Genomic DNA, 144,179 nt, shown 5'->3' with positions numbered 1-144,179 from the left:
AATCCAATGTTCGGGTGCAGAGACCCCAGGTTTTCTCTGGGCGAGGGGGTAATGGGAAGGAGGAATTCCTACCTATAAATAACTCTGACCCTAGTATGTTATTAAAGAGACACTCATGTGTCCCTGGACTTGTGGTCACAGATGCAAACTGATTATTTGCAAGTAGTGTCTGAATAAATCCACATTATACAGGAGTTCCTCATACACACGCCTCCTCCTAATATCGTGCGCGTGCTTCTCAAATTTATCTGCATATATTATCATCTGGTTTTGTGCTGCACTTCCGTACATACTCTACCATAGGAATTGATCGCGGTGGAAAATATATATACTAGCTGATATACCCGGCGTTGGGCGTTGCCCGGGCGTGGAAGGACAGGGGGCATGGAGTGGAAGGGCGGGGGGGGAGGGGCGTGGAGGGGCAGGGGGGAGGGGCGTGGAAGGGCGGGGGGGTCAAGGGGCGGGGAGGGCAAAGGGCAGGGGGGCAAAGGGCATGGGGGGCAAAGGGCAGAGAGGGGCGGGGGGGGCAAAGGGCAGAGAGGGGTGGGGGGGGGGTAAACGGCAGGGAGGGGCGGAGGGGGGAAAATGGCAGGGAGGGGTGGCGGGGGGCAAAGGGCGGGGGGGCAAAGGGCAGGGGGGGGTGGGGGGGGGCAAAGGGCAGGGAGGGGCGTGTGGGCCAAAGGGCAGGGAGGGGCAGGGGGGCCAAAGGGCATGGAGGGGCAGGGGGGCCAAGGGCAGGGAGGGTCGGGGGGGCTAAGGGCAGGGAGGGGCAAGAGGGCAGGGAGGGAGGGAGGGGGGAAGAGGGTTGGGAGGGAGGGGGCAAAGGGCTGGGGGGGAAAAGGGCAGGGAGGGGTGGGGGGGGAAAGGGCAGGGAGGGGCGGGGGGGGGGGCAAAGGGCAGGGAGGGGCAGGGGGCCAAAGGGCAGGGAGGGGCAGGGGGGCCAAAGGGCAGGGAGGGGCAGGGGGGCCAAAGGGCAGGGAGGGGCTGGGTGGCTAAGGGCAGGAGCGGCGGGGGGGCTAAGGGCAGGGAGGTTCGGGGGGCTAAGGGCAGGGAGGGGTGGGGGGCTAAGGGCAGGGAGGGGCAAGAGGGCAGGGGGGGCTAAGGGGAGGGAGGGGGGCAAGAGGGCAGGGGGGCAAAGGGCAGGGAGGGGTGGGGGGCCAAAGGGCAGGGAGGGGTGGGGGGGCCAAAGGGCAGGGAGGGGTGGGGGGGCCAAAGGGCAGGGAGGGGCGGGGGTGCCAAAGGACAGGGAGGGGCAGGGGTGCCAAAAGGCAGGGAGGGGCGGGGGTGCCAAAGGGAGGGGCGGGGGGGGGGGCCAAAGGGCAGGGAGAGGCAGAGGGGCCAAAGGGCAGGGACGGCCGGGGGGGCCAAAGGGCAGGGAGGGTCGGGAGGGCCAAAGGGCAGGGAGGGGCGGGGGGGCCAAAGGGCAGGGAGAGGGAGGGCAGGGGGGGCAGAGGGGAGGGAGGACAGGGGGGCAGAGGGGAGGTAGGGCAGGAGGGGCAGAGGGGAGAGAGGGCAGGGGGGGCAAAGGGCAGGGGGAGGGAGGGCAAGGGGGGTCAAAGGGCAGGGGGAGGGCGGGCAAAGGACGGGGAGGGAGGGCAGGGGGGGCTAAGGGCAGGGGGCGGAGGAGAGGGAGGGCAGAGGGAAGGGAGGACAGGGGGGCAGAGGGGAGGGAGGGCAGGAGGGGCAGAGGGCAGGGGGGGCAAAGGGCAGGGGGAGGGAGGGCAAGGGGGGTCAAAGGGCAGGGGGAGGGAGGGCAGGGCGGGCAAAGGACAGGGGGAGGGAGGGCAGGGGGTCTAAGGGCAGGGGGCAGGGGGGGCAAAGGGCAGGGGGAGGGAGGGCAAGGGGGGTCAAAGGGCAGGGGGAGGGAGGGCAGGGAGGGCAAAGTGCGGGGGGAGTCAGGGACGCGGTAAATAAGTTTACTCACCTTGCACACGGCCGCGCTCCTGTTCCTCCGGGTCCCGGCCGCCCTCCTACTCCCCCTTCGGGTCCTCCGCGGAGAGGCTGAGACGCTCCGGTGAGGAGGTGCTGTGCCTCTCACGGGGAGAGGCGGAGACAGCCGGAGGAGAGGCGGAGACAGCCGGAGGAGAGGCCTCTGGGACGGGGAGATGCCGCAGAGAGCGCACTCTGTGTGTGTGTGGGGGGGATGGGGGGGTGAGCAGGTCGGGTGGGGAGGGGGGGTGAGCGGGTGGGGGGTGAAGGAGAGCGCCAGGTGAGGGAGCAACCTCTGTGAGGGGAGAGCCACGTGCTCTCTCTGTGTGTGTGTGTGTGTGTGTGTGTGGGGGGGGGGGGTGAGCGGGTGGGGGGGTGAGGGAGAGCGCCGGGTAAGGGAGTGGCCTATGGGTGGTGAGGTGAGAGTCCCTCGCTGTATCCCGGGCGCTCGCTCCGCTCCCTCACTGACTGTAGCGGCGGGGGGGGGGGAGGGGAGGAAAAAGCACGGGAAAGAGGGAGACCCGGGGAGAGGAAGTGTGTGTGTGTGTGGGGCGGGCGGCCCAAGGGAGCAATCTCATTGGCCTGGCCCAAGGTCCAATCTGATTGCCGCTAGGGACACAGGGAGGGACACAGGGAGACACATACAGACAGACAGACAACGACACATAGGACACTTTGAGAAATATATAGTAGATATATATATATCGCCCCAGTTCTACAGCGCGTTGGTGCTAATGCATATGCATGCCGGAGGTGGCGATCGAATGGAAATACCCACAGAAGTGCTCGGGGAAAGATCGAAGGTTTCTCATTATCCGTGCCCACCCAAGAAACACTTCAGCGATATGACACAGTGGGTTAGTAAATATCTGTACTCACCTTTTAGGCATACGTTCAGGTACAAGTTGAGTAGATCGATCACCGTCTGCTTGACTTCGGTGGCTGCGTTCTAAATGTTTCAGAACGAAAACAAAGCATTTTTTAGTTTAATCAAAGCGTTGTGTAATCCAGATGCTTGTTTACACCGTGTATCCCACTCATTTAAGGAAATGAAACACACGTACTGTACGTTCTTGGAGCTACATAATATGTAATCCAATTCAATGAAACCATGGGAATATCCTTAGCGTGTTGTGAGGCGGCCATCTTGGATGTATGCTGTCATTGATGATACTGGGCTTATAAGAAATATGTTGAGATACTTTACTTCTCCCTATGAGATCTGGTTCTTAAACTTCACAATTCCCTTCTCGGCCTAAGTGTGAGTCGGGGCAGCGGGGGCGTTTAATGGCTAATAATGACTCTCAAAGTCTCTTGGCCTTCTCATTATTTTCAGTGACATAGAAAGATGTCTTGCTCCTGAAGGCAAAAAGGTTTCATTTTGTGTAGATCATTTGAGGGTATATTTGATTGATGTTCTTAAAAGGGTCTCGCTGAGATTTACACAAGCTGCTTCAGAGACTCCGATACATTTTATCCCAATATAATTACCCTAAAGAACTAGAATAGTTCTGGAAAACACTCACTCCTTCTGTCCCGGCAGTGTGAGAGAAATCGAGACTTGTAATTACTTGGCATTACAGTTGCATGTATTTACACTGTCACAGAGTTACACTGGCGTGTATTTACACTGTCACAGAGTTACACTGGCGTGTATTTACACTGTCACAGAGTTATACTGGCGTGTATTTACACTGTCACAGAGTTATACTGGCGTGTATTTACACTGTCACGGAGTTATACTGGCGTGTATTTACACTGTCACAGAGTTATACTGGCGTGTATTTACACTGTCACAGAGTTATACTGGCGTGTATTTAAGCTGAAACAGAGTTACACTGGCGTGTATTTACACTGTCACAGAGTTATACTGGCGTGTATTTACACTGTCACAGAGTTATACTGGCGTGTATTTACACTGTCACGGAGTTCAGTGGCCGTATAATGTCACAGAGTTACACTGGCATGTATTTACACTGTCACGGAGTTCAGTGGCATATAATGTCACAGAGTTACAGTCGTGTGTATTTACAGTGTGAATACTTACTGCGCAGCCGCACTGTTGGTGTGTGGTGACCACAGTTATTTCAACTTCAATTTCACTACAAATAATAATTTAACATGTAAATAGTTACTAGAATAAATACATTTTTGTGAAGGCATACAGTAACTCTCACCTCTAGCACTGAGCACATTGTTGCCCATAGTGACTAAGCTATGCTATTCTATAAGACCACTTTAGAGCCCATTGGCTGGAAAGACATCTTTTTTAAAGGGATTGAAATGACTGACCAATAGGAAGCTGTAACTGAGGATGTGGCCACTTCCTGTGTGCCCCATATTTGGCCGGGAACTTCACAGGTAATTATCTCGGGAACTGAGAGGGGTTGGTAGGGGGGATTAGGGGGGAGTGGGGGATTAATGGAGGGGGGGAGGAGGAGGAGGGAGGAGGGGAAACCCCCGGAACTGAATGTAGCTTGGTCTTCGAAAAAGCCAATGAGTAGTATAACAGAGTAGGAGGCATTGCTACTTTCTGCTTCCTAGCAGCTGTAAGTATCCATCTGTGACCTGTGCTGTTTTATGGGTAACATTTTTGTTTCTCCTATTAATAAAGTATACCCAGGTTCTCTTATCTACATATTCCCAATATTCCTATAAATTATATTACCTGTTTAGACACAGCTCAAGTTCCAAGTTGCCTCCAATGATGTTATGGGTCGCAACTAAATCCACGGTCTACAATAAACCAAATAAAGTTAATAGTATTTCTTTTTTTTGGGGGGGGGGGGGGTTTGTTAACGTTTTCCTGAGATGAAAACCCATCATGCCGTCTGTGGCAAGAGACCCCCAACTGAATCGTCGTGTCTTAGGGGCCCTCTAATGATACAACCAGAAGACGTGGATCGGCGCAGCCGTGGATGTGATGGAATCAATGTTTTTCAGGCCGGGCAGAGTCACACCTGGTGTCCTGTGCCCCGTGGTGTCCTGTGCCCCGTGGTGGAACGGACACGTTTGGCCCTCATCCAAACCTCTGGGGTCGATCCCAGCCGCAGAAATTCCAACTTCAGCCCCCCTCCCCTTCCTCGCGTAACCATATTGTCCGGGTCCCCGGTACCCCGCAGCCCGTTTTTATACTTACAACATCTAATTCAATCAACGTGTCGGATTCGCTGCTTATGACCACGTTCAAGGTAATGGTCACTGACGCTGATCCAGCTATTGTTTTTATCACAGGATTTTTGGCGTTAATTTCCACCTTCAGGACGTCTCCTACAGCAACATCGAGTAACTACGGAAAACAAACACAGAAACGTGAATCGTCCTGAGGTCATGCCGGCATTTCATATATGCTCTGTATAATATAATAATAATAATATTATTAAATCACCTAAAATATACAGATTGGGCACAATATTGTGACCTTTCATTCAACTGTCGCTAAAGAAAAGGGGCGGCCATTTGGATATCCTGACACTAACACAAATGCTCCCTGAGCGGAAAAACAATCGAAGGATGTTAAACTGGTATTTCTTTTGCCCCCCCCCCACCCGCCCCCAACAGGTCAGGTTTTCAGGCTATCCCAGAGTCAGCACAGGTGGCTCAGTCGGTTAAAAATGACATTGATTTAATGACGGACTTTGTCAAAATTCTCAGATCTTGTGATGCGCTTTACAAAGTCAGAAGCTTCGCCCATAGACAAAGGGGGCAACTCCAGGCTTCTAGGGCCACCAACAGGTCAGGTTTTCAGGATATTCCTGATATATATCGAAGACTGAGCCGCTGATTGACCCACCTGTGCTGATGCAGGGATATCCTGATAACCTGACCTGTTGGTGGCCCTTAAAAAAGGAAGTTAGCCACCACAACTGCCTTAGACCGACAAAACATACTTGGGAAGATTCTTTTCCATTGAAATGGGCCAATTAAATATTTTGGAATATTGTCGCGTTGGTGTGTGATACTCTGCATTGTGACTGTTAGCGCTGCGTTGGTGTGTGATACTCGGCATTGTGACTGTTAACACTGCGTTGGTGTGTGATACTCTGCATTGTGACTGTTAACGCTGCGTTGGTGTGTGATACTCTGCATTGTGACTGTTAACGCTGCGTTGGTGTGTGATACTCTGCATAATGACTGTCACCGCTGTGTTGGTGTGTGATACTCGGCATTGTGACTGCGTGACTGCGTTGGTGTGTGATACTCTGCATTGTGACTGTTGACGATGCATTGGTGTGTGATACTCTGCATAATGACAGTCAACACTGTGCTAGTGTGTGATACTCTGCATTGTGACTGTTAACGCTGCATTGGTGTGTGATACTCTGCATTGTGGCTGTTAACGCTGCGTTATACTCGGCATTGTGGCTGTTAACGCTGCGTTAGTGTGTGATACACGCCATTGCTGCTTAGCACATCCCGAGTCATAGAATGTTTAATAAAATTCACTTACCCCAGGGAAAATTTCTATGAGTTTGAGTGTGGATAGGTCGAGCTGTGGGGAAAGCAACAAGAAATCATTACCCGGTAGTAACAACATTAACGGGCACCGTGATATTCTCCAACTGGCACGTGATATCCCGTCCCACTCATGGGGAACTCTCCCAGTTTGTGCGGCCGTCAAATTGATGCCATTTTGGAACATTTTTCAAAGCATGAGGAACAAGAAACTCGCTCTGCCAATGTGCAAAAGAATCCCAAATCTAGAACTGAATGCAGCAAGATAAGCAGAGAAGAGAATCTAAGAGAACCCCGAATCTAGAACTGAATACAGCAATATAATCAGAGAGGAGAATGTAAGAGAACCCAAATCTAGAACTGAATGCAGCAAGATAAGCAGAGAAGAGAATCTAAGAGAACCTCCCATCAAGAACTTAATGCAGCAAGATAAGCAGAGAAGGGAATCTAAGAGAACTCTGAATCTAGAACTGAACGTAGCAAGATAAGCAGAGAGGAGAAAGTAAAATAACCCCTAATCTAGAACTGAATGCAGCAAGATAAGCAGAGAGGAGAATCTAAGAGAACCCCAAATCTAGAACTGAAGGCAAGATAAGAAGAGAGGAGAATGTAAGAGAACCCCCAATCTAGAACGTAATGCAGCAAGATAAGCAGAGAAGGGAATATAAGAGGACCCCAAATCTAGAACTGAATGCAGCAATATAAGCAGAGAGGAGAATGTTAGAGAACCCCTAATCTAGAACTGAATGCAACAAGATAAGCAGGGAGGAGAATCTAAGAGAACCCCAAATCTAGAACTGAATGCAACAAGATAAGCAGAGAAGAGAATGTAAGACAACCCCGAATCTAGAACTGTATGCAGCAAGATAAGCAGAGAAGAGAATCGACAGATGTCTGAAATGTGGTAAATTCCAGTTTTTCTGATTTTTTTTGCTGCTTTTGAATAAACACATTTTACACTCAAACGATTGCACAGCAGAGAAGTGTACGAGTGCAGGTTGTGCGGGTTCTCGTACATTTTTTAACAAGTGCACACGCGTTTCACCATGAAGGAGAGTGGTCACAGTACAAAGCGCGCACACGCTTTTCACCATGAAGGAGAGCCGTCACAGTACAAAGCTTACACACGCATTTCACAATGGAGTGGTCACAGTACAAAGCGTGCAAACGCGTTTCACAATGAAGGAGAGCGGTCACAGTACGAAGTGTCTACATGCGTTTCACCATGCAGTAGCCTTTAGTACAAAACGTGCACACGCATTTCACCATGCAGCAGCTGTCAGTACAAAGTGTGCACACGCGTTTCACCATGCAGTAGCCATCAGTACAAAGCGCGCATACACATCCCAGATAACAAACACATTTTGCAGTTAAATTGTTGGGGAGTTTAACCTTTTAGTTTTATATAAAAGCAGCACACGCAAAAGGAAAGTTATTCATAACATTGAAGGTTATTCACGTTGGCACAGACCCAACATAGGGTATGAATGGATGCTGAAACTTAGCACTGTTTAGTGAATATGGGCCTTAGATTGCTGGTAACGAGTAATTGTCAGTGGGCGCACGTATAACACAGACTTTATTACTTACTATTGATGTTGGAATCTTTACTATTCTAAGAACAGAATTTAAAAGGCAATCAGGAACTCTATAATTCAACAGCTGTCCGACATTCAGTGGTAGAGATGGTATTTTGGGGCAACTTGTGTCCAGAACGGTTCCTGCTACTGTGAGAACAAGCTAGAAAATATATAAAAGCACAAAAAATGATCTTTTTGAACATTGTGAAATCTGTCTTTTACAAATGAAACCATTACTCAGCAGCTGCAGACACACAGACACACAGACACACAGACACACAGACACACACACACACACACACACACACACACACACACACACACACACACACAAACACACACACACAGAAACAGACACGCAGACACACTCAGATTCAGACACACACACACACACACACACACACACAGACATACGCAGACTCAAGCAGACCTTCACACGCCTCAGCCAGGTCTGCCACCCTGCCCTTCCCCGTTATCCCCTTGCATACATCAGAATTTGAGGTGCAGCTCTACTGCCATGACCAGCACCCTCGCCCCTTCAAGCTGTTATAAGTCCTGCACCCCCACCCATCTTGCACCCCCCCCCCCCAGTGTTTCCTCCCATTCTTGCCAGATGTAGAGGTGCTCCCTGGGAAGAAAGGCTGGCACCGTTGGGGTTGCGTCATCTCGCATGCTGGCGGCAGGACGCAGACCACCAAACGGGCTCTCGCTTCCACGGATGCAGGGAGAGGCGTGGTCACCTCTCTGTGCCAACCGGTCAAGCTGCTCTACTCAACTTTGCCATTTGGGGAGTCGGTGAGGGGACCGATCTAAGGCAGGGGTGCCCCACTCTCGTTCTCAAGGGCCACCAACAGGCCAGGTGTTAGGGATATCTGTGCTTCAACACAGTCTTCGACTGAGCCACTGATTGAGCCCCCTGTGCTGAAGCAGGGATATCCTGAAAACCCAACCATTAGGGGCGGGCAGTCTTGAGAACCCCGGCACTAAGTCATATAAAGAAGGGTGGACATCAATCTCCATCTCTGTGTGCCACGTCTCCCGCTAGGTCTGATGTGGAGTAAACCTCTGGCTATTAGTCTACTTGGTTAAACTTTGTTACCATGCGGGAGCACAAAATGGCGCAGTGTGACAACGCTACATTTCCGCACATTTTCTCCACTGTCTGTAATAAAGAGACCCATGTGTAGTAAAATTAGAAACTGGTACTGCTGCCTGCTAGGCAAGGGTGCCAATTCTTCCCTCACACCAAACATGGAGAGCCGTGAAGTCTCTCGGGGCAAGCCACTAACTCATACCCTGAAACGGGTGTAACGGAGAAAGAAAGATAAACAATGGTAACGTGGCACTGCTTCCCAATTAGGGACCGGAAAATAACCCATTTCTGGTTGAAGCAAGGACACGTAACAAACTTACCTCTAGTACTAAATTAATGGTCGTCGTCAGGTCCACCGACAGGACAGAGTAACTGATCAGGCCATTTTCACCGATAGGGAGATTCACTGCAAAGTAAGAGAGAGTCGGCAAGTTAAGAAGAGGTGCACCTGAACAGATTGAGCGACGGGTGTGAGAGCATGAAGATGTCCGTGTGGGCGAGGGGTGACGTGTGCGGTGCAGCCATGCGTGTGTTCTCCAGCTTTTTTGGGGCTTGTGCCCTGGTTCAGTTTACAGTAGGTTCAGACTTTGAGGAGTATCTATGTGTGTGTGTTATATATATAGCTTAGGCTGAGTCCCGCTAGCGCTGAGCGCGCTCATGTTTGGAGAGTGCTCCAAGCATGAGTGCCGGGTGTCCTGCTTGTACGCGGGGGTTGGGGGGGGGGCATTGCGGGTAGTTGAGCGCGCGGGTAAGTATAGGTTTTTGTTTACCTAAGCGCATGTGAGCATGTGTGCCCGCGCACGAGTGCTGCGCGCGCCGCGTGAGCGGGGACTTACATATATTTATATATGCAAGTCCCCGACGCAAGCGCCGCCCGCTCAGCGCTAGCGGGGACTTGGCCTTAGGTGTGTTTCCATACAAAGGTTCAGCTGTTACAGGGTTGCTAAGCAACAATGTAACAATAAGCTAAGGATGTCTGCAGCAACCAGAATGCCTCCTCGAGGAGGGGAGGAAGGAGGGGAGGAAAGACAGCAAGGAGGGGAGGAGAGACAGCAAGGAGAGGAGAGACAGCAAGGAGAGGAGAAGAGACAGCAAGGAGGGGAGGAAAGACAGCAAGGAGAGGAGGAGAGACAGCAAGGAGAGGAGAAGAGACAGCAAGGAGGGGAGGAAAGACAGCAAGGAGAGGAGGATAGACAGCAAGGAGGGGGGGAAATACACGGTCTGACCTTGCACATTATACTGTACGAATACAAGTGCGCCATAAGTGTATCTTGTGAGTGTGTATTACATACCCGGATACACTTATATTGACAACACCTCTGGGTGAGTTTCTATAGGCTCCTTTCCTATACCTTTTAGGAAGCTATAACATATAGCAGTCCAAATCCCGAATATCTATAAGGGATTTTATTACAACATCCACCCATCCAGCTCTAGGTGGGTAACAATTGGACACAGTCACGTGCTGTTGCAATACATCGTTTAATTACGTTTTAACACCCATTTTTTTATTCTTGGCATTAATAAAGTATTTTAAAATTTACAATTATACATTTGTTTGTGATTGAGTGCTGGAAGACTGGGTTCTTTTTTCTCCCATATGATACGGGGGGGAAATACAGCAAGGAGGGGAGGAAAGACAGCAAGGAGAGGAGGAGAGACAGCAAGGAGAGGAGGAGAGACAGCAAGGAGAGGAGGAGAGACAGCAAAGAGAGGAGCAGGAGAGACAGCAAGGAGAGGAGGAGACAGACAGCAAGGAGGGGAGGAGGAGAGACAGCAAGGAGAGGAGAAGACAGACAGCAAGGAGAGGAGAGGTAGCAAGGAGAGGAGGAGGAGAGACAGCAAGGAGAGGAGGAAAGACAGCAAGGAGAGGAGGAGAGACAGCAAGGAGAGGAGGAGAGACAGCAAGCAGAGGAGCAGGAGAGACAGCAAGGAGAGGAGGAGACAGACAGCAAGGAGGGGAGGAGGAGAGACAGCAAGGAGAGGAGAAGACAGACAGCAAGGAGAGGAGAGGCAGCAAGGAGAGGAGGAGGAGAGACAGCAAGGAGGGGAGGAAGACAGCAAGGAGAGGAGGAGAGACAGCAAGGAGAGGAGGAGAGACAGCAAGGAGAGGAGCAGGAGAGACAGCAAGGAGAGGAGGAGACAGACAGCAAGGAGGGGAGGAGGAGAGACAGCAATGAGAGGAGAAGGCAGACAGCAAGGAGAGGAGAGGCAGCAAGGAGAGGAGGAGGAGAGACAGCAAGGAGGGGAGGAAAGACAGCAAGGAGAGGAGGAGAGACAGCAAGGAGAGGAGGAGAGACAGCAAGGAGAGGAGCAGGAGAGACAGCAAGGAGAGGAGGAGACAGACAGCAAGGAGGGGAGGAGGAGAGACAGCAAGGAGAGGAGAAGACAGACAGCAAGGAGAGGAGAGGCAGCAAGGAGAGGAGGAGGAGAGACAGCAAGGAGGGGAAGAAAGACAGCAAGGAGAGGAGGAGAGACAGAAAGGAGAGGAGGAGAGACAGCAAGGAGAGGAGCAGGAGAGACAGCAAGGAGAGGAGGAGACAGACAGCAAGGAGGGGAGGAGAGACAGCAAGGAGATGAGAAGACAGACAGCAAGAAGGGGACGAGGAGAGACAGCAAGGAGAGGATGAAGACAGACAGCAAGTAGGGGCAGAGGAGAGGGAGAAGGAGAGACAGCAAGGAGAGGAGACAGAGAGACAGCAGGAGATGGAGAGAGATAGCAAGGTGTGGAGAGGAGATTAGACTGCATGGAGGGGAGGAAATGGAGGGATGACATATAGGGAATTAAGAGCATTGTGCACATACGGCAGGAGGGAGTGTAAAGAGAGAGGAGAGACATCAAGGAGAGTAGACATAGAGAGACAGCAAGGAGAGGTGGAGACTGATGGATGAAGAGGAGAGGGAATGGAGCGTAGTGGGCACATGGGACAAGAGGGAGTGCACAGAGAGGAGAGGAGAGACAGTGAGGTGAGTAGGAGGAGGAAAATGAGAGACAGCAGGGAGAGGAGGAGACAGAAAGACAGCAAGGAGAGGATGGGATAAGTAGGCGAGGAGGGAGTGTAGTGTGCACAGACAGGAGCAGACACAGTAAGACAGAGAGTGGAAAGAGGGGAGGAGGAAGTACAGAGAGGAGAAGGGTATGATGGAGAAGAGAGTAAGGTGGGGAAGAGAGGACAAGAGACAGCAAGGCATTACAGGGAGGGATGAAAACAAAGATTAATGTTTCATTAATAAGCTTTAAGATCTGCTAGATCGGCGTATGTTACACCGGGTACAGCTAGTTCTCAAAATATTACAACTCCAGCCCAACTCCCGCATGAGAGATTGAGGTTGTGTGATTTAGGTGTTATCCCTGAAATGCACTTTGAATCCCTGGTTCTGACCCAGAAACAACATTTCATACAGAACATTCTAATTGTTTTCCTTCAACAAATGTAGCGGTGCTTATAGCAAAGATGCTGCTGCTTTTATTTCTGTGGAAATTAAGCATAATTAGGAATTGTTTGTCAACCAAGTGTTTGAATCTCTTTGAAGCCACCACTCTGTCATTATCCTGGCGCCTCTGCAGAGTTTGCCGGACACATGAATATCATAAGAACAAAAGACACCGCACCGACCCCAAGCCCCTCCGTTTTTACAAACTAACTTTAACATGTAAAAAATACGTCTTGGTGTCCGGTTATGACGTGGCAGTCACACTGATGTAACCACTTAAACACGTCACGTTAGTCCTTGGGCAGGCTGACCCCCTAGTACATTAAGCATTCGTATATAGGCAATGATTTGTACCTAGAATTGCTGACAAATTCACGTTGACGACGGTGACCACCTGCTGCAGGACGCTGTAAAGCTGCAACAGAAAAACAAACGCCATGGCACATGTTCCATTATAATGACGCGCGCCCGGGCTGGTAACAGGAACGTTTAATAAAACACCATTCACAGCGGAGAATTGTATGTCCAGACTAGATTTAGGTGAATCTGTTTCCCCCCCGAGTTTGCCATTCACAATCCGAACCCAAAACCGCCATTCGGATACAACACGCTGGCGGATTGCCACGATCCATCTGCGGGATTCCGCAATCCGCTGGCGGATTTTAGGAATCCAATCCGCAGGATTGCAGGATCCGCGGATGGATCACCGGTGTAAAAAAAAATAATACAAAAACGCAAAGGAAATGTCTGATTCGCAAAAAATAAAAATCGCCCTTCTGTACTCCAGATATGTCACCACATAGGAGAAGGTGTTGTTATATTCCTGTGTGTGTGGTGTCTTTGTGCAATCATGTTACAACAATACACACGCACAGACGCTTGCAATTATAAAAAAACCATGTTACAATCATTACACGGAATTGATTTTAGCGCGTGACAAGAAATCTGAAGTCTGATTGAAACAGGAAATGACCCACTGAGCAGGCACTCCTGTGGTGCGGCAGCCCCTGCACATATACACGTGTGTGGGAAGATGTAATTACTAGGTGCTTGCAAGTTCTCGGAATTAAAACTTACCGTTTTTTGGAAGACGCCGTTGAGTAGTTTCGTCAGCGCGCCAGCTAACGGGTCAAGAAGTCCACTAACAGAGGGAAATATACATATATTATACATACCAAGGAATGCTTGTTCCACGGAGTACTACAAGCCCTTCCAAAATTGAAATGTTTAATCTATAAGAGGAGCTAAGTGTCATGGGAAGAACGTGTTACTTATTAATAGTTTTTACAGATAAATATGTTACAAAAGCAAATCTTCTTCTGTGGGATCTGTTCAAAATACAGTCTCCCTTTAGGGATATAATCTTGTGTATTTTTATTTGTTCACCATGTGTGCCTTAATTTGTGTCAGTCGTCAGCATCGTTCCCGTTGGTTTCATTGTCCCTGTCTTTCCTGTTTAGTGTCCGACTATTCAGTTCATCTCTGCCTAAAACTTGGACATGAATGGTTTGGTAGGTGAGTGTTTGGTGAGAAAAGTACTTACAGACCCGATATCGTAATTGTAACTGCAATGTCGTCCGGGTTCTCCATGATCAGAATAAGGCAGCCAGTTTTTATTCCCACTTTGATCGCTGCATGGACTTTCACTATTACCTTAATATCTGCAACTCTAGGTGAAAATACAAATGGCGGATGTATAATGATAATAAATACATGACATCATTACCCCTAATTGCCTTGCTGCCCTTTTGAGACTTCACACGTGGTCACAATAGCACTGAAATGCTGCAAAGGTTTAGCAGCTCTGACCGGGGATTACCTAATATATTGTATTTTCTTTCAAATCCTGCCATACAGTGATATCCAAATCCAACTACCTAAACCAAATGAAATTGGGCACTGCATCTCCCTGAACATGGTCCCATGTAGGAGCAATAGGGTACAGTCATTTGTGGGGTATTCCTTTTGAGACCTATAGAATAACCTATTTCAGCTTTATCAGGCTGAATGATCTGGGGAGAATTGACGATGGACTAAAGGGTAAATCTGTTAACCTCTTATCATCCAACCATGGCCGGTGGAGATTTGTAAATATACATTTCTTACACAATGAAGAAGGAAGTATAGTCCAGTCAATTCTTCCCAGATAAAGGGTAAAGTTCACAGAGGTTTTGTAGTGGGGTCAGCATTCATATAATGGGTCTTTTCTATAGTCTGCGGTGGATTCCTAGCACACAGTGGGCAGCTATGACAAGAACATGCGTAGTGCATCTATAAATCCCATTTTTTATGTATATAACATCAGATAAAAGATGTACTTCTGAGAAGGGATGTATGACCAATTTGTGTGTGTTTGAACACCTTGGAATGTATTGACACAAATATATATATTTATGAGTGACATGGTGAGCTTGTTACGCTTACAGAACAATGATTTATAATCCAGAAACATGTAGAAAAAGATCAAAAAACAACCAAGTTTGGAGCATGCCCTTACTGGTCCCATCTCAGTTTGGAACATGTACTTACTGATCCCATCCCAGTTTTGAACATGTACTTACTGATCCCATCCCAGTTTGGAACATGTACTTACTGATCCCATCCCAGTTTGGAACATGTATTTACTGATCCCATCCCAGTTTGGAACATGCCCTTACTGATCCCATCCCAGTTTGGAGCATGCCCTTACTGATCCCATCCCAGTTTGGAACATGTACTTACTGATCCCATCCCAGTTTGGAACATGTATTTACTGATCCCATCCCAGTTTGGAACATGTACATACTGATCCCATCCCAGTTTGGAGCATGCCCTTACTGATCCCATCCCAGTTTGGAACATGCCCTTACTGATCCCATCCCAGTTTGGAACATGTACTTACTGATCCCATCCCAGTTTAGAACATGTACTTACTGATCCCATCCCAGTTTGGAACATGTACTTACTGATCCCATCCCAGTTTGGAACATGTACATACTGATCCCATCCCAGTTTGGAACATGTACTTACTGATCCCATCCCAGTTTGGAACATGTACATACTGATCCCATCCCAGTTTGGAACATGTACTTACTGATCCCATCCCAGTTTGGAACATGTACATACTGATCCCATCCCAGTTTGGAACATGTACTTACTGATCCCATCCCAGTTTGGAACATGTACTTACTGATCACATCCCAGATTGGAACATGTACTTACTGATCCCATCCCAGTTTGGAACATGTACATACTGATCCCATCCCAGTTTGGAACATGTACTTACTGATCCCATCCCAGTTTGGAGCATGCCCTTACTGATCCCATCCCAGTTTGGAACATGTACTTACTGATCCCATCCCAGTTTGGAACATGTACATACTGATCCCATCCCAGTTTGGAACATGTACATACTGATCCCATCCCAGTTTGGAACATGTACATACTGATCCCATCCCAGTTTGGAACATGTACTTACTGATCACATCCCAGATTGACTTCCAGTTCAATTTCAAGGTCGAGGGCGACTCCGGGCTTGGGGGTTATAGTCAATGTTTTTATGTTGACCGTTTTGGTAACAATGCTGATAAATGAAAGAGATTATTACACGGTATCATTCTGGGAAACGCAAAGTCGTTTGTCAAATTAGAATTGAGTGTAATGTTATTTGTATAATCAGTTCAATGGTTTTCTTATCCTGTAGGGTCTGAAAGTGTACGCCCTAAACATGAATTGTCTGTTTATTTACAACATGGGAACAGGAGACACGGAACCCGTCTCCCTTCCGAGGTTCTTGCGCTCTGTGGGAGGATCTCATTAAATAGACACTAACAGGGTATTTTAATATAACGTTTCATCATAAAACGTAGGAAGTAGCACTAGAAACACGGGTATTATCCCCTTATTTCTAAATGCATTTATTTATGCTTATGGCCCGCTGAGCTAATAACATTTTAATAGTCAAGGAAGTAACGTTTATTGGGGCGATTAGGGCTTGGTTGAGGAGGGTGGCGGGGGAGAGATCACCTGGCCAGTCCTAGGTAGATAAAGCGTCTTTCAAGTTGCCAAATGTTGAAATAACCCACGATACATTAACCTGTTCACTGCTACAGCATTGCAAGCTCCTCTTGCTGCCAAAGAGTTAATAGGAGGGGAACGGATCAATTTGCAATAAGGTGAGCGGTGTCTTATGGAGCTGGCACATTAAATGACACGGCTCAGTGAGTAAGGTCTCCTTGGGCGAGTCACTGTATCTCCCTGTGCCTCAGGCGCCAAACCTAGAGTGATGCCTTGTGCCTGCAGAATTCTATGTACAGCGCTGTGTACAGTGTCAGCCCTATACAAGAAAAGCCATGTGGCTGTTGCATGCGCAGCATGTCTGTCACCCGAGGGCTCTACTTTTCTGCTGTGTTTTTTTTTTTTGCACAGTAAAATGTACTGTAACACTCAGATAACATCCACCGATCAACGTGTTAACATTATTACATTAACCGAGAAGGGACTGGTCAACTTACTTGGTAATCGCACCGACACTAAGAGCGTCTCCCTTCTGGGGTCCGATTAAACTTTTGATTGTGTTAATTCCATCTGTTATAACTGAAAATGAGGAAAGTTATTGAGATGAGTGCTGCAGCTACCAGGAAGGCATATCTATGGGCCTCACTGCTACCTCAGGAGTTACGTACTCCCAGTTCTGCTTTTAGCCTGACTACAGGTACACACAGTCTTGGAAAAAAACTAGCGTTGGTACAAATATCTCTAGAAACCGTCTGCGTAAGTTGTGCTCAGAGAAGTACATAAGACTGGATAATGCAATGTGGCTAGCTTTCCTAAATATACCAGATACTGTGTTTCCTTCACTTTTGGACCTGTGTAGAAGTGAGTGTCTTTATTATACAGGTAACGGCCACACTGGAAGGATCGGATCATTGTTTAACACTTGAGAGCCTTTGTTAGCTTTAAAGTAACACGATGAAGAAAGAGAAGCCACAAGAAGGACACTGAAAATCTATCCTGGAAAGAGAACTTTGTACTTACGTGGAACCAATAGGTCTGGTGATGAACAGTACGGTACTTGTGATGGTTGGGCCATACATGCCAGGAACCCAAGATTCACCAGGATCCACAGCTTCAACATCTTGGCTTCTGATACCTGCATACAACACCATTAAAGACTGAGAGATGAGGAACAACAATGTGCAGAAACCCACAAACACAACAACATACGTATAACTCATGCCCGAGTAAAGTCTGGGGATCGAGGGAAAGGAATAGTTGATACATTGAAAATTGGTCTTCGTTGTATAGAGCTGACGTCAACAACACACCAAGTTCTTACCTCAGCTGACAGAGAACTCTGACTGTACTGTAGGATTCTTCTGGCTGGCTTTGGATAGACTGATACAAACCGATCAGTCCTTATATACTTAAACTATAGACTCGATCAAGGAAATGTCCTCAAATGTCAAGTGAGTCCCACATTTCCTGGGCTGTCAACCAATCTGTGCATAGTCCAATACAAATAGTGCTTGGAACACTTAATTAGGGAACGGTTTCTGAGCCAACTCTCTTGTTTACCATATCTTGGGGTACTCTCATTCCGGGCACAGAAACTGTAATGAAAGTGGGTGGGGGCTGGAGTAAACCATTATGTAACCACCTTTGGTGCAGATACTCTGGGTGGTTTTCAATTTCTGTGGTTGGGTTAAATGTAAATGATGGTGACGACCATGTATACCAGCCTGGGAAATATCTGTTTAGAAATGAAACTCAAAATACCGTAAGGATTTTGTAACCCCCTAAATGGATAACTTAATGAACATTTGTTCTCTATGCTGCAAAAAGACCTCATTGCACGCCACTCACGGGTGGGTAAATGTGGGCGATCCCTTCTTTAACATCATTAGGACCCCAACAGGTCAGGTCACAATGTGCCAAGCTAGTGGAAGAAATGCTGCTTGGAGCATGTGTTCCCCCCCGAGGAATTCTGTAATGTTATCGCCGGGATGTACTCATGAGTATTAGGAATAGTACAAACTATTTGACATTTGGAAGAGTTTTATTGACCTCTTATTGAATTGATAAGGAATTTTGGATGTAACCTACAGAACTCCATCTCCGTAGCCGTGATATATACACGAGGACGTACTTCTTCACGCAAAGGGTGGTTGATCCGTGGAATAGCTTTCCAACGGAGGTGTTCCTTATCCTCCAGCGGTTCCCTGCAGAGTGTAAGTCTGTGAAAGGGGGATTTAGCTACTGCTTGTTTGTGCTGTTAGCAGGGAACAACCCTATGTACAGTACAGTGCAACAAAGTGACTACTAAAACTGATACAAGGTTGCTAGCACATGAGTGGTTGTTTCATCTTCTGGTTCTTTGTTGATTTCATAGGATATGAGCTAAACTGGTAGAGGGTACTGATCCCTATTGACTTTATCTCTGGCACTTTGAGATTTTTGTAGCAGTAACAGTGAGAGGCAAACTCACTATTATCATCAGCTATTAATATACCAAGAAAGGGTACTGATACCTATGGACTTTATCTCTGATATTATGAGATATATACAGGAGGGCCCCACTCATACGGTGGGTTTCATTCTAGGCTGCTGCCGGAAAGCAAAATTTGCCGAAAAGCAGAACATAGCATTTGCTTGTCCACCGGCGATTTTCCATTTTTCCTACCCCTTCTGCGCATGCGCGACCTCGGCCGCTCCCCCACCTTCTGCACATGAGCGACCACGGCCGCTCCCCCTTATGCGCATGCGCGACCTCGGCCGCTCCCCACCTTCTGCACATGAGCGACCACGGCCGCTCCCCCTTCTGCGCATGCGCGACCACGGCCGTCCCCGCATGCGCAAACATGGCGGCCCCCTTCTCGGTAACGCCGTATTGGCAGATCACCGAGAAGCGAAACGCAGAGAAGCGGGGCCCTACTGTATAGCATTAGCAGTGAGAGGCCACACTAATCCATCAATTACTACCAATAGTGGTCATAGAGATGATCATCTTACTTCTTATAACTGTACTTAACCAGAACTCTTAGCTTGGTAACTAGTTGGCTTATTGCTACAACCCTCTACTGCTCATTCCACATAAACACCACTGGAGGGACAATTTCCAGACGACTTGGTGTCATTGTGAGCAGAGAGACTGCTCCTATGATTCCACTAACCACCTGCACTTTACAGTTTAAGTGTTGATTCACCTATTTAGGTCTACAACTATATATATATATATATATATATATATATATATATATATATATATATATATATATATATATATATATATATATATATATATATATATATATATATATATATATATATATATATATATATATATATATATATTAGCTGATATACCCGGCGTTGCCCGGGATGTAAATCCATAATAGGTAGTATTATTTATAAATAGGGTAACAATAGGATGACTATTTGGTGGAAAGGTTGTATATTAATGTTGAAAAGAAACATGGAAGAAAATGTAATACGATGTTGTTTAAAAATGGTTTATTGTAAACACACCACAGTACAATACAGTTTACAGTACAATGTATATTTTGGTGACATAAATGATGTAAAAATGTGAGGTGTGTGTCCCGCTATGGTGTGAGCGGGTGTGAGGCGTCGGCTGGGTGTTCAGAACGGGTAGTGAGTGCTGGCTGTGGGTGGGGGTGCCGCTAAAGTGTGAAGCGGCGGGTGTCTGGCGAGTGCGGGCGGCGGCTGGTCAGTGATGTCAGTGTGTAGGGGCGTGAGTGCGGTGGGTGGGTGTGAAGCGGGAGGCGACGGGTGTGTGTCGAGTGTGGCAGGTGGGTGAGAGGCGGCAGCTGTCTGTTGAGTGAGGGCGGCGGCTGGTCAGTGATGTCAGTGCGTAGGGGCGTGAGTGCGGTGGGTGGGTGTGAGGCGGGAGGCGACGGGTGTGTGTCGAGTGTTGCAGGTGGGTGAGAGGCGGCAGGTGTCTGTTGAGTGAGGGCGGCGGCCTTGGGGCGCAGGGGTGTGAGGCGGTGGGTGGCTGAAAGGCAGAGGCGGGAGGTGGCGGGAGTGCGGGTGGGTGAAAGGCCGAGGCGGGAGTGCGGCGGGTGGGTGAAAGGCCGAGGCGGGAGGGGGGCAGAGGCGGGAGGGGGGGGAGAGGCGGGAGGTGGCGGGAGTATGGGCGGCGGGTGAGTGAAAGGCAGGGGCGGGAGGGGGGAAAGGCAGAGAGGGAAAGGCAGGGACGGGAGGGGTGGAAAGGCAGGGGGGAGGGTGGGAAGGCAGGGGGGGAAAGGCAGGAACGGGAGGGGAGGAAAGGCAGGGGCGGGGGGGGGGGGGAAAGCAGGGGCAGGGGGTGAAGGCCGGGGCAGTGGGGGAAAGCAGGGGTGGGGAGGGAAGGCAGGGGTGGGGGGCGAGGGGGGGGTGTCACTGTGTGTGTCAGTGTGTCTGTCCCTGTGTGTGTCATTATGTCTGTCCCTGTGTGTGTCATTATGTCTGTCCCTGTGTGTGTCAGTGTGTCTGTGTGTCTGTCACTGTGTGTGTCAGTGTGTCTTTCACTGTGTGTGTCGGGGATGTCAAAAACGGAGGGGGGAGGTCAAAAACGGGGCTGGGCGGGGGTCAAAAAACGGAGCTGGGGGGTCAAAAACGGAGCTGGGGTGGGTTAAAAACGGAGCTGGGGGGGGGTAAAAACGGAGCTGGGGGGGGGTTAAAAACGGAGTTTGGGGGGGTCAAAAAAGGAGCTGTGGGGGGGTCAAAAACGGAGCTGGGGGTTATCAAAAACGGAGCTGGGGTGGTCGAAAACAGAGCTGGGGCTGTAGGCACAGGGGTGTGAGCTGGGAGGGGAGGCTGTAGGCACAGGGGTGTGAGCTGGGAGGGGAGGCTGTAGGCGCACGGGTGTGAGGCGGCGGTTTAGTTACTTACCTGGGCGGGTTGTGGCGGCGGCTGGTGTGTGTGTGTCACTGTTAGACCACACCGGCCAATGAGAGGTGTGCGGCGGCGGGTGGGCCAAGGGAGCCATCTCATTGGCCTGAGGCGGAGTGATGGGCCAAAGGTCCAATGTGATTGCCCCTAGACACAGGGATATACAATATTTTCAAATATATATATATATATATATATATATAGATATATATATAGATATAAATAAGTTATTGTGGGTGAAAAAGGCAACAAGAAACCGCCACTGTATAGCATATAGCAAGAAAATTGTCTTAGACAGGTCTGCAACCCTGCCTTTCACCATTATCACCCAGCATACAGTGCTCCCACTGCAGCAAGGGATTCTGGGAAATGACATGCGAATCAGCACACAGCGTCACCTTTTGCTTGAACTCCATTTTTACATGGAACCCTTACGAGCTTATGCTTGCTGCATTAAGGCTGTTATATAGTGTGTGTGGCCGTGCGCGCACGCGTGCCTGTTCGAAGGCGCGTGCACGTGCCGCATGCTTTTTGTAAGTATACTGTGAGCTGTGAAGATACTGTGTGTTTGTGTGTGTGTTTATGTGTGTAATTTATTATTTATTAAAAAAAAACATTGGTAAAAATAAAATATTTATTACATTTGTGCAGACACACAAATACATACATATACACACACACACACACACACACACACACACACACACACACACACACACACACACACACACACACACACACACACACACACACACACACACACACACACACACACACACACACACACACACACACACACACACACACACACACACACACACACACACACACACACACACACACACACACACACACACACACACACACACACACACACACACACACACACACACACACATACATATACATACATTCAGCGCCGGTAACGGCGTGAAAAGATTATTTTCCCCGTCTTCGCCGCTGTATGTCGGCTCCCCGCTCCCTGCCATTCGCGCGCGCGCGGCTCTTGTATAGAAGGGCTGGCTAACCTCAGCCATCTATAACTGCCGTGCGTGTACGGCGTAGCACGCACCGCCACTACAGAACCAGCCTTACACAGCTGCTCAGCACCGCGTGGGTTTTTCACAGACAGCTGTTTTGACCATTCGGGTCTCATCTGTGCGAGGCTTGTGGTACTGGCTCTGCAATTTGAAATATGCAATTTGGCATCCAGTAGGGAGGCTGAGTGCCCACAACTGGGCTGACTTTTCTTTGTTCAGTTGTATCTAACCCTTCTACCCAGAAGTGCACCTCATCCCTTCATATACATAGTCACGCTGAGCGGGGGTCTTCCCTCCGTAGTGTATTATTTAACAAATTGTCACAAACAGGAATGTGTTACAAAGATCTTGCCCTGCTGGGGCGATGGGCTGAACCTGCAAAGGAGGCTCAGAGTACAGTACTAAAACTCATAAAACATGGCATGAATTAAATAAAACACATGTAGGTATTTGTGAATTAAGATATTTACCAAACCCATAAAAATTATCTGTATTATGGTACTCAATTTAAAAAGTAGATCATTGATCCTGAACTTTTAGCAAACAGCGCAGTGCAGAGGTTGTTCCATTCTTGGCAAGTAATGGCTGGTAATAGCGCTGTGATGCGTACACGCAACAGTTGTATTTACATTTCAGTTACTTCAATGACTAAATGGAGCCAATGTCTACACAATTAATTCCAATAAGCCAAACAGCAGCTGATTAACTTGGATTGCTTCATTATAAGGAAGTTAAATATTGTGGTAGATCATTTTTAATAACTGCATCTGATACTTGTTATGTCTTGATTTAGATTGAAGATGGTTGAATGCCTATCGCCTTATTTGAGCTCGTTAAGTATATTTTCATTGACTGTAAGGAAACGTTTCACCCTGATTAGTAATTCTGTAGGGACAGGGGGACCAGATTGTCACAAGTAATAACTGGGACACATGAAAAAAGTATTTATAAAACAATCGACAAATATGATAAGGTTATTTATCTAGCAGCGTCCCCATTTAGGCCTGGGACGTGGTGCAGGGAGCGGCGCTGGGCTGTGCTGACATACTAAGGCCTGGGACGTGGTGCAGGGAGCGGCGCTGGGCTGTGCTGACATACTAAGGCCTGGGACATGGTGCAGGGAGCGGCGCTGGGCAGCGCTGACATACTAAGGCCTGGGACACGGTGCAGGGAGCGGCGCTGGGCAGCGCTGACATACTAAGGCCTGGGACACGGTGCAGGGAGCGGCGCTGGGCAGCGCTGACATACTAAGGCCTGGGACACGGTGCAGGGAGCGGCGCTGGGCAGCGCTGACATACTAAGGCCTGGGACGTGGTGCAGGGAGCGGCGCTGGGCAGCGCTGACATACTAAGGCCTGGGACGTGGTGCAGGGAGCGGCGCTGGGCAGCGCTGACATACTAAGGCCTGGGACGTGGTGCAGGGAGCGGCGCTGGGCAGCGCTGACATACTAAGGCCTGGGACATGGTGCAGGGAGCGGCGCTGGGCTGTGCTGACATACTAAGGCCTGGGACATGGTGCAGGGAGCGGCGCTGGGCAGCGCTGACATACTAAGGCCTGGGACATGGTGCAGGGAGCGGCGCTGGGCAGCGCTGACATACTAAGGCCTGGGACATGGTGCAGGGAGCGGCGCTGGGCAGCGCTGACATACTAAGGCCTGGGACATGGTGCAGGGAGCGGCGCTGGGCAGCGCTGACATACTAAGGCCTGGGACACGGTGCAGGGAGCGGCGCTGGGCAGCGCTGACATACTAAGGCCTGGGACATGGTGCAGGGAGCGGCGCTGGGCTGTGCTGACATACTAAGGCCTGGGACATGGTGCAGGGAGCGGCGCTGGGCAGCGCTGACATTCTAAGGTCTGGGACACGGTGCAGGGAGCGGCGCTGGGCAGCGCTGACATACTAAGGCCTGGGACATGGTGCAGGGAGCGGCGCTGGGCAGCGCTGACATACTAAGGCCTGGGACATGGTGCAGGGAGCGGCGCTGGGCTGTGCTGACATACTAAGGCCTGGGACATGGTGCAGGGAGCGGCGCTGGGCAGCGCTGACATTCTAAGGTCTGGGACACGGTGCAGGGAGCGGCGCTGGGCAGCGCTGACATACTAAGGCCTGGGACATGGTGCAGGGAGCGGCGCTGGGCAGCGCTGACATGCTAAGGCCTGGGACATGGTGCAGGGAGCGGCGCTGGGAAGCACTGACATACTAAGGCCTGGTAGCTTGTCCGGGATGGGAAGGGAGCGAAGATAGCAGGGATACACCATGAAAAATAAAAAATAAATGCATACAATAGTGTAATAAGTTCTTTTCAATCTGGATAAAACATGTATGTCTTGGCTCTATAGCAATGCCTACTTACAGCAGGTCAAAAGGTAAAAAGCATTGATCTACACAGCAGGTAGAAAGGTGTCAAGATCTTCAGGAACAGCCCAGGTTTACAGCATAAGAAATCAGCACCTCAGCTCAGACGTCAGTAGATGTGAGTGGATCAGAGACATGCAAAAGAAAGGCAGACCATAGTGTCGATCGTGCATAAAATTTATATAAACAAACAACAAATTTTAGGAATTGTACTCACATTGTGTACATAATCATAGTTCACATAAGGCTTTACTTGAGGCAAATGGAGTGCTGGTTCAGTGTGGAGCAGCTCACCGGGGATCTTCTCCTTAGACTCACAACAGACCGGGTGGGAGATGGCGTCTGACGTCACATCCGTTGTTGGGGTGACGGCATCCGGTCTTGGAGGCAAACGGTGGGGGAACTCAGCAACTCTGAAGCCTTCAGTAGAAAGAGCAGCTGCAGCAATGAAAGTGGCTCTACGCGTTTCGTCGTACTAGACAACTTCCTCAGGAGCAATGAATAATTCTCTAATGAGTTGTGGGTTTATATATACTAAACAATTGAACAAATAAGCAATTAACCAATTTAATATAACAATTATATAATTGAAAATTTGAAAGATACACTGGTTCTCCAATAAATAGGTACATAACTCAGTGTTCAAAAAACGGCGCAGTGTTAATACAAATAGGCATTTAAAACAACATCTAAGTAAATAAAATATCTAAGTAAATAAAATTCAGGATCTAATCATGATAATATTCTAGGTATTTATAGGGAGCCATAACTAATTGGTTCTTATGTACTCGCAGAGCAAAAACGAGGGAGAGAGAGGGGAGAAGAATATAAGAGTGAATTAGTAACATATTAGTAACATATTAAGATTGATTAAAATATACACTTATATGTATCAAAAGTATTAAAAATATAAATATACATAAAATATATATAAAAAAATATATATAAAAAAACCTTTGTTCATTTAGTAAGTGACCCAATATTGATAATAAAAGGCACCTGACATATAGCTAATGTCAGTGGGAGAGGTCTCAGAAAGGATATACAGAGATAAGGGGCCCGAGCAGACCGTGCATTAGATAAGAAATGGGATAATCTCAAATTCTGCATTAAGCCCATTTGGCATTAATGTTTTTAATTTGTGTATCCAATACATCTCACGTCTGCTCAGATCTACATCTCTGCTGCGACCCCTCCAGTGTTGTCGCACATGCTCAATGGCAGTGAATTTTAGTCCTTTAGTATTGGAATTGTGGTACTTAGCAAATGTTTGGACACACTATGCGTTAGTATGCTTCTCCTAATATTGCTGAGGTGTTCTACAATACGTGTTCTGATGGCTCTTTTAGTTTTTCCCACGTATTGTAGTCCTTCACAATTTGGATATCTAATACTAAGGCCTGGGACATGGTGCAGGGAGCGGCGCTGGGCAGCGCTGACATACTAGGGCCTGGGACACTGTGCAGGGAGCGGCGCTGGGCAGCGCTGACATACTAAGGCCTGGGACATGGTGCAGGGAGCGGCACTGGGCAGCGCTGACATACTAAGGCCTGGGACGTGGTGCAGGGAGCGGCGCTGGGCAGCGCTGACATACTAAGGCCTGGGACATGGTGCAGGGAGCGGCGCTGGGCAGCGCTGACATACTAGGGCCTGGGACATGGTGCAGGGAGCGGCGCTGGGCAGCGCTGACATACTAGGGCCTGGGACATGGTGCAGGGAGCGGCGCTGGGCAGCGCTGACATACTAAGGCCTGGGACACGGTGCAGGGAGCGGCGCTGGGCAGCGCTGACATACTAAGGCCTGGGACATGGTGCAGGGAGCGGCGCTGGGCAGCGCTGACATACTAAGGCCTGGGACATGGTGCAGGGAGCGGCACTGGGCAGCGCTGACATACTAAGGCCTGGGACGTGGTGCAGGGAGCGGCGCTGGGCAGCGCTGACATACTAAGGCCTGGGACATGGTGCAGGGAGCGGCGCTGGGCAGCGCTGACATACTAGGGCCTGGGACATGGTGCAGGGAGCGGCGCTGGGCAGCGCTGACATACTAGGGCCTGGGACATGGTGCAGGGAGCGGCGCTGGGCAGCGCTGACATACTAAGGCCTGGGACACGGTGCAGGGAGCGGCGCTGGGCAGCGCTGACATACTAAGGCCTGGGACGTCGTGCAGGGAGCGGCGCTGGGCAACGCTGACATACTAAGGCCTGGGACATGGTGCAGGGAGCGGCGCTGGGCAGCGCTGAGATACTAAGGCCTGGGACGTCGTGCAGGGAGCGGCGCTGGGCAGCGCTGACATACTAAGGCCTGGTTAACCCAAGTGATTTAGAAGGCGCTTTGACACATTATAGTGAATACCAGGAATAATATGTAAGGTGTTCAGAGAAATTCTCAACCTTCACAGGGAAATTTGTACGAATTCCCTAATAAGCAGTAGTAGATATCCAAATTGTGAAGGGAGCGATATTCAGGAACACCCCAAAAAAGAAACACAAATATAGTGTAATAAAATCACACAATGATTGGCTTATTAAAATCTTGGCTCGTATGAATCTTCTACTTACAAGAAGTAAGTGAAGAGTCAGCATTTAGCAGGATAGTGGAGAATCAGCATTGATCAGGAAAGCAGGATTGGATATGTTCTTATTCGGAGTTGTGGTCATGTAAAAAATATCAAAGGAAGACCATAGTGTGGACCAATTGGCACAGGTTTATCAAGTAATAAACGTAAGAAATGTACTCACAATATGTACATCAAATGTAGGCGCATAAAGGGATCTTTTGAGGTAGGGTGAGAGTCTGCTCTTTCAGTGTGAAACCTCCTCGATCTGTCCGTGGTAACCGGCGTCTGACGTCACATCCTTCTGAGACGGACTGCTTCCGGTGCAGCGGAGGACAGGAGCGGATGGTAAGCGGATGGTAAGGCGGCACGAAAAAACTCTTCACCACAATCTTGGAACAGGAATGGTCGCATACGGTGTACAGGCGTAGCTCTACGCGTTTCGCTGATCTCACAGTCAGCTTCCTGACTTACCATCCGCTTACCATCCGCTCCTGTCCTCCGCTGCACCGGAAGCAGTCCGTCTCAGAAGGATGTGACGTCAGACGCCGGTTACCATGGACAGATCGAGGAGGTTTCACACTGAAAGAGCAGACTCTCACCCTACCTCAAAAGATCCCTTTATGCGCCTACATTTGATGTACATATTGTGAGTACATTTCTTACGTTTATTACTTGATAAACCTGTGCCAATTGGTCCACACTATGGTCTTCCTTTGATATTTTTTACATGACCACAACTCCGAATAAGAACATATCCAATCCTGCTTTCCTGATCAATGCTGATTCTCCACTATCCTGCTAAATGCTGACTCTTCACTTACTTCTTGTAAGTAGAAGATTCATACGAGCCAAGATTTTAATAAGCCAATCATTGTGTGATTTTATTACACTATATTTGTGTTTCTTTTTTGGGGTGTTCCTGAATATCGCTCCCTTCACAATTTGGATATCTAATACTAAGGCCTGGGACATGGTGCAGGGAGCGGTGCTGGGCAGCGCTGACGCTCATGCTCTCCTGCTCACGCAGGAGATTTTTTAGCGGGTGGGAGGCTTTCGGGAAGATAGCAGCGCTGGGATATCCCGGGGAAGATAGCAGCGCTGGGATAACCCAGGGAAGATAGCAGCGCTGGGATATCCCAGGGAAGATAGCAGAGCTGGGATATCCCGGGGAAGGTAGCAGCGCTGGGATATCCCGGGGAAGGTAGCAGCGCTGGGATATCCCGGGGAAGATAGCAGCGCTGGGATATCCCGGGGAAGAGAGCAGCGCTGGGATATCCCGGGGAAGATAGCAGCGCTGGGATATCCCGGGGAAGATAGCAGCGCTGGGATATCCCGGGGAAGATAGCAGCGCTGGGATATCCCGGGGAAGATAGCAGCGCTGGGATATCCCGGGGAAGAAAGCAGCGCTGGGATATCCCGGGGAAGGTAGCAGCGCTGGGATATCCCGGGGAAGGTAGCAGCGCTGGGATATCCCGGGGAAGGTAGCAGCGCTGGGATATCCCGGGGAAGATAGCAGCGCTGGAATATCCCGGGGAAGATAGCAGCGCTGGGATATCCCGGGGAAGATAGCAGCGCTGGCATATCCCGGGGAAGATAGCAGCGCTGGGATATCCCGGGGAAGATAGCAGCGCTGGGATATCCCGGGGAAGAAAGCAGCGCTGGGATATCCCGGGGAAGATAGCAGCGCTGGGATATCCCGGGGAAGATAGCAGCGCTGGGATATCCCGGGGAAGAGAGCAGCGCTGGGATATCCCGGGCAAGATAGCAGCGCTGGGATATCCCGGGGAAGATAGCAGCGCTGGGATATCCCGGGGAAGAGAGCAGCGCTAGGATATCCCGGGCAAGATAGCAGCGCTGGGATATCCCGGGGAAGAGAGCAGCGCTGGGATATCCCGGGGAAGATAGCAGCGCTGGGATATCCCGGGGAAGAGAGCAGCTCTGGGATATCCCGGGGAAGATAGCAGCGCTGGGATATCCCGGGGAAGAGAGCAGCGCTGGGATATCCCGGGGAAGAGAGCAGCGCTGGGATATCCCGGGGAAAACAGCAGTGCTGGGATATCCCGGGGAAGATAGCAGCGCTGGGATATCCCGGGGAAGACAGCAGCGCTGGGATATCCCGGGGAAGATAGCAGCGCTGGGATATCCCGGGGAAGATAGCAGCGCTGGGATATCCCGGGGAAGAGAGCAGCGCTGGGATATCCCGGGGAAGAAAGCAGCGCTGGGATATCCCGGGGAAGATAGCAGCGCTGGGATATCCCGGGGAAGATAGCAGCGCTGGGAAATCCCGGGGAAGATAGCAGCGCTGGGATATCCCGGGGAAGAAAGCAGCGCTGGGATATCCCGGGGAAGATAGCAGCGCTGGGATATCCCGGGGAAGATAGCAGCGCTGGGATATCCCGGGGAAGAGAGCAGCGCTGGGATATCCCGGGCAAGATAGCAGCGCTGGGATATCCCGGGGAAGAGAGCAGCGCTGGGATATCCCGGGGAAGATAGCAGCGCTGGGATATCCCGGGGAAGAGAGCAACGCTGGGATATCCCGGGGAAGATAGCAGCGCTGGGATATCCTGGGGAAGAGAGCAGCGCTGGGATATCCCGGGGAAGATAGCAGCGCTGAGATATCCAGGGGAAGATAGCAGCGCTGAGATATCCCGGGGAAGATAGCAGCGCTGGTATATCCCGGGGAAGATCGCAGCGCTGGGATATCCCGGGGAAGAGAGGAGCGCTGGGATATCCCGGGGAAGAGAGCAGCACTGGCATATCCCGGGGAAGATAGCAGCGCTGGGATATCCCGGGGAAGATAGCAGCGCTGGGATATCCCGGGGAAGATAACAGTGCTGGGATATCCCGGGGAAGAGGTATCCCGGGGAAGATAGCAGCGCTGAGATATCCCGGGGAAGATAGCAGCGCTGGGATATCCCGGGGAAGATAGCAGCTCTGGAATATCCCGGGGAAGAGAGCAGCGCTGGGATATCCCGATGAAGAGAGCAGAGCTGAGATATCCCGGGGAAGATAGCAGCGCTGGGATATCCCGGGGAAGAGAGCAGCGCTGGGATATCCCGGGGAAGATAGCAGCGCTGGGATATCCCGGGGAAGATAGCAGCTCTGAGATATCCCGGGGAAGATAGCAGCGCTGAGATATCCCGGGGAAGATATCAGCGCTGAGATATCCCGGGGAAGATAGCAGCGCTGGTATATCCCGGGGAAGAGAGCAGCGCTGGGATATCCCAGGGAAGATAGCAGCGCTGAGATATCCAGGGGAAGATAGCAGCGCTGAGATATCCCGGGGAAGATAGCAGCGCTGGTATATCCCGGGGAAGATCGCAGTGCTGGGATATCCCGGGGAAGAGAGCAGCACTGGGATATCCCGGGGAAGAGAGCAGCGCTGGGATATCCTGGGGAAGATAGCAGCGCTGGGATATCCCGGGGAAGATAACAGCGCTGGGATATCCCGGGGAAGAGGTATCCCGGGGAAGATAGCAGCGCTGAGATATCCCGGGGAAGAGAGCAGCGCTGGGATATCCCGGGGAAGATAGCAGCTCTGGAATATCCCGGGGAAGAGAGCAGCGCTGGGATATCCCGGGGAAGATAGCAGCGCTGGGATATCCCGGGGAAGATAGCAGCGCTGGGATATCCCGGGGAAGAGAGCAGAGCTGGCATATCCCGGGGAAGATAGCAGCGCTGAAATATGCGGGGAAGATAACAGCGCTGGGATATCCCGGGGAAGATAGCAGCGCTGGGATATCTCGGGGAAGAGAGCAGCGCTGGGATATCCCGGGGAAGATAGCAGTGCTGGGATATCCCGGGGAAGAGGTATCCCGGGGAAGATAGCAGCGCTGAGATATCCCGGGGAAGAGAGCAGCGCTGGGATATCCCGGGGAAGATAGCAGCGCTGGGATATCTCGGGGAAGAGAGCAGCGCTGGGATATCCCGGGGAAGATAACAGTGCTGGGATATCCCGGGGAAGAGGTATCCCGGGGAAGATAGCAGCGCTGAGATATCCCGGGGAAGAGAGCAGCGCTGGGATATCCCGGGGAAGATAGCAGCTCTGGAATATCCCGGGGAAGAGAGCAGCGCTGGGATATCCCGGGGAAGATAGCAGCGCTGGGATATCCCGGGGAAGAGAGCAGCGCTGGGATATCCCGGGGAAGATAGCAGAGCTGGCATATCCCGGGGAAGATAGCAGCGCTGAAATATGCGGGGAAGATAACAGCGCTGGGATATCCTGGGGAAGATAGCAGCGCTGGGATATCTCGGGGAAGAGAGCAGCGCTGGGATATCCCGGGGAAGATAGCAGCGCTGGGATATCCCGGGGAAGATAGCAGCTCTGAGATATCCCGGGGAAGATAGCAGCGCTGAGATATCCCGGGGAAGATAGCAGCGCTGAGATATCCCGGGGAAGATATCAGCGCTGGTATATCCCGGGGAAGAGAGCAGCGCTGGGATATCCCGGGGAAGGTAGCAGCGCAGGGATATCCTGGGGAAGATAGCAGCGCTGGGATATCCCGGGGAAGATAACAGCGCTGGGATATCCCGGGGAAGAGGTATCCCGGGGAAGATAACAGCGCTGAGATATCCCGGGGAAGAGAGCAGCGCTGGGATATCCCGGGGAAGATAGCAGCTCTGGAATATCCCGGGGAAGAGAGCAGCGCTGGGATATCCCGGGGAAGATAGCAGCGCTGGGATATCCCGGGGAAGATAGCAGCGCTGGGATATCCCGGGGAAGAGAGCAGAGCTGGCATATCCCGGGGAAGATAGCAGCGCTGAAATATGCGGGGAAGATAACAGTGCTGGGATATCCCGGGGAAGAGGTATCCCGGGGAAGATAGCAGCGCTGAGATATCCCGGGGAAGAGAGCAGCGCTGGGATATCCCGGGGAAGATAGCAGCTCTGGAATATCCCGGGGAAGAGAGCAGCGCTGGGATATCCCGGGGAAGATAGCAGCGCTGGGATATCCCGGGGAAGAGAGCAGCGCTGGGATATCCCGGGGAAGATAGCAGAGCTGGCATATCCCGGGGAAGATAGCAGCGCTGAAATATGCGGGGAAGATAACAGCGCTGGGATATCCCGGGGAAGATAGCAGCGCTGGGATATCTCGGGGAAGAGAGCAGCGCTGGGATATCCCGGGGAAGATAGCAGCGCTGGGATATCCCGGGGAAGATAGCAGCTCTGAGATATCCCGGGGAAGATAGCAGCGCTGAGATATCCCGGGGAAGATAGCAGCGCTGAGATATCCCGGGGAAGATATCAGCGCTGGTATATCCCGGGGAAGAGAGCAGCGCTGGGATATCCCGGGGAAGGTAGCAGCGCTGGGATATCCCGGGGAAGATAGCAGCTATGAGATATCCCGGGGAAGATAGCAGCGCTGGGATATCCCGGGGAAGATAGCAGCGCTGGGATATCCCGGGGAAGACAGCAGCGCTGGGATATCCCGGGGAAGATAGCAGCACTGGGATATCCCGGGGAAGATAGCAGCGCTGGGATATCCCGGGGAAGAGAGCAGCGCTGGGATATCCCGGGGAAGATAGCAGCGCTAAGATATCCCAGGGAAGAGAGCAGCGCTGGGATATCCCGGGGAAGATAGCAGCTATGGAATATCCCGGGGAAGAGAGCAGCGCTGGGATATCCCGGGGAAGATAGCAGCGCTGAGATATCCAGGGGAAGATAGCAGCGCTGAGATATCCCGGGGAAGATAGCAGCGCTGGTATATCCCGGGGAAGATCGCAGCGCTGGGATATCCCGGGGAAGAGAGGAGTGCTGGGATATCCCGGGGAAGAGAGCAGCACTGGGATATCCCGGGGAAGATAGCAGCGCTGGGATATCCCGGGGAAGATAGCAGCGCTGGGATATCCCGGGGAAGATAACAGTGCTGGGATATCCCGGGGAAGAGGTATCCCGGGGAAGTTAGCAGCGCTGAGATATCCCGGGGAAGATAGCAGCGCTGGGATATCCCGGGGAAGATAGCAGCTCTGGAATATCCCGGGGAAGAGAGCAGCGCTGGGATATCCCGGGGAAGAGAGCAGAGCTGAGATATCCCGGGGAAGATAGCAGCGCTGGGATATCCCGGGGAAGAGAGCAGCGCTGGGATATCCCGGGGAAGGTAGCAGCGCTGGGATATCCCGGGGAAGGTAGCAGCGCTGGGATATCCCGGGGAAGATAGCAGCGCTGGGATATCCCGGGGAAGAGAGCAGCGCTGGGATATCCCGGGGAAGATAGCAGCGCTGGGATATCCCGGGGAAGATAGCAGCGCAGGGATATCCCGGGGAAGATAGCAGCGCTGGGATATCCCGGGGAAGGTAGCAGCGCTGGGATATCCCGGGGAAGGTAGCAGCGCTGGGATATCCCGGGGAAGATAGCAGCGCTGGAATATCCCGGGGAAGATAGCAGCGCTGGGATATCCCGGGGAAGATAGCAGCGCTGGGATATCCCGGGGAAGATAGCAGCGCTGGGATATCCCGGGGAAGATAGCAGCGCTGGGATATCCCGGGGAAGAAAGCAGCGCTGGGATATCCCGGGGAAGATAGCAGCGCTGGGATATCCCGGGGAAGATAGCAGCGCTGGGATATCCCGGGGAAGAGAGCAGCGCTGGGATATCCCGGGGAAGATAGCAGCGCTGGGATATCCCGGGGAAGATAGCAGCGCTGGGATATCCCGGGGAAGATAGCAGCGCTGGGATATCCCGGGGAAGATAGCAGCGCTGGGATATCCCGGGGAAGACAGCAGCGCTGGGATATCCCGGGGAAGATAGCAGCGCTGGGATATCCCGGGGAAGATAGCAGCGCTGGGATATCCCGGGGAAGAGAGCAGCGCTGGGATATCCCGGGGAAGATAGCAGCGCTGGGATATCCCGGGGAAGATAGCAGCGCTAAGATATCCCGGGGAAGAGAGCAGCGCTGGGATATCCCGGGGAAGATAGCAGCTCTGGAATATCCCGGGGAAGAGAGCAGCGCTGGGATATCCCGGGGAAGATAGCAGCGCTGAGATATCCAGGGGAAGATAGCAGCGCTGAGATATCCCGGGGAAGATAGCAGCGCTGGTATATCCCGAGGAAGATCGCAGCGCTGGGATATCCCGGGGAAGAGAGGAGCGCTGGGATATCCCGGGGAAGAGAGCAGCACTGGGATATCCCGGGGAAGATAGCAGCGCTGGGATATCCCGGGGAAGATAGCAGCGCTGGGATATCCCGGGGAAGATAACAGTGCTGGGATATCCCGGGGAAGAGGTATCCCGGGGAAGATAGCAGCGCTGAGATATCCCGGGGAAGATAGCAGCGCTGAGATATCCCGGGGAAGATAGCAGCTCTGGAATATCCCGGGGTAGAGAGCAGCGCTGGGATATCCCGGGGAAGAGAGCAGAGCTGAGATATCCCGGGGAAGATAGCAGCGCTGGGATATCCCGGGGAAGAGAGCAGCGCTGGGATATCCCGGGGAAGATAGCAGCGCTGGGATATCCCGGGGAAGATAGCAGCTCTGAGATATCCCGGGGAAGATAGCAGCGCTGGGATATCCCGGGGAAGATAGCAGCGCTGGGATATCCCGGGGAAGATAACAGTGCTGGGATATCCCGGGGAAGAGGTATCCCGGGGAAGTTAGCAGCGCTGAGATATCCCGGGGAAGATAGCAGCGCTGGGATATCCCGGGGAAGATAGCAGCTCTGGAATATCCCGGGGAAGAGAGCAGCGCTGGGATATCCCGGGGAAGAGAGCAGAGCTGAGATATCCCGGGGAAGATAGCAGCGCTGGGATATCCCGGGGAAGAGAGCAGCGCTGGGATATCCCGGGGAAGGTAGCAGCGCTGGGATATCCCGGGGAAGGTAGCAGCGCTGGGATATCCCGGGGAAGATAGCAGCGCTGGGATATCCCGGGGAAGAGAGCAGCGCTGGGATATCCCGGGGAAGATAGCAGCGCTGGGATATCCCGGGGAAGATAGCAGCGCTGGGATATCCCGGGGAAGATAGCAGCGCTAGGATATCCCGGGGAAGATAGCAGCGCTGGGATATCCCAGGGAAGAGAGCAGCGCTGGGATATCCCGGGCAAGATAGCAGCGCTGGGATATCCCGGGGAAGAGAGCAGCGCTGGGATATCCCGGGGAAGATAGCAGCGCTGGGATATCCCGGGGAAGAGAGCAGCGCTGGGATATCCCGGGGAAGATAGCAGCGCTGGGATATCCCGGGGAAGAGAGCAGCGCTGGGATATCCCGGGGAAGAGAGCAGCGCTGGGATATCCCGGGGAAAACAGCAGTGCTGGGATATCCCGGGGAAGATAGCAGCGCTGGGATATCCCGGGGAAGACAGCAGCGCTGGGATATCCCGGGGAAGATAGCAGCGCTGGGATATCCCGGGGAAGATAGCAGCGCTGGGATATCCCGGGGAAGAGAGCAGCGCTGGGATATCCCGGGGAAGATAGCAGCGCTGGGATATCCCGGGGAAGATAGCAGCGCTAAGATATCCCGGGGAAGAGAGCAGCGCTGGGATATCCCGGGGAAGATAGCAGCTCTGGAATATCCCGGGGAAGAGAGCAGCGCTGGGATATCCCGGGGAAGATAGCAGCGCTGAGATATCCAGGGGAAGATAGCAGCGCTGAGATATCCCGGGGAAGATAGCAGCGCTGGTATATCCCGGGGAAGATCGCAGCGCTGGGATATCCCGGGGAAGAGAGGAGCGCTGGGATATCCCGGGGAAGAGAGCAGCACTGGGATATCCCGGGGAAGATAGCAGCGCTGGGATATCCCGGGGAAGATAGCAGCGCTGGGATATCCCGGGGAAGATAACAGTGCTGGGATATCCCGGGGAAGAGGTATCCCGGGGAAGATAGCAGCGCTGAGATATCCCGGGGAAGATAGCAGCGCTGAGATATCCCGGGGAAGATAGCAGCTCTGGAATATCCCGGGGTAGAGAGCAGCGCTGGGATATCCCGGGGAAGAGAGCAGAGCTGAGATATCCCGGGGAAGATAGCAGCGCTGGGATATCCCGGGGAAGAGAGCAGCGCTGGGATATCCCGGGGAAGATAGCAGCGCTGGGATATCCCGGGGAAGAGAGCAGCGCTGGGATATCCCGGGGAAGATAGCAAAGCTGGTATATCCCGGGGAAGATAGCAGCGCTGAAATATGCGGGGAAGATAACAGCGCTGGGATATCCCGGGGAAGATAGCAGCGCTGGGATATCCCGGGGAAGATAACAGTGCTGGGATATCCCGGGGAAGAGGTATCCCGGGGAAGATAGCAGCGCTGAGATATCCCGGGGAAGATAGCAGCGCTGGGATATCCCAGGGAAGATAGCAGCTCTGGAATATCCCGGGGAAGAGAGCAGCGCTGGGATATCCCGGGGAAGAGAGCAGAGCTGAGATATCCCGGGGAAGATAGCAGCGCTGGGATATCCCGGGGAAGAGAGCAGCGCTGGGATATCCCGGGGAAGATAGCAGCGCTGGGATATCCCGGGGAAGATAGCAGCTCTGAGATATCCCGGGGAAGATAGCAGCGCTGAGATATCCCGGGGAAGATAGCAGCGCTGAGATATCCCGGGGAAGATAGCAGCGCTGGTATATCCCGGGGAAGAGAGCAGCGCTGGGATATCCCAGGGAAGATAGCAGCGCTGAGATATCCAGGGGAAGATAGCAGCGCTGAGATATCCCGGGGAAGATAGCAGCTCTGGTATATCCCGGGGAAGATCGCAGCGCTGGGATATCCCGGGGAAGTGAGCAGCACTGGGATATCCCGGGAAGAGAGCAGCGCTGGGATATCCTGGGGAAGATAGCAGCGCTGGGATATCCCGGGGAAGATAACAGCGCTGGGATATCCCGGGGAAGAGGTATCCCGGGGAAGATAACAGCGCTGGGATATCCCGGGGAAGAGGTATCCCGGGGAAGATATCAGCGCTGAGATATCCCGGGGAAGAGAGCAGCGCTGGGATATCCCGGGGAAGATAGCAGCTCTGGAATATCCCGGGGAAGAGAGCAGCGCTGGGATATCCCGGGGAAGATAGCAAAGCTGGTATATCCCGGGGAAGATAGCAGCGCTGAAATATGCGGGGAAGATAACAGCGCTGGGATATCCCGGGGAAGATAGCAGCGCTGGGATATCTCGGGGAAGAGAGCAGCGCTGGGATATCCCGGGGAAGATAGCAGCGCTATGATATCCCGGGGAAGATAGCAGCTCTGAGATATCCCTGGGAAGATAGCAGCGCTGAGATATCCCGGGGAAGATAGCAGCGCTGAGATATCCCGGGGAAGATATCAGCGCTGGTATATCCCGGGGAAGAGAGCAGCGCTGGGATATCCCGGGGAAGGTAGCAGCGCTGGGATATCCCGGGGAAGATAGCAGCTCTGAGATATACCGGGGAAGATAGCAGCGCTGAGATATCCCGGGGAAGATAGCAGCGCTGAGATATCCCGGGGAAGATAGCAGCGCTGAGATATCCTGGGGAAGATAGCAGCGCTGGTATATCCCGGGGAAGATAGCAGCGCTGGGATATCCCGGGGAAGAGAGGAGCGCTGGGATATCCCGGGGAAGAGAACAGCACTGGGATATCCCTGGGAAGATAGCAGAGCTGGGATATCCCGGGGAAGATAACAGCGCTGGGATATCCCGGGGAAGAGGTATCCCGGGGAAGATAGCAGCGCTGAGATATCCCGGGGAAGATTGCAGCGCTGGGATATCCCGGGGAAGAGAGGAGCGCTGGGATATCCCGGGGAAGATAGCAGCGCTGGGATATCCCGGGGAAGATAACAGCGCTGGGATATCCCGGGGAAGAGGTATCCCGGGGAAGATAGCAGCGCTGAGATATCCCGGGGAAGAGAGCAGCGCTGGGATATCCCGGGGAAGATAGCAGAGCTGGCATTTCCTGGGGAAGATAGCAGCGCTGAAATATGCGGGGAAGATAACAGCGCTGGGATATCCCGGGGAAGATAGCAGCGCTGGGATATCCCGGGGAAGAGAGCAGCGCTGGGATATCCCGGGGAAGATAGCAGCGCTGGGATATCCCGGGGAAGATAGCAGCTCTGAGATATCCCGGGGAAGATAGCAGCGCTGAGATATCCCGGGGAAGAGAGCAGCGCTGGGATATCCCGGGGAAGATAGCAGCGCTGAAATATCCGGGGAAGATAACAGCGCTGGGATATCCCGGGGAAGATAGCAGCGCTGGGATATCCCGGGGAAGATAGCAGCGCTGGGATATCCCGGGGATTTGCAGAAGGGATACTACAAAGTGATTCCTAATACATCAGAAAGGCTTTTTTGCAGTAAATATCTACTGGATTTTTCTTAAATCGCCTTAGCTAACTTTTATCTGGTTGCATAATTCTTGTCGCCACGTAGAATTCGGCGCTGTTGTGGTAGTTGAGCAATCTCGAAGCCTGCACGGATTTGTTACTAGTTTCCAGCCAAATATCGTTGACATTTCAATTTTTAATTGGCTGGCAGGCACACAGGTAAAAACCACCCTTGTGTACTGTACTTTAAGTATTTATGACATTAATTATCACGGAGGTTACGCGAGGAGACGTAGAATCTGGGTGCTGGGGGGGATTTTCTCAGTGACGTTTGGGCAATTTATATAAGCACTTACCTAACTGAGAATGGATAGGTCTGATAGCATTATATGTTGCTTGTATGGAATTTAATTTTGGGTGTATACTTCCACTGCCACTAAACACATCTTGAAAACAGATATTAAAATGTCGTTGAGGCTGCAATGTTGTTGAGTGCTTTGACTTCAGTGTAATTCCAACATATGTATTGTTACACGGGTCGGCACTATCAGACATTTGAATGATTATGGGACCGCACTAAAAATGGCCCCTGCCTGTTTCTCCCGGTGGCTGCCTTGTGGATGGCCATTTAAATTAAAAATAAAACAGAAAGTATCTCAGCAATCCGAGGACCTGGAAGTGTTGGGGGTTCCGCTCTGGAAGACACAGTCACCCCATAGTCCCAATCCTGTATATCACAGAGGTTAGCTAGGGTGAGTCGCTAAACGCATCTCCATGTGTACAACTCATAAGAAACACTGCGGTTAGAGGCCTCCCAAGGTGAGATGTTTGACACATTGACCTGGATACATTGCACTCTTGTTAAAGTGTGATAGTATCGCGTTCTGGGGGAAACAAACCTGATTGTGCCACTTGTGCTGAAGCTGGGACTTATTGAGCCACCTGTGCTGAAGCAGGGACTGATTGAGCCACCTGTTGTGAAGCAGGGATATCCTCAAAACCTGACCTGTCGGGGGTGGTCCTGAGGGCTGGAGTTGAGAACCCCTGGGTGGATTTAAGGATTTATAAGCACATTTGTATAGAACACATTACTGCCGGGTGATGAAACCGCTCCATGTTCAAGTCAATTAAAGGAAACGACAGTAATTGAACACGCTGCATGGTTCTTAGTAAAACATTATTTGGATAATAATAAGCGGCATTTACATTTACAGTATAATGAATGGTTTTATTGCCCCAAACACTGACCAACTTCCTTCTATATACGCTATGTTACCCAAATCAGTAAGTAGAACATTTATAAAAGTCAGAGAAGGGACTCAGTGAGCAAAGGCTCGGTGAGCAAAGGCTCATGAGTAAAGGCTCAGTGAGTAAAGGCTCAGTGAGTAAAGGCTCAGTGAGTAAAGACTCAGTGAGTAATGACTCGGTGAGTAACGACTCGTGAGTTAATGCTCAGTGAGTAAAGACTTGGTGAGTAAATGCTCAGTGAGTAAATGCTCAGTGAGTAACGACTCGGTGAGTAATGACTCGGTGTGAGTTAATGCTCAGTGAGTAAAGACTTGGTGAGTAAATGCTCAGTGAGTAAATGCTCAGTGAGTAAAGACTCAGCGAGTAAAGACATGGAGAGTAACGGCTCGGTGAGTAATGACTCGGTAAGTAACGACTCGGTGAGTAAAGGCTCGATGAGTAAAGGCTCAGTGTGTAACGACTCAGTGAGTAATGACTCGGTGAGTAAAGGCTCAGTGAATAAAGACTCGGTGAGTAAAGACTCAGTGAGTATAGGCTCTGTGAGTATAGGCTCAGTGAGTATAGGCTCAGTGAGTAAAGGCTCAGTGAGTAAAGGCTCGGTGGGTTAAGGCTCGGTGAGTAAAGGCTCGGTGAGTAAAGGCTCAGTGAGTAAAGGCTCAGTGAGTAAAGACTCGGTGAGTAAAGACTCAGTAAGTAAAGACTCAGTGAGTATAGGCTCTGTGAGTAAAGGCTCTGTGAGTATAGGCTCAGTGAGTAAAGGCTCAGTGAGTAAAGACGCTGACTCTGTAACCAATGACACGGTGTGTGAAGCAGGGCAAGCTGGTTCAACGACCTTGGGCAAGTCACTTTATCTCCTTGTGCCTCAGGCACCAAAAACATAGTGTAAGCTCTGCGGGGCAGGGACTGTCTGCAACATGCCTATGTGCTGAGTACCGCCACAAACAGGTCAGGTTTTAAGGATATCCCTTCGTCAGCACAGATGGCTCAGTCTTTGACTGAACCCCCTGTGCTGAAGCAGGGATATCCTGAAAAGCTGACCTGTTAACGGCCTTTGAGGACTGGAGTTGGCCGCCCCTGAGCTATCTCTACAGCTGTGTTATTGCAAAGGGCTACAGTGTATTGTGCAAAAACACAACCAGCCACACTGTGTCAGCCACGTTACCAGGGGAATACTGCAGCACACCACCTGATGTATCCGGGCTCCCGAATCACGCCGATGAGTTACACTGCGAGTGGACGTGTGCCTCATTATACGAACGCCGTGCTTCAGTCACAGGAGTGAGAAGCCGCGGCCGGACTCCATATTCTGCGTCACCTAAAACGAACTTAAAAAAAAACATCAGCAAGTCAATACCAAGAATCCTCAGCGTTCTTCTTACACACACTTTCACTTCAAGAAGGGGCGGCAAGTGCGTGGCTTTCCCCCCACCCCCCATGGATCTAAAAGGATATCAAATACACGTATCTACTCGCAATTCGCTCGCCATCGTTCCAGCTTCTAAATCTACCAACGCGGTAGGCTGGCGCTGAATATGAGAATCGCGGCGTGACTCTGGGGAGCCCGTAACCACATTCAGTATGTGCACATGTGCGTCACACACCACCTGCACAGCAAAGGAATGGGGTGGGGGTAGTTTTCCCCGGGGGTGTTTAGGCCCCTCCCCGTGAGGGGTGCTATGGGTTAACCCCTCGATTACCTTACCGGTTAGTGAAGTATTGCATGGTAATACTTTACTAGCCACTACGGTGGCCAAGGAGGGGTAGGTACATTAGTGTAGTGTATTGTCATGTATATATTAACCCCTTCTTACAGCATAACTAGTTTAACACTTGGGCTACTAGGGGGTTAATATTTAATGTTATGTAATATTTGATCACCTATTCCATGCTGGTTTAGCTGATCTTGCCTGTGTATACTGTATATACAGTAAATATAAATATATATATATATATATAAATGCCAAGTGGAAAATTTCGACGTCGGCGAGCAAACTCTCACTCTTTGCCTAAGTCGGGTAGCCGCACACAACCCTCCCGGGTTACCCAATGAGGAGAGAGCAAGAGGTATCGATGTCCAGTTCCGGGCATCTTTTATTCTGTCATATACAGTTAATCAACAGCATTGTGCCAGGGAATAATAGCGAGTGGGCAGATGGCGGCAGTGACGAGTCCGGCACGGATAGGGGTTGTGATTGGGGTGGGGGGCTAGTGAGTGTTACCGTGAGTTTTATAAGGTGATAAGCTTGTGTAGGGCGGTCAGCCGTGTGAGGTAAAACACTTGTGGCCTTGCTGGTGGTGGGGTGGCCATGCTTGTGGTAGAGTAGCCTTGCTGGTGCTAGGGTGACATTGATGATGATGGAGTGGCATTGCTGGTGGCGGGGTGGCCTTGCTGGTGGTGGGGTGGCCTCCCTGGTGGTGGGATGGCCTTGCTGGTGGAAGAGTGGCATTTCTGGTAGCGGGGTGGCCTTGCTTGTGGCGGAGTGGCATTGCTGGTAGCGGGGTGGCCTTGCTGGTGGCAGGGTGACATTGCTGGTGGCAGGGTGGCCTTGCTGGTGGCAGAGTGGAATTGCTGGTAGCGGAGTGGTCTTGCTGGTGTCGGGGTGGCCTTTCTGGTGGTGGCGTGGCATTGCTGGTGGCGGGGTAGCATTGCTGGTGGCAGAGTGGCATTGCTGGTGGCGGGGTGGCCTTGCTGGTGGCGGAGTGGCATTTCTGGTAGCGGGGTGGCCTTGCTGGTGGCAGGTTGACCTTGCTGGTGGTGGAGTGGCATTGCTGGTAGCGGGGTGGCCTTGCTGGTGGCGGGGTGGCCTTGCTGGTGGCGGGGTGGCATTGCTGGTGGCAGAGTGGCATTGCTGGTGGCAGGGTTCCCTTGCTTGTGGTGGAGTAGCCTTGCTGGTGGCGGGGTGGCATTGCTTGTGGCAGGTGGCCTCACTTGTGGTGGAGTAGCCTTGCTGGTGGCGGGGTTGCATTGCTTGTGGCAGGGTTCCCTTGCTTGTGGTGGAGTAGCCTTGCTGGTGGCGGGGTGGCATTGCTTGTGGCAGGTGGCCTCACTTGTGGTGGAGTAGCCTTGCTGGTGGCGGGGTAGCATTGCTTGTGGCAGGATTCCCTTGCTTGTGGTGGAGTAGCCTTGCTGGTGGCGGGGTGGCATTGCTTATGGCAGGGTTCCCTTGCTTGTGGTGGAGTAGCCTTGCTGGTGGCGGGGTGGCATTGCTTGTGGCAGGTGGCCTCACTTGTGGTGGAGTAGCCTTGCTGGTGGCGGGGTAGCATTGCTTGTGGCAGGGTTCCCTTGCTTGTGGTGGAGTAGCCTTGCTGGTGGCGGGGTGGCATTGCTTGTGGCAGGGTTCCCTTGCTTGTGGTGGAGTAGCCTTGCTGGTGGCGGGGTGGCATTGCTTGTGGCAGGGTTCCCTTGCTTGTGGTGGAGTAGCCTTGCTGGTGGTGGGGTGGCATTGCTTGTGGCAGGGTTCCCTTGCTTGTGGTGGAGTAGCCTTGCTGGTGGTGGGGTGGCATTTCCAGCTAAGGCAAATAATGGTGGAATGTGACATCTTGCTGCATCCAACTCGCCGCTACTGAGGGCAACTCACCGTCGGCCGTCTCACCGCTAAGGTAAGTTATTAAGGAGCTGAATTTGGGTTAACACATTAGGGTACGGTCTTAATGTTAGGGGTTTTGGGGGTAAGGTTAGGGGGATACCTTTGCAGCGAGACAGAAAAGGAAAATAAACATGTGTTTTGCCCCTAATTGGGGTATTATGGGAAAGTACTGTAACCGCAACCCTTCAGCTCTGTGGCGTAGGTCGAGCTAACCTTTGGTTGGTTATAGTTTTGACGTGGCTTTAGGGTCCGTGGCTGGTTCCATTGCTTTATTTTTATGTTATGGAGCTGGCAAGCTTACGTTACCAAATGCCGTGACCGTTAACATCCAAATAAAGTGTATGTCTTAGGCCAAGGCCATAGTGCAGACGTTCCGCGCAACTGCTGCCGAGGCGATCCATGGCATATGGGACGGAGAGGCGTGTCGGAGGTGTGCCCGTGACGTCCCGTGAGCGGTTCGCTCTCATTGGCTGAACCGCCCATATGACCCAGCCGTCACGCATCAAAATCTAATTATTTTGTCTGCCCGGGAATCGCGTGACCTATGGCCGTCCTCATAGAGGCACGGCCTTTTGTTCACGCCGCGGTCAGGGGGAGTATGGGCGCAGCCTTATTGGGGATTCGGGTGGAACAATGCTTTTATATATGAGGAATCTGGCAGTCGAGTGCAGACCTTCCAAGCCAGGGAGCCGGCAGCATGAACGGGGAACGCAACTCACTGTGTGCCTCTCCCATTCATGTATGATAAAACAAATACTTCAGCATTCATTTGGCTCGTTCGCTAAGATAGTTTACTTCCAGCAACAAGGTGAGTTTAAGATGCTATCACCTTTTGGAACAATTACAGTACATTCTGCTAAACAACCATGACATATAATTACACATGTCATAAACGTCAATATACATCTCATACATAAAGCTTGGCCCCCTGCAGACGCACTTACCAGAACGCACTCCTACTGCCTCTGTACGTTCTCCCCACCAATTAGATTGTAAGCTCTTCGGAGCAGGGACTCCTTTTCCTAATTGTTACTGTTATGTCTGAAGCGCTTATTCCCATGATCTGTTATTTGTATTATTTGTTATTTATATGATTGTCACGTGTATTACTGCTGTGAAGCGCTATGTATATTAAAGGCGCTATATAAAGACATACGCACATACATACATACATACATACATACATACATACTGTACATACATGCCACATGCCTTGATGTTTTCCGCTTTTATTTGCTTTATCAGCTAAAATATATAATTTGATATATACATAGATTCATTACCATTCACAACAGGTACCCTATATTTCTATTACATAGTGCTACTCTATCCTATATCTATACCTTATCAAAGTATATAGTGAATATTTGTTTATTTCTTGTTCATGATATCCTGTTACTACCTATACTGTTTGTATCTATATGTATACCTATTGCTGTTATATGTATTATCTTCTATATGGTGGTATATGATTCTTAGTAGATTGTGTTTAGGCCTTCTTTTCTATAGGTTCAGAATCCCATATATAACACCTGTGGCCGAGGGAAGGGAAATTCTGCTAAATATCAGTAGAAAGAACCTGTGCTGTTTCTGTTTTACGTTTTTAATCTGTCAGTTTGCTCATCGTACTTTCCAATGATCTACCCCAAGGGGCTCAAAACCAGTCTTCAAGGCTCCCCCTCCCCCCCAACAGGTCAGGGTTTCAGGTTATCCCAGCTTCTGCACAGGTGGCTCAATGAGAGTCTCAGTTGAAGATCTGATCTGATTGAGCCACCTATGCTGAAGCAGGGACTGATTGAGCCACCTGTGCTGAAGCAGGGACTGATTGAGCCACTTGTGCTGAAGCAGAGTCTGATCCAGCTATGCTGAAGCAGGGATACATTGAGCCACTTGTACTGAAGCAGGGACTGATTGAGCCACCTGTGCTGAAGCAGGGATATCCTGAAAACCTGACCATTTTGGGGGTGGGGGGGAAAGCTTGAGGACTGAAGTTGAGGGCCCCGGACCTGCCTGAAAATCTGTGTGGAGAGCACGAGAACGTCTCCCTGTAAAGCAAACTCTTCGCCAGTTCCCGGAGTGATGCAAGATCGGATCTCGCCTGTTTAACTTGGACGGCAGGTTCCCGTCTCCTCTTCCTGGGAGACGTGTTTTTAGTTAGGACTCCCACACGAAGCTGACTTTGAGCCCAATACTCCCCGTGCCTCGTGCTGTCATGTTCGTGCTTGCGACATTATTTTCTTTAAATACAATGCTTGCTAGCTGCCCATTTTCTGGCTTCAGCAAAGGCATTTGCATTACACCATTTATTTGCCATGTGCAATCCCTCCGCTTCAGCAACAGAATTTGTTTTTCTGCTTTAGTTCAGTAATTTTCAGTCTCATCTTTGGGTATTATGACATTCACTCTTCACAAATTGGGTGCCTGTTTTACTCCCAAGATACATAGATAGACTTTACTTGCAGAAAAAAAAATATATTCTTTGCAGTGGAATATTTCTTTCACTCCCGGCAGGGCGACTCAACACTCAGCAATTGGCTTTGGGATACCTTTTACACAGTTCAGCAATCCCTTTTTACCCGGCGGGGCAATTTTACACTCAGCATTTGTTTGCTGAAAATTCCCCTGCTTCAGCACAGTCTTGCATCAATTTTCACACTTTTCTGCATATACTCCATTAACAGCTGGTAGTCCTATGCGGTGTGGCAGCCTTTACTTGCAGAATCTGTACCACTTGTGGGTCACCATCTGTATTCAGTGCTTCAGCGAAACATTTGAAAACAACAAACGCCTATCCCTTTTAAGGGCTAACTTACTTCTTGAACCCTGACTACGGCTGGAAGGCAAAACCCCTATTTCAATAACCATATTACACTTATTGTGATAGGCAAGTAAGGTTTACCTGCTCAGCAGTCTCTCTCTCTCCTCTTGGGATTGGGGAAAAGAGTCCGTGTGTGGTTGTGTGGCTTTCAGTGCAGTTTAGATGTCCTGCCTGGATGTGTATCCCTTTAATTCTGGTCTCTGCTGCATGTGTTCTTTGCTAATGTTGCTCAGGCTGTTTGTAGGCAAAAAGCACAAAAAAATTTCACAGGCAATCTCCGGGGCCCCTTTTAACTTCAAGAGCTACCTCAATCCCACTTCTGACACCATATGTTAGAGGATGTGTGCAGAGGTATGCAATGGAGACTTTTTTAAGGTGAAATTAAATAAGGCTTTTATTGCGCCTGTTTCTTTAACACAAGAAAATCATCCAAGCATATGCAAATAAGGGGTCAAACAAAGCTTCTGTTCCACTTGGGAGTATTTCTAGTGAAACCTATGCAGTCCACAACTCCCTTTAGATTAGCATGTCTCTCAGCCCCAAACATATATCTTGTAATGTGTAGATATACAAAAAGTCTTAGAAAGGAAAGTCTTATCTCTCTCTTGTAGGGAAAGGCTTCTTTGTTCTCCAGGTTTAGAAGTACTTTCCCCTGTGTCTTGCAGGCAGTGTGCAGTTTCTTTTGGCAGGCTTAAGACATCTGTTCCTATGGTCAGTCCCACAATTTGTGAGACTCAGGAAAAATCTCACTTCCTGTCTCAAAGGCAGGCTTGTCTAACAAACCTAATCAGTCAGGTGGTGTTTGTTAATTGACTACCAGCAGTTAACCACCACACTGCTGGATTAGAGGCACATTTCCTGAACAGGGATAAATACCCTGTTACAGACACGGTACTGGATGGGTTTATATGGATACGGTACCGGATGGGTTTACATGGACACGGTACCGGGTGGGTTTACATGGACACGGTACCGGGTGGGTTTACATGGACACGGTACCAGGTGGGTTTACATGGACACAGTACCGGATGGGTTTACATGGACACGGCACCCGGTGGGTTTACATGGATACGATACCGGGTGGATTTACATGGACACGTACCGGATAGGTTTACATGGACACGGTACCGGGTAGGTTTACATGGACATGGTACAGGGTGGATTTACATGGACACGGTTCCAGATGGGTTTACATGGACAAGGTACCGGATGGGTGTATATGGACACGGGAACTAATAAAAAAAGAACCTTGCGCTCTAAATATATAAAACCCACACAACAAATGTGATAATAAAGTGTGAACAATACAAAATGTACATACGCGTGATGCAGTATAGTGATATAACTTATGTGCAACTTTAAATTAATGACAGTGTTCAATATGTTGAAACAAGTAGAACCAGTACGCAGCTCCGAACCCGAAAAGGAACCGTCCTCTGAATTTCTTTAATATGTGATTTTGTAAACACGGGGAGCGCAAAAACCGAAACAAGACAAAAATGTATAATAGTGCAATGCTGTATTGGAATATATTGGAAACAAGCGCCACACGTGCACACTCACAAAGTATCCATCGATAGCAGACACATCTAATATGTAAACCCAGGCGGAAACGTCTTTGGCCAGGCTTAGGGCCTCTCCTCTGTGGTATGTTGGAGAGATGTAGTACTCGTTCCCCCAGAAACAAAAGAGCAGCAAGGTGGTGCAGATCGTACTATACAAGGTATGGTTATATCGCTTAATCTCAACATATTTAAATTCACAATTGTGAATTTCCTTCAAGCAGTGTGTATGGTATATAATGGAGGTTGGTAATCCCTATAGGGAGACCAGCCTCACATCCACCACCGTCGCTGTGACGATGCGCCGATACCAGTACCTGTGTCTCATCCCGTCTCACGTTGATTGACGTGGTGGCGTATCTCCTCCGATTGGAAACTGCCGTTCAGTGAGCGCATCGCCACATCCATACTCTATAGTGGAAGGTATTGCATTGGATGTAATACTCTATAGTGGAAGGTATTGCATTGGATGTAATACTCTATAGTGGAAAGTATTGCGTTGGCTGTAATACTCTATAGTGGAAGGTATTGCATTGGATGTAATACTCTATATTGGAATGTATTGCATTGGGTGTAATACTCTATACTGGAATGTATTGCATTGGGTGTAATACTCTATACTGGAAGGTATTGCATTGGATATAATACTCTATACTGGAAGGTATTGCATTGGGTGTAATACTCTGTACTGGAAGTTATTGCATTGGGTGTAATTCTCTATACTGGAAGGTATTGCATTGGGTGTAGTACTCTATACTGGAATGTATTGCATTGGGTGTAATTTGTGATGTGATACCTTTCTGAGTATAACGTTGGGTGTAATTCTTTATACTGGAAGGTATTGCATTGGGTGTAATACTCTATACTGGAATGTATTGCATTTGGTGTAATACTCTATACTGGAAGGTATTGCATTGGATATAATGCTCTATACTAGAAGGTATTGCATTGGATGTAATACTCTATACCGGAAGGTATTGCATTGGGTGTAATACTCTATACTGGCAGGCTTGCATTGGATTTTATACTGTATACTGGAAGGTATTGCATTGGGTGTAATACTCTATACTGGAAGGTATTGCATTGGGTGTAATTCTCTATACTGGAAGGTATTGCATTTGGGCTTTATACTCTATATTGGAATATTGCATTGGGTGTAATTTGTGATGTGATACCTTGCTGAGTATAACGTTTGGTGTAATTCTCTAAAGGTATTGCATTGGGTGTAATACTCTATACTGGAATACATTGCATTGGGTGTAATACTCTATACTGGAAGGTATTGCATTGGATATAATACTCTATACTGGAAGGTATTGCATTGGATGTAATACTGTATACTGGAAGGAATTGCATTGGGTGTAATACTCTATACTGGCAGGTATTGCATTGGATGTAATAATCTATACTGGAAGGTATTGCATACAGGCATACCCCACATTTCCATACGCAATGGGATCGGAGCATGTATGTAAAGCGAAAATGTACTTAAAGTGAAGCACTACCTTTTTCCCACTTATTGATGCATGTACTGTACTGCAATCGTCATATACATGCATAACTGATGTAAATAATGCATTTGTAATAGGCTCTATAGTCTCCCCGCTTGCATACAGCTTTGGTACAGGTAGGGAGCTGGTATTGCTGTTAAGGACGTGCTGACAGGCGCATGCGTGAGCTGCCGTTTGCCTATTGAGCGATATGTACTTACTTGCGAGTGTACTTAAAGTTAGTGTCCTTAAACCGGGGTATGCCTGTACTCTATACTGGAAGGTATTGAATTTGAGTTTAATACTCTATACTGGAACATATTGCATTTGGGTTTAATACTCTATACTGGAAGGTATTGCATTGGATGTAATACTCTATACTGGACGGTATTGCATTAGGTGTAATACTCTATACTGGAATACATTGCATTGGGTGTAATACTCTATACTGGAAGGTATTGCATTGGATATAATACTCTATACTGGAAGGTATTGCATTGGATGTAATACTGTATACTGGAAGGAATTGCATTGGGTGTAATACTCTATACTGGCAGGTATTGCATTGGATGTAATAATCTATACTGGAAGGTATTGCATTGGTATAATACTCTATACTGGAAGGTATTGCATTGGGTGTAATACTCTATAGTGGAAGGTATTGTAATGGATGTAATTCTCTATACTGGAAGGTATTGCATTGGATGTAATACTCTATACTGGAAGGTATTGCATTGGGTGTAATACTCTATACTGAAAGGTATTGCATTGGGTGTAATACTCTATACTGGAAGGTATTGCATTGGATGTAATACTGTATACTGGAAGGAATTGCATTGGGTGTAATACTCTATACTGGCAGGTATTGCATTGGATGTAATAATCTATACTGGAAGGTATTGCATTGGTATAATACTCTATACTGGAAGGTATTGCATTGGGTGTAATACTCTATAGTGGAAGGTATTGTAATGGATGTAATTCTCTATACTGGAAGGTATTGCATTGGATGTAATACTCTATACTGGAAGGTATTGCATTGGGTGTAATACTCTATACTGGAATGTATTGCATTGGGTGTAATACTCTATACTGGAAGGTATTGCATTGGGTGTAATACTCTATACTGGAATGTATTGCATTGGGTGTAATACTCTATACTGAAATGTATTGCATTGGATGTAATACTCTATACTGGAAGGTATTGCATTGGATGTAATACTCTATACTGGTAGTTATTGCATTGGGTGTAATACTCTATACTGGAAGGTGTTGCATTGGTGTAATACTCTATACTGGAAGGTATTGCATTGGATGTAATACTCTATACTGGAATGTATTGCATTGGGTGTAATACTCTATACTGGAAGGTGTTGCATTGGTGTAATACTCTATACTGGAAGGTATTGCATTGGGTGTACTACTCTGTACTGGAAGGTATTGCATTGGATGTAATACTCTATACTGGAAGGTATTGCATTGGTGTAATACTCTATACTGGAAGGTATTGCATTGGGTGTAATACTCGATACTGGAAGGTATTGCATTGGGTGTATTACTCTATACTGGAAGGTATTGCTTTGGATGTAATACTCTATACTGGAAGGTATTGCATACAGGCATACCCCACATTTCCGTACGCAATGGGATCGGAGCATGTATGTAAAGCGAAAATGTACTTAAAGTGAAGCACTACCTTTTTCCCACTTATTGATGCATGTACTGTACTGCAATCGTCATATACATGCATAACTGATGTAAATAATGCATTTGTAATAGGCTCTATAGTCTCCCCGCTTGCATACAGCTTTGGTACAGGTAGGGAGCTGGTATTGCTGTTAAGGACGTGCTGAACGGCGAATGCGTGAGCTGCCGTTTGCCTATTGAGCGATATGTACTTACTTGCGAGTGTACTTAAAGTTAGTGTCCTTAAACCGGGGTATGCCTGTACTCTATACTGGAAGGTATTGAATTTGGGTTTAATACTCTATACTGGAACATATTGCATTTGGGTTTAATACTCTATACTGGAAGGTATTGCATTGGATGTAATACTCTATACTGGACGGTATTGCATTAGGTGTAATACTCTATACTGGAAGGTATTGCATTGGATGTAATACTCTATACTGGAAGGTATTGCATTGGATGTAATACTCTATACTGGAAGGTATTGCATTGGATGTAATACTCTATACTGGAAGGTATTGCATTGGGTGTAATACTCTAAACTGGAAGGTATTGCATTGGGTGTAATACTCGATTCTTCGAAGTATTGCATTGGGTGTAATACTCTATACTGGAAGGTATTGCATTGGGTGTAATACTCTATTGATGGAAGGTATTGCATTGGGTGTAATACTCGATACTTCGAAGGTATTGCATTGGGTGTAATACTCTATACTGGAAGGTATTGCATTGGGTGTAATACTCTATTGATGGAAGGTATTGCATTGGATGTAATACTCTATACTGGAAGGTATTGCATTGGGTGTAATACTCTATACTGGAAGGTATTGCATTGGGTGTAATACTCTATTCTGGGATGTATTGCATTGGGTGTAATCTGTGACGTGATACCTTGCTGAGTATAACGTTGGAATTTTCCTTTCCTAGATCACCTCCACCAGCTCGCAGAGCCTGAGAGGGACCCTGCTTGGTCACACGACACTGCAGAAGTCCCCGCCTGTGGCCGATTGTAAAGAGACAGCAGACTGAGGGCGAAGAGTATGTGTCATCCCAGCGTATCCCTGATGCACCGAGCCCAGATAAAGGTGGAAGCTTATTCTGGGATTGCTATGAGTTACAGGACATGTTTATTTATTTATTATTGTGTCAAGCTCGTTTTACCGACATTATCCCTCGTCCTGGCATGTAATTCTCACACCGCATGTTATTCGGTGTAACACGGCTGGACCTGGAAATACACGTGTGTTTTACAACTCTCGGAAGTGCTGTTGTCGTCCCAAACGTCAGAACGCAATCTGCAATATTATTCCCCCCTTTTTTTAAACTGACGTCTGTTTACCTTTCCATCACTTTCTCACCCGCAGAAGCTTCGCCCTAAAACAGCTTTGTGTCATTAGAACCAAGTTTGCCACCTCACCTGGGATGCAAAGTGATGGCATACAGGGCATGGGCAGGCCAGAGAGATCCCAGGGCATAGGCAGGCTAGGGATAGTCCAGGGCATAGGCAGGTTAGGGATAGTCCAGGGCATATGCAGGCTAGAGATGGCCCAGGGCATAGGCAGGCTAGAGATATCCCAGGGCATAGGCAGGCTAGAGATAGTCCAGGGCATAGGCAGGTTAGGGATAGTCCAGGGCATAGGCAGGTTAGAGATGACCCAGGGCATGGGCAGGCTAGAGATAGCCTAGGGCATGGGCAGGCTAGAGGTGGCCCAGGGCATGGGCGGGCTAGAGATATCCCATTGCAAAAGCAGGCTAGATTATATCCCAGGGCATAGGCAGGCTAGAGATAGCCCAGGACATGGGTGTCACGGGTGACCGGGTTATTTACACCTTTTATCGGGATCATTGAGCAAAACAAGGTTATTGAAATAAATTGTAATTTATTCGGCATAAATTCGCTTACACACAATGATACACAAAATACAGACGAAAGACACACTTACTTTGGGGCTGGGGTAGGAAACTAGACTTTCCTAGGTGCAGGGAACTCTTTGTGAGAGTTTTACCCTGACCGAGACTTAGCCCGGGAGCTCCTGGTACCCAAATCGGCATATAATGCCATACGCCACCGCTATGTTCGCTTCTGATAACTTGGTCCCTCCTGACCGCGAGCTACTCCAAATCTCCAGGAACTCAAATCGGCATAAGATCCCAGCCACGACCACTACGTTCGATTCCGAGAACTTGGGCGCAAAATGCTGGACTTAGTCTCTGGCGGGCAGGCTTTTCAGACTCGAAATCGAAGCTAGTACCGTAGCTTTGCTATTACAAACAAAGCATCTATGAAAAGTCTGCCCGCTCTCTTCCGGCTCTGACTCAAGGGGAACACACAATCTGATTGGCTCAAGGCTTCTTATAGTATTCTCTGCTTCATTCATTAAATAGAAGCAGAGCGGACAGCCAATCAGCGTGTGGGAACTTTATCAAGCAGCCAATCAGAGCCAAGCCGGGTAGAAAATCCGGATCTGCATGAAATTTGAAATGGCCACGGGTCATGCGCAAGCCTGCCACATCTCCCCCCAGCTATCCCAATGCCACCCGCTGGGCAGGCACGACCCTAGGTCTGGCAGAACAAGTGGCATAACGGAGGACAACCATAGATCTCCGGACTTGGTACTACGCCTTTCCCCGCTGACCAAATGCCGTTCACACATCACGTTCTGGCCATCCTCTGGCTGCTTTGAACTCCGATGTCCAGCAGACTTACCGGCGCCTATGGGTTTGCACGGGCTGCCTGTTTGGACATCAGTTACGAATATTTAAACATATTAAAACTATATTTTAATACACACCGAGTCTTGTCGTTTTATTTCTGTCTGCCTTATTCCCCACACACTTTCCCTTGGACTCTGACTCCCCGCCACCCCCAATCTTATATACGGATGGGCACCCACAAACCCTATACTGGTTCTGGGTCACCTTGACACTAGCCGGGGTATCCCCCTTAATCTAGTGATTCCCTCAGCTACAGGGATACATATTTATCCCTGTGCCTCATTCAACTTTCTGGGCTGTGCTGAAGCAGGGTACCCTAGTGGTGAGTTGCGCTTATGTTTTCATGGGGAGGTATTGCTGGGACAATATGCCTACATGTATCCGAGAATCAGGCATGATTCCCTGGTACATTTATTGGGGACCCGGTAACTCAGGACTCCAACCTCCCAGGCACATTCTGTCAACGGTTCCTCCGCAAACCCCCTCCCCACCCCTTGAAACTCATACACTAGCAATCCCTGATTGATGGCATGCCCGGAAAGGGAAACACACACACACATTGTTATTACCCTGCGTACAATGTGATCATACTATGTTACTGGGTCCAAGAGCTAACTCTCTGGGACCCTTATACGCGGAGCAGGGGTAACCAAATGGGCTTGACCTTTATTATAGAGCCTGGTTACCCCCTCCTGTCACAATGGTTTGGCTAGAGATATCCCAGGGCATAGGCAGGCTAGCGATGTCCCAGGGCATGGGCAGGCTAGAGATATCCCAGGGCATATGCTGTATGCATCTCAAGCTGTCGTGTACACAGTAACATGACATGATTGGCCCACAAATAATGCATATGGAGTATGTCATTTGGCTGGGATTTCTGCCCTAACACTACATTCACTTCACCGGCAGTTTGCCGAGGTTTTACACGCAGCTATGAACTGGGGAAAGTGGAGAATGTGTCAAAACCATTTTCTATAAAAGATAACAAACAAAATTGCAGAGAAAATTCAATCATTTATTGTGCAGGTTACACTGTGCGTACACAGCGACACAAAGCGCCAGGCGTTACATAGGGCGTCTTGCTTTGAAGGCGCACAGCGATGTTTCAATTCTTTAACCACAAACCAGGTTGTGTGCGAGCGGAAGAAGCAGCGTTTGATTCAAAAGATAAGGAAAGGATGTGAAGAACTCAACGCTCTTCTGCGTGGAAGGCGTTTACCTCGCGGGGCTGGGAGGCCAGGCTTCACTTTGGAATGGCACAAGAGCAAGATGCCTGACGAGAGACGGAGAAACGGTTACTTTCTGGCGGTTTGTGAGGGTGACGCGTCACTGCGGCAGAACACAATATTCACAAGGCTATTTACCAAAGCGGGCATGAGATTGAAGCTCGAAGAAAGAAAATGGCCTGACGTTTGCCTACAAATGTGAAGGATAATGCTGCACTCCCCAAAAGAAATCAAAACAATACAAATACCAGTGCTCCTGGTCCAGGAATCTCTGCGTGGTACCCCCAATAGCATGTACCCCCAATAGCATGTATGTAAGGAAAGACCTAGGCACTACGGATTTCTGCTAGAAAAGTGATTTAATAACATGTGCCTAACATATGTATAACATGTGCCTAACATATGTATAACATGTGCCTAACATATGTATAACATGTGCCTAACATATGTATAACATGTGCTTGCCTAACATATTTTTTTTCCCCATGATCTAATAAACATCCAAACCTTTATTCTCACTGGATAGGGGGATCGCCCCCTGATTTTGTATTAACTGCCATTTCAGACCTCAGCGCTTAGTGAAGCCCGCCCATGGGGCTTAATCCTGTGCATATATATATATATATATATATATATATATATATATATATATATATATATATATATATATATATATATATATATATATATATATATATATATATATATATATATATATATATATATATATATATATATATATATATATATATTCTGTATACCCAACATAGTGACCCAATGCCCACTGTAACCCTCACATATATTTGGTATAGCCTCCCACTTCTGCACTGTTGATACCAATGACACATTATTTGGGTAACACATCGAGGCTGTAAAATAACTTCCTTGAGGTTCGTTGATGAGTATCGGTGCATTGTAAAGGTTTTATAAACGTTCTTAGGGATGGGATCAATTTGGACGTGCTCACCTCGACTTGTTGGCATGGTGGTATTGGTGTCGTTGGAATTGGTACCGGAATTGGTACTGGTAAAGGTATAGTGGGGACTGCAAGACAAGGCATTAATCACATCAGTGAGTGCTTAGAAGGCAGTAACTTGGTGAAAATTACTTTGTTAATGGTGGGAGGCAGCGAGGGTATTAGAGGTAGGGTGGAGTTACCCCGTAGGGTTTCCTTGGCCAGTGTTGAGCTTTGCAAGGTAGCGGCCGGACTACACGCGGTACAACACGGCGATTTACCTTTCGATACGGCATGAACCGTTGGACAGCGCTCTGTTACTACGAGGACAGGTTGTGCCGCTCACACATGGGGGTTTATTTGTCGCACGTGACATGGAGAATATGGTGGCAGGCGCATGGCGAGACCGTGAAGGTCTGCGCCAGACTAGGCTGTTCCTCTAATCCACCACCTGCTTACATGGGTGGGAAGCAGGGGGTCTCCGGAGTGGGGGTCTAAAACCGTTATTTTCAGCTACGGGGACCCCCTGTATCCCGAGATATATACTGAGAAAGGTGCCACTGGTTAGTCCCTGGTATTAAAATCCCTGCGTCACGCCGGCCAATCGGAAGCCGCTGCCGATCGTAACGCGGGAGATTTTCCCTCCATTTTGTTTCCCCCTGGATGAGATGCAATCGGTGGGAACCTTGGCAGTAAGTATCTCCGAAACCAGGGGCTCCCCGGTGATTAAATAATCCAATGTTCGGGTGCAGAGACCCCAGGTTTTCTCTGGGCGAGGGGGTAATGGGAAGGAGGAATTCCTACCTATAAATAACTCTGACCCTAGTATGTTATTAAAGAGACACTCATGTGTCCCTGGACTTGTGGTCACAGATGCAAACTGATTATTTGCAAGTAGTGTCTGAATAAATCCACATTATACAGGAGTTCCTCATACACACGCCTCCTCCTAATATCGTGCGCGTGCTTCTCAAATTTATCTGCATATATTATCATCTGGTTTTGTGCTGCACTTCCGTACATACTCTACCATAGGAATTGATCGCGGTGGAAAATATATATACTAGCTGATATACCCGGCGTTGGGCGTTGCCCGGGCGTGGAAGGACAGGGGGCATGGAGTGGAAGGGCGGGGGGGGAGGGGCGTGGAGGGGCAGGGGGGAGGGGCGTGGAAGGGCGGGGGGTCAAGGGGCGGGGAGGGCAAAGGGCAGGGGGGCAAAGGGCATGGGGGGCAAAGGGCAGAGAGGGGCGGGGGGGGCAAAGGGCAGAGAGGGGTGGGGGGGGGTAAAGGGCAGGGAGGGGCGGAGGGGGGAAAATGGCAGGGAGGGGTGGCGGGGGGCAAAGGGCGGGGGGGCAAAGGGCAGGGGGGGTGGGGGGGGGCAAAGGGCAGGGAGGGGCGTGTGGGCCAAAGGGCAGGGAGGGGCAGGGGGGCCAAAGGGCATGGAGGGGCAGGGGGGCCAAGGGCAGGGAGGGTCGGGGGGGCTAAGGGCAGGGAGGGGCAAGAGGGCAGGGAGGGAGGGAGGGGGGAAGAGGGTTGGGAGGGAGGGGGCAAAGGGCTGGGGGGGAAAAGGGCAGGGAGGGGTGGGGGGGGGAAAGGGCAGGGAGGGGCGGGGGGGGGGCAAAGGGCAGGGAGGGGCAGGGGGCCAAAGGGCAGGGGGGCCAAAGGGCAGGGAGGGGCTGGGTGGCTAAGGGCAGGAGCGGCGGGGGGGCTAAGGGCAGGGAGGTTCGGGGGGCTAAGGGCAGGGAGGGGTGGGGGGCTAAGGGCAGGGAGGGGCAAGAGGGCAGGGGGGGCTAAGGGGAGGGAGGGGGGCAAGAGGGCAGGGGGGGCAAAGGGCAGGGAGGGGTGGGGGGCCAAAGGGCAGGGAGGGGTGGGGGGGCCAAAGGGCAGGGAGGGGTGGGGGGGCCAAAGGGCAGGGAGGGGCGGGGGTGCCAAAGGACAGGGAGGGGCAGGGGTGCCAAAAGGCAGGGAGGGGCGGGGGTGCCAAAGGGAGGGGCGGGGGGGGGGCCAAAGGGCAGGGAGAGGCAGAGGGGCCAAAGGGCAGGGACGGCCGGGGGGGCCAAAGGGCAGGGAGGGTCGGGAGGGCCAAAGGGCAGGGAGGGGCGGGGGGGCCAAAGGGCAGGGAGAGGGAGGGCAGGGGGGGCAGAGGGGAGGGAGGACAGGGGGGCAGAGGGGAGGTAGGGCAGGAGGGGCAGAGGGGAGAGAGGGCAGGGGGGGCAAAGGGCAGGGGGAGGGAGGGCAAGGGGGGTCAAAGGGCAGGGGGAGGGCGGGCAAAGGACGGGGAGGGAGGGCAGGGGGGGCTAAGGGCAGGGGGCGGAGGAGAGGGAGGGCAGAGGGAAGGGAGGACAGGGGGGCAGAGGGGAGGGAGGGCAGGAGGGGCAGAGGGCAGGGGGGGCAAAGGGCAGGGGGAGGGAGGGCAAGGGGGGTCAAAGGGCAGGGGGAGGGAGGGCAGGGCGGGCAAAGGACAGGGGGAGGGAGGGCAGGGGGTCTAAGGGCAGGGGGCAGGGGGGGCAAAGGGCAGGGGGAGGGAGGGCAAGGGGGGGTCAAAGGGCAGGGGGAGGGAGGGCAGGGAGGGCAAAGTGCGGGGGGAGTCAGGGACGCGGTAAATAAGTTTACTCACCTTGCACACGGCCGCGCTCCTGTTCCTCCGGGTCCCGGCCGCCCTCCTACTCCCCCTTCGGGTCCTCCGCGGAGAGGCTGAGACGCTCCGGTGAGGAGGTGCTGTGCCTCTCACGGGGAGAGGCGGAGACAGCCGGAGGAGAGGCGGAGACAGCCGGAGGAGAGGCCTCTGGGACGGGGAGATGCCGCAGAGAGCGCACTCTGTGTGTGTGTGGGGGGGATGGGGGGGTGAGCAGGTCGGGTGGGGAGGGGGGGTGAGCGGGTGGGGGGTGAAGGAGAGCGCCAGGTGAGGGAGCAACCTCTGTGAGGGGAGAGCCACGTGCTCTCTCTGTGTGTGTGTGTGTGTGTGTGTGTGGGGGGGGGGTGAGCGGGTGGGGGGGTGAGGGAGAGCGCCGGGTAAGGGAGTGGCCTATGGGTGGTGAGGTGAGAGTCCCTCGCTGTATCCCGGGCGCTCGCTCCGCTCCCTCACTGACTGTAGCGGCGGGGGGGGGGGGAGGGGAGGAAAAAGCACGGGAAAGAGGGAGACCCGGGGAGAGGAAGTGTGTGTGTGTGCGGGGCGGGCGGCCCAAGGGAGCAATCTCATTGGCCTGGCCCAAGGTCCAATCTGATTGCCGCTAGGGACACAGGGAGGGACACAGGGAGACACATACAGACAGACAGACAACGACACATAGGACACTTTGAGAAATATATAGTAGATATATATATATATATCGCCCCAGTTCTACAGCGCGTTGGTGCTAATGCATATGCATGCCGGAGGTGGCGATCGAATGGAAATACCCACAGAAGTGCTCGGGGAAAGATCGAAGGTTTCTCATTATCCGTGCCCACCCAAGAAACACTTCAGCGATATGACACAGTGGGTTAGTAAATATCTGTACTCACCTTTTAGGCATACGTTCAGGTACAAGTTGAGTAGATCGATCACCGTCTGCTTGACTTCGGTGGCTGCGTTCTAAATGTTTCAGAACGAAAACAAAGCATTTTTTAGTTTAATCAAAGCGTTGTGTAATCCAGATGCTTGTTTACACCGTGTATCCCACTCATTTAAGGAAATGAAACACACGTACTGTACGTTCTTGGAGCTACATAATATGTAATCCAATTCAATGAAACCATGGGAATATCCTTAGCGTGTTGTGAGGCGGCCATCTTGGATGTATGCTGTCATTGATGATACTGGGCTTATAAGAAATATGTTGAGATACTTTACTTCTCCCTATGAGATCTGGTTCTTAAACTTCACAATTCCCTTCTCGGCCTAAGTGTGAGTCGGGGCAGCGGGGGCGTTTAATGGCTAATAATGACTCTCAAAGTCTCTTGGCCTTCTCATTATTTTCAGTGACATAGAAAGATGTCTTGCTCCTGAAGGCAAAAAGGTTTCATTTTGTGTAGATCATTTGAGGGTATATTTGATTGATGTTCTTAAAAGGGTCTCGCTGAGATTTACACAAGCTGCTTCAGAGACTCCGATACATTTTATCCCAATATAATTACCCTAAAGAACTAGAATAGTTCTGGAAAACACTCACTCCTTCTGTCCCGGCAGTGTGAGAGAAATCGAGACTTGTAATTACTTGGCATTACAGTTGCATGTATTTACACTGTCACAGAGTTACACTGGCGTGTATTTACACTGTCACAGAGTTACACTGGCGTGTATTTACACTGTCACGGAGTTCAGTGGCGTGTATTTACACTGTCACAGAGTTACACTGGCGTGTATTTACACTGTCACAGAGTTACACTGGCATGTATTTACACTGTCACAGAGTTATACTGGCGTGTATTTAAGCTGAAACAGAGTTACACTGGCGTGTATTTACACTGTCACAGAGTTATACTGGCGTGTATTTACACTGTCACAGAGTTATACTGGCGTGTATTTACACTGTCACAGAGTTATACTGGCGTGTATTTACACTGTCACGGAGTTATACTGGCGTGTATTTACACTGTCACAGAGTTATACTGGCGTGTATTTACACTGTCACAGAGTTATACTGGCGTGTATTTAAGCTGAAACAGAGTTACACTGGCGTGTATTTACACTGTCACAGAGTTATACTGGCGTGTATTTACACTGTCACAGAGTTATACTGGCGTGTATTTACACTGTCACGGAGTTCAGTGGCCGTATAATGTCACAGAGTTACACTGGCATGTATTTACACTGTCACGGAGTTCAGTGGCATATAATGTCACAGAGTTACAGTCGTGTGTATTTACAGTGTGAATACTTACTGCGCAGCCGCACTGTTGGTGTGTGGTGACCACAGTTATTTCAACTTCAATTTCACTACAAATAATAATTTAACATGTAAATAGTTACTAGAATAAATACATTTTTGTGAAGGCATACAGTAACTCTCACCTCTAGCACTGAGCACATTGTTGCCCATAGTGACTAAGCTATGCTATTCTATAAGACCACTTTAGAGCCCATTGGCTGGAAAGACATCTTTTTTAAAGGGATTGAAATGACTGACCAATAGGAAGCTGTAACTGAGGATGTGGCCACTTCCTGTGTGCCCCATATTTGGCCGGGAACTTCACAGGTAATTATCTCGGGAACTGAGAGGGGTTGGTAGGGGGGATTAGGGGGGAGTGGGGGATTAATGGAGGGGGGGAGGAGGAGGAGGGAGGAGGGGAAACCCCCGGAACTGAATGTAGCTTGGTCTTCGAAAAAGCCAATGAGTAGTATAACAGAGTAGGAGGCATTGCTACTTTCTGCTTCCTAGCAGCTGTAAGTATCCATCTGTGACCTGTGCTGTTTTATGGGTAACATTTTTGTTTCTCCTATTAATAAAGTATACCCAGGTTCTCTTATCTACATATTCCCAATATTCCTATAAATTATATTACCTGTTTAGACACAGCTCAAGTTCCAAGTTGCCTCCAATGATGTTATGGGTCGCAACTAAATCCACGGTCTACAATAAACCAAATAAAGTTAATAGTATTTCTTTTTTTTTGGGGGGGGGGGGGGTTTGTTAACGTTTTCCTGAGATGAAAACCCATCATGCCGTCTGTGGCAAGAGACCCCCAACTGAATCGTCGTGTCTTAGGGGCCCTCTAATGATACAACCAGAAGACGTGGATCGGCGCAGCCGTGGATGTGATGGAATCAATGTTTTTCAGGCCGGGCAGAGTCACGCCTGGTGTCCTGTGCCCCGTGGTGGAACGGACACGTTTGGCCCTCATCCAAACCTCTGGGGTCGATCCCAGCCGCAGAAATTCAAACTTCAGCCCCCTCCCCTTCCTCGCGTAACCATATTGTCCGGGTCCCCGGTACCCCGCAGCCCGTTTTTATACTTACAACATCTAATTCAATCAACGTGTCGGATTCGCTGCTTATGACCACGTTCAAGGTAATGGTCACTGACGCTGATCCAGCTATTGTTTTTATCACAGGATTTTTGGCGTTAATTTCCACCTTCAGGACGTCTCCTACAGCAACATCGAGTAACTACGGAAAACAAACACAGAAACGTGAATCGTCCTGAGGTCATGCCGGCATTTCATATATGCTCTGTATAATATAATAATAATAATATTATTAAATCACCTAAAATATACAGATTGGGCACAATATTGTGACCTTTCATTCAACTGTCGCTAAAGAAAAGGGGCGGCCATTTGGATATCCTGACACTAACACAAATGCTCCCTGAGCGGAAAAACAATCGAAGGATGTTAAACTGGTATTTCTTTTGCCCCCCCCCCCCCACCCGCCCCCAACAGGTCAGGTTTTCAGGCTATCCCAGAGTCAGCACAGGTGGCTCAGTCGGTTAAAAATGACATTGATTTAATGACGGACTTTGTCAAAATTCTCAGATCTTGTGATGCGCTTTACAAAGTCAGAAGCTTCGCCCATAGACAAAGGGGGCAACTCCAGGCTTCTAGGGCCACCAACAGGTCAGGTTTTCAGGATATTCCTGATATATATCGAAGACTGAGCCGCTGATTGACCCACCTGTGCTGATGCAGGGATATCCTGATAACCTGACCTGTTGGTGGCCCTTAAAAAAGGAAGTTAGCCACCACAACTGCCTTAGACCGACAAAACATACTTGGGAAGATTCTTTTCCATTGAAATAGGCCAATTAAATATTTTGGAATATTGTCGCGTTGGTGTGTGATACTCTGCATTGTGACTGTTAGCGCTGCGTTGGTGTGTGATACTCGGCATTGTGACTGTTAACACTGCGTTGGTGTGTGATACTCTGCATTGTGACTGTTAACGCTGCGTTGGTGTGTGATACTCTGCATTGTGACTGTTAACGCTGCGTTGGTGTGTGATACTCTGCATAATGACTGTCACCGCTGTGTTGGTGTGTGATACTCGGCATTGTGACTGCGTGACTGCGTTGGTGTGTGATACTCTGCATTGTGACTGTTGACGATGCATTGGTGTGTGATACTCTGCATAATGACAGTCAACACTGTGCTAGTGTGTGATACTCTGCATTGTGACTGTTAACGCTGCATTGGTGTGTGATACTCTGCATTGTGGCTGTTAACGCTGCGTTATACTCGGCATTGTGGCTGTTAACGCTGCGTTAGTGTGTGATACACGCCATTGCTGCTTAGCACATCCCGAGTCATAGAATGTTTAATAAAATTCACTTACCCCAGGGAAAATTTCTATGAGTTTGAGTGTGGATAGGTCGAGCTGTGGGGAAAGCAACAAGAAATCATTACCCGGTAGTAACAACATTAACGGGCACCGTGATATTCTCCAACTGGCACGTGATATCCCGTCCCACTCATGGGGAACTCTCCCGGTTTGTGCGGCCGTCAAATTGATGCCATTTTGGAACATTTTTCAAAGCATGAGGAACAAGAAACTCGCTCTGCCAATGTGCAAAAGAATCCCAAATCTAGAACTGAATGCAGCAAGATAAGCAGAGAAGAGAATCTAAGAGAACCCCGAATCTAGAACTGAATACAGCAATATAATCAGAGAGGAGAATGTAAGAGAACCCAAATCTAGAACTGAATGCAGCAAGATAAGCAGAGAAGAGAATCTAAGAGAACCTCCCATCAAGAACTTAATGCAGCAAGATAAGCAGAGAAGGGAATCTAAGAGAACTCTGAATCTAGAACTGAACGTAGCAAGATAAGCAGAGAGGAGAAAGTAAAATAACCCCTAATCTAGAACTGAATGCAGCAAGATAAGCAGAGAGGAGAATCTAAGAGAACCCCAAATCTAGAACTGAAGGCAAGATAAGAAGAGAGGAGAATGTAAGAGAACCCCCAATCTAGAACGTAATGCAGCAAGATAAGCAGAGAAGGGAATATAAGAGGACCCCAAATCTAGAACTGAATGCAGCAATATAAGCAGAGAGGAGAATGTTAGAGAACCCCTAATCTAGAACTGAATGCAACAAGATAAGCAGGGAGGAGAATCTAAGAGAACCCCAAATCTAGAACTGAATGCAACAAGATAAGCAGAGAAGAGAATGTAAGACAACCCCGAATCTAGAACTGTATGCAGCAAGATAAGCAGAGAAGAGAATCGACAGATGTCTGAAATGTGGTAAATTCCAGTTTTTCTGATTTTTTTTGCTGCTTTTGAATAAACACATTTTACACTCAAACGATTGCACAGCAGAGAAGTGTACGAGTGCAGGTTGTGCGGGTTCTCGTACATTTTTTAACAAGTGCACACGCGTTTCACCATGAAGGAGAGTGGTCACAGTACAAAGCGCGCACACGCTTTTCACCATGAAGGAGAGCCGTCACAGTACAAAGCTTACACACGCATTTCACAATGGAGTGGTCACAGTACAAAGCGTGCAAACGCGTTTCACAATGAAGGAGAGCGGTCACAGTACGAAGTGTCTACATGCGTTTCACCATGCAGTAGCCTTTAGTACAAAACGTGCACACGCATTTCACCATGCAGCAGCTGTCAGTACAAAGTGTGCACACGCGTTTCACCATGCAGTAGCCATCAGTACAAAGCGCGCATACACATCCCAGATAACAAACACATTTTGCAGTTAAATTGTTGGGGAGTTTAACCTTTTAGTTTTATATAAAAGCAGCACACGCAAAAGGAAAGTTATTCATAACATTGAAGGTTATTCACGTTGGCACAGACCCAACATAGGGTATGAATGGATGCTGAAACTTAGCACTGTTTAGTGAATATGGGCCTTAGATTGCTGGTAACGAGTAATTGTCAGTGGGCGCACGTATAACACAGACTTTATTACTTACTATTGATGTTGGAATCTTTACTATTCTAAGAACAGAATTTAAAAGGCAATCAGGAACTCTATAATTCAACAGCTGTCCGACATTCAGTGGTAGAGATGGTATTTTGGGGCAACTTGTGTCCAGAACGGTTCCTGCTACTGTGAGAACAAGCTAGAAAATATATAAAAGCACAAAAAATGATCTTTTTGAACATTGTGAAATCTGTCTTTTACAAATGAAACCATTACTCAGCAGCTGCAGACACACAGACACACAGACACACAGACACACAGACACACACACACACACACACACACACACACACACACACACACACAAACACACACACACAGAAACAGACACGCAGACACACTCAGATTCAGACACACACACACACACACACACAGACATACGCAGACTCAAGCAGACCTTCACACGCCTCAGCCAGGTCTGCCACCCTGCCCTTCCCCGTTATCCCCTTGCATACATCAGAATTTGAGGTGCAGCTCTACTGCCATGACCAGCACCCTCGCCCCTTCAAGCTGTTATAAGTCCTGCACCCCCACCCATCTTGCACCCCCCCCCCCAGTGTTTCCTCCCATTCTTGCCAGATGTAGAGGTGCTCCCTGGGAAGAAAGGCTGGCACCGTTGGGGTTGCGTCATCTCGCATGCTGGCGGCAGGACGCAGACCACCAAACGGGCTCTCGCTTCCACGGATGCAGGGAGAGGCGTGGTCACCTCTCTGTGCCAACCGGTCAAGCTGCTCTACTCAACTTTGCCATTTGGGGAGTCGGTGAGGGGACCGATCTAAGGCAGGGGTGCCCCACTCTCGTTCTCAAGGGCCACCAACAGGCCAGGTGTTAGGGATATCTGTGCTTCAACACAGTCTTCGACTGAGCCACTGATTGAGCCCCCTGTGCTGAAGCAGGGATATCCTGAAAACCCAACCATTAGGGGCGGGCAGTCTTGAGAACCCCGGCACTAAGTCATATAAAGAAGGGTGGACATCAATCTCCATCTCTGTGTGCCACGTCTCCCGCTAGGTCTGATGTGGAGTAAACCTCTGGCTATTAGTCTACTTGGTTAAACTTTGTTACCATGCGGGAGCACAAAATGGCGCAGTGTGACAACGCTACATTTCCGCACATTTTCTCCACTGTCTGTAATAAAGAGACCCATGTGTAGTAAAATTAGAAACTGGTACTGCTGCCTGCTAGGCAAGGGTGCCAATTCTTCCCTCACACCAAACATGGAGAGCCGTGAAGTCTCTCGGGGCAAGCCACTAACTCATACCCTGAAACGGGTGTAACGGAGAAAGAAAGATAAACAATGGTAACGTGGCACTGCTTCCCAATTAGGGACCGGAAAATAACCCATTTCTGGTTGAAGCAAGGACACGTAACAAACTTACCTCTAGTACTAAATTAATGGTCGTCGTCAGGTCCACCGACAGGACAGAGTAACTGATCAGGCCATTTTCACCGATAGGGAGATTCACTGCAAAGTAAGAGAGAGTCGGCAAGTTAAGAAGAGGTGCACCTGAACAGATTGAGCGACGGGTGTGAGAGCATGAAGATGTCCGTGTGGGCGAGGGGTGACGTGTGCGGTGCAGCCATGCGTGTGTTCTCCAGCTTTTTTGGGGCTTGTGCCCTGGTTCAGTCTACAGTAGGTTCAGACTTTGAGGAGTATCTATGTGTGTGTGTTATATATATAGCTTAGGCTGAGTCCCGCTAGCGCTGAGCGCGCTCATGTTTGGAGAGTGCTCCAAGCATGAGTGCCGGGTGTCCTGCTTGTACGCGGGGGTTGGGGGGGGGGCATTGCGGGTAGTTGAGCGCGCGGGTAAGTATAGGTTTTTGTTTACCTAAGCGCATGTGAGCATGTGTGCCCGCGCACGAGTGCTGCGCGCGCCGCGTGAGCGGGGACTTACATATATTTATATATGCAAGTCCCCGACGCAAGCGCCGCCCGCTCAGCACTAGCGGGGACTTGGCCTTAGGTGTGTTTCCATACAAAGGTTCAGCTGTTACAGGGTTGCTAAGCAACAATGTAACAATAAGCTAAGGATGTCTGCAGCAACCAGAATGCCTCCTCGAGGAGGGGAGGAAGGAGGGGAGGAAAGACAGCAAGGAGGGGAGGAGAGACAGCAAGGAGAGGAGAGACAGCAAGGAGAGGAGAGGAGAGACAGCAAGGAGAGGAGAAGAGACAGCAAGGAGGGGAGGAAAGACAGCAAGGAGAGGAGGAGAGACAGCAAGGAGAGGAGAAGAGACAGCAAGGAGGGGAGGAAAGACAGCAAGGAGAGGAGGATAGACAGCAAGGAGGGGGGGAAATACACGGTCTGACCTTGCACATTATACTGTACGAATACAAGTGCGCCATAAGTGTATCTTGTGAGTGTGTATTACATACCCGGATACACTTATATTGACAACACCTCTGGGTGAGTTTCTATAGGCTCCTTTCCTATACCTTTTAGGAAGCTATAACATATAGCAGTCCAAATCCCGAATATCTATAAGGGATTTTATTACAACATCCACCCATCCAGCTCTAGGTGGGTAACAATTGGACACAGTCACGTGCTGTTGCAATACATCGTTTAATTACGTTTTAACACCCATTTTTTTATTCTTGGCATTAATAAAGTATTTTAAAATTTACAATTATACATTTGTTTGTGATTGAGTGCTGGAAGACTGGGTTCTTTTTTCTCCCATATGATACGGGGGGGAAATACAGCAAGGAGGGGAGGAAAGACAGCAAGGAGAGGAGGAGAGACAGCAAGGAGAGGAGGAGAGACAGCAAGGAGAGGAGGAGAGACAGCAAAGAGAGGAGCAGGAGAGACAGCAAGGAGAGGAGGAGACAGACAGCAAGGAGGGGAGGAGGAGAGACAGCAAGGAGAGGAGAAGACAGACAGCAAGGAGAGGAGAGGTAGCAAGGAGAGGAGGAGGAGAGACAGCAAGGAGAGGAGGAAAGACAGCAAGGAGAGGAGGAGAGACAGCAAGGAGAGGAGGAGAGACAGCAAAGAGAGGAGCAGGAGAGACAGCAAGGAGAGGAGGAGACAGACAGCAAGGAGGGGAGGAGGAGAGACAGCAAGGAGAGGAGAAGACAGACAGCAAGGAGAGGAGAGGTAGCAAGGAGAGGAGGAGGAGAGACAGCAAGGAGAGGAGGAAAGACAGCAAGGAGAGGAGGAGAGACAGCAAGGAGAGGAGGAGAGACAGCAAGCAGAGGAGCAGGAGAGACAGCAAGGAGAGGAGGAGACAGACAGCAAGGAGGGGAGGAGGAGAGACAGCAAGGAGAGGAGAAGACAGACAGCAAGGAGAGGAGAGGCAGCAAGGAGAGGAGGAGGAGAGACAGCAAGGAGGGGAGGAAGACAGCAAGGAGAGGAGGAGAGACAGCAAGGAGAGGAGGAGAGACAGCAAGGAGAGGAGCAGGAGAGACAGCAAGGAGAGGAGGAGACAGACAGCAAGGAGGGGAGGAGGAGAGACAGCAATGAGAGGAGAAGGCAGACAGCAAGGAGAGGAGAGGCAGCAAGGAGAGGAGGAGGAGAGACAGCAAGGAGGGGAGGAAAGACAGCAAGGAGAGGAGGAGAGACAGCAAGGAGAGGAGGAGAGACAGCAAGGAGAGGAGCAGGAGAGACAGCAAGGAGAGGAGGAGACAGACAGCAAGGAGGGGAGGAGGAGAGACAGCAAGGAGAGGAGAAGACAGACAGCAAGGAGAGGAGAGGCAGCAAGGAGAGGAGGAGGAGAGACAGCAAGGAGGGGAAGAAAGACAGCAAGGAGAGGAGGAGAGACAGAAAGGAGAGGAGGAGAGACAGCAAGGAGAGGAGCAGGAGAGACAGCAAGGAGAGGAGGAGACAGACAGCAAGGAGGGGAGGAGAGACAGCAAGGAGATGAGAAGACAGACAGCAAGAAGGGGACGAGGAGAGACAGCAAGGAGAGGATGAAGACAGACAGCAAGTAGGGGCAGAGGAGAGGGAGAAGGAGAGACAGCAAGGAGAGGAGACAGAGAGACAGCAGGAGATGGAGAGAGATAGCAAGGTGTGGAGAGGAGATTAGACTGCATGGAGGGGAGGAAATGGAGGGATGACATATAGGGAATTAAGAGCATTGTGCACATACGGCAGGAGGGAGTGTAAAGAGAGAGGAGAGACATCAAGGAGAGTAGACATAGAGAGACAGCAAGGAGAGGTGGAGACTGATGGATGAAGAGGAGAGGGAATGGAGCGTAGTGGGCACATGGGACAAGAGGGAGTGCACAGAGAGGAGAGGAGAGACAGTGAGGTGAGTAGGAGGAGGAAAATGAGAGACAGCAGGGAGAGGAGGAGACAGAAAGACAGCAAGGAGAGGATGGGATAAGTAGGCGAGGAGGGAGTGTAGTGTGCACAGACAGGAGCAGACACAGTAAGACAGAGAGTGGAAAGAGGGGAGGAGGAAGTACAGAGAGGAGAAGGGTATGATGGAGAAGAGAGTAAGGTGGGGAAGAGAGGACAAGAGACAGCAAGGCATTACAGGGAGGGATGAAAACAAAGATTAATGTTTCATTAATAAGCTTTAAGATCTGCTAGATCGGCGTATGTTACACCGGGTACAGCTAGTTCTCAAAATATTACAACTCCAGCCCAACTCCCGCATGAGAGATTGAGGTTGTGTGATTTAGGTGTTATCCCTGAAATGCACTTTGAATCCCTGGTTCTGACCCAGAAACAACATTTCATACAGAACATTCTAATTGTTTTCCTTCAACAAATGTAGCGGTGCTTATAGCAAAGATGCTGCTGCTTTTATTTCTGTGGAAATTAAGCATAATTAGGAATTGTTTGTCAACCAAGTGTTTGAATCTCTTTGAAGCCACCACTCTGTCATTATCCTGGCGCCTCTGCAGAGTTTGCCGGACACAGGAATATCATAAGAACAAAAGACACCGCACCGACCCCAAGCCCCTCCGTTTTTACAAACTAACTTTAACATGTAAAAAATACGTCTTGGTGTCCGGTTATGACGTGGCAGTCACACTGATGTAACCACTTAAACACGTCACGTTAGTCCTTGGGCAGGCTGACCCCCTAGTACATTAAGCATTCGTATATAGGCAATGATTTGTACCTAGAATTGCTGACAAATTCACGTTGACGACGGTGACCACCTGCTGCAGGACGCCGTAAAGCTGCAACAGAAAAACAAACGCCATGGCACATGTTCCATTATAATGACGCGCGCCCGGGCTGGTAACAGGAACGTTTAATAAAACACCATTCACAGCGGAGAATTGTATGTCCAGACTAGATTTAGGTGAATCTGTTTCCCCCCCGAGTTTGCCATTCACAATCCGAACCCAAAACCGCCATTCGGATACAACACGCTGGCGGATTGCCACGATCCATCTGCGGGATTCCGCAATCCGCTGGCGGATTTTAGGAATCCAACCCGAAGGATTGCAGGATCCGCGGATGGATCACCGGTGTAAAAAAAAATAATACAAAAAACGCAAAGGAAATGTCTGATTCGCAAAAAATAAAAATCGCCCTTCTGTACTCCAGATATGTCACCACATAGGAGAAGGTGTTGTTATATTCCTGTGTGTGTGGTGTCTTTGTGCAATCATGTTACAACAATACACACGCACAGGCGCTTGCTATTATAAAAAAAAAACATGTTACAATCATTACACGGAATTGATATTAGCGCGTGACAAGAAATCTGAAGTCTGATTGAAACAGGAAATGACCCACTGAGCAGGCACTCTTGTGGTGCGGCAGCCCCTGCACATATACACGTGTGTGGGAAGATGTAATTACTAGGTGCTTGCAAGTTCTCGGAATTAAAACTTACCGTTTTTTGGAAGACGCCGTTGAGTAGTTTCGTCAGCGCGCCAGATATCGAGTCAAGAAGTCCACTAACAGAGGGAAATATACATATACAGTATTATACATACCAAGGAATGCTTGTTCCACGGAGTACTACAAGCCCTTCCAAAATTGAAATGTTTAATCTATAAGAGGAGCTAAGTGTCATGGGAAGAACGTGTTACTTATTAATAGTTTTTACAGATAAATATGTTACAAAAGCAAATCTTCTTCTGTGGGATCTGTTCAAAATACAGTCTCCCTTTAGGGATATAATCTTGTGTATTTTTATTTGTTCACCATGTGTGCCTTAATTTGTGTCAGTCGGCAGCATCGTTCCCGTTGGTTTCATTGTCCCTGTCTTTCCTGTTTAGTGTCCGACTATTCAGTTCATCTCTGCCTAAAACTTGGACATGAATGGTTTGGTAGGTGAGTGTTTGGTGAGAAAAGTACTTACAGACCCGATATCGTAATTGTAACTGCAATGTCGTCCGGGTTCTCCATGATCAGAATAAGGCAGCCAGTTTTTATTCCCACTTTGATCGCTGCATGGACTTTCACTATTACCTTAATATCTGCAACTCTAGGTGAAAATACAAATGGCGGATGTATAATGATAATAAATACATGACATCATTACCCCTAATTGCCTTGCTGCCCTTTTGAGACTTCACACGTGGTCACAATAGCACTGAAATGCTGCAAAGGTTTAGCAGCTCTGACCGGGGATTACCTAATATATTGTATTTTCTTTCAAATCCTGCCATACAGTGATATCCAAATCCAACTACCTAAACCAAATGAAATTGGGCACTGCATCTCCCTGAACATGGTCCCATGTAGGAGCAATAGGGTACAGTCATTTGTGGGGTATTCCTTTTGAGACCTATAGAATAACCTATTTCAGCTTTATCAGGCTGAATGATCTGGGGAGAATTGACGATGGACTAAAGGGTAAATCTGTTAACCTCTTATCATCCAACCATGGCCGGTGGAGATTTGTAAATATACATTTCTTACACAATGAAGAAGGAAGTATAGTCCAGTCAATTCTTCCCAGATAAAGGGTAAAGTTCACAGAGGTTTTGTAGTGGGGTCAGCATTCATATAATGGGTCTTTTCTATAGTCTGCGGTGGATTCCTAGCACACAGTGGGCAGCTATGACAAGAACATGCGTAGTGCATCTATAAATCCCATTTTTTATGTATATAACATCAGATAAAAGATGTACTTCTGAGAAGGGATGTATGACCAATTTGTGTGTGTTTGAACACCTTGGAATGTATTGACACAAATATATATATTTATGAGTGACATGGTGAGCTTGTTACGCTGTGTTTCTGAAAAGCTGTTTCGCTACAGAACAATGATTTATAATCCAGAAACATGTAGAAAAAGATCAAAAAACAACCAAGTTTGGAGCATGCCCTTACTGGTCCCATCCCAGTTTGGAACATGTACTTACTGATCACATCCCAGTTTGGAATATGTACTTACTGATCCCATCCCAGTTTGGAACATGTACTTACTGATCCCATCCCAGTTTGGAACATGTACTTACTGATCCCATCCCAGTTTGGAACATGTACTTACTGATCCCATCCCAGTTTGGAACATGTACTTACTGATCACATCCCAGTTTGGAACATGTACTTACTGATCACATCCCAGTTTGGAACATGTACTTACTGATCCCATCCCAGTTTGGAACATGTACTTACTGATCCCATCCCAGTTTGGAACATGTACTTACTGATCCCATCCCAGTTTGGAACATGTACTTACTGATCCCATCCCAGTTTGGAACATGTATTTACTGATCCCATCCCAGTTTGGAACATGCCCTTACTGATCCCATCCCAGTTTGGAGCATGCCCTTACTGATCCCATCCCAGTTTGGAACATGTACTTACTGATCCCATCCCAGTTTGGAACATGTACATACTGATCCCATCCCAGTTTGGAACATGTACATACTGATCCCATCCCAGTTTGGAACATGTACTTACTGATCCCATCCCAGTTTGGAACATGTACATACTGATCCCATCCCAGTTTGGAACATGTACATACTGATCCCATCCCAGTTTAGAACATGTACTTACTGATCACATCCCAGATTGACTTCCAGTTCAATTTCAAGGTCGAGGGCGACTCCGGGCTTGGGGGTTATAGTCAATGTTTTTATGTTGACCGTTTTGGTAACAATGCTGATAAATGAAAGAGATTATTACACGGTATCATTCTGGGAAACGCAAAGTCGTTTGTCAAATTAGAATTGAGTGTAATGTTATTTGTATAATCAGTTAAATGGTTTTCTTATCCTGTAGGGTCTGAAAGTGTACGCCCTAAACATGAATTGTCTGTTTATTTACAACATGGGAACAGGAGACACGGAACCCGTCTCCCTTCCGAGGTTCTTGCGCTCTGTGGGAGGATCTCATTAAATAGACACTAACAGGGTATTTTAATATAACGTTTCATCATAAAACGTAGGAAGTAGCACTAGAAACACGGGTATTATCCCCTTATTTCTAAATGCATTTATTTATGCTTATGGCCCGCTGAGCTAATAACATTTTAATAGTCAAGGAAGTAACGTTTATTGGGGCGATTAGGGCTTGGTTGAGGAGGGTGGCGGGGGAGAGATCACCTGGCCAGTCCTAGGTAGATAAAGCGTCTTTCAAGTTGCCAAATGTTGAAATAACCCACGATACATTAACCTGTTCACTGCTACAGCATTGCAAGCTCCTCTTGCTGCCAAAGAGTTAATAGGAGGGGAACGGATCAATTTGCAATAAGGTGAGCGGTGTCTTATGGAGCTGGCACATTAAATGACACGGCTCAGTGAGTAAGGTCTCCTTGGGCGAGTCACTGTATCTCCCTGTGCCTCAGGCGCCAAACATAGAGTGATGCCTTGTGCCTGCAGAATTCTATGTACAGCACTGTGTACAGTGTCAGCCCTATACAAGAAAAGCCATGTGGCTGTTGCATGCGCAGCGTGTCTGTCACCCGAGGGCTCTACTTTTCTGCTGTGTTTTTTTTTTTTTGCACAGTAAAATGTACTGTAACACTCAGATAACATCCACCGATCAACGTGTTAACATTATTACATTAACCGAGAAGGGACTGGTCAACTTACTTGGTAATCGCACCGACACTAAGAGCGTCTCCCTTCTGGGGTCCGATTAAACTTTTGATTGTGTTAATTCCATCTGTTATAACTGAAAATGAGGAAAGTTATTGAGATGAGTGCTGCAGCTACCAGGAAGGCATATCTACAGTATGGGCCTCACTGCTACCTCAGGAGTTACGTACTCCCAGTTCTGCTTTTAGCCTGACTACAGGTACACACAGTCTTGGAAAAAAACTAGCGTTGGTACAAATATCTCTAGAAACCGTCTGCGTAAGTTGTGCTCAGAGAAGTACATAAGACTGGATAATGCAATGTGGCTAGCTTTCCTAAATATACCAGATACTGTGTTTCCTTCACTTTTGGACCTGTGTAGAAGTGAGTGTCTTTATTATACAGGTAACGGCCACACTGGAAGGATCGCATCATTGTTTCACACTTGAGAGCCTTTGTTAGCTTTAAAGTAACACGATGAAGAAAGAGAAGCCACAAGAAGGACACTGAAAATCTATCCTGGAAAGAGAACTTTGTACTTACGTGGAACCAATAGGTCTGGTGATGAACAGTACGGTACTTGTGATGGTTGGGCCATACATGCCAGGAACCCAAGATTCACCAGGATCCACAGCTTCAACATCTTGGCTTCTGATACCTGCATACAACACCATTAAAGACTGAGAGATGAGGAACAACAATGTGCAGAAACCCACAAACACAACAACATACGTATAACTCATGCCCGAGTAAAGTCTGGGGATCGAGGGAAAGGAATAGTTGATACATTGAAAATTGGTCTTCGTTGTATAGAGCTGACGTCAACAACACACCAAGTTCTTACCTCAGCTGACAGAGAACTCTGACTGTACTGTAGGATTCTTCTGGCTGGCTTTGGATAGACTGATACAAACCGATCAGTCCTTATATACTTAAACTATAGACTCGATCAAGGAAATGTCCTCAAATGTCAAGTGAGTCCCACATTTCCTGGGCTGTCAACCAATCTGTGCATAGTCCAATACAAATAGTGCTTGGAACACTTAATTAGGGAACGGTTTCTGAGCCAACTCTCTTGTTTACCATATCTTGGGGTACTCTCATTCCGGGCACAGAAACTGTAATGAAAGTGGGTGGGGGCTGGAGTAAACCATTATGTAACCACCTTTGGTGCAGATACTCTGGGTGGTTTTCAATTTCTGTGGTTGGGTTAAATGTAAATGATGGTGACGACCATGTATACCAGCCTGGGAAATATCTGTTTAGAAATGAAACTCAAAATACCGTAAGGATTTTGTAACCCCCTAAATGGATAACTTAATGAACATTTGTTCTCTATGCTGCAAAAAGACCTCATTGCACGCCACTCACGGGTGGGTAAATGTGGGCGATCCCTTCTTTAACATCATTAGGACCCCAACAGGTCAGGTCACAATGTGCCAAGCTAGTGGAAGAAATGCTGCTTGGAGCATGTGTTCCCCCCCGAGGAATTCTGTAATGTTATCGCCGGGATGTACTCATGAGTATTAGGAATAGTACAAACTATTTGACATTTGGAAGAGTTTTATTGACCTCTTATTGAATTGATAAGGAATTTTGGATGTAACCTACAGAACTCCATCTCCGTAGCCGTGATATATACACGAGGACGTACTTCTTCACGCAAAGGGTGGTTGATCCGTGGAATAGCTTTCCAACGGAGGTGTTCCTTATCCTCCAGCGGTTCCCTGCAGAGTGTAAGTCTGTGAAAGGGGGATTTAGCTACTGCTTGTTTGTGCTGTTAGCAGGGAACAACCCTATGTACAGTACAGTGCAACAAAGTGACTACTAAAACTGATACAAGGTTGCTAGCACATGAGTGGTTGTTTCATCTTCTGGTTCTTTGTTGATTTCATAGGATATGAGCTAAACTGGTAGAGGGTACTGATCCCTATTGACTTTATCTCTGGCACTTTGAGATTTTTGTAGCAGTAACAGTGAGAGGCAAACTCACTATTATCATCAGCTATTAATATACCAAGAAAGGGTACTGATACCTATGGACTTTATCTCTGATATTATGAGATATATACAGGAGGGCCCCACTCATACGGTGGGTTTCATTCTAGGCTGCTGCCGGAAAGCAAAATTTGCCGAAAAGCAGAACATAGCATTTGCTTGTCCACCGGCGATTTTCCATTTTTCCTACCCCTTCTGCGCATGCGCGACCTCGGCCGCTCCCCCACCTTCTGCACATGAGCGACCACGGCCGCTCCCCCTTATGCGCATGCGCGACCTCGGCCGCTCCCCACCTTCTGCACATGAGCGACCACGGCCGCTCCCCCTTCTGCGCATGCGCGACCTCGGCCGTCCCCGCATGCGCAAACATGGCGGCCCCCTTCTCGGTAACGCCGTATTGGCAGATCACCGAGAAGCGAAACGCAGAGAAGCGGGGCCCTACTGTATAGCATTAGCAGTGAGAGGCCACACTAATCCATCAATTACTACCAATAGTGGTCATAGAGATGATCATCTTACTTCTTATAACTGTACTTAACCAGAACTCTTAGCTTGGTAACTAGTTGGCTTATTGCTACAACCCTCTACTGCTCATTCCACATAAACACCACTGGAGGGACAATTTCCAGACGACTTGGTGTCATTGTGAGCAGAGAGACTGCTCCTATGATTCCACTAACCACCTGCACTTTACAGTTTAAGTGTTGATTCACCTATTTAGGTCTACAACTATATATATATATATATATATATATATATATATATATATATATATATATATATATATATATATATATATATATATATATATATATATATATATATATATATATATATATATATATATATATATATATATATATATATATATATATATATATATATATATATATATATATATATATATATATATATATATATATATATATATATATATATTAGCTGATATACCCGGCGTTGCCCGGGATGTAAATCCATAATAGGTAGTATTATTTATAAATAGGGTAACAATAGGATGACTATTTGGTGGAAAGGTTGTATATTAATGTTGAAAAGAAACATGGAAGAAAATGTAATACGATGTTGTTTAAAAATGGTTTATTGTAAACACACCACAGTACAATACAGTTTACAGTACAATGTATATTTTGGTGACATAAATGATGTAAAAATGTGAGGTGTGTGTCCCGCTATGGTGTGAGCGGGTGTGAGGCGTCGGCTGGGTGTTCAGAACGGGTAGTGAGTGCTGGCTGTGGGTGGGGGTGCCGCTAAAGTGTGAAGCGGCGGGTGTCTGGCGAGTGCGGGCGGCGGCTGGTCAGTGATGTCAGTGTGTAGGGGCGTGAGTGCGGTGGGTGGGTGTGAAGCGGGAGGCGACGGGTGTGTGTCGAGTGTGGCAGGTGGGTGAGAGGCGGCAGCTGTCTGTTGAGTGAGGGCGGCGGCTGGTCAGTGATGTCAGTGCGTAGGGGCATGAGTGCGGTGGGTGGGTGTGAGGCGGGAGGCGACGGGTGTGTGTCGAGTGTTGCAGGTGGGTGAGAGGCGGCAGGTGTCTGTTGAGTGAGGGCGGCGGCCTTGGGGCGCAGGGGTGTGAGGCGGTGGGTGGCTGAAAGGCAGAGGCGGGAGGTGGCGGGAGTGCGGGTGGGTGAAAGGCCGAGGCGGGAGTGCGGCGGGTGGGTGAAAGGCCGAGGCGGGAGGGGGGCAGAGGCGGGAGGGGGGGGAGAGGCGGGAGGTGGCGGGAGTATGGGCGGCGGGTGAGTGAAAGGCAGGGGCGGGAGGGGGGAAAGGCAGAGAGGGAAAGGCAGGGACGGGAGGGGTGGAAAGGCAGGGGGGAGGGTGGGAAGGCAGGGGGGGAAAGGCAGGAACGGGAGGGGAGGAAAGGCAGGGGCGGGGGGGGGGGGGGAAAGCAGGGGCAGGGGGTGAAGGCCGGGGCAGTGGGGGAAAGCAGGGGTGGGGAGGGAAGGCAGGGGTGGGGGGCGAGGGGGGGTGTCACTGTGTGTGTCAGTGTGTCTGTCCCTGTGTGTGTCATTATGTCTGTCCCTGTGTGTGTCATTATGTCTGTCCCTGTGTGTGTCAGTGTGTCTGTGTGTCTGTCACTGTGTGTGTCAGTGTGTCTTTCACTGTGTGTGTCGGGGATGTCAAAAACGGAGGGGGGAGGTCAAAAACGGGGCTGGGCGGGGGTCAAAAAACGGAGCTGGGGGGTCAAAAACGGAGCTGGGGTGGGTTAAAAACGGAGCTGGGGGGGGGGGTAAAAACGGAGCTGGGGGGGGTTAAAAACGGAGTTTGGGGGGGTCAAAAAAGGAGCTGTGGGGGGGTCAAAAACGGAGCTGGGGGTTATCAAAAACGGAGCTGGGGTGGTCGAAAACAGAGCTGGGGCTGTAGGCACAGGGGTGTGAGCTGGGAGGGGAGGCTGTAGGCACAGGGGTGTGAGCTGGGAGGGGAGGCTGTAGGCGCACGGGTGTGAGGCGGCGGTTTAGTTACTTACCTGGGCGGGTTGTGGCGGCGGCTGGTGTGTGTGTGTCACTGTTAGACCACACCGGCCAATGAGAGGTGTGCGGCGGCGGGTGGGCCAAGGGAGCCATCTCATTGGCCTGAGGCGGAGTGATGGGCCAAAGGTCCAATGTGATTGCCCCTAGACACAGGGATATACAATATTTTCAAATATATATATATATATATATATATATAGATATATATATATAGATATAAATAAGTTATTGTGGGTGAAAAAGGCAACAAGAAACCGCCACTGTATAGCATATAGCAAGAAAATTGTCTTAGACAGGTCTGCAACCCTGCCTTTCACCATTATCACCCAGCATACAGTGCTCCCACTGCAGCAAGGGATTCTGGGAAATGACATGCGAATCAGCACACAGCGTCACCTTTTGCTTGAACTCCATTTTTACATGGAACCCTTACGAGCTTATGCTTGCTGCATTAAGGCTGTTATATAGTGTGTGTGGCCGTGCGCGCACGCGTGCCTGTTCGAAGGCGCGTGCACGTGCCGCATGCTTTTTGTAAGTATACTGTGAGCTGTGAAGATACTGTGTGTTTGTGTGTGTGTTTATGTGTGTAATTTATTATTTATTAAAAAAAAACATTGGTAAAAATAAAATATTTATTACATTTGTGCAGACACACAAATACATACATACACACACAAATAAATACACACACACACACACACACACACACACACACACACACACACACACACACACACACACACACACACACACACACACACATACATTCAGCGCCGGTAACGGCGTGAAAAGATTATTTTCCCCGTCTTCGCCGCTGTATGTCGGCTCCCCGCTCCCTGCCATTCGCGCGCGCGCGGCCCTTGTATAGAAGGGCTGGCTAACCTCAGCCATCTATAACTGCCGTGCGTGTACGGCGTAGCACGCACCGCCACTACAGAACCAGCCTTACACAGCTGCTCAGCACCGCGTGGGTTTTTCACAGACAGCTGTTTTGACCATTCGGGTCTCATCTGTGCGAGGCTTGTGGTACTGGCTCTGCAATTTGAAATATGCAATTTGGCATCCAGTAGGGAGGCTGAGTGCCCACAACTGGGCTGACTTTTCTTTGTTCAGTTGTATCTAACCCTTCTACCCAGAGGTGCACCTCTTCCCTTCCTATACATAGTCACGCTGAGCGGGGGTCTTCCCTCCGTAGTGTATTATTTAACAAATTGTCACAAACAGGAATGTGTTAGAAAGATCTTGCCCTGCTGGGGAGATGGGCTGAACCTGCAAAGGAGGCTCAGAGTACAGTACTAAAACTCATAAAACATGGCATGAATTAAATAAAACACATGTAGGTATTTGTGAATTAAGATATTTACCAAACCCATAAAAATTATCTGTATTATGGTACTCAATTTAAAAAGTAGATCATTGATCCTGAACTTTTAGCAAACAGCGCAGTGCAGAGGTTGTTCCATTCTTGGCAAGTAATGGCTGGTAATAGCGCTGTGATGCGTACACGCAACAGTTGTATTTACATTTCAGTTACTTCAATGACTAAATGGAGCCAATGTCTACACAATTAATTCCAATAAGCCAAACAGCAGCTGATTAACTTGGATTGCTTCATTATAAGGAAGTTAAATATTGTGGTAGATCATTTTTAATAACTGCATCTGATACTTGTTATGTCTTGATTTAGATTGAAGATGGTTGAATGCCTATCGCCTTATTTGAGCTCGTTAAGTATATTTTCATTGACTGTAAGGAAACGTTTCACCCTGATTAGTAATTCTGTAGGGACAGGGGGACCAGATTGTCACAAGTAATAACTGGGACACATGAAAAAAGTATTTATAAAACAATCGACAAATATGATAAGGTTATTTATCTAGCAGCGTCCCCATTTAGGCCTGGGACGTGGTGCAGGGAGCGGCGCTGGGCTGTGCTGACATACTAAGGCCTGGGACGTGGTGCAGGGAGCGGCGCTGGGCTGTGCTGACATACTAAGGCCTGGGACATGGTGCAGGGAGCGGCGCTGGGCAGCGCTGACATACTAAGGCCTGGGACACGGTGCAGGGAGCGGCGCTGGGCAGCGCTGACATACTAAGGCCTGGGACACGGTGCAGGGAGCGGCGCTGGGCAGCGCTGACATACTAAGGCCTGGGACACGGTGCAGGGAGCGGCGCTGGGCAGCGCTGACATACTAAGGCCTGGGACGTGGTGCAGGGAGCGGCGCTGGGCAGCGCTGACATACTAAGGCCTGGGACGTGGTGCAGGGAGCGGCGCTGGGCAGCGCTGACATACTAAGGCCTGGGACGTGGTGCAGGGAGCGGCGCTGGGCAGCGCTGACATACTAAGGCCTGGGACATGGTGCAGGGAGCGGCGCTGGGCTGTGCTGACATACTAAGGCCTGGGACATGGTGCAGGGAGCGGCGCTGGGCAGCGCTGACATACTAAGGCCTGGGACATGGTGCAGGGAGCGGCGCTGGGCAGCGCTGACATACTAAGGCCTGGGACATGGTGCAGGGAGCGGCGCTGGGCAGCGCTGACATACTAAGGCCTGGGACATGGTGCAGGGAGCGGCGCTGGGCAGCGCTGACATACTAAGGCCTGGGACACGGTGCAGGGAGCAGCGCTGGGCAGCGCTGACATACTAAGGCCTGGGACATGGTGCAGGGAGCGGCGCTGGGCTGTGCTGACATACTAAGGCCTGGGACATGGTGCAGGGAGCGGCGCTGGGCAGCGCTGACATTCTAAGGTCTGGGACACGGTGCAGGGAGCGGCGCTGGGCAGCGCTGACATACTAAGGCCTGGGACATGGTGCAGGGAGCGGCGCTGGGCAGCGCTGACATACTAAGGCCTGGGACATGGTGCAGGGAGCGGCGCTGGGCTGTGCTGACATACTAAGGCCTGGGACATGGTGCAGGGAGCGGCGCTGGGCAGCGCTGACATTCTAAGGTCTGGGACACGGTGCAGGGAGCGGCGCTGGGCAGCGCTGACATACTAAGGCCTGGGACATGGTGCAGGGAGCGGCGCTGGGCAGCGCTGACATGCTAAGGCCTGGGACATGGTGCAGGGAGCGGCGCTGGGAAGCACTGACATACTAAGGCCTGGTAGCTTGTCCGGGATGGGAAGGGAGCGAAGATAGCAGGGATACACCATGAAAAATAAAAAATAAATGCATACAATAGTGTAATAAGTTCTTTTCAATCTGGATAAAACATGTATGTCTTGGCTCTATAGCAATGCCTACTTACAGCAGGTCAAAAGGTAAAAAGCATTGATCTACACAGCAGGTAGAAAGGTGTCAAGATCTTCAGGAACAGCCCAGGTTTACAGCATAAGAAATCAGCACCTCAGCTCAGACGTCAGTAGATGTGAGTGGATCAGAGACATGCAAAAGAAAGGCAGACCATAGTGTCGATCGTGCATAAAATTTATATAAACAAACAACAAATTTTAGGAATTGTACTCACATTGTGTACATAATCATAGTTCACATAAGGCTTTACTTGAGGCAAATGGAGTGCTGGTTCAGTGTGGAGCAGCTCACCGGGGATCTTCTCCTTAGACTCACAACAGACCGGGTGGGAGATGGCGTCTGACGTCACATCCGTTGTTGGGGTGACGGCATCCGGTCTTGGAGGCAAACGGTGGGGGAACTCAGCAACTCTGAAGCCTTCAGTAGAAAGAGCAGCTGCAGCAATGAAAGTGGCTCTACGCGTTTCGTCGTACTAGACAACTTCCTCAGGAGCAATGAATAATTCTCTAATGAGTTGTGGGTTTATATATACTAAACAATTGAACAAATAAGCAATTAACCAATTTAATATAACAATTATATAATTGAAAATTTGAAAGATACACTGGTTCTCCAATAAATAGGTACATAACTCAGTGTTCAAAAAACGGCGCAGTGTTAATACAAATAGGCATTTAAAACAACATCTAAGTAAATAAAATATCTAAGTAAATAAAATTCAGGATCTAATCATGATAATATTCTAGGTATTTATAGGGAGCCATAACTAATTGGTTCTTATGTACTCGCAGAGCAAAAACGAGGGAGAGAGAGGGGAGAAGAATATAAGAGTGAATTAGTAACATATTAGTAACATATTAAGATTGATTAAAATATACACTTATATGTATCAAAAGTATTAAAAATATAAATATACATAAAATATATATAAAAAAATATATATAAAAAAACCTTTGTTCATTTAGTAAGTGACCCAATATTGATAATAAAAGGCACCTGACATATAGCTAATGTCAGTGGGAGAGGTCGCAGAAAGGATATACAGAGATAAGGGGCCCGAGCAGACCGTGCATTAGATAAGAAATGGGATAATCTCAAATTCTGCATTAAGCCCATTTGGCATTAATGTTTTTAATTTGTGTATCCAATACATCTCACGTCTGCTCAGATCTACATCTCTGCTGCGACCCCTCCAGTGTTGTCGCACATGCTCAATGGCAGTGAATTTTAGTCCTTTAGTATTGGAATTGTGGTACTTAGCAAATGTTTGGACACACTATGCGTTAGTATGCTTCTCCTAATATTGCTGAGGTGTTCTACAATACGTGTTCTGATGGCTCTTTTAGTTTTTCCCACGTATTGTAGTCCTTCACAATTTGGATATCTAATACTAAGGCCTGGGACATGGTGCAGGGAGCGGCGCTGGGCAGCGCTGACATACTAGGGCCTGGGACACTGTGCAGGGAGCGGCGCTGGGCAGCGCTGACATACTAAGGCCTGGGACATGGTGCAGGGAGCGGCACTGGGCAGCGCTGACATACTAAGGCCTGGGACGTGGTGCAGGGAGCGGCGCTGGGCAGCGCTGACATACTAAGGCCTGGGACATGGTGCAGGGAGCGGCGCTGGGCAGCGCTGACATACTAGGGCCTGGGACATGGTGCAGGGAGCGGCGCTGGGCAGCGCTGACATACTAGGGCCTGGGACATGGTGCAGGGAGCGGCGCTGGGCAGCGCTGACATACTAAGGCCTGGGACACGGTGCAGGGAGCGGCGCTGGGCAGCGCTGACATACTAAGGCCTGGGACATGGTGCAGGGAGCGGCGCTGGGCAGCGCTGACATACTAAGGCCTGGGACATGGTGCAGGGAGCGGCACTGGGCAGCGCTGACATACTAAGGCCTGGGACGTGGTGCAGGGAGCGGCGCTGGGCAGCGCTGACATACTAAGGCCTGGGACATGGTGCAGGGAGCGGCGCTGGGCAGCGCTGACATACTAGGGCCTGGGACATGGTGCAGGGAGCGGCGCTGGGCAGCGCTGACATACTAGGGCCTGGGACATGGTGCAGGGAGCGGCGCTGGGCAGCGCTGACATACTAAGGCCTGGGACACGGTGCAGGGAGCGGCGCTGGGCAGCGCTGACATACTAAGGCCTGGGACGTCGTGCAGGGAGCGGCGCTGGGCAACGCTGACATACTAAGGCCTGGGACATGGTGCAGGGAGCGGCGCTGGGCAGCGCTGAGATACTAAGGCCTGGGACGTCGTGCAGGGAGCGGCGCTGGGCAGCGCTGACATACTAAGGCCTGGTTAACCCAAGTGATTTAGAAGGCGCTTTGACACATTATAGTGAATACCAGGAATAATATGTAAGGTGTTCAGAGAAATTCTCAACCTTCACAGGGAAATTTGTACGAATTCCCTAATAAGCAGTAGTAGATATCCAAATTGTGAAGGGAGCGATATTCAGGAACACCCCAAAAAAGAAACACAAATATAGTGTAATAAAATCACACAATGATTGGCTTATTAAAATCTTGGCTCGTATGAATCTTCTACTTACAAGAAGTAAGTGAAGAGTCAGCATTTAGCAGGATAGTGGAGAATCAGCATTGATCAGGAAAGCAGGATTGGATATGTTCTTATTCGGAGTTGTGGTCATGTAAAAAATATCAAAGGAAGACCATAGTGTGGACCAATTGGCACAGGTTTATCAAGTAATAAACGTAAGAAATGTACTCACAATATGTACATCAAATGTAGGCGCATAAAGGGATCTTTTGAGGTAGGGTGAGAGTCTGCTCTTTCAGTGTGAAACCTCCTCGATCTGTCCGTGGTAACCGGCGTCTGACGTCACATCCTTCTGAGACGGACTGCTTCCGGTGCAGCGGAGGACAGGAGCGGATGGTAAGCGGATGGTAAGGCGGCACGAAAAAACTCTTCACCACAATCTTGGAACAGGAACGGTCGCATACGGTGTACAGGCGTAGCTCTACGCGTTTCGCTGATCTCACAGTCAGCTTCCTGACTTACCATCCGCTTACCATCCGCTCCTGTCCTCCGCTGCACCGGAAGCAGTCCGTCTCAGAAGGATGTGACGTCAGACGCCGGTTACCATGGACAGATCGAGGAGGTTTCACACTGAAAGAGCAGACTCTCACCCTACCTCAAAAGATCCCTTTATGCGCCTACATTTGATGTACATATTGTGAGTACATTTCTTACGTTTATTACTTGATAAACCTGTGCCAATTGGTCCACACTATGGTCTTCCTTTGATATTTTTTACATGACCACAACTCCGAATAAGAACATATCCAATCCTGCTTTCCTGATCAATGCTGATTCTCCACTATCCTGCTAAATGCTGACTCTTCACTTACTTCTTGTAAGTAGAAGATTCATACGAGCCAAGATTTTAATAAGCCAATCATTGTGTGATTTTATTACACTATATTTGTGTTTCTTTTTTGGGGTGTTCCTGAATATCGCTCCCTTCACAATTTGGATATCTAATACTAAGGCCTGGGACATGGTGCAGGGAGCGGTGCTGGGCAGCGCTGACGCTCATGCTCTCCTGCTCACGCAGGAGATTTTTTAGCGGGTGGGAGGCTTTCGGGAAGATAGCAGCGCTGGGATATCCCGGGGAAGATAGCAGCGCTGGGATATCCCAGGGAAGATAGCAGAGCTGGGATATCCCGGGGAAGGTAGCAGCGCTGGGATATCCCGGGGAAGGTAGCAGCGCTGGGATATCCCGGGGAAGATAGCAGCGCTGGGATATCCCGGGGAAGAGAGCAGCGCTGGGATATCCCGGGGAAGATAGCAGCGCTGGGATATCCCGGGGAAGATAGCAGCGCTGGGATATCCCGGGGAAGATAGCAGCGCTGGGATATCCCGGGGAAGATAGCAGCGCTGGGATATCCCGGGGAAGAAAGCAGCGCTGGGATATCCCGGGGAAGGTAGCAGCGCTGGGATATCCCGGGGAAGGTAGCAGCGCTGGGATATCCCGGGGAAGGTAGCAGCGCTGGGATATCCCGGGGAAGATAGCAGCGCTGGAATATCCCGGGGAAGATAGCAGCGCTGGGATATCCCGGGGAAGATAGCAGCGCTGGCATATCCCGGGGAAGATAGCAGCGCTGGGATATCCCGGGGAAGATAGCAGCGCTGGGATATCCCGGGGAAGAAAGCAGCGCTGGGATATCCCGGGGAAGATAGCAGCGCTGGGATATCCCGGGGAAGATAGCAGCGCTGGGATATCCCGGGGAAGAGAGCAGCGCTGGGATATCCCGGGCAAGATAGCAGCGCTGGGATATCCCGGGGAAGATAGCAGCGCTGGGATATCCCGGGGAAGAGAGCAGCGCTAGGATATCCCGGGCAAGATAGCAGCGCTGGGATATCCCGGGGAAGAGAGCAGCGCTGGGATATCCCGGGGAAGATAGCAGCGCTGGGATATCCCGGGGAAGAGAGCAGCTCTGGGATATCCCGGGGAAGATAGCAGCGCTGGGATATCCCGGGGAAGAGAGCAGCGCTGGGATATCCCGGGGAAGAGAGCAGCGCTGGGATATCCCGGGGAAAACAGCAGTGCTGGGATATCCCGGGGAAGATAGCAGCGCTGGGATATCCCGGGGAAGACAGCAGCGCTGGGATATCCCGGGGAAGATAGCAGCGCTGGGATATCCCGGGGAAGATAGCAGCGCTGGGATATCCCGGGGAAGAGAGCAGCGCTGGGATATCCCGGGGAAGAAAGCAGCGCTGGGATATCCCGGGGAAGATAGCAGCGCTGGGATATCCCGGGGAAGATAGCAGCGCTGGGAAATCCCGGGGAAGATAGCAGCGCTGGGATATCCCGGGGAAGAAAGCAGCGCTGGGATATCCCGGGGAAGATAGCAGCGCTGGGATATCCCGGGGAAGATAGCAGCGCTGGGATATCCCGGGGAAGAGAGCAGCGCTGGGATATCCCGGGCACGATAGCAGCGCTGGGATATCCCGGGGAAGAGAGCAGCGCTGGGATATCCCGGGGAAGATAGCAGCGCTGGGATATCCCGGGGAAGAGAGCAACGCTGGGATATCCCGGGGAAGATAGCAGCGCTGGGATATCCCGGGGAAGAGAGCAGCGCTGGGATATCCCGGGGAAGATAGCAGCGCTGAGATATCCAGGGGAAGATAGCAGCGCTGAGATATCCAGGGGAAGATAGCAGCGCTGAGATATCCCGGGGAAGATAGCAGCGCTGGTATATCCCGGGGAAGATCGCAGCGCTGGGATATCCCGGGGAAGAGAGGAGCGCTGGGATATCCCGGGGAAGAGAGCAGCACTGGCATATCCCGGGGAAGATAGCAGCGCTGGGATATCCCGGGGAAGATAGCAGCGCTGGGATATCCCGGGGAAGATAACAGTGCTGGGATATCCCGGGGAAGAGGTATCCCGGGGAAGATAGCAGCGCTGAGATATCCCGGGGAAGATAGCAGCGCTGGGATATCCCGGGGAAGATAGCAGCTCTGGAATATCCCGGGGAAGAGAGCAGCGCTGGGATATCCCGATGAAGAGAGCAGAGCTGAGATATCCCGGGGAAGATAGCAGCGCTGGGATATCCCGGGGAAGAGAGCAGCGCTGGGATATCCCGGGGAAGATAGCAGCGCTGGGATATCCCGGGGAAGATAGCAGCTCTGAGATATCCCGGGGAAGATAGCAGCGCTGAGATATCCCGGGGAAGATATCAGCGCTGAGATATCCCGGGGAAGATAGCAGCGCTGGTATATCCCGGGGAAGAGAGCAGCGCTGGGATATCCCAGGGAAGATAGCAGCGCTGAGATATCCAGGGGAAGATAGCAGCGCTGAGATATCCCGGGGAAGATAGCAGCGCTGGTATATCCCGGGGAAGATCGCAGTGCTGGGATATCCCGGGGAAGAGAGCAGCACTGGGATATCCCGGGGAAGAGAGCAGCGCTGGGATATCCTGGGGAAGATAGCAGCGCTGGGATATCCCGGGGAAGATAACAGCGCTGGGATATCCCGGGGAAGAGGTATCCCGGGGAAGATAGCAGCGCTGAGATATCCCGGGGAAGAGAGCAGCGCTGGGATATCCCGGGGAAGATAGCAGCTCTGGAATATCCCGGGGAAGAGAGCAGCGCTGGGATATCCCGGGGAAGATAGCAGCGCTGGGATATCCCGGGGAAGATAGCAGCGCTGGGATATCCCGGGGAAGAGAGCAGAGCTGGCATATCCCGGGGAAGATAGCAGCGCTGAAATATGCGGGGAAGATAACAGCGCTGGGATATCCCGGGGAAGATAGCAGCGCTGGGATATCTCGGGGAAGAGAGCAGCGCTGGGATATCCCGGGGAAGATAGCAGTGCTGGGATATCCCGGGGAAGAGGTATCCCGGGGAAGATAGCAGCGCTGAGATATCCCGGGGAAGAGAGCAGCGCTGGGATATCCCGGGGAAGATAGCAGCGCTGGGATATCTCGGGGAAGAGAGCAGCGCTGGGATATCCCGGGGAAGATAACAGTGCTGGGATATCCCGGGGAAGAGGTATCCCGGGGAAGATAGCAGCGCTGAGATATCCCGGGGAAGAGAGCAGCGCTGGGATATCCCGGGGAAGATAGCAGCTCTGGAATATCCCGGGGAAGAGAGCAGCGCTGGGATATCCCGGGGAAGATAGCAGCGCTGGGATATCCCGGGGAAGAGAGCAGCGCTGGGATATCCCGGGGAAGATAGCAGAGCTGGCATATCCCGGGGAAGATAGCAGCGCTGAAATATGCGGGGAAGATAACAGCGCTGGGATATCCTGGGGAAGATAGCAGCGCTGGGATATCTCGGGGAAGAGAGCAGCGCTGGGATATCCCGGGGAAGATAGCAGCGCTGGGATATCCCGGGGAAGATAGCAGCTCTGAGATATCCCGGGGAAGATAGCAGCGCTGAGATATCCCGGGGAAGATAGCAGCGCTGAGATATCCCGGGGAAGATATCAGCGCTGGTATATCCCGGGGAAGAGAGCAGCGCTGGGATATCCCGGGGAAGGTAGCAGCGCTGGGATATCCTGGGGAAGATAGCAGCGCTGGGATATCCCGGGGAAGATAACAGCGCTGGGATATCCCGGGGAAGAGGTATCCCGGGGAAGATAACAGCGCTGAGATATCCCGGGGAAGAGAGCAGCGCTGGGATATCCCGGGGAAGATAGCAGCTCTGGAATATCCCGGGGAAGAGAGCAGCGCTGGGATATCCCGGGGAAGATAGCAGCGCTGGGATATCCCGGGGAAGATAGCAGCGCTGGGATATCCCGGGGAAGAGAGCAGAGCTGGCATATCCCGGGGAAGATAGCAGCGCTGAAATATGCGGGGAAGATAACAGTGCTGGGATATCCCGGGGAAGAGGTATCCCGGGGAAGATAGCAGCGCTGAGATATCCCGGGGAAGAGAGCAGCGCTGGGATATCCCGGGGAAGATAGCAGCTCTGGAATATCCCGGGGAAGAGAGCAGCGCTGGGATATCCCGGGGAAGATAGCAGCGCTGGGATATCCCGGGGAAGAGAGCAGCGCTGGGATATCCCGGGGAAGATAGCAGAGCTGGCATATCCCGGGGAAGATAGCAGCGCTGAAATATGCGGGGAAGATAACAGCGCTGGGATATCCCGGGGAAGATAGCAGCGCTGGGATATCTCGGGGAAGAGAGCAGCGCTGGGATATCCCGGGGAAGATAGCAGCGCTGGGATATCCCGGGGAAGATAGCAGCTCTGAGATATCCCGGGGAAGATAGCAGCGCTGAGATATCCCGGGGAAGATAGCAGCGCTGAGATATCCCGGGGAAGATATCAGCGCTGGTATATCCCGGGGAAGAGAGCAGCGCTGGGATATCCCGGGGAAGGTAGCAGCGCTGGGATATCCCGGGGAAGATAGCAGCTCTGAGATATCCCGGGGAAGATAGCAGCGCTGGGATATCCCGGGGAAGATAGCAGCGCTGGGATATCCCGGGGAAGACAGCAGCGCTGGGATATCCCGGGGAAGATAGCAGCACTGGGATATCCCGGGGAAGATAGCAGCGCTGGGATATCCCGGGGAAGAGAGCAGCGCTGGGATATCCCGGGGAAGATAGCAGCGCTAAGATATCCCAGGGAAGAGAGCAGCGCTGGGATATCCCGGGGAAGATAGCAGCTATGGAATATCCCGGGGAAGAGAGCAGCGCTGGGATATCCCGGGGAAGATAGCAGCGCTGAGATATCCAGGGGAAGATAGCAGCGCTGAGATATCCCGGGGAAGATAGCAGCGCTGGTATATCCCGGGGAAGATCGCAGCGCTGGGATATCCCGGGGAAGAGAGGAGTGCTGGGATATCCCGGGGAAGAGAGCAGCACTGGGATATCCCGGGGAAGATAGCAGCGCTGGGATATCCCGGGGAAGATAGCAGCGCTGGGATATCCCGGGGAAGATAACAGTGCTGGGATATCCCGGGGAAGAGGTATCCCGGGGAAGTTAGCAGCGCTGAGATATCCCGGGGAAGATAGCAGCGCTGGGATATCCCGGGGAAGATAGCAGCTCTGGAATATCCCGGGGAAGAGAGCAGCGCTGGGATATCCCGGGGAAGAGAGCAGAGCTGAGATATCCCGGGGAAGATAGCAGCGCTGGGATATCCCGGGGAAGAGAGCAGCGCTGGGATATCCCGGGGAAGGTAGCAGCGCTGGGATATCCCGGGGAAGGTAGCAGCGCTGGGATATCCCGGGGAAGATAGCAGCGCTGGGATATCCCGGGGAAGAGAGCAGCGCTGGGATATCCCGGGGAAGATAGCAGCGCTGGGATATCCCGGGGAAGATAGCAGCGCAGGGATATCCCGGGGAAGATAGCAGCGCTGGGATATCCCGGGGAAGGTAGCAGCGCTGGGATATCCCGGGGAAGGTAGCAGCGCTGGGATATCCCGGGGAAGATAGCAGCGCTGGAATATCCCGGGGAAGATAGCAGCGCTGGGATATCCCGGGGAAGATAGCAGCGCTGGGATATCCCGGGGAAGATAGCAGCGCTGGGATATCCCGGGGAAGATAGCAGCGCTGGGATATCCCGGGGAAGAAAGCAGCGCTGGGATATCCCGGGGAAGATAGCAGCGCTGGGATATCCCGGGGAAGATAGCAGCGCTGGGATATCCCGGGGAAGAGAGCAGCGCTGGGATATCCCGGGGAAGATAGCAGCGCTGGGATATCCCGGGGAAGATAGCAGCGCTGGGATATCCCGGGGAAGATAGCAGCGCTGGGATATCCCGGGGAAGATAGCAGCGCTGGGATATCCCGGGGAAGACAGCAGCGCTGGGATATCCCGGGGAAGATAGCAGCGCTGGGATATCCCGGGGAAGATAGCAGCGCTGGGATATCCCGGGGAAGAGAGCAGCGCTGGGATATCCCGGGGAAGATAGCAGCGCTGGGATATCCCGGGGAAGATAGCAGCGCTAAGATATCCCGGGGAAGAGAGCAGCGCTGGGATATCCCGGGGAAGATAGCAGCTCTGGAATATCCCGGGGAAGAGAGCAGCGCTGGGATATCCCGGGGAAGATAGCAGCGCTGAGATATCCAGGGGAAGATAGCAGCGCTGAGATATCCCGGGGAAGATAGCAGCGCTGGTATATCCCGAGGAAGATCGCAGCGCTGGGATATCCCGGGGAAGAGAGGAGCGCTGGGATATCCCGGGGAAGAGAGCAGCACTGGGATATCCCGGGGAAGATAGCAGCGCTGGGATATCCCGGGGAAGATAGCAGCGCTGGGATATCCCGGGGAAGATAACAGTGCTGGGATATCCCGGGGAAGAGGTATCCCGGGGAAGATAGCAGCGCTGAGATATCCCGGGGAAGATAGCAGCGCTGAGATATCCCGGGGAAGATAGCAGCTCTGGAATATCCCGGGGTAGAGAGCAGCGCTGGGATATCCCGGGGAAGAGAGCAGAGCTGAGATATCCCGGGGAAGATAGCAGCGCTGGGATATCCCGGGGAAGAGAGCAGCGCTGGGATATCCCGGGGAAGATAGCAGCGCTGGGATATCCCGGGGAAGATAGCAGCTCTGAGATATCCCGGGGAAGATAGCAGCGCTGGGATATCCCGGGGAAGATAGCAGCGCTGGGATATCCCGGGGAAGATAACAGTGCTGGGATATCCCGGGGAAGAGGTATCCCGGGGAAGTTAGCAGCGCTGAGATATCCCGGGGAAGATAGCAGCGCTGGGATATCCCGGGGAAGATAGCAGCTCTGGAATATCCCGGGGAAGAGAGCAGCGCTGGGATATCCCGGGGAAGAGAGCAGAGCTGAGATATCCCGGGGAAGATAGCAGCGCTGGGATATCCCGGGGAAGAGAGCAGCGCTGGGATATCCCGGGGAAGGTAGCAGCGCTGGGATATCCCGGGGAAGGTAGCAGCGCTGGGATATCCCGGGGAAGATAGCAGCGCTGGGATATCCCGGGGAAGAGAGCAGCGCTGGGATATCCCGGGGAAGATAGCAGCGCTGGGATATCCCGGGGAAGATAGCAGCGCTGGGATATCCCGGGGAAGATAGCAGCGCTAGGATATCCCGGGGAAGATAGCAGCGCTGGGATATCCCAGGGAAGAGAGCAGCGCTGGGATATCCCGGGCAAGATAGCAGCGCTGGGATATCCCGGGGAAGAGAGCAGCGCTGGGATATCCCGGGGAAGATAGCAGCGCTGGGATATCCCGGGGAAGAGAGCAGCGCTGGGATATCCCGGGGAAGATAGCAGCGCTGGGATATCCCGGGGAAGAGAGCAGCGCTGGGATATCCCGGGGAAGAGAGCAGCGCTGGGATATCCCGGGGAAAACAGCAGTGCTGGGATATCCCGGGGAAGATAGCAGCGCTGGGATATCCCGGGGAAGACAGCAGCGCTGGGATATCCCGGGGAAGATAGCAGCGCTGGGATATCCCGGGGAAGATAGCAGCGCTGGGATATCCCGGGGAAGAGAGCAGCGCTGGGATATCCCGGGGAAGATAGCAGCGCTGGGATATCCCGGGGAAGATAGCAGCGCTAAGATATCCCGGGGAAGAGAGCAGCGCTGGGATATCCCGGGGAAGATAGCAGCTCTGGAATATCCCGGGGAAGAGAGCAGCGCTGGGATATCCCGGGGAAGATAGCAGCGCTGAGATATCCAGGGGAAGATAGCAGCGCTGAGATATCCCGGGGAAGATAGCAGCGCTGGTATATCCCGGGGAAGATCGCAGCGCTGGGATATCCCGGGGAAGAGAGGAGCGCTGGGATATCCCGGGGAAGAGAGCAGCACTGGGATATCCCGGGGAAGATAGCAGCGCTGGGATATCCCGGGGAAGATAGCAGCGCTGGGATATCCCGGGGAAGATAACAGTGCTGGGATATCCCGGGGAAGAGGTATCCCGGGGAAGATAGCAGCGCTGAGATATCCCGGGGAAGATAGCAGCGCTGAGATATCCCGGGGAAGATAGCAGCTCTGGAATATCCCGGGGTAGAGAGCAGCGCTGGGATATCCCGGGGAAGAGAGCAGAGCTGAGATATCCCGGGGAAGATAGCAGCGCTGGGATATCCCGGGGAAGAGAGCAGCGCTGGGATATCCCGGGGAAGATAGCAGCGCTGGGATATCCCGGGGAAGAGAGCAGCGCTGGGATATCCCGGGGAAGATAGCAAAGCTGGTATATCCCGGGGAAGATAGCAGCGCTGAAATATGCGGGGAAGATAACAGCGCTGGGATATCCCGGGGAAGATAGCAGCGCTGGGATATCCCGGGGAAGATAACAGTGCTGGGATATCCCGGGGAAGAGGTATCCCGGGGAAGATAGCAGCGCTGAGATATCCCGGGGAAGATAGCAGCGCTGGGATATCCCAGGGAAGATAGCAGCTCTGGAATATCCCGGGGAAGAGAGCAGCGCTGGGATATCCCGGGGAAGAGAGCAGAGCTGAGATATCCCGGGGAAGATAGCAGCGCTGGGATATCCCGGGGAAGAGAGCAGCGCTGGGATATCCCGGGGAAGATAGCAGCGCTGGGATATCCCGGGGAAGATAGCAGCTCTGAGATATCCCGGGGAAGATAGCAGCGCTGAGATATCCCGGGGAAGATAGCAGCGCTGAGATATCCCGGGGAAGATAGCAGCGCTGGTATATCCCGGGGAAGAGAGCAGCGCTGGGATATCCCAGGGAAGATAGCAGCGCTGAGATATCCAGGGGAAGATAGCAGCGCTGAGATATCCCGGGGAAGATAGCAGCTCTGGTATATCCCGGGGAAGATCGCAGCGCTGGGATATCCCGGGGAAGTGAGCAGCACTGGGATATCCCAGGAAGAGAGCAGCGCTGGGATATCCTGGGGAAGATAGCAGCGCTGGGATATCCCGGGGAAGATAACAGCGCTGGGATATCCCGGGGAAGAGGTATCCCGGGGAAGATAACAGCGCTGGGATATCCCGGGGAAGAGGTATCCCGGGGAAGATATCAGCGCTGAGATATCCCGGGGAAGAGAGCAGCGCTGGGATATCCCGGGGAAGATAGCAGCTCTGGAATATCCCGGGGAAGAGAGCAGCGCTGGGATATCCCGGGGAAGATAGCAAAGCTGGTATATCCCGGGGAAGATAGCAGCGCTGAAATATGCGGGGAAGATAACAGCGCTGGGATATCCCGGGGAAGATAGCAGCGCTGGGATATCTCGGGGAAGAGAGCAGCGCTGGGATATCCCGGGGAAGATAGCAGCGCTATGATATCCCGGGGAAGATAGCAGCTCTGAGATATCCCGGGGAAGATAGCAGCGCTGAGATATCCCGGGGAAGATAGCAGCGCTGAGATATCCCGGGGAAGATATCAGCGCTGGTATATCCCGGGGAAGAGAGCAGCGCTGGGATATCCCGGGGAAGGTAGCAGCGCTGGGATATCCCGGGGAAGATAGCAGCTCTGAGATATACCGGGGAAGATAGCAGCGCTGAGATATCCCGGGGAAGATAGCAGCGCTGAGATATCCCGGGGAAGATAGCAGCGCTGAGATATCCCGGGGAAGATAGCAGCGCTGGTATATCCCGGGGAAGATAGCAGCGCTGGGATATCCCGGGGAAGAGAGGAGCGCTGGGATATCCCGGGGAAGAGAACAGCACTGGGATATCCCTGGGAAGATAGCAGAGCTGGGATATCCCGGGGAAGATAACAGCGCTGGGATATCCCGGGGAAGAGGTATCCCGGGGAAGATAGCAGCGCTGAGATATCCCGGGGAAGATTGCAGCGCTGGGATATCCCGGGGAAGAGAGGAGCGCTGGGATATCCCGGGGAAGATAGCAGCGCTGGGATATCCCGGGGAAGATAACAGCGCTGGGATATCCCGGGGAAGAGGTATCCCGGGGAAGATAGCAGCGCTGAGATATCCCGGGGAAGAGAGCAGCGCTGGGATATCCCGGGGAAGATAGCAGAGCTGGCATTTCCTGGGGAAGATAGCAGCGCTGAAATATGCGGGGAAGATAACAGCGCTGGGATATCCCGGGGAAGATAGCAGCGCTGGGATATCCCGGGGAAGAGAGCAGCGCTGGGATATCCCGGGGAAGATAGCAGCGCTGGGATATCCCGGGGAAGATAGCAGCTCTGAGATATCCCGGGGAAGATAGCAGCGCTGAGATATCCCGGGGAAGAGAGCAGCGCTGGGATATCCCGGGGAAGATAGCAGCGCTGAAATATCCGGGGAAGATAACAGCGCTGGGATATCCCGGGGAAGATAGCAGCGCTGGGATATCCCGGGGAAGATAGCAGCGCTGGGATATCCCGGGGATTTGCAGAAGGGATACTACAAAGTGATTCCTAATACATCAGAAAGGCTTTTTTGCAGTAAATATCTACTGGATTTTTCTTAAATCGCCTTAGCTAACTTTTATCTGGTTGCATAATTCTTGTCGCCACGTAGAATTCGGCGCTGTTGTGGTAGTTGAGCAATCTCGAAGCCTGCACGGATTTGTTACTAGTTTCCAGCCAAATATCGTTGACATTTCAATTTTTAATTGGCTGGCAGGCACACAGGTAAAAACCACCCTTGTGTACTGTACTTTAAGTATTTATGACATTAATTATCACGGAGGTTACGCGAGGAGACGTAGAATCTGGGTGCTGGGGGGGATTTTCTCAGTGACGTTTGGGCAATTTATATAAGCACTTACCTAACTGAGAATGGATAGGTCTGATAGCATTATATGTTGCTTGTATGGAATTTAATTTTGGGTGTATACTTCCACTGCCACTAAACACATCTTGAAAACAGATATTAAAATGTCGTTGAGGCTGCAATGTTGTTGAGTGCTTTGACTTCAGTGTAATTCCAACATATGTATTGTTACACGGGTCGGCACTATCAGACATTTGAATGATTATGGGACCGCACTAAAAATGGCCCCTGCCTGTTTCTCCCGGTGGCTGCCTTGTGGATGGCCATTTAAATTAAAAATAAAACAGAAAGTATCTCAGCAATCCGAGGACCTGGAAGTGTTGGGGGTTCCGCTCTGGAAGACACAGTCACCCCATAGTCCCAATCCTGTATATCACAGAGGTTAGCTAGGGTGAGTCGCTAAACGCATCTCCATGTGTACAACTCATAAGAAACACTGCGGTTAGAGGCCTCCCAAGGTGAGATGTTTGACACATTGACCTGGATACATTGCACTCTTGTTAAAGTGTGATAGTATCGCGTTCTGGGGGAAACAAACCTGATTGTGCCACTTGTGCTGAAGCTGGGACTTATTGAGCCACCTGTGCTGAAGCAGGGACTGATTGAGCCACCTGTTGTGAAGCAGGGATATCCTCAAAACCTGACCTGTCGGGGGTGGTCCTGAGGGCTGGAGTTGAGAACCCCTGGGTGGATTTAAGGATTTATAAGCACATTTGTATAGAACACATTACTGCCGGGTGATGAAACCGCTCCATGTTCAAGTCAATTAAAGGAAACGACAGTAATTGAACACGCTGCATGGTTCTTAGTAAAACATTATTTGGATAATAATAAGCGGCATTTACATTTACAGTATAATGAATGGTTTTATTGCCCCAAACACTGACCAACTTCCTTCTATATACGCTATGTTACCCAAATCAGTAAGTAGAACATTTATAAAAGTCAGAGAAGGGACTCAGTGAGCAAAGGCTCGGTGAGCAAAGGCTCATGAGTAAAGGCTCAGTGAGTAAAGGCTCAGTGAGTAAAGGCTCAGTGAGTAAAGACTCAGTGAGTAATGACTCGGTGAGTAACGACTCGTGAGTTAATGCTCAGTGAGTAAAGACTTGGTGAGTAAATGCTCAGTGAGTAAATGCTCAGTGAGTAACGACTCGGTGAGTAATGACTCGGTGTGAGTTAATGCTCAGTGAGTAAAGACTTGGTGAGTAAATGCTCAGTGAGTAAATGCTCAGTGAGTAAAGACTCAGCGAGTAAAGACATGGAGAGTAACGGCTCGGTGAGTAATGACTCGGTAAGTAACGACTCGGTGAGTAAAGGCTCGATGAGTAAAGGCTCAGTGTGTAACGACTCAGTGAGTAATGACTCGGTGAGTAAAGGCTCAGTGAATAAAGACTCGGTGAGTAAAGACTCAGTGAGTATAGGCTCTGTGAGTATAGGCTCAGTGAGTATAGGCTCAGTGAGTAAAGGCTCAGTGAGTAAAGGCTCGGTGGGTTAAGGCTCGGTGAGTAAAGGCTCGGTGAGTAAAGGCTCAGTGAGTAAAGGCTCAGTGAGTAAAGACTCGGTGAGTAAAGACTCAGTAAGTAAAGACTCAGTGAGTATAGGCTCTGTGAGTAAAGGCTCTGTGAGTATAGGCTCAGTGAGTAAAGGCTCAGTGAGTAAAGACGCTGACTCTGTAACCAATGACACGGTGTGTGAAGCAGGGCAAGCTGGTTCAACGACCTTGGGCAAGTCACTTTATCTCCTTGTGCCTCAGGCACCAAAAACATAGTGTAAGCTCTGCGGGGCAGGGACTGTCTGCAACATGCCTATGTGCTGAGTACCGCCACAAACAGGTCAGGTTTTAAGGATATCCCTTCGTCAGCACAGATGGCTCAGTCTTTGACTGAACCCCCTGTGCTGAAGCAGGGATATCCTGAAAAGCTGACCTGTTAACGGCCTTTGAGGACTGGAGTTGGCCGCCCCTGAGCTATCTCTACAGCTGTGTTATTGCAAAGGGCTACAGTGTATTGTGCAAAAACACAACCAGCCACACTGTGTCAGCCACGTTACCAGGGGAATACTGCAGCACACCACCTGATGTATCCGGGCTCCCGAATCACGCCGATGAGTTACACTGCGAGTGGACGTGTGCCTCATTATACGAACGCCGTGCTTCAGTCACAGGAGTGAGAAGCCGCGGCCGGACTCCATATTCTGCGTCACCTAAAACGAACTTAAAAAAAAACATCAGCAAGTCAATACCAAGAATCCTCAGCGTTCTTCTTACACACACTTTCACTTCAAGAAGGGGCGGCAAGTGCGTGGCTTTCCCCCCACCCCCCATGGATCTAAAAGGATATCAAATACACGTATCTACTCGCAATTCGCTCGCCATCGTTCCAGCTTCTAAATCTACCAACGCGGTAGGCTGGCGCTGAATATGAGAATCGCGGCGTGACTCTGGGGAGCCCGTAACCACATTCAGTATGTGCACATGTGCGTCACACACCACCTGCACAGCAAAGGAATGGGGTGGGGGTAGTTTTCCCCGGGGGTGTTTAGGCCCCTCCCCGTGAGGGGTGCTATGGGTGCTATGGGTTAACCCCTCGATTACCTTACCGGTTAGTGAAGTATTGCATGGTAATACTTTACTAGCCACTACGGTGGCCAAGGAGGGGTAGGTACATTAGTGTAGTGTATTGTCATGTATATATTAACCCCTTCTTACAGCATAACTAGTTTAACACTTGGGCTACTAGGGGGTTAATATTTAATGTTATGTAATATTTGATCACCTATTCCATGCTGGTTTAGCTGATCTTGCCTGTGTATACTGTATATACAGTAAATATAAATATATATATATATATATAAATGCCAAGTGGAAAATTTCGACGTCGGCGAGCAAACTCTCACTCTTTGCCTAAGTCGGGTAGCCGCACACAACCCTCCCGGGTTACCCAATGAGGAGAGAGCAAGAGGTATCGATGTCCAGTTCCGGGCATCTTTTATTCTGTCATATACAGTTAATCAACAGCATTGTGCCAGGGAATAATAGCGAGTGGGCAGATGGCGGCAGTGACGAGTCCGGCACGGATAGGGGTTGTGATTGGGGTGGGGGGCTAGTGAGTGTTACCGTGAGTTTTATAAGGTGATAAGCTTGTGTAGGGCGGTCAGCCGTGTGAGGTAAAACACTTGTGGCCTTGCTGGTGGTGGGGTGGCCATGCTTGTGGTAGAGTAGCCTTGCTGGTGCTAGGGTGACATTGATGATGATGGAGTGGCATTGCTGGTGGCGGGGTGGCCTTGCTGGTGGTGGGGTGGCCTCCCTGGTGGTGGGATGGCCTTGCTGGTGGAAGAGTGGCATTTCTGGTAGCGGGGTGGCCTTGCTTGTGGCGGAGTGGCATTGCTGGTAGCGGGGTGGCCTTGCTGGTGGCAGGGTGACATTGCTGGTGGCAGGGTGGCCTTGCTGGTGGCAGAGTGGAATTGCTGGTAGCGGAGTGGTCTTGCTGGTGTCGGGGTGGCCTTTCTGGTGGTGGCGTGGCATTGCTGGTGGCGGGGTAGCATTGCTGGTGGCAGAGTGGCATTGCTGGTGGCGGGGTGGCCTTGCTGGTGGCGGAGTGGCATTTCTGGTAGCGGGGTGGCCTTGCTGGTGGCAGGTTGACCTTGCTGGTGGTGGAGTGGCATTGCTGGTAGCGGGGTGGCCTTGCTGGTGGCGGGGTGGCCTTGCTGGTGGCGGGGTGGCATTGCTGGTGGCAGAGTGGCATTGCTGGTGGCAGGGTTCCCTTGCTTGTGGTGGAGTAGCCTTGCTGGTGGCGGGGTGGCATTGCTTGTGGCAGGTGGCCTCACTTGTGGTGGAGTAGCCTTGCTGGTGGCGGGGTTGCATTGCTTGTGGCAGGGTTCCCTTGCTTGTGGTGGAGTAGCCTTGCTGGTGGCGGGGTGGCATTGCTTGTGGCAGGTGGCCTCACTTGTGGTGGAGTAGCCTTGCTGGTGGCGGGGTAGCATTGCTTGTGGCAGGATTCCCTTGCTTGTGGTGGAGTAGCCTTGCTGGTGGCGGGGTGGCATTGCTTATGGCAGGGTTCCCTTGCTTGTGGTGGAGTAGCCTTGCTGGTGGCGGGGTGGCATTGCTTGTGGCAGGTGGCCTCACTTGTGGTGGAGTAGCCTTGCTGGTGGCGGGGTAGCATTGCTTGTGGCAGGGTTCCCTTGCTTGTGGTGGAGTAGCCTTGCTGGTGGCGGGGTGGCATTGCTTGTGGCAGGGTTCCCTTGCTTGTGGTGGAGTAGCCTTGCTGGTGGCGGGGTGGCATTGCTTGTGGCAGGGTTCCCTTGCTTGTGGTGGAGTAGCCTTGCTGGTGGTGGGGTGGCATTGCTTGTGGCAGGGTTCCCTTGCTTGTGGTGGAGTAGCCTTGCTGGTGGTGGGGTGGCATTTCCAGCTAAGGCAAATAATGGTGGAATGTGACATCTTGCTGCATCCAACTCGCCGCTACTGAGGGCAACTCACCGTCGGCCGTCTCACCGCTAAGGTAAGTTATTAAGGAGCTGAATTTGGGTTAACACATTAGGGTACGGTCTTAATGTTAGGGGTTTTGGGGGTAAGGTTAGGGGGATACCTTTGCAGCGAGACAGAAAAGGAAAATAAACATGTGTTTTGCCCCTAATTGGGGTATTATGGGAAAGTACTGTAACCGCAACCCTTCAGCTCTGTGGCGTAGGTCGAGCTAACCTTTGGTTGGTTATAGTTTTGACGTGGCTTTAGGGTCCGTGGCTGGTTCCATTGCTTTATTTTTATGTTATGGAGCTGGCAAGCTTACGTTACCAAATGCCGTGACCGTTAACATCCAAATAAAGTGTATGTCTTAGGCCAAGGCCATAGTGCAGACGTTCCGCGCAACTGCTGCCGAGGCGATCCATGGCATATGGGACGGAGAGGCGTGTCGGAGGTGTGCCCGTGACGTCCCGTGAGCGGTTCGCTCTCATTGGCTGAACCGCCCATATGACCCAGCCGTCACGCATCAAAATCTAATTATTTTGTCTGCCCGGGAATCGCGTGACCTATGGCCGTCCTCATAGAGGCACGGCCTTTTGTTCACGCCGCGGTCAGGGGGAGTATGGGCGCAGCCTTATTGGGGATTCGGGTGGAACAATGCTTTTATATATGAGGAATCTGGCAGTCGAGTGCAGACCTTCCAAGCCAGGGAGCCGGCAGCATGAACGGGGAACGCAACTCACTGTGTGCCTCTCCCATTCATGTATGATAAAACAAATACTTCAGCATTCATTTGGCTCGTTCGCTAAGATAGTTTACTTCCAGCAACAAGGTGAGTTTAAGATGCTATCACCTTTTGGAACAATTACAGTACATTCTGCTAAACAACCATGACATATAATTACACATGTCATAAACGTCAATATACATCTCATACATAAAGCTTGGCCCCCTGCAGACGCACTTACCAGAACGCACTCCTACTGCCTCTGTACGTTCTCCCCACCAATTAGATTGTAAGCTCTTCGGAGCAGGGACTCCTTTTCCTAATTGTTACTGTTATGTCTGAAGCGCTTATTCCCATGATCTGTTATTTGTATTATTTGTTATTTATATGATTGTCACGTGTATTACTGCTGTGAAGCGCTATGTATATTAAAGGCGCTATATAAAGACATACGCACATACATACATACATACATACATACATACATACTGTACATACATGCCACATGCCTTGATGTTTTCCGCTTTTATTTGCTTTATCAGCTAAAATATATAATTTGATATATACATAGATTCATTACCATTCACAACAGGTACCCTATATTTCTATTACATAGTGCTACTCTATCCTATATCTATACCTTATCAAAGTATATAGTGAATATTTGTTTATTTCTTGTTCATGATATCCTGTTACTACCTATACTGTTTGTATCTATATGTATACCTATTGCTGTTATATGTATTATCTTCTATATGGTGGTATATGATTCTTAGTAGATTGTGTTTAGGCCTTCTTTTCTATAGGTTCAGAATCCCATATATAACACCTGTGGCCGAGGGAAGGGAAATTCTGCTAAATATCAGTAGAAAGAACCTGTGCTGTTTCTGTTTTACGTTTTTAATCTGTCAGTTTGCTCATCGTACTTTCCAATGATCTACCCCAAGGGGCTCAAAACCAGTCTTCAAGGCTCCCCCTCCCCCCCAACAGGTCAGGGTTTCAGGTTATCCCAGCTTCTGCACAGGTGGCTCAATGAGAGTCTCAGTTGAAGATCTGATCTGATTGAGCCACCTATGCTGAAGCAGGGACTGATTGAGCCACCTGTGCTGAAGCAGGGACTGATTGAGCCACTTGTGCTGAAGCAGAGTCTGATCCAGCTATGCTGAAGCAGGGATACATTGAGCCACTTGTACTGAAGCAGGGACTGATTGAGCCACCTGTGCTGAAGCAGGGATATCCTGAAAACCTGACCATTTTGGGGGTGGGGGGGAAAGCTTGAGGACTGAAGTTGAGGGCCCCGGACCTGCCTGAAAATCTGTGTGGAGAGCACGAGAACGTCTCCCTGTAAAGCAAACTCTTCGCCAGTTCCCGGAGTGATGCAAGATCGGATCTCGCCTGTTTAACTTGGACGGCAGGTTCCCGTCTCCTCTTCCTGGGAGACGTGTTTTTAGTTAGGACTCCCACACGAAGCTGACTTTGAGCCCAATACTCCCCGTGCCTCGTGCTGTCATGTTCGTGCTTGCGACATTATTTTCTTTAAATACAATGCTTGCTAGCTGCCCATTTTCTGGCTTCAGCAAAGGCATTTGCATTACACCATTTATTTGCCATGTGCAATCCCTCCGCTTCAGCAACAGAATTTGTTTTTCTGCTTTAGTTCAGTAATTTTCAGTCTCATCTTTGGGTATTATGACATTCACTCTTCACAAATTGGGTGCCTGTTTTACTCCCAAGATACATAGATAGACTTTACTTGCAGAAAAAAAAATATATTCTTTGCAGTGGAATATTTCTTTCACTCCCGGCAGGGCGACTCAACACTCAGCAATTGGCTTTGGGATACCTTTTACACAGTTCAGCAATCCCTTTTTACCCGGCGGGGCAATTTTACACTCAGCATTTGTTTGCTGAAAATTCCCCTGCTTCAGCACAGTCTTGCATCAATTTTCACACTTTTCTGCATATACTCCATTAACAGCTGGTAGTCCTATGCGGTGTGGCAGCCTTTACTTGCAGAATCTGTACCACTTGTGGGTCACCATCTGTATTCAGTGCTTCAGCGAAACATTTGAAAACAACAAACGCCTATCCCTTTTAAGGGCTAACTTACTTCTTGAACCCTGACTACGGCTGGAAGGCAAAACCCCTATTTCAATAACCATATTACACTTATTGTGATAGGCAAGTAAGGTTTACCTGCTCAGCAGTCTCTCTCTCTCCTCTTGGGATTGGGGAAAAGAGTCCGTGTGTGGTTGTGTGGCTTTCAGTGCAGTTTAGATGTCCTGCCTGGATGTGTATCCCTTTAATTCTGGTCTCTGCTGCATGTGTTCTTTGCTAATGTTGCTCAGGCTGTTTGTAGGCAAAAAGCACAAAAAAATTTCACAGGCAATCTCCGGGGCCCCTTTTAACTTCAAGAGCTACCTCAATCCCACTTCTGACACCATATGTTAGAGGATGTGTGCAGAGGTATGCAATGGAGACTTTTTTAAGGTGAAATTAAATAAGGCTTTTATTGCGCCTGTTTCTTTAACACAAGAAAATCATCCAAGCATATGCAAATAAGGGGTCAAACAAAGCTTCTGTTCCACTTGGGAGTATTTCTAGTGAAACCTATGCAGTCCACAACTCCCTTTAGATTAGCATGTCTCTCAGCCCCAAACATATATCTTGTAATGTGTAGATATACAAAAAGTCTTAGAAAGGAAAGTCTTATCTCTCTCTTGTAGGGAAAGGCTTCTTTGTTCTCCAGGTTTAGAAGTACTTTCCCCTGTGTCTTGCAGGCAGTGTGCAGTTTCTTTTGGCAGGCTTAAGACATCTGTTCCTATGGTCAGTCCCACAATTTGTGAGACTCAGGAAAAATCTCACTTCCTGTCTCAAAGGCAGGCTTGTCTAACAAACCTAATCAGTCAGGTGGTGTTTGTTAATTGACTACCAGCAGTTAACCACCACACTGCTGGATTAGAGGCACATTTCCTGAACAGGGATAAATACCCTGTTACAGACACGGTACTGGATGGGTTTATATGGATACGGTACCGGATGGGTTTACATGGACACGGTACCGGGTGGGTTTACATGGACACGGTACCGGGTGGGTTTACATGGACACGGTACCAGGTGGGTTTACATGGACACAGTACCGGATGGGTTTACATGGACACGGCACCCGGTGGGTTTACATGGATACGATACCGGGTGGATTTACATGGACACGTACCGGATAGGTTTACATGGACACGGTACCGGGTAGGTTTACATGGACATGGTACAGGGTGGATTTACATGGACACGGTTCCAGATGGGTTTACATGGACAAGGTACCGGATGGGTGTATATGGACACGGGAACTAATAAAAAAAGAACCTTGCGCTCTAAATATATAAAACCCACACAACAAATGTGATAATAAAGTGTGAACAATACAAAATGTACATACGCGTGATGCAGTATAGTGATATAACTTATGTGCAACTTTAAATTAATGACAGTGTTCAATATGTTGAAACAAGTAGAACCAGTACGCAGCTCCGAACCCGAAAAGGAACCGTCCTCTGAATTTCTTTAATATGTGATTTTGTAAACACGGGGAGCGCAAAAACCGAAACAAGACAAAAATGTATAATAGTGCAATGCTGTATTGGAATATATTGGAAACAAGCGCCACACGTGCACACTCACAAAGTATCCATCGATAGCAGACACATCTAATATGTAAACCCAGGCGGAAACGTCTTTGGCCAGGCTTAGGGCCTCTCCTCTGTGGTATGTTGGAGAGATGTAGTACTCGTTCCCCCAGAAACAAAAGAGCAGCAAGGTGGTGCAGATCGTACTATACAAGGTATGGTTATATCGCTTAATCTCAACATATTTAAATTCACAATTGTGAATTTCCTTCAAGCAGTGTGTATGGTATATAATGGAGGTTGGTAATCCCTATAGGGAGACCAGCCTCACATCCACCACCGTCGCTGTGACGATGCGCCGATACCAGTACCTGTGTCTCATCCCGTCTCACGTTGATTGACGTGGTGGCGTATCTCCTCCGATTGGAAACTGCCGTTCAGTGAGCGCATCGCCACATCCATACTCTATAGTGGAAGGTATTGCATTGGATGTAATACTCTATAGTGGAAGGTATTGCATTGGATGTAATACTCTATAGTGGAAAGTATTGCGTTGGCTGTAATACTCTATAGTGGAAGGTATTGCATTGGATGTAATACTCTATATTGGAATGTATTGCATTGGGTGTAATACTCTATACTGGAATGTATTGCATTGGGTGTAATACTCTATACTGGAAGGTATTGCATTGGATATAATACTCTATACTGGAAGGTATTGCATTGGGTGTAATACTCTGTACTGGAAGTTATTGCATTGGGTGTAATTCTCTATACTGGAAGGTATTGCATTGGGTGTAGTACTCTATACTGGAATGTATTGCATTGGGTGTAATTTGTGATGTGATACCTTTCTGAGTATAACGTTGGGTGTAATTCTTTATACTGGAAGGTATTGCATTGGGTGTAATACTCTATACTGGAATGTATTGCATTTGGTGTAATACTCTATACTGGAAGGTATTGCATTGGATATAATGCTCTATACTAGAAGGTATTGCATTGGATGTAATACTCTATACCGGAAGGTATTGCATTGGGTGTAATACTCTATACTGGCAGGCTTGCATTGGATTTTATACTGTATACTGGAAGGTATTGCATTGGGTGTAATACTCTATACTGGAAGGTATTGCATTGGGTGTAATTCTCTATACTGGAAGGTATTGCATTTGGGCTTTATACTCTATATTGGAATATTGCATTGGGTGTAATTTGTGATGTGATACCTTGCTGAGTATAACGTTTGGTGTAATTCTCTAAAGGTATTGCATTGGGTGTAATACTCTATACTGGAATACATTGCATTGGGTGTAATACTCTATACTGGAAGGTATTGCATTGGATATAATACTCTATACTGGAAGGTATTGCATTGGATGTAATACTGTATACTGGAAGGAATTGCATTGGGTGTAATACTCTATACTGGCAGGTATTGCATTGGATGTAATAATCTATACTGGAAGGTATTGCATACAGGCATACCCCACATTTCCATACGCAATGGGATCGGAGCATGTATGTAAAGCGAAAATGTACTTAAAGTGAAGCACTACCTTTTTCCCACTTATTGATGCATGTACTGTACTGCAATCGTCATATACATGCATAACTGATGTAAATAATGCATTTGTAATAGGCTCTATAGTCTCCCCGCTTGCATACAGCTTTGGTACAGGTAGGGAGCTGGTATTGCTGTTAAGGACGTGCTGACAGGCGCATGCGTGAGCTGCCGTTTGCCTATTGAGCGATATGTACTTACTTGCGAGTGTACTTAAAGTTAGTGTCCTTAAACCGGGGTATGCCTGTACTCTATACTGGAAGGTATTGAATTTGAGTTTAATACTCTATACTGGAACATATTGCATTTGGGTTTAATACTCTATACTGGAAGGTATTGCATTGGATGTAATACTCTATACTGGACGGTATTGCATTAGGTGTAATACTCTATACTGGAATACATTGCATTGGGTGTAATACTCTATACTGGAAGGTATTGCATTGGATATAATACTCTATACTGGAAGGTATTGCATTGGATGTAATACTGTATACTGGAAGGAATTGCATTGGGTGTAATACTCTATACTGGCAGGTATTGCATTGGATGTAATAATCTATACTGGAAGGTATTGCATTGGTATAATACTCTATACTGGAAGGTATTGCATTGGGTGTAATACTCTATAGTGGAAGGTATTGTAATGGATGTAATTCTCTATACTGGAAGGTATTGCATTGGATGTAATACTCTATACTGGAAGGTATTGCATTGGGTGTAATACTCTATACTGAAAGGTATTGCATTGGGTGTAATACTCTATACTGGAAGGTATTGCATTGGATGTAATACTGTATACTGGAAGGAATTGCATTGGGTGTAATACTCTATACTGGCAGGTATTGCATTGGATGTAATAATCTATACTGGAAGGTATTGCATTGGTATAATACTCTATACTGGAAGGTATTGCATTGGGTGTAATACTCTATAGTGGAAGGTATTGTAATGGATGTAATTCTCTATACTGGAAGGTATTGCATTGGATGTAATACTCTATACTGGAAGGTATTGCATTGGGTGTAATACTCTATACTGGAATGTATTGCATTGGGTGTAATACTCTATACTGGAAGGTATTGCATTGGGTGTAATACTCTATACTGGAATGTATTGCATTGGGTGTAATACTCTATACTGAAATGTATTGCATTGGATGTAATACTCTATACTGGAAGGTATTGCATTGGATGTAATACTCTATACTGGTAGTTATTGCATTGGGTGTAATACTCTATACTGGAAGGTGTTGCATTGGTGTAATACTCTATACTGGAAGGTATTGCATTGGATGTAATACTCTATACTGGAATGTATTGCATTGGGTGTAATACTCTATACTGGAAGGTGTTGCATTGGTGTAATACTCTATACTGGAAGGTATTGCATTGGGTGTACTACTCTGTACTGGAAGGTATTGCATTGGATGTAATACTCTATACTGGAAGGTATTGCATTGGTGTAATACTCTATACTGGAAGGTATTGCATTGGGTGTAATACTCGATACTGGAAGGTATTGCATTGGGTGTATTACTCTATACTGGAAGGTATTGCTTTGGATGTAATACTCTATACTGGAAGGTATTGCATACAGGCATACCCCACATTTCCGTACGCAATGGGATCGGAGCATGTATGTAAAGCGAAAATGTACTTAAAGTGAAGCACTACCTTTTTCCCACTTATTGATGCATGTACTGTACTGCAATCGTCATATACATGCATAACTGATGTAAATAATGCATTTGTAATAGGCTCTATAGTCTCCCCGCTTGCATACAGCTTTGGTACAGGTAGGGAGCTGGTATTGCTGTTAAGGACGTGCTGAACGGCGAATGCGTGAGCTGCCGTTTGCCTATTGAGCGATATGTACTTACTTGCGAGTGTACTTAAAGTTAGTGTCCTTAAACCGGGGTATGCCTGTACTCTATACTGGAAGGTATTGAATTTGGGTTTAATACTCTATACTGGAACATATTGCATTTGGGTTTAATACTCTATACTGGAAGGTATTGCATTGGATGTAATACTCTATACTGGACGGTATTGCATTAGGTGTAATACTCTATACTGGAAGGTATTGCATTGGATGTAATACTCTATACTGGAAGGTATTGCATTGGATGTAATACTCTATACTGGAAGGTATTGCATTGGATGTAATACTCTATACTGGAAGGTATTGCATTGGGTGTAATACTCTAAACTGGAAGGTATTGCATTGGGTGTAATACTCGATTCTTCGAAGTATTGCATTGGGTGTAATACTCTATACTGGAAGGTATTGCATTGGGTGTAATACTCTATTGATGGAAGGTATTGCATTGGGTGTAATACTCGATACTTCGAAGGTATTGCATTGGGTGTAATACTCTATACTGGAAGGTATTGCATTGGGTGTAATACTCTATTGATGGAAGGTATTGCATTGGATGTAATACTCTATACTGGAAGGTATTGCATTGGGTGTAATACTCTATACTGGAAGGTATTGCATTGGGTGTAATACTCTATTCTGGGATGTATTGCATTGGGTGTAATCTGTGACGTGATACCTTGCTGAGTATAACGTTGGAATTTTCCTTTCCTAGATCACCTCCACCAGCTCGCAGAGCCTGAGAGGGACCCTGCTTGGTCACACGACACTGCAGAAGTCCCCGCCTGTGGCCGATTGTAAAGAGACAGCAGACTGAGGGCGAAGAGTATGTGTCATCCCAGCGTATCCCTGATGCACCGAGCCCAGATAAAGGTGGAAGCTTATTCTGGGATTGCTATGAGTTACAGGACATGTTTATTTATTTATTATTGTGTCAAGCTCGTTTTACCGACATTATCCCTCGTCCTGGCATGTAATTCTCACACCGCATGTTATTCGGTGTAACACGGCTGGACCTGGAAATACACGTGTGTTTTACAACTCTCGGAAGTGCTGTTGTCGTCCCAAACGTCAGAACGCAATCTGCAATATTATTCCCCCCTTTTTTTAAACTGACGTCTGTTTACCTTTCCATCACTTTCTCACCCGCAGAAGCTTCGCCCTAAAACAGCTTTGTGTCATTAGAACCAAGTTTGCCACCTCACCTGGGATGCAAAGTGATGGCATACAGGGCATGGGCAGGCCAGAGAGATCCCAGGGCATAGGCAGGCTAGGGATAGTCCAGGGCATAGGCAGGTTAGGGATAGTCCAGGGCATATGCAGGCTAGAGATGGCCCAGGGCATAGGCAGGCTAGAGATATCCCAGGGCATAGGCAGGCTAGAGATAGTCCAGGGCATAGGCAGGTTAGGGATAGTCCAGGGCATAGGCAGGTTAGAGATGACCCAGGGCATGGGCAGGCTAGAGATAGCCTAGGGCATGGGCAGGCTAGAGGTGGCCCAGGGCATGGGCGGGCTAGAGATATCCCATTGCAAAAGCAGGCTAGATTATATCCCAGGGCATAGGCAGGCTAGAGATAGCCCAGGACATGGGTGTCACGGGTGACCGGGTTATTTACACCTTTTATCGGGATCATTGAGCAAAACAAGGTTATTGAAATAAATTGTAATTTATTCGGCATAAATTCGCTTACACACAATGATACACAAAATACAGACGAAAGACACACTTACTTTGGGGCTGGGGTAGGAAACTAGACTTTCCTAGGTGCAGGGAACTCTTTGTGAGAGTTTTACCCTGACCGAGACTTAGCCCGGGAGCTCCTGGTACCCAAATCGGCATATAATGCCATACGCCACCGCTATGTTCGCTTCTGATAACTTGGTCCCTCCTGACCGCGAGCTACTCCAAATCTCCAGGAACTCAAATCGGCATAAGATCCCAGCCACGACCACTACGTTCGATTCCGAGAACTTGGGCGCAAAATGCTGGACTTAGTCTCTGGCGGGCAGGCTTTTCAGACTCGAAATCGAAGCTAGTACCGTAGCTTTGCTATTACAAACAAAGCATCTATGAAAAGTCTGCCCGCTCTCTTCCGGCTCTGACTCAAGGGGAACACACAATCTGATTGGCTCAAGGCTTCTTATAGTATTCTCTGCTTCATTCATTAAATAGAAGCAGAGCGGACAGCCAATCAGCGTGTGGGAACTTTATCAAGCAGCCAATCAGAGCCAAGCCGGGTAGAAAATCCGGATCTGCATGAAATTTGAAATGGCCACGGGTCATGCGCAAGCCTGCCACATCTCCCCCCAGCTATCCCAATGCCACCCGCTGGGCAGGCACGACCCTAGGTCTGGCAGAACAAGTGGCATAACGGAGGACAACCATAGATCTCCGGACTTGGTACTACGCCTTTCCCCGCTGACCAAATGCCGTTCACACATCACGTTCTGGCCATCCTCTGGCTGCTTTGAACTCCGATGTCCAGCAGACTTACCGGCGCCTATGGGTTTGCACGGGCTGCCTGTTTGGACATCAGTTACGAATATTTAAACATATTAAAACTATATTTTAATACACACCGAGTCTTGTCGTTTTATTTCTGTCTGCCTTATTCCCCACACACTTTCCCTTGGACTCTGACTCCCCGCCACCCCCAATCTTATATACGGATGGGCACCCACAAACCCTATACTGGTTCTGGGTCACCTTGACACTAGCCGGGGTATCCCCCTTAATCTAGTGATTCCCTCAGCTACAGGGATACATATTTATCCCTGTGCCTCATTCAACTTTCTGGGCTGTGCTGAAGCAGGGTACCCTAGTGGTGAGTTGCGCTTATGTTTTCATGGGGAGGTATTGCTGGGACAATATGCCTACATGTATCCGAGAATCAGGCATGATTCCCTGGTACATTTATTGGGGACCCGGTAACTCAGGACTCCAACCTCCCAGGCACATTCTGTCAACGGTTCCTCCGCAAACCCCCTCCCCACCCCTTGAAACTCATACACTAGCAATCCCTGATTGATGGCATGCCCGGAAAGGGAAACACACACACACATTGTTATTACCCTGCGTACAATGTGATCATACTATGTTACTGGGTCCAAGAGCTAACTCTCTGGGACCCTTATACGCGGAGCAGGGGTAACCAAATGGGCTTGACCTTTATTATAGAGCCTGGTTACCCCCTCCTGTCACAATGGTTTGGCTAGAGATATCCCAGGGCATAGGCAGGCTAGCGATGTCCCAGGGCATGGGCAGGCTAGAGATATCCCAGGGCATATGCTGTATGCATCTCAAGCTGTCGTGTACACAGTAACATGACATGATTGGCCCACAAATAATGCATATGGAGTATGTCATTTGGCTGGGATTTCTGCCCTAACACTACATTCACTTCACCGGCAGTTTGCCGAGGTTTTACACGCAGCTATGAACTGGGGAAAGTGGAGAATGTGTCAAAACCATTTTCTATAAAAGATAACAAACAAAATTGCAGAGAAAATTCAATCATTTATTGTGCAGGTTACACTGTGCGTACACAGCGACACAAAGCGCCAGGCGTTACATAGGGCGTCTTGCTTTGAAGGCGCACAGCGATGTTTCAATTCTTTAACCACAAACCAGGTTGTGTGCGAGCGGAAGAAGCAGCGTTTGATTCAAAAGATAAGGAAAGGATGTGAAGAACTCAACGCTCTTCTGCGTGGAAGGCGTTTACCTCGCGGGGCTGGGAGGCCAGGCTTCACTTTGGAATGGCACAAGAGCAAGATGCCTGACGAGAGACGGAGAAACGGTTACTTTCTGGCGGTTTGTGAGGGTGACGCGTCACTGCGGCAGAACACAATATTCACAAGGCTATTTACCAAAGCGGGCATGAGATTGAAGCTCGAAGAAAGAAAATGGCCTGACGTTTGCCTACAAATGTGAAGGATAATGCTGCACTCCCCAAAAGAAATCAAAACAATACAAATACCAGTGCTCCTGGTCCAGGAATCTCTGCGTGGTACCCCCAATAGCATGTACCCCCAATAGCATGTATGTAAGGAAAGACCTAGGCACTACGGATTTCTGCTAGAAAAGTGATTTAATAACATGTGCCTAACATATGTATAACATGTGCCTAACATATGTATAACATGTGCCTAACATATGTATAACATGTGCCTAACATATGTATAACATGTGCTTGCCTAACATATTTTTTTTCCCCATGATCTAATAAACATCCAAACCTTTATTCTCACTGGATAGGGGGATCGCCCCCTGATTTTGTATTAACTGCCATTTCAGACCTCAGCGCTTAGTGAAGCCCGCCCATGGGGCTTAATCCTGTGCATATATATATATATTCTGTATACCCAACATAGTGACCCAATGCCCACTGTAACCCTCACATATATTTGGTATAGCCTCCCACTTCTGCACTGTTGATACCAATGACACATTATTTGGGTAACACATCGAGGCTGTAAAATAACTTCCTTGAGGTTCGTTGATGAGTATCGGTGCATTGTAAAGGTTTTATAAACGTTCTTAGGGATGGGATCAATTTGGACGTGCTCACCTCGACTTGTTGGCATGGTGGTATTGGTGTCGTTGGAATTGGTACCGGAATTGGTACTGGTAAAGGTATAGTGGGGACTGCAAGACAAGGCATTAATCACATCAGTGAGTGCTTAGAAGGCAGTAACTTGGTGAAAATTACTTTGTTAATGGTGGGAGGCAGCGAGGGTATTAGAGGTAGGGTGGAGTTACCCCGTAGGGTTTCCTTGGCCAGTGTTGAGCTTTGCAAGGTAGCGGCCGGACTACACGCGGTACAACACGGCGATTTACCTTTCGATACGGCATGAACCGTTGGACAGCGCTCTGTTACTACGAGGACAGGTTGTGCCGCTCACACATGGGGGTTTATTTGTCGCACGTGACATGGAGAATATGGTGGCAGGCGCATGGCGAGACCGTGAAGGTCTGCGCCAGACTAGGCTGTTCCTCTAATCCACCACCTGCTTACATGGGTGGGAAGCAGGGGGTCTCCGGAGTGGGGGTCTAAAACCGTTATTTTCAGCTACGGGGACCCCCTGTATCCCGAGATATATACTGAGAAAGGTGCCACTGGTTAGTCCCTGGTATTAAAATCCCTGCGTCACGCCGGCCAATCGGAAGCCGCTGCCGATCGTAACGCGGGAGATTTTCCCTCCATTTTGTTTCCCCCTGGATGAGATGCAATCGGTGGGAACCTTGGCAGTAAGTATCTCCGAAACCAGGGGCTCCCCGGTGATTAAATAATCCAATGTTCGGGTGCAGAGACCCCAGGTTTTCTCTGGGCGAGGGGGTAATGGGAAGGAGGAATTCCTACCTATAAATAACTCTGACCCTAGTATGTTATTAAAGAGACACTCATGTGTCCCTGGACTTGTGGTCACAGATGCAAACTGATTATTTGCAAGTAGTGTCTGAATAAATCCACATTATACAGGAGTTCCTCATACACACGCCTCCTCCTAATATCGTGCGCGTGCTTCTCAAATTTATCTGCATATATTATCATCTGGTTTTGTGCTGCACTTCCGTACATACTCTACCATAGGAATTGATCGCGGTGGAAAATATATATACTAGCTGATATACCCGGCGTTGGGCGTTGCCCGGGCGTGGAAGGACAGGGGGCATGGAGTGGAAGGGCGGGGGGGGAGGGGCGTGGAGGGGCAGGGGGGAGGGGCGTGGAAGGGCGGGGGGTCAAGGGGCGGGGAGGGCAAAGGGCAGGGGGGCAAAGGGCATGGGGGGCAAAGGGCAGAGAGGGGCGGGGGGGGCAAAGGGCAGAGAGGGGTGGGGGGGGGTAAAGGGCAGGGAGGGGCGGAGGGGGGAAAATGGCAGGGAGGGGTGGCGGGGGGCAAAGGGCGGGGGGGCAAAGGGCAGGGGGGGTGGGGGGGGGCAAAGGGCAGGGAGGGGCGTGTGGGCCAAAGGGCAGGGAGGGGCAGGGGGGCCAAAGGGCATGGAGGGGCAGGGGGGCCAAGGGCAGGGAGGGTCGGGGGGGCTAAGGGCAGGGAGGGGCAAGAGGGCAGGGAGGGAGGGAGGGGGGAAGAGGGTTGGGAGGGAGGGGGCAAAGGGCTGGGGGGGAAAAGGGCAGGGAGGGGTGGGGGGGGGAAAGGGCAGGGAGGGGCGGGGGGGGGGGCAAAGGGCAGGGAGGGGCAGGGGGCCAAAGGGCAGGGGGGCCAAAGGGCAGGGAGGGGCTGGGTGGCTAAGGGCAGGAGCGGCGGGGGGGCTAAGGGCAGGGAGGTTCGGGGGGCTAAGGGCAGGGAGGGGTGGGGGGCTAAGGGCAGGGAGGGGCAAGAGGGCAGGGGGGGCTAAGGGGAGGGAGGGGGGCAAGAGGGCAGGGGGGGCAAAGGGCAGGGAGGGGTGGGGGGCCAAAGGGCAGGGAGGGGTGGGGGGGCCAAAGGGCAGGGAGGGGTGGGGGGGCCAAAGGGCAGGGAGGGGCGGGGGTGCCAAAGGACAGGGAGGGGCAGGGGTGCCAAAAGGCAGGGAGGGGCGGGGGTGCCAAAGGGAGGGGCGGGGGGGGGGCCAAAGGGCAGGGAGAGGCAGAGGGGCCAAAGGGCAGGGACGGCCGGGGGGGCCAAAGGGCAGGGAGGGTCGGGAGGGCCAAAGGGCAGGGAGGGGCGGGGGGGCCAAAGGGCAGGGAGAGGGAGGGCAGGGGGGGCAGAGGGGAGGGAGGACAGGGGGGCAGAGGGGAGGTAGGGCAGGAGGGGCAGAGGGGAGAGAGGGCAGGGGGGGCAAAGGGCAGGGGGAGGGAGGGCAAGGGGGGTCAAAGGGCAGGGGGAGGGCGGGCAAAGGACGGGGAGGGAGGGCAGGGGGGGCTAAGGGCAGGGGGCGGAGGAGAGGGAGGGCAGAGGGAAGGGAGGACAGGGGGGCAGAGGGGAGGGAGGGCAGGAGGGGCAGAGGGCAGGGGGGGCAAAGGGCAGGGGGAGGGAGGGCAAGGGGGGTCAAAGGGCAGGGGGAGGGAGGGCAGGGCGGGCAAAGGACAGGGGGAGGGAGGGCAGGGGGTCTAAGGGCAGGGGGCAGGGGGGGCAAAGGGCAGGGGGAGGGAGGGCAAGGGGGGGTCAAAGGGCAGGGGGAGGGAGGGCAGGGAGGGCAAAGTGCGGGGGGAGTCAGGGACGCGGTAAATAAGTTTACTCACCTTGCACACGGCCGCGCTCCTGTTCCTCCGGGTCCCGGCCGCCCTCCTACTCCCCCTTCGGGTCCTCCGCGGAGAGGCTGAGACGCTCCGGTGAGGAGGTGCTGTGCCTCTCACGGGGAGAGGCGGAGACAGCCGGAGGAGAGGCGGAGACAGCCGGAGGAGAGGCCTCTGGGACGGGGAGATGCCGCAGAGAGCGCACTCTGTGTGTGTGTGGGGGGGATGGGGGGGTGAGCAGGTCGGGTGGGGAGGGGGGGTGAGCGGGTGGGGGGTGAAGGAGAGCGCCAGGTGAGGGAGCAACCTCTGTGAGGGGAGAGCCACGTGCTCTCTCTGTGTGTGTGTGTGTGTGTGTGTGTGGGGGGGGGGGTGAGCGGGTGGGGGGGTGAGGGAGAGCGCCGGGTAAGGGAGTGGCCTATGGGTGGTGAGGTGAGAGTCCCTCGCTGTATCCCGGGCGCTCGCTCCGCTCCCTCACTGACTGTAGCGGCGGGGGGGGGGGAGGGGAGGAAAAAGCACGGGAAAGAGGGAGACCCGGGGAGAGGAAGTGTGTGTGTGTGCGGGGCGGGCGGCCCAAGGGAGCAATCTCATTGGCCTGGCCCAAGGTCCAATCTGATTGCCGCTAGGGACACAGGGAGGGACACAGGGAGACACATACAGACAGACAGACAACGACACATAGGACACTTTGAGAAATATATAGTAGATATATATATATATATCGCCCCAGTTCTACAGCGCGTTGGTGCTAATGCATATGCATGCCGGAGGTGGCGATCGAATGGAAATACCCACAGAAGTGCTCGGGGAAAGATCGAAGGTTTCTCATTATCCGTGCCCACCCAAGAAACACTTCAGCGATATGACACAGTGGGTTAGTAAATATCTGTACTCACCTTTTAGGCATACGTTCAGGTACAAGTTGAGTAGATCGATCACCGTCTGCTTGACTTCGGTGGCTGCGTTCTAAATGTTTCAGAACGAAAACAAAGCATTTTTTAGTTTAATCAAAGCGTTGTGTAATCCAGATGCTTGTTTACACCGTGTATCCCACTCATTTAAGGAAATGAAACACACGTACTGTACGTTCTTGGAGCTATATAATATGTAATCCAATTCAATGAAACCATGGGAATATCCTTAGCGTGTTGTGAGGCGGCCATCTTGGATGTATGCTGTCATTGATGATACTGGGCTTATAAGAAATATGTTGAGATACTTTACTTCTCCCTATGAGATCTGGTTCTTAAACTTCACAATTCCCTTCTCGGCCTAAGTGTGAGTCGGGGCAGCGGGGGCGTTTAATGGCTAATAATGACTCTCAAAGTCTCTTGGCCTTCTCATTATTTTCAGTGACATAGAAAGATGTCTTGCTCCTGAAGGCAAAAAGGTTTCATTTTGTGTAGATCATTTGAGGGTATATTTGATTGATGTTCTTAAAAGGGTCTCGCTGAGATTTACACAAGCTGCTTCAGAGACTCCGATACATTTTATCCCAATATAATTACCCTAAAGAACTAGAATAGTTCTGGAAAACACTCACTCCTTCTGTCCCGGCAGTGTGAGAGAAATCGAGACTTGTAATTACTTGGCATTACAGTTGCATGTATTTACACTGTCACAGAGTTACACTGGCGTGTATTTACACTGTCACAGAGTTACACTGGCGTGTATTTACACTGTCACGGAGTTCAGTGGCGTGTATTTACACTGTCACAGAGTTACACTGGCGTGTATTTACACTGTCACAGAGTTACACTGGCATGTATTTACACTGTCACAGAGTTATACTGGCGTGTATTTAAGCTGAAACAGAGTTACACTGGCGTGTATTTACACTGTCACAGAGTTATACTGGCGTGTATTTACACTGTCACAGAGTTATACTGGCGTGTATTTACACTGTCACAGAGTTATACTGGCGTGTATTTACACTGTCACGGAGTTATACTGGCGTGTATTTACACTGTCACAGAGTTATACTGGCGTGTATTTACACTGTCACAGAGTTATACTGGCGTGTATTTAAGCTGAAACAGAGTTACACTGGCGTGTATTTACACTGTCACAGAGTTATACTGGCGTGTATTTACACTGTCACAGAGTTATACTGGCGTGTATTTACACTGTCACGGAGTTCAGTGGCCGTATAATGTCACAGAGTTACACTGGCATGTATTTACACTGTCACGGAGTTCAGTGGCATATAATGTCACAGAGTTACAGTCGTGTGTATTTACAGTGTGAATACTTACTGCGCAGCCGCACTGTTGGTGTGTGGTGACCACAGTTATTTCAACTTCAATTTCACTACAAATAATAATTTAACATGTAAATAGTTACTAGAATAAATACATTTTTGTGAAGGCATACAGTAACTCTCACCTCTAGCACTGAGCACATTGTTGCCCATAGTGACTAAGCTATGCTATTCTATAAGACCACTTTAGAGCCCATTGACTGGAAAGACATCTTTTTTAAAGGGATTGAAATGACTGACCAATAGGAAGCTGTAACTGAGGATGTGGCCACTTCCTGTGTGCCCCATATTTGGCCGGGAACTTCACAGGTAATTATCTCGGGAACTGAGAGGGGTTGGTAGGGGGGATTAGGGGGGAGGGGGGGATTAATGGAGGGGGGGAGGAGGAGGGGGGAGGAGGGGAAACTCCCGGAACTGAATGTAGCTTGGTCTTCGAAAAAGCCAATGAGTAGTATAACAGAGTAGGAGGCATTGCTACTTTCTGCTTCCTAGCAGCTGTATGTATCCATCTGTGACCTGTGCTGTTTTATGGGTAACATTTTTGTTTCTCCTATTAATAAAGTATACCCAGGTTCTCTTATCTGCATATTCCCAATATTCCTATAAATTATATTACCTCTTTAGACACAGTGTAAGTTCCAAGTTGGCTCCATTGATGTTATGGGTCGCAACTAAAACCACGGTCTACAATAAACCAAATAAAGTTAATAGGCGCAGTATTTCTTTTTTTGGGAGGGGGGCGGGGGCTTTTGTTAACGTTTTCCTGAGATGAAAACCCATCATGCCGTCTGTGGCAAGAGACCCCCAAACTGAATCGTCGTGTCTTAGGGGCCCTCTAATGATACAACCAGAAGACGTGGATCGGCGCAGCCGTGGATGTGATGGAATCAATGTTTTCCAGGCCGGGCAGAGTCACGCCTGGTGTCCTGTGCCCCGTGGTGGAACGGACACGTTTGGCCCTCATCCAAACCTCTGGGGTCGATCCCAACCGCAGCAATTCCAACTTCAGCCCCCCTCCCCTTCCTCGCGCAACCATATTGTCCGGGTCCCCGGTACCCCGCAGCCCGTTTTTATACTTACAACATGTACTTCAATCAACTTGTCGGATTCACTGATTATGACCACGTTCAAGGTAACGGTCACTGACGCTGATCCAGCTATTGTTTTTATCGAAAGATTTATGGCGTTAATTTCCACCTTCAGGATGTCTCCTACAGCAACATCGAGTAACTACGGAAACAAACACAGAAACGTGAATCGTCCTGAAGTCATGCCGGCATTTCATATAAGCTCTGTATAATATAATAATAATAATATTATTAAATCACCTAAAATATACAGATTGGGCACAATATTGTGACCTTTCATTCAACTGTAGCTAAAGAAAAGGGGCGGCCATTTTGATATCCTGACACTAACACAAATGATCCCTAAGCGGAAAAAAAATCGAAGGATGTTAAACTGGTATATCTTTTGCCGCCCCCCCCCCCCCCCCCTTCCCCCAACAGGTCAGGTTTTCAGGCTATCCCAGCGTCAGCACAGGTGGCTCAGTCGGTTAAAAATTACATTGATTTAATGACGGACTTTGTCAAAATTCTCAGATCTTGTGATGCGCTTTACAAAGTCAGAAGCTTCGCCCATAGACAAAGGGGGCAACTCCAGTCTTCTAGGGCCACCAACAGGTCAGGTTTTCAGGATATTCCGATATATCGAAGACTGAGACGCTGATTGATCCACCTGTGCTGATGCAGGGATATGCTGATAACCTGACCTGTTGGTGGCCCTTAAAAAAGGAAGTTAGCCACCACACCTGCCTTAGACCGACAAAACCAACTTGGGAAGATTCTTTTCCATTGAAATGGGCCAATGAAATATTTTGGAATATTGTCGCGTTGGTGTGTGATACTCTGCATTGTGACTGTTAATGCTGCGTTGGTGTGTGATACTCGGCATTGTGACTGTTAACACTGCGTTGGTGTGTGATACTCTGCATTGTGACTGTCAACGCTGCGTTGGTGTGTGATACTCTGCATAATGACTGTCACCGCTGTGTTGGTGTGTGATACACTGCATTGTGACTGTTAATTGTGCGTTGGTGTGATACTCTGCATTGTGACTGTCACCGCTGTGTTTGTGTGTGATACTCTGCATTGTGACTGTTAATGATGCGTTGGTGTGTGATACTCTGCATTGTGACTGTCAACGCTGCGTTGGTGTGTGATACTCTGCATTGTGACTGTTAACGCTGTGTTGGTGTGTGATACTCAGCAATGTGACTGTTAACGCTGTGTTGGTGTGTGATACTCGGCAATGTGACTGTTAACACTGCGTTGGTGTGTGATACTCTGCATTGTGACTGTTAACGCTGTGTTTGTGTGTGATACTCGGCAATGTGACTGTTAACACTGCGTTGGTGTGTGATACTCTGCATAATGACTGTCAACACTGCACTAGTGTGTGATACTCTGCATTGTGACTGTTAACGCTGCATTGGTGTGTGATACTCTGCATTGTGGATGTTAACGCTGCGTTATACTCGGCATTGTGGCTGTTAATGCTGCGTTAGTGTGTGATACACGCCATTGCTGCTTTGCACATCCCGATTCATAGAATGTTTAATAAAATTCACTTACCCCAGGGAAAATTTCTATGAGTTTGAGTGTGGATAGGTCGAGCTGTGGGGAAAGCAACAAGAAATCATTACCCGGTAGTAACAACATTAACGGGCACCGTGATATTCTCCAACTGGCACGTGATATCCCGTCCCACTCATGGGGAACTCTCCCGGTTTGTACGGCCGTCAAATTGATGCAATTTTGGAACATTTTTCAAAGCATGAGGAACAAGAAACTCGCTCTGCCAATGTGCAAAAGAATCCCAAATCTAGAACTGAATGCAGCAAGATAAGCAGAGAAGAGAATCTAAGAGAACCCCGAATCTAGAACTGAATACAGCAATATAATCAGAGAGGAGAATGTAAGAGAACCCAAATCTAGAACTGAATGCAGCAAGATAAGCAGAGAAGAGAATCTAAGAGAACCTCCGATCTAGAACCGAATGCAGCAACATAAGCAGAGAGGGATTCTAAGAGAACTCTGAATCTAGAACTGAACGTAGCAAGATAAGCAGAGAGGAGAAAGTAAAATAACCCCTAATCTAGAACTGAATGCAGCAAGATAAGCAGAGAGGAGAATCTAAGAGAACCCCAAATCTAGAACTGAAGGCAAGATAAGAAGAGAGGAGATTGTAAGAGAACCCCCAATCTAGAACGTAATGCAGCAAGATAAGCAGAGAAGGGAATATAAGAGGACCCCAAATCTAGAACTGAATGCAGCAATATAAGCAGAGAGGAGAATGTTAGAGAACCCCTAATCTAGAACTGAATGCAACAAGATAAGCAGGGAGGAGAATCTAAGAGAACCCAAATCTAGAACTGAATGCAAGATAAGCAGAGAAGAGAATGTAAGACAACCCCGAATCTAGAACTGTATGCAGCAAGATAAGCAGAGAAGAGAATCGACAGATGTCTGAAATGTGGTAAATTCCAGTTTTTCTGATTTTTTTTGCTGCTTTTGAATAAACACATTTTACACTCAAACGATTGCACAGCAGAGAAGTGTACGAGTGCAGGTTGTGCGGGTTCTCGTACATTTTTTAACAAGTGCACACACGTTTCACCATGAAGGAGAGTGGTCACAGTACAAAGCGTGCACACGCTTTTCACCATGAAGGAGAGCCGTCACAGTACAGTACAAAGCTTACACACGCATTTCACAATGAAGGAGAGCGGTCACAGTACGAAGTGTCTACATGCGTTTCACCATGCAGTAGCCTTTAGTACAAAGCGTGCACACGCGTTTCACCATGCAGCAGCTGTCAGTACAAAGTGTGTGTCACGGGAGACCAGGCCCAATACACATTTATATTTAAGGGATCAGTCACAAGGCAAAACAGGCAGTAAAATAAATTGCGGTTTATTCGGATAAGACCTCGGAAACACACAGAAATACAAGAAACAGAGAATATACACACTTACGGGGGTCTGGGGAAGAGATCTACCCTTTCCTAGTTGCAAGGCGCCTGTTCAGCAAAGGCTTACCTTGATAGGACCTTGGGCTCCTGGACCGAAATCCAGCCTGCTGGCTAGGCCTCCCCATGCTTCCAGGTGTGAATAGCTCTTTCACAGAAGCACATGGAGAGAGGCCTGCCAGAGGCTGCTTGTCTTCAGATCTCCAACAGGAAAGAGAGAGAGAGAGAGCTGCTTTTACAGCACGCTCTTATATAGGCTGAAATCCTATCTAAATCATTGAGGAGAGTAATAGCCAATTAAAGCAGGGATTGAAATTACGCATTCACTGATAGGAGGGATAAATTCAAAATTTGCCAATAGAAACCTTGCTTATCAGTTCTGACATCCAGAGCCGTTTTATACCTGGCTCCGCTGTGTCTACTTAGAACAAATACATCTTAATCAACATCCTGCTCACCAAATGGTTTCCCCCCTCTGCCATTCCTCTCCTCTTTGAACTATGGAATCTATGCAAACTAGCCAGCATATTACCCATATGCCTGTGCTTTCTGTATAGAACCTTATAGTAAACATTAAAACACAATATAAAGTACACTTCCTTACAGAATATAATCTGGGGAACCTTATACTTATAAGGGAAATAAATTGGGGAGATTTGGGCTTGGAAACCCTTTCTGAGCTGGGGCATTGAAATGCTAATTCACATGTAATTCACATGCTAATTCACACTGCCTTTTGTCACCAACCTGGGTTTAAATCACAAGACAAACATAATACATTGCAGTTTTAAAACACAGAGAACCAACATTTGGACACAAGAGCTGACACTCTCAGCCCATACCATATGGTTTCAGGGGCAGCCAGCCGGGTTCCCCCTTTATTAAGGAAGGCCGACACAGCCTATTGTCACACCTCCCCCCTCAATTATGAAGGCGCCAGGACAGTCACCATCATCAGGTAGCTTGCTGAGCCTGAAAAAATTGAGGTTGCCAGGAAGAAACGGAGTCCATTTGGCTGGTTAAGTCCTTCAGCATGATTGGACCCCTTGCCTCCATAGTCCAAGTTCAACAGGGCAAGGATCCGCTGCAGACATTGAAATGCTGGTCCACATTCTGGGAACCAGGCTGCCAGCACCACTGCCCTCTGGTCAATCACCTTAGTCCGGGGGTCAGTTAGAACACTGTAGTGGGTCACTAAATCCCTATAGTACCCTTGTATGTCCCTGACCTCCCTCTCTATCCGTTCCCTCTCCATCAAGACACTGTACTCAGTTTGATGGTGGGGCTGCTGACCCCCGGGGTCTACCGGGCGATCAGTACACTGGGTCCTGCTTGGCTCACCCTTAGCAGGGACCCTCGGTCTCCCTAACGCCTCTCGTTTCCACTCCCAGAGGGGAGCTGCGAGCTGGGGAGCTGCGAGCTGGGGAGCTGTCTCCCCTTGCTCCACAGAGCCTGCCCTAAACCTCCAAGGAACCACTAACTGGCCCCTTGCTGTCTCTGAACTAGCAGGAGTCCCAGGGGCTGGTACCCAGGCAAAACGCCTACTATGATCCGCAGGCAAATCAGCATCTGCCTGCACCATCTCCTGGTACCACTCACTGAGCTCCGGTAGTTCCCTGTCTGTCACACAGTCAGAAAAAAGGTCACAGTGGGGAACATTATACACATGGGGACACTGGTCGGGCATGGTCTGACTTACCTGCCTGGTCCCTTCGAGGTCCTCCATGCATGTGGGCTCCAAATGTTGGGGAGCATAAACAAATTTGGTGGGCATCGGTGACGACTGCACCTCTGCCTGGGCAACTGCCCAACTGTGGCTCTCTGTGACTGCGGTCACAAGAGCATCCTCTTTATGTACCATCACCGGTCCCCCTGTCTCTGGGAACCGGTGCCTGGGCCAGACTCTATCAGGCTGCCCAGGAAGTACCTTGTTGCAGGGGACCCCCAGGCCGATCGCCTGCCGATTGCCTGGGACCCCTGGATGCAAAAACAAATCTTTGTGGACCGGTTGGTCCTCCTGCCTGATGGCGGTAGACTTCTGCTCATCTGGAAGCTCCATAGCTGTGTCGCTGGCAGGGGCTGCAGGGATCGCTGACTGTGTCTTTTCCTGTAGCTGCTGCACGGCTGCTGGCTGCTTGAGTTCAGGGGACAGCATCTCACCGGTCGTCTTCTCTGTAGCTGGGGAACGTTGCCCCAGACTGGGGTTACTGGATCGGGGGGCACCAGGAATTGCAGCGGGGGTCACTACCCGCTTCTCTGCCTGTGGCCATGCTATCACACAGTTGGTCGCCATTTTGGTGGCCATGAGGCATGGCACCCGCGTGGCACCATCCCCCGCCATCATGGTGGCTTGCAGGGAGGCACGATCCCCAGCATCAGCTTGGCTGATCTCTCCCTCAGCCACATCGGTGTTCACTTGACACTCTGGGAATAGAGTGTCAGCTCTGGGGAGTGCCTGAGTCACTGGCACACCGGCGGGGGTTGGGACCCGCTTCTCTGCCTGTGGCCATGCTGGCACACAGCTGGTCGCCATTTTGGCGGCCATGAGGCAGGGCACCCGCGTGGCACCATCCTCCTCCATCATGGTGGCTTGCAGGGAGGCACGATCCCCAGCATCAGCATGGCTGATCTCTCCCTCAGCCACATTGGCACTCAACTGACACTCTGGGACTAGAGTGTCAGCTCCTGGGACTACCCGGCTCACAAGCGCACCCGTGGGGGTTAAGACCCACTTCTCGGACTGTGCCCATGCCGGCACACAGCCCTCCACCACTGGGGTGGACATGAGGCAGGGCCCCAGGGTGGGGCCCTCCTCAGCCAGCACGGTGGCTTTCATGGGGATACACTCTCCGGCGTCAGCGCGGCTGATTTCTCCCTCGGCTCCTTTTGTTCTCAGCTGACTCTCTGATACTAGAGTGTCAGCTCTTGGGAGTGCCCGATTCACCGGCTTTCCTGCGGGGGTTAAGACCCGCTTCTCTGACTGTGCCCATGCCGGCACACAGTCCTCCACCACTGGGGTGGACCCAAGGCAGGGCACCAGAGTGGTACCCTCAGCCTGCACAGAGGCTTTCCTTCGGGCAGCATCACTGGACTCAGTGCAGCTGCCCTCTCCAGCAACTCCCTTGGCGCTAAGCTGCTCCCTCCCCTGCTCTGAGACTAGAGGGGGTGCAACCACCGATGGCACTAGCTCCACCGGCACACCTGCGGAGTTCTGGACCTGCTGCTTGGGCTGTGTCTTGTGGGACACACAGCCCCCCACCATTTGGGTGGATGCAGCACCGGTCGCCCTTCCGGGGACCACGAGGCATGGTGCCGGGGTGGCACCATCCTCAGCCAGTACGGTGGCTTTCCTGCGGGCAGCATCACTGGACTCAGTGCAGCTGCCCTCTCCAGCAACTCCCTTGGCGCTAAGCTGCTCCCTCCCCTGCTCTGAGACTAGAGGGGGTGCAACTACCGATGGCACTAGCTCCACCGGCACACCTGCGGAGTTCTGGACCTGCTGCTCGGGCTGTGTCTTGTGGGACACACAGCCCTCCACCATCTGGGTGGACGCAGCACCGGTCGCCCTTCCGGGGACCACGAGGCATGGTGCCGGGGTGGCACCATCCTCAGCCAGTACAGTGGCTTTCAGGGAGACAAGATCCCCAGCATCAGCATGGCTGATCACTCCCTCTGCCACCTTGGCCTTCAGCTGACTCTCCCGGAGGAGAGTGTCAGCTCTGGGGAGTGCCTGATTCACTGGCACTCCTGCGGGGGTTAAGACCCGCTTCTGGGACGGTGCCCACGCGGGCACACAGTCCTCCCCCACTGGGGTGGACACAAGACAGGGCACGAGAGTGGTACCCTCAGCCCGTTCAGGGGCTTTCCTGCGGGCAGCATCACTGGACTCAGTGCAGCTGCCCTCTCCAGCAACTCCCTTGGCGCTAAGCTGCTCTCTCCCCTGCTCTGAGACTAGAGGGGGTGCAACTACCGATGGCACTAGCTCCACCGGCACACCTGCGGAGTTCTGGACCTGCTGCTTGGGCTGTGTCTTGTGGGACACACAGCCCTCCACCATCTGGGTGGATGCAGCACCGGTCGCCCTTCCGGGGACCACGAGGCATGGTGCTGGGGTGGCACCATCCTCAGCCAGTACGTGGCTTTCAGGGAGGCAAGATCCCCAGCATCAGCATGGCTGACCACTCCCTCTGCCACCTTGGCCTTCAGCTGACTCTCCCTGAGGAGAGTGTCAGCTCTGGGGAGTGCCTGATTCACTGGCACTCCTGCGGGGGTTACGACCCGCTTCTGGGACTGTGCCCCCATGGACACACCATCTGCCGCCTGGGCGCTCAGTACCACGGCCCAGGTTGCTCCAGCCCTCTCCCCAGGTGGGAGGAGGGCAATGCGTCCCGCAACGCGCTCTACTACTGGGCAGAACTGCATCCTCTGCTTTACCGTCGCGTTCGGACGCAACCGGTCATAGAGTGTTAGCAGTTCGCATACCGTGGTAAGAACGGCTTCAGGGGGAGCCACAGGAGGGTTGAGGTCCCCCTCCAAGACACTCTTGAGGGGCTCGCTCTCCGGGCTCACTGTCCCGCCGGTAGTGGCTAGGACCACTACCCCAGGAGTGCAGTCAGCCCCGCGGGCTTCATGCCACTCCAAGTCCTGGCATAGGACTGCCAAGGGTCTGCCGTGGGTAGGCAACCCATACTTCTCACACCGGCCAATCACAGATGCATGATCCCAGGACACATACCTTCCTGTTGGGGACCACATCTTCTCCTTTCAGGCACTAATAACCTAAGTGACACTGAACAGTGTGATTCCCTGCCTTGTATAGCGTGTTTTCCGAAACTACTTGGTTTGAGAGCTTGCAATCCACAAGCTCACTTTGTCCTATAATTCCCCGCAGGAAGTTATAGTGCAAAGCCCTATGATCCCACCAGCTGCCACCAGAAAATAAGCCTGTCACGGGAGACCAGGCCCAATACACATTTATATTTAAGGGATCAGTCACAAGGCAAAACAGGCAGTAAAATAAATTGCGGTTTATTCGGACAAGACCTCGGAAACACACAGAAATACAAGAAACAGAGAATATACACACTTACGGTGGTCTGGGGAAGAGATCTACCCTTTCCTAGTTGCAAGGCGCCTGTTCAGCAAAGGCTTACCTTGATAGGACCTTGGGCTCCTGGACCGAAATCCAGCCTGCTGGCTAGGCCTCCCCATGCTTCCAGGTGTGAATAGCTCTTTCACAGAAGCACATGGAGAGAGGCCCGCCAGCGGCTGCTTGTCTTCAGATCTCCAACAGGAAAAAGAGAGAGAGAGAGCTGCTTTTACAGCACGCTCTTATATAGGCTGAAATCCTATCTAAATCATTGAGGAGAGTAATAGCCAATTAAAGCAGGGATTGAAATTACGCATTCACTGATAGGAGGGATAAATTCAAAATTTGCCAATAGAAACCTTGCTTATCAGTTCTGACATCCAGAGCCGTTTTATACCTGGCTCCGCTGTGTCTACTTAGAACAAAGACATCTTAATCAACATCCTGCTCACCAAATGGTTTCCCCCCTCTGCCATTCCTCTCCTCTTTGAACTATGGAATCTATGCAAACTAGCCAGCATATTACCCATATGCCTGTGCTTTCTGTATAGAACCTTATAGTAAACATTAAAACACAATATAAAGTACACTTCCTTACAGAATATAATCTGGGGAACCTTATACTTATAAGGGAAATAAATTGGGGAGATTTGGGCTTGGAAACCCTTTCTGAGCTGGGGCATTGAAATGCTAATTCACATGTAATTCACATGCTAATTCACACTGCCTTTTGTCACCAACCTGGGTTTAAATCACAAGACAAACATAATACATTGCAGTTTTAAAACACAGAGAACCAACATTTGGACACAAGAGCTGACACTCTCAGCCCATACCATATGGTTTCAGGGGCAGCCAGCCGGGTTCCCCCTTTATTAAGGAAGGCCGACACAGCCTATCGTCACAGTGTGCACACGCATTTCACCATGCAGTAGCCATCAGTACAAAGCGTGCATACACATCCCAGATAACAAACACATTTTGTAGTTAAATTGTTGGGGAGGTTAACCTTTTAGTTTTATATAAAGGAAGCACACGCAAAGGAAAGTTATTCATAACATTGAAGGTTATTCACGTAGGCACAGACCCAACATAGGGTATGAATGGATGCTAAAACTTAGCACTGTTTAGTGAATATGGGCCTTAGATTGCTGGTAACGAGTAATTGTCAGTGGGCGCACGTATAACACAGACTTTATTACTTACTTTTGATGTTGGAATCTTTACTATTTTAAGAACAGAATTTAAAAGGCAATCAGTAACTCCATAATTCAACAGCTGTCCGATATTCAATGGTAGAGATGGTATTTTGGGGCAACTTGTGTCCAGAACGGTTCCTGTTACTGTGATAACAAGCTAGAAAATATATAAAAGCACAAAAAATGATCTTTGTGAACATTGTGAAATCTGTCTTTTACAAATGAAACCATTACTCAGCAGCCACACACACAGACACACACACACACACACACACGCATGCACGCACGCACACACACACACACACACACACAGAGACAGAGAGAGACAGACAGAGACAGACACGCAGACACACTCAGATTCAGACACACACACAGACAGACATACGCAGACTCAAGCAGACATACACAGACAGACACAATCACAGATAAACACACAGACACACACACATTCCTCTGCTAATAATATATTTGCTGTGATAACCTGGTGCAATTCAATATTGATTAAAAGCCTCGTCATTCTGTTGTCAATTCAGCAATTCAGACTGAAACCAAATCTATAAATAATAACCTATAAAAATATAAATAGTCTATATAGGCTGAGCCACCTATGCTGAAGCAGGGGCTGGTTGAGGGATTTTCTTACAAGTTTATTAACATACAGCAAACACCCCCCTCCCCACCCCACGCGTGAGCGCACTCACGTCTCCGACAGGTCTTCAACACTGCCCTTCCCCCGTTATCTCTTAGCATACAGTGCTGTCACTGCAGCCAGGGATTCTGGGTAATGACATGCAAATGAGCACACTGTTTGCTCCTGGTCTATTTTAACATGGGCCCCCCCTATAAGCTTCTGCCTGCCGCATTACACAGAATTTCAGAAGGGCAGAGCCAGAAACCCTACTCACAGAATCCTCTTGGGTATCATCAGTGTGTGGCTGGTTATACTGGCTTTGTAATGCGACGCTGGAACAGATTGCAACCCCATACCTTTATATAAGTTACGGTGAGTGAAAAGGTGACAAAAAGCCTCCGCCGTACAGTGTCAAGCAAATAAAAGTATCACGTGTGAGTACAGTACCTTCACACGTCTCAGCCAAGTCTGTCACCCTGCCCTTCCCCGTTATCCCCTTGCATACATCGGAATTTGAGGTGCAGCTCTACTGCCATGACCAGCACCCTCGCCCCTTCTAGCTGTTATAAGTCCTGCACCCCCACCCATCTTGAACCCCCCCCCCCAGTGTTTCCTCCCATTCTTGCCAGATGTAGAGGTGCTCCCTGGGAAGGAAGGCTGGCACCGTTAGGGTTGCGTCATCTCGCATGCTGGTGGCAGGACGCAGACCACCAAACGGGCTCTAGCTTCCACGGTTGCAGGAAGAGGCGTGGTCACCTCTCTGTGCCAACCGGTCAAGCTGCTCTTCTCAACTTTGCCATTTGGGGAGTCGGTGAGGGGACCGATCTAAGGCAGGGGTGCCCCACTCCCGTCCTCAAGGGCCACCAACAGGCCAGGTGTTAGGGATATCCCTGCTTTAACACAGACTTCGACTGAGCCACTGATTGAGCCCCCTGTGCTGAAGCAGGGATATCCTGAAAACCAACCAGTAGGGGCGGGCAGTCTTGAGAACCCCGGCACTAAGTCATATAAAGAAGGGTGGACATCAATCTCCATCTCTGTATGCCACGTCTCCCGCTAGGTCTGATGTGGAGTAAACCTCTGGCTATTAGTCTACTTGGTTAAACTTTGTTACCATGCGGGAGCACAAAATGGCGCAGTGTGACGACGCTACATTTCCGCACATTTTCTCCACTGTCTGTAATAATCAGACCCATGTGTAGTAAGATTAGAAACTGGTACTGCTGCCTGCTAGGCAAGGGTGCCAATTCTTCCCTCACACCAAACATGGAGAGCCGTGAAGTCTCTCGGGGCAAGCCACTAACTCATACCCTGAAACTGGTGTAACGGTGAAAGAAAGATAAACAATGGTAACGTGGCACCGGAAAATAACCCATTTCTGGTTGAAATTTCTTCCCAGTGAAGCAAGGACACGTAACAAACTTACCTCTAGTACTAAATTAATGGTCGTCGTCAGTGAAGAATGGTGTGATATTAACTAGATAAAAGAAAGCCAAACCTGAAACTCATAAAGAGATACAGTATGAGATCTCTTCACATGTTCTGAAATATAAAGATATTTTGCACACTACTCTTACATGTATATCTAAAACCAGAGAGACGCCATATTGTCTCTTTATAACTATCTGGTACATATGAAGTTAAAAAGGAAAGGAAAAATATTCCTGAAAATATAATTGTAGAGGGAGAAAGGAGGTGGCCCGGTATTAAAATTTGGCCACCCCTGACCTCACCAGGGAGACAAGGGGTTAACTGGACTGAGGTCCAGAAATGTGATTTAACCCTTGTTATAACCTTTAAATGTATTTTCCCCTGTTCCCCTGTCCCATGGTACTGTCTGGTTAATTAGTGTCTGCATCACACACACACACTAGAATTCATCCGGGAGCACAAGGGTTAATAGTTCTTTAATGATTATAGCTCTTTGTGTAATTTTCCCGCCTTTTCAGGCACCATTTTGCAGGTTCCCCATTGGCCGCCATTAGGGCTCAATGCATTTCAATGGAGAATTGTACTGTTTTAGTCCTTTTTCCTGCAGAGACCAGCAGGTGGCGCCCAAGAGGGAGAGCGGCGGTTTCCCATTGAAAGTCAATGGGCCCATTGACTTCAATGGAGATGCCTCGAGGTAACCTTTCCAAGAACAAGTTGGCTGCCGTCCAGACCGCAAACCGCAAAGCGGATACAATGTCTAAAAAAGAGTTACAATCACTTGAGTCAAGTTCAAAGTTAATTGATGTGGGAATAAACAGTTCTAGGGCACCTAGAAATAAAATTCTTTTTGCCCCTAGTTCCGAGGCTTCCCCCCACTCGACCACCACCGGGTCCCCGAATCCTGGACCCCCGCTAAGGGTCGAACCAGATAGAGCGGGTCGCGCCATAGGCTTTGCCGGCGGCGGCAAAAACGGCTCTGAAAAATGACTAAGTGGAAAAAACTGAATTTTGGTATTCCATAGCTCCGGTTCCGGAGGGCCCAGCGGATCAGGGTTTGGAGTATCTGTAGCCACTGCTCCGGAATCGCTGCAGAACCATCCTTGACCCGCTTGGACCAACCCGACGGAGTATGGACCCCCTTGAAGTTCGAGACTTTTCCCATAGACTTCAATGGCAGAAAAACCCCAATGACTTCAATGGCGGCGATTTACCATTGAAAGTCTATGCGGAGCTGCCCGTTGTTTTCAATGGGGATTTAGTGAAAAGCTGAGATTTCTTTTTCAGTGGAGATTTTTGTATTAAAATGATTTAATGTGTATTTGTGTAACTCCGGTTCCTTAGGTCGTAGCAAGTGGCTTTTTGGACCATATGGTGTCCCAGTTCTGGCAATGCGAACTTGGAAGTTTGGACCTTCCAGACCCAACAGAACCGGATATTTTAATATGTATATGTTTTATGCTTTATATTGTATTTTAAGGTTTGGATAAGTTCCAGAGGAAATTCTTTTGGCCATAAGGTAGCAGATGGCCCTAGGAGACGACCCAATGTCTAGGACTTAAGTATTGTTCAAAGGGTTTTGTCACCCTCACTGTTTACTTGAGGCTCAAACCAGGGCAGTTTTTAAGTGTTCTATTTAACACCTTCCAACAAAGGTTTTCCTGCCAGAAAGCCAAAGGGATAGACCGGCTGGCATTCCAGATGCAAATGTGGGGGCCCAGAAATGAGACCCCAGAGTTCTACTGCGCATGGGCCAACTAGCAGGGGGCATGGGTCAGAATGCTTTCCCACGTTAGAGAGTGGCTGGAGATAATTGAAAACCAATCCCCAGTACTCCATGTTATGAATAGGGTGTAAAAGGTTTATAAACTGTGTCCCCCCTATATCCATTGTCTCCTCTTGAAACCATCTTGATTACTGAGGACATGCTGTGCAAAATGCTTCTCATCTTCCCAACCCCAATGTAAGTGTACGTCTTGTTTGTTACTGTATTATCTGCTATGTTCACCTATCCTAAGGAATACAATCACTTTATTATATCTTAAGCCTCGTTCAGTTCAAACCCAGTTATTTTTGTGTAATATTAATAAGCCTGTGGAAAGCTATCGTCACAGGCGTATTAATAAAACTGGTGGCAGCTGGCGGGACTGAACTGGACCTGGATTACAGTATTCTGCGGGGTACTGTGATCCAGTGGGAACTTGATGGTAATTGCAAGTTCCTGGGACTAAAGATATTGAACACACAGTGTACAACATATAACACAAGATATGGCACCTCCTCACTGTTCCCCTACTTGTGAGAAGCATTGCCTCCAGAACCAAAGTGCCAGCCATCCATCTGACTGGAGCCGGGCACTGAGACCGGAGGAGTGCATCAAGTCGGCGCGGGGACCAGCAGCCAGCAAGGCTGAGAGAGAGACAGCAATGGGTCAGCATGAAACCCGGCAGGCTGAGCAAAGATCCACAGCTGCAGCTGCTGTAACCATCAAACCGCCCGGAGAGCAGGGAATGGACCCAGCTCCGGGACGGCAGAGACTTGTGGAGGGAGCGGGTGGTCTTGGAAACCATGGAAGTCTTGCACCAGGAGAGGTAACGGCCGTTGCAGTGGCCCGTCCATTTTCCCTGAAAGAGCTAGCACTTGTGTGTGCGTTGGGCAAGATGTGGTTCCCGGTGAAGTGGACCCAGTTCCTGGTGTCGGAACTGCACCGACCCGCTTATCCCCTCCCAGAGCCCGACGCTTAGGCAACTCCGCTCTGGACTCCGTTGCCCCTTGCTGGGGTCAATCCACCAGTGGCGGAGAAGCACCGGCATTTGCTGCGGCGTTGCCAACAAATGGGCCACAATAATGCCCAGTGCCCTGACCGTGCGCGGTCAGGCGAAGAAGCCCCTTAGGGCCAACGCTCATTATCTGCGGAAAAGATGACCCAATTAGCGGCATCCTCTGATGGCTCCCGCCCAGCCGGGGCGACAACCCTCCTCGGGACGTCTCCTGGAGAACCTGGACGGGCTGCATCAGCAACAGCGGCGGAGAGCAGCGGCCATCCACCTGATCCCGGCGGAGAACCAGCGGCGGCGGCAGAGAAGAAGCCGCCACTCCGACATCCTGCCGGCGGCAATTTTATTTGGGGGAGGGTTGGGGTGTGCGGGAGGTGGGGGTTTCACATGGTTTGGCGGAGTCGGCGATTCCCAGCGATGACCGGAGCCCCAAAATCCACGCCGGCGTCCCTGCATCACCGCCGGGTACTTCTGCGGCAGCTACCCGGGGCTCGCCCATGGTGGCGGCGGCAGAAGAGCCGCGATTCCGGCAAAGTGCCGGAGCCCTTTCTGAGTGGGGGGAGGGACAGGGATTGCGGGAGGGGGTTTTGTTACCTGGTTTGCATGGAGCTGTGTTTCTCCACAAAGACCTGGGACCCCGGTCCTGCATCGTTTCCCCTGTGCAAACCCCGGGCGCTGCTGCGGTGGCGACCCGTTGCTTACCGGCCCAGATGTTGCCGGCGGCGGCCACTCCAGTCCCCCTGCAATTGGGACCAACGAAGGCGGCAGTCCGCAAGGTGACTCTCGGTTAAGAGCCCCACTGTTGCAGCCTTGCTATGGACCGGAGGTAACAGGGGTTGTGGCAAAGTTAGACCACCCTCAGATTTCAGGGGTAGTGGCAAAGATAGACCACCCCCTGATTACCTGCCGGCCAGAAGCTAAGGTGGGTGCATCTGCACCAGCAACCCTGAGCTCATCCCCGGTAATGGGGAGACAGTGTCAGGGAGATGGCCTCACTCAGGTGTCCCTAGGATCCAGGTTAGGGTTAGCTAGGGAGAAGTGGAGTGAGGGGAGGCTGCAGGTAGGTAGACAGCATCTGTTCTCAGGGGAGAAGAAGGAAGGGCAGCTTGTAAGGCAGCCAGGCTTCCCCATTACCTGGGCGGAGCAGCAAGGGGACTCTCAGTTAAGAGCCCCACTGTTGCAACCTTGCTATGGGCTGGAGGTACCAGGGGTTGTGGCACAGTTAGACCACCCCCAGATTACCTGTCAGCCAGAAGCTAAGGTGGGTGCATCTGCACCAGCAACCCTGAGCTCATCCCCGGTAATGGGGAGAAAGTGTCAAGGTAGATGGCCTCACTCAGGTGTCCCTAGGATCCAGGTTAGGATTACCTAGGGAGAAGCGGAGTGAGGGGAGGCTGCAGGTAGGTATCCAGCATCCGTTCTCAGGGGAGAAGAAGGAAGGGCAGCTTGTAGGGCAGCCAGGCTTCCCCATTACCTGGGCGGAGCAGCAAGGGGACTCTCAGTTAAGAGCCCCACTGTTGCAGCCTTGCTATGGGCTGGAGGTAAAAGGGGTTGTGGCACAGTTAGACCACCCCCAGATTACCTGCCAGCCAGGAGCTAAGGTGGGTGCATCTGCACCAGCAACCCTGAGCTCACCTCCGGTAATGGGGGCACAGCGTCAGGGAGAGGGTCTAGCCTCGTTAGCACCCAGCTCTAAGGTAGGATTGTCTGGGAGAGGGTTGGGTGGGCCAGTGGGAACCGGGGAGGGAAGGCAGCAAGTGAGCCAGCCAGTTTTCCCCATTACCCTGGCAGAGCCTCAGGGGGTGTCTCAGATCAGAAGCCCCCTGTTGCAGCCTAGCTATTGGCTGGGGGTATCATGGGCAGGGGCCAGTTTGTGCCACCCCAGAGATACCTGCCAGCCAAGAGCTAAGGCGGTTACATCTGGAGAGATGCCCCTGGGCTCATCCCTGGTAATGGGGAGACAGTGTCAGGGAGATGGCCTCACTCAGGTGTCCCTAGGATCCAGGTTAGGATTAGCTAGGGAGAAGCGGAGTGAGGGGAGGCTGCAGGTAGGTAGCCAGCCTCAGATCTCAGTGAGAGAAGGAGGGCTAGTGGTAACCAGGGAGGGAAAGCAGCAGGTATTGCAGCTAGAGTTTCCCGTTACCCTGGCAGAGCCTCAGGGTGTGTCTCAGATCAGCAGCCCCCTGTTGCAGCCTGGCTATGGGCTGGGGGTATCCGGGGCAGTGGCAGGCTTGTGCCACCCCAGGGATACCTGCCAGCCAAGCGCTAAGGCGTTTGCATCTGGAGAGGTGCCCCTGAGCTCATCCCTGGTAAGGGGGAGACAAGGTCAGGGAGGTAGGTGCACTCAGGTAGTTCCAGGGTCTGGGTTAGGATTGCCCAGGGAGGAGAGGAGTGCAGGTGGGCTGCAGGGAGGTAAGCAGCGGGAGTCATCAGCAGGGGCTGAGGTGCTGGGCCTAGGGGAGGCTAGGCAGGGAGACCCTGGGAAGCAGGGAAAGATAGGAAGTCAGGGGGTGTCAGGCAGCTGGCAGAAGCTAGGGATGGTTTAGGTAGGAAGAAAGTCCCTTGCTCTGACGGGCCAGGAGTGACCCCCCTTACAGATTCCCCAGGGTTCCCAAAGAAGGGGCTGTGGGTAGATAGGCAGCCAGGGAGGAGAGTCAGGAGTATAGTGGAGCAGCTACAGGGTGGCACAGAGCAAGGGCAGGTAGGGTCCCTACAGAATAGTGACATAACCCTTTCCCAGACTTGGTTGACAGGGAAGCGACGGTCTGTGCTTGATAGCTGGTCTCCTGTTGGTGCAGAGACATGCCAGTCTCTGGGTAGTGTGCAGCATGGTCTGCACAGGGGCCCCTTCACCATGGGCTTGGCCAACAAGCCACTGGGTGGGGGGCAGAGGGAGGCAAAGGAAAATGCCCGGCAGCCACTGTGGAGCCCGGCTGTGCAGGATCTGGACTTTACGATCCACTGTGGCCAGGACAATGGACTGGATAGGATCAGGGAGGCTGGGCTTACCTTAAAACCCACTAAGTGTATGGTAGGGATGGCAGATGTCCTGTACTTAGGGCACAGGGTGGGTGGAGGGCATCTCAAACCAGAGCCAGCCAAGGTAGAAGCCATAGTGGAGTGGCCTGTTCCAAAAACCAAGAAACAGGTCATGGCATTTTTGGGCACCGCAGGGTACTATAGGAAATTTGTCCCACAGTACAGCACCCTGGCCAAACCCCTGACTTATCTGACCAAGAAGCAACTGCCTGTGCTTATTACCTGGACTCCTGCCTGTGAAACTGCTTTCCAGGCCCTGAAAACTGCGCTTGCTGGAGCCCCCATCCTGGTTGCCCCAGACTATACCAAGCATTTTCTTGTTCAGACTGATGCCTCAGACTTTGGTGTGGGGGCTGTGTTGAGCCAGGTGGGGGACGACGGCAAAGAGCACCCTGTGGTGTATCTCAGTCGCAAACTGCTCCCCAGGGAAGTGGCATATGCCACCATTGAGAAGGAGTGCCTGGCCATTGTGTGGGCACTCAAAAAGCTCCAGCCCTATGTCTATGGGAGGGCTTTCACGGTCATCACAGACCACAATCCCCTGAGTTGGCTACAGAGGGTATCAGGGGAAAATGCCAAACTGCTGAGATGGAGCTAGGCTTTGCAAGAATTTGAATTTACCATTCAACACAAGAAGGGCAGTGAAAACAGCAATGCTGATGGACTTTCACGCCAGGACTATCCCTCTGAGACTGAATTCATTAATGGTGCCAGCAGCGCCCCACTCCCCGTTAGGGCCAGTGGGCCACAGGGCACGCATTAAGAAGGGGAGGTGTAGAGGGAGAAAGGAGGTGGCCCGGTATTAAAGGGGTTGCACCCCATTTGGCCACCCCTGACCTCGCCAGGGAGACAAGGGGTTAACTGGACTGAGGTCCAGAAATGTGATTTAACCCTTGTTATAATCTGTAAATGTAGTTTCCCCTGTTCCCCTGTCCCATGGTACTGTCTGGTTAATTAGTGTCTGCATCACACACACACACACACACACACACACAAGAATTCATCCGGGAGCACAAGGGTTAATAGTTCTTTAATGATTATAGCTCTTTGTGTAATTTTCCCGCCTTTTCAGGCACCATTTTGCAGGTTCCCCATTGGCCGCCATTAGGGCTCAATGCATTTCAATGGAGAATTGTACTGTTTTAGTCCTGTATCCTTCAGAGACCAGCAGGTGGCGCCCAAGAGGGAGAGCGGCGGTTTCCCATTGAAAGTCAATGGGCCCATTGACTTCAATGGAGATGCCTCGAGGTAACCTTTCCAAGAACAAGTTGGCTGCCGTCCAGACCGCAAACCGCAAACCGCAAAGCGGATACAATGTCTAAAAAAGAGTTACAATCACTTGAGTCAAGTTCAAAGTTAATTGGTGTGGGAATAAACAGTTCTAGGGCACCTAGAAATAAAATTCTTTTTGCCCCTATTTCCGAGGCTTCCCCCCACTCGACCACTACCGGGTCCCCGAATCCTGGACCCCCGCTAAGGGTCGAACCAGATAGAGCGGGTCGCGCCATAGGCTTTGCCGGCGGCGGCAAAAACGGCTCTGAAAAATGACTAAGTGGAAAAAACTGAATTTCGGTATTCCATAGCTCCGGTTCCGGAGGGCCCAGCGGATCAGGGTTTGGAGTATCTGTAGCCACTGCTCCGGCATCACTGCAGAACCATCCTTGACCCGCTTGGACCAACCTGACGGAGTATGGACCCCCTTGAAGTTCGGGACTTTTCCCATAGACTTCAATGGCAGAAAATCCCCATTGACTTCAATGGCGGCGATTTACCATTGAAAGTCTATGCGGAGCTGCCCGTTGTTTTCAATGGGGATTTAGTGAAAAGCTGAGATTTCTTTTTCATTGGAGATTTTTGTATTAAAATGATTTAATGTGTATTTGTGTAACTCAGGTTCCTTAGGTAGTAGCAAGTGGCTTTTTGGACCATATGGTGTCCCAGTTCTGGCAATGCGAACTTGGAAGTTTGGACCTTCCAGACCCAACAGAACCGGATATTTTAATATGTATATGTTTTATGCTTTATATTGTATTTTAAGGTTTGGATAAGTTCCAGAGGAAATTCTTTTGGCCATAAGGTAGCAGATGGCCCTAGGAGACGACCCAATGTCTAGGACTTAAGAATTGTTCAAAGGGTTTTGTCACCATCACTGTTTACTTGAGGCTCAAACCAGGGCAGTTTTTAAGTGTTCCATTTAACACCTTCCAACAAAGGTTTTCCTGCCAGAAAGCCAAAGGGATAGACCGGCTGGCATTCCAGATGCAAATGTGGGGGGCCAGAAATGAGACCCCAGAGTTCTACTGCGCATGGGCCAACTAGCAGGGGGCATGGGTCAGAATGCTTTCCCACGTTAGAGAGTGGCTGGAGATAATTGAAAACCAATCCCCAGTACTCCATGTTATGAATAGGGTGTAAAAGGTTTATAAACTGTGTCCCCCCTATATCCATTGTCTCCTCTTGAAACCATCTTGATTGCTGAGGACATGCTGTGCAAAATGCTTCTCATCTTCCCAACCCCAATGTAAGTGTACGTCTTGTTTGTTACTGTATTATCTGCTATGTTCACCTATCCTAAGGAATACAATCACTTTATTATATCTTAAGCCTCGTTCAGTTCAAACCCAGTTATTTTTGTGTAATATTAATAAGCCTGTGGAAAGCTATCGTCACAGGCGTATTAATAAAACTGGTGGCAGCTGGCGGGACTGAACTGGACCTGGATTACAGTATTCTGCGGGGTACTGTGATCCAGTGGGAACTTGATGGTAATTGCAAGTTCCTGGGACTAAAGATATTGAACACACAGTGTACAACATATAACACAAGATATGGCACCTCCTCACTGTTCCCCTACTTGTGAGAAGCATTGCCTCCAGAACCAAAGTGCCAGCCATCCATCTGACTGGAGCCGGGCACTGAGACCGGAGGAGTGCATCAAGTCGGCGCGGGGACCAGCAGCCAGCAAGGCTGAGAGAGAGACAGCAATGGGTCAGCATGAAACCCGGCAGGCTGAGCAAAGATCCACAGCTGCAGCTGCTGTAACCATCAAACCGCCCGGAGAGCAGGGAATGGACCCAGCTCCGGGACGGCAGAGACTTGTGGAGGGAGCGGGTGGTCTTGGAAACCATGGAAGTCTTGCACCAGGAGAGGTAACGGCCGTTGCAGTGGCCCGTCCATTTTCCCTGAAAGAGCTAGCACTTGTGTGTGCGTTGGGCAAGATGTGGTTCCCGGTGAAGTGGACCCAGTTCCTGGTGTCGGAACTGCACCGACCCGCTTATCCCCTCCCAGAGCCCGACGCTTAGGCAACTCCGCTCTGGACTCCGTTGCCCCTTGCTGGGGTCAATCCACCAGTGGCGGAGAAGCACCGGCATTTGCTGCGGCGTTGCCAACAAATGGGCCACAATAATGCCCAGTGCCCTGACCGTGCGCGGTCAGGCGAAGAAGCCCCTTAGGGCCAACGCTCATTATCTGCGGAAAAGATGACCCAATTAGCGGCATCCTCTGATGGCTCCCGCCCAGCCGGGGCGACAACCCTCCTCGGGACGTCTCCTGGAGAACCTGGACGGGCTGCATCAGCAACAGCGGCGGAGAGCAGCGGCCATCCACCTGATCCCGGCGGAGAACCAGCGGCGGCGGCAGAGAAGAAGCCGCCACTCCGACATCCTGCCGGCGGCAATTTTATTTGGGGGAGGGTTGGGGTGTGCGGGAGGTGGGGGTTTCACATGGTTTGGCGGAGTCGGCGATTCCCAGCGATGACCGGAGCCCCAAAATCCACGCCGGCGTCCCTGCATCACCGCCGGGTACTTCTGCGGCAGCTACCCGGGGCTCGCCCATGGTGGCGGCGGCAGAAGAGCCGCGATTCCGGCAAAGTGCCGGAGCCCTTTCTGAGTGGGGGGAGGGACAGGGATTGCGGGAGGGGGTTTTGTTACCTGGTTTGCATGGAGCTGTGTTTCTCCACAAAGACCTGGGACCCCGGTCCTGCATCGTTTCCCCTGTGCAAACCCCGGGCGCTGCTGCGGTGGCGACCCGTTGCTTACCGGCCCAGATGTTGCCGGCGGCGGCCACTCCAGTCCCCCTGCAATTGGGACCAACGAAGGCGGCAGTCCGCAAGGTGACTCTCGGTTAAGAGCCCCACTGTTGCAGCCTTGCTATGGACCGGAGGTAACAGGGGTTGTGGCAAAGTTAGACCACCCTCAGATTTCAGGGGTAGTGGCAAAGATAGACCACCCCCTGATTACCTGCCGGCCAGAAGCTAAGGTGGGTGCATCTGCACCAGCAACCCTGAGCTCATCCCCGGTAATGGGGAGACAGTGTCAGGGAGATGGCCTCACTCAGGTGTCCCTAGGATCCAGGTTAGGGTTAGCTAGGGAGAAGTGGAGTGAGGGGAGGCTGCAGGTAGGTAGACAGCATCTGTTCTCAGGGGAGAAGAAGGAAGGGCAGCTTGTAAGGCAGCCAGGCTTCCCCATTACCTGGGCGGAGCAGCAAGGGGACTCTCAGTTAAGAGCCCCACTGTTGCAACCTTGCTATGGGCTGGAGGTACCAGGGGTTGTGGCACAGTTAGACCACCCCCAGATTACCTGTCAGCCAGAAGCTAAGGTGGGTGCATCTGCACCAGCAACCCTGAGCTCATCCCCGGTAATGGGGAGAAAGTGTCAAGGTAGATGGCCTCACTCAGGTGTCCCTAGGATCCAGGTTAGGATTACCTAGGGAGAAGCGGAGTGAGGGGAGGCTGCAGGTAGGTATCCAGCATCCGTTCTCAGGGGAGAAGAAGGAAGGGCAGCTTGTAGGGCAGCCAGGCTTCCCCATTACCTGGGCGGAGCAGCAAGGGGACTCTCAGTTAAGAGCCCCACTGTTGCAGCCTTGCTATGGGCTGGAGGTAAAAGGGGTTGTGGCACAGTTAGACCACCCCCAGATTACCTGCCAGCCAGGAGCTAAGGTGGGTGCATCTGCACCAGCAACCCTGAGCTCACCTCCGGTAATGGGGGCACAGCGTCAGGGAGAGGGTCTAGCCTCGTTAGCACCCAGCTCTAAGGTAGGATTGTCTGGGAGAGGGTTGGGTGGGCCAGTGGGAACCGGGGAGGGAAGGCAGCAAGTGAGCCAGCCAGTTTTCCCCATTACCCTGGCAGAGCCTCAGGGGGTGTCTCAGATCAGAAGCCCCCTGTTGCAGCCTAGCTATTGGCTGGGGGTATCATGGGCAGGGGCCAGTTTGTGCCACCCCAGAGATACCTGCCAGCCAAGAGCTAAGGCGGTTACATCTGGAGAGATGCCCCTGGGCTCATCCCTGGTAATGGGGAGACAGTGTCAGGGAGATGGCCTCACTCAGGTGTCCCTAGGATCCAGGTTAGGATTAGCTAGGGAGAAGCGGAGTGAGGGGAGGCTGCAGGTAGGTAGCCAGCCTCAGATCTCAGTGAGAGAAGGAGGGCTAGTGGTAACCAGGGAGGGAAAGCAGCAGGTATTGCAGCTAGAGTTTCCCGTTACCCTGGCAGAGCCTCAGGGTGTGTCTCAGATCAGCAGCCCCCTGTTGCAGCCTGGCTATGGGCTGGGGGTATCCGGGGCAGTGGCAGGCTTGTGCCACCCCAGGGATACCTGCCAGCCAAGCGCTAAGGCGTTTGCATCTGGAGAGGTGCCCCTGAGCTCATCCCTGGTAAGGGGGAGACAAGGTCAGGGAGGTAGGTGCACTCAGGTAGTTCCAGGGTCTGGGTTAGGATTGCCCAGGGAGGAGAGGAGTGCAGGTGGGCTGCAGGGAGGTAAGCAGCGGGAGTCATCAGCAGGGGCTGAGGTGCTGGGCCTAGGGGAGGCTAGGCAGGGAGACCCTGGGAAGCAGGGAAAGATAGGAAGTCAGGGGGTGTCAGGCAGCTGGCAGAAGCTAGGGATGGTTTAGGTAGGAAGAAAGTCCCTTGCTCTGACGGGCCAGGAGTGACCCCCCTTACAGATTCCCCAGGGTTCCCAAAGAAGGGGCTGTGGGTAGATAGGCAGCCAGGGAGGAGAGTCAGGAGTATAGTGGAGCAGCTACAGGGTGGCACAGAGCAAGGGCAGGTAGGGTCCCTACAGAATAGTGACATAACCCTTTCCCAGACTTGGTTGACAGGGAAGCGACGGTCTGTGCTTGATAGCTGGTCTCCTGTTGGTGCAGAGACATGCCAGTCTCTGGGTAGTGTGCAGCATGGTCTGCACAGGGGCCCCTTCACCATGGGCTTGGCCAACAAGCCACTGGGTGGGGGGCAGAGGGAGGCAAAGGAAAATGCCCGGCAGCCACTGTGGAGCCCGGCTGTGCAGGATCTGGACTTTACGATCCACTGTGGCCAGGACAATGGACTGGATAGGATCAGGGAGGCTGGGCTTACCTTAAAACCCACTAAGTGTATGGTAGGGATGGCAGATGTCCTGTACTTAGGGCACAGGGTGGGTGGAGGGCATCTCAAACCAGAGCCAGCCAAGGTAGAAGCCATAGTGGAGTGGCCTGTTCCAAAAACCAAGAAACAGGTCATGGCATTTTTGGGCACCGCAGGGTACTATAGGAAATTTGTCCCACAGTACAGCACCCTGGCCAAACCCCTGACTTATCTGACCAAGAAGCAACTGCCTGTGCTTATTACCTGGACTCCTGCCTGTGAAACTGCTTTCCAGGCCCTGAAAACTGCGCTTGCTGGAGCCCCCATCCTGGTTGCCCCAGACTATACCAAGCATTTTCTTGTTCAGACTGATGCCTCAGACTTTGGTGTGGGGGCTGTGTTGAGCCAGGTGGGGGACGACGGCAAAGAGCACCCTGTGGTGTATCTCAGTCGCAAACTGCTCCCCAGGGAAGTGGCATATGCCACCATTGAGAAGGAGTGCCTGGCCATTGTGTGGGCACTCAAAAAGCTCCAGCCCTATGTCTATGGGAGGGCTTTCACGGTCATCACAGACCACAATCCCCTGAGTTGGCTACAGAGGGTATCAGGGGAAAATGCCAAACTGCTGAGATGGAGCTAGGCTTTGCAAGAATTTGAATTTACCATTCAACACAAGAAGGGCAGTGAAAACAGCAATGCTGATGGACTTTCACGCCAGGACTATCCCTCTGAGACTGAATTCATTAATGGTGCCAGCAGCGCCCCACTCCCCGTTAGGGCCAGTGGGCCACAGGGCACGCATTAAGAAGGGGAGGTGTAGAGGGAGAAAGGAGGTGGCCCGGTATTAAAGGGGTTGCACCCCATTTGGCCACCCCTGACCTCGCCAGGGAGACAAGGGGTTAACTGGACTGAGGTCCAGAAATGTGATTTAACCCTTGTTATAATCTGTAAATGTAGTTTCCCCTGTTCCCCTGTCCCATGGTACTGTCTGGTTAATTAGTGTCTGCATCACACACACACACACACACACACACACAAGAATTCATCCGGGAGCACAAGGGTTAATAGTTCTTTAATGATTATAGCTCTTTGTGTAATTTTCCCGCCTTTTCAGGCACCATTTTGCAGGTTCCCCATTGGCCGCCATTAGGGCTCAATGCATTTCAATGGAGAATTGTACTGTTTTAGTCCTGTATCCTTCAGAGACCAGCAGGTGGCGCCCAAGAGGGAGAGCGGCGGTTTCCCATTGAAAGTCAATGGGCCCATTGACTTCAATGGAGATGCCTCGAGGTAACCTTTCCAAGAACAAGTTGGCTGCCGTCCAGACCGCAAACCGCAAACCGCAAAGCGGATACAATGTCTAAAAAAGAGTTACAATCACTTGAGTCAAGTTCAAAGTTAATTGGTGTGGGAATAAACAGTTCTAGGGCACCTAGAAATAAAATTCTTTTTGCCCCTATTTCCGAGGCTTCCCCCCACTCGACCACTACCGGGTCCCCGAATCCTGGACCCCCGCTAAGGGTCGAACCAGATAGAGCGGGTCGCGCCATAGGCTTTGCCGGCGGCGGCAAAAACGGCTCTGAAAAATGACTAAGTGGAAAAAACTGAATTTCGGTATTCCATAGCTCCGGTTCCGGAGGGCCCAGCGGATCAGGGTTTGGAGTATCTGTAGCCACTGCTCCGGCATCACTGCAGAACCATCCTTGACCCGCTTGGACCAACCTGACGGAGTATGGACCCCCTTGAAGTTCGGGACTTTTCCCATAGACTTCAATGGCAGAAAATCCCCATTGACTTCAATGGCGGCGATTTACCATTGAAAGTCTATGCGGAGCTGCCCGTTGTTTTCAATGGGGATTTAGTGAAAAGCTGAGATTTCTTTTTCATTGGAGATTTTTGTATTAAAATGATTTAATGTGTATTTGTGTAACTCAGGTTCCTTAGGTAGTAGCAAGTGGCTTTTTGGACCATATGGTGTCCCAGTTCTGGCAATGCGAACTTGGAAGTTTGGACCTTCCAGACCCAACAGAACCGGATATTTTAATATGTATATGTTTTATGCTTTATATTGTATTTTAAGGTTTGGATAAGTTCCAGAGGAAATTCTTTTGGCCATAAGGTAGCAGATGGCCCTAGGAGACGACCCAATGTCTAGGACTTAAGAATTGTTCAAAGGGTTTTGTCACCATCACTGTTTACTTGAGGCTCAAACCAGGGCAGTTTTTAAGTGTTCCATTTAACACCTTCCAACAAAGGTTTTCCTGCCAGAAAGCCAAAGGGATAGACCGGCTGGCATTCCAGATGCAAATGTGGGGGGCCAGAAATGAGACCCCAGAGTTCTACTGCGCATGGGCCAACTAGCAGGGGGCATGGGTCAGAATGCTTTCCCACGTTAGAGAGTGGCTGGAGATAATTGAAAACCAATCCCCAGTACTCCATGTTATGAATAGGGTGTAAAAGGTTTATAAACTGTGTCCCCCCTATATCCATTGTCTCCTCTTGAAACCATCTTGATTGCTGAGGACATGCTG

At 50.3% G+C, this 144,179-nt stretch overlaps 3 protein-coding genes and 1 long non-coding RNA gene across 4 annotated transcripts in view; 1 reads left to right on the top strand and 3 right to left on the bottom strand.

The window, feature by feature from the left end:
- Positions 1 to 17,918, bottom strand: part of LOC142483497 (uncharacterized) — a 19,707-nt gene extending 1,789 nt beyond the window's left edge. The window contains exons 1-14 of the mRNA XM_075583498.1: positions 17,810 to 17,918; positions 17,509 to 17,623; positions 16,986 to 17,067; positions 15,950 to 16,054; positions 14,036 to 14,161; positions 13,570 to 13,633; positions 12,847 to 12,907; positions 9,378 to 9,463; positions 7,975 to 8,124; positions 6,380 to 6,421; positions 5,069 to 5,218; positions 4,598 to 4,665; positions 3,977 to 4,031; positions 2,809 to 2,878 (exon numbers count right to left, since the gene is read on the bottom strand). Of these exons, the coding sequence (XP_075439613.1) occupies positions 2,809 to 2,878; positions 3,977 to 4,031; positions 4,598 to 4,665; positions 5,069 to 5,218; positions 6,380 to 6,421; positions 7,975 to 8,124; positions 9,378 to 9,463; positions 12,847 to 12,907; positions 13,570 to 13,633; positions 14,036 to 14,161; positions 15,950 to 16,054; positions 16,986 to 17,067; positions 17,509 to 17,608 (1,159 nt within the window). The 5' untranslated portion in view covers positions 17,609 to 17,623; positions 17,810 to 17,918. The remainder of the gene's footprint in view (positions 1 to 2,808; positions 2,879 to 3,976; positions 4,032 to 4,597; positions 4,666 to 5,068; positions 5,219 to 6,379; positions 6,422 to 7,974; positions 8,125 to 9,377; positions 9,464 to 12,846; positions 12,908 to 13,569; positions 13,634 to 14,035; positions 14,162 to 15,949; positions 16,055 to 16,985; positions 17,068 to 17,508; positions 17,624 to 17,809) is intronic.
- A 33,867-nt stretch (positions 17,919 to 51,785) lies between these two features.
- Positions 51,786 to 110,275, top strand: LOC142483494 (uncharacterized). The gene is made up of 2 exons (XR_012797356.1): positions 51,786 to 52,708; positions 109,045 to 110,275. It is a non-coding gene; the product is annotated as an uncharacterized LOC142483494 (long non-coding RNA).
- LOC142483493 (uncharacterized) lies at positions 54,616 to 74,552 on the bottom strand. Its single transcript, XM_075583496.1, has 16 exons — positions 74,444 to 74,552; positions 74,143 to 74,257; positions 73,615 to 73,696; positions 72,578 to 72,682; positions 70,929 to 71,054; positions 70,458 to 70,521; positions 69,732 to 69,792; positions 66,041 to 66,126; positions 64,651 to 64,800; positions 63,056 to 63,097; positions 61,742 to 61,891; positions 61,288 to 61,355; positions 60,667 to 60,721; positions 59,308 to 59,377; positions 55,815 to 55,891; positions 54,616 to 54,894 (listed from the first exon to the last, which is right to left on the bottom strand). Exons 2-16 carry the CDS (start codon positions 74,240 to 74,242, stop codon positions 54,865 to 54,867), a joined length of 1,266 nt encoding a protein of 421 aa, XP_075439611.1. The 5' UTR covers positions 74,243 to 74,257; positions 74,444 to 74,552; the 3' UTR covers positions 54,616 to 54,864.
- Positions 110,276 to 111,195: 920 nt separating the features above from the next.
- On the bottom strand, positions 111,196 to 128,760 carry LOC142483495 (uncharacterized). Its single transcript, XM_075583497.1, has 9 exons — positions 128,737 to 128,760; positions 127,449 to 127,598; positions 119,758 to 119,799; positions 118,205 to 118,354; positions 117,741 to 117,808; positions 117,120 to 117,174; positions 115,761 to 115,830; positions 112,267 to 112,343; positions 111,196 to 111,474 (listed from the first exon to the last, which is right to left on the bottom strand). Exons 1-9 carry the CDS (start codon positions 128,758 to 128,760, stop codon positions 111,445 to 111,447), a joined length of 666 nt encoding a protein of 221 aa, XP_075439612.1. The 3' UTR covers positions 111,196 to 111,444.
- Between the last annotated feature and the right edge of the window lie 15,419 nt (positions 128,761 to 144,179).

This window comes from Ascaphus truei, unplaced genomic scaffold, assembly GCF_040206685.1.
Source record: "Ascaphus truei isolate aAscTru1 unplaced genomic scaffold, aAscTru1.hap1 HAP1_SCAFFOLD_329, whole genome shotgun sequence".
In the NCBI taxonomy this organism is placed as follows: Eukaryota; Metazoa; Chordata; class Amphibia; order Anura; family Ascaphidae; genus Ascaphus; species Ascaphus truei.
The sequence above is the reverse complement of the archived record's forward strand: the minus strand, read 5'-3'. Positions and strand labels throughout refer to the sequence as shown.

Bases quoted from the DNA above. Each gene is read 5' to 3' on its own strand.
- LOC142483495 (XM_075583497.1), bottom strand. From the start codon at position 128,760: ATGCGAGATGACGCAACCCTAACG. The intron at 117,809-118,204 runs GTAAGTATAAAA...GGTTTATTGTAG, and splicing joins AGTTGATTGAAGTACATGTT to ACCGTGGTTTTAGTTGCGAC. The intron at 111,475-112,266 runs GTGAGCACGTCC...GTCTCTCGTCAG, and splicing joins CACCATGCCAACAAGTCGAG to GCATCTTGCTCTTGTGCCAT.
- LOC142483493 (XM_075583496.1), bottom strand. From the start codon at position 74,242: ATGTTGAAGCTGTGGATCCTGGTGAATCTTGGGTTCCTGGCATGTATG. The intron at 73,697-74,142 runs GTAAGTACAAAG...CCTCATTTTCAG, and splicing joins ACCAGACCTATTGGTTCCAC to TTATAACAGATGGAATTAAC. The intron at 72,683-73,614 runs GTAAGTTGACCA...TTCATTTATCAG, and splicing joins AGTGTCGGTGCGATTACCAA to CATTGTTACCAAAACGGTCA.